The following is a 144,179-nucleotide window of genomic DNA, read 5'->3' as shown; positions in this document are numbered from 1 at the left end:
GTTTGCCTGATAGACGTTGGCTGACAGACATCACAATGTTGAGTCGGCATCGTGATGGTATGAAGACTAAAACATCTAGTGGAAAATGTATGTTTTTAATGATTTAATTGTTTTCAATGTTTTGGCAGATGGACATCTAACATATCGATTGTCTGCAAGCTGTGGCATCGACTTAAATAAAACAGGAACTAAAACATTGTTGACCTAAACTTTATTTAATTTGTTTATAAAACATTCATCACCGAAATGCCGGGAACAAACAGACACACTTGCACAACTGGAGAAACAAACTGCATCCACTGATCCCTTAACGCTGGGCTCTTTGGGAAGCTGAACAAGGTTCACATAATGAAAACATAAAACAAAAACATAATGACAAGTCCTTCTCGAGCAAGTCCTGTGCAGCTCTGTCGACGACGTCCGTAACACGAATGAAGCACGCTGAAGGTGTTCTCTTGCTCTCGCTCGGGTTGGTGTGTACACGTGCTCTTCCTGGAGAAGTCCCATACAAGGAATTCCGCCCTTTATGACATCATACAGGGCCACACTTGAAAAGAAAAATTTTCCGAAGCTTATATTTGGTACAGAAATACCCTCGTATTATATACCCATATCATACACCCTCATGTTTTGTTTATGAAACCAACTCTTTAATAGTGTAAATAAGTCAGAATGCATGAAATGGCATTAGACCCCCTCTTTTTTATTATGTAATGTATACATTTACACTAATACTGTACTTTGGTACTGCTAATATTGTTAGATCCTTTATGAAAAAAATGTTTCTCATCTTTTTCCTCAATCCCTTAATGTAATAAATCTGTACTTTGGGACTGCAAAGACCATGATAAATAAGCAATATGCACAGAAACTAGTGTTTATAATTATGGTTAAGGATCAGCTAAGTGCTTGCTGAAGAGCTATGTTTTTAGCTTGTATGTCAACAGCTGATTCAGTCTTGTGGATGGACCCTGCTGTTGACGACATCAGTCTGAGCTCATTTTGTTTCCCTACGGCCTCCTGCTTCCTGCCGCTGCGTCGCTGTCAGGTCCGCACACAATGAGATCAGCTCTGCAGGAGTGTCCCCTTTCACCCAGCAACTGCTGATGTGCTCACATTTTGGGTAGAGGCACTGATTAGCCGTTGAAGAGAGCAATCTGCCCTTCACATCAACCTCTGCGTCCGGACAGTGCAGTTACTGCAGTGATTCTGCAGTCTGAAGCTAAAGTACACTGTATCTGTCCTCTCTGCTTTCAGAGCTCAGAGCCTTCAGTCAACACTAATGAGTCGCTGAGCTTCTGTCTGCTCTCAGCCCGAGCAAACTGCTAACGCACTACTTCTGCGTTATTTCAGTGTGTGATTTTGTGCTCTGGCCTTTATCTGGCGTACAGTTGTGCTGAAGCATAGTGCATCCTCACAGAAACCAAAATAATTGGTTGTTGTCTAGGCTTGGTTTTATTCAGCAATAAAATTAATTTCTATTTTCCTGTTGTTGTTTTTTTTTCTGCCAACAGTAAATAAGCACAAGCCATGGATTGAGAACACGTATCATGGTATCGTAACGGAAAATGATGACAAAGTTCTCCTGGACCCTCCGCTGATAGCCTTGGATAAAGATGCCCCGCTGCGCTATGCAGGTAAGATCCTCCATCTTCTGGTCTCATATGAGGCTGTCAGCCATTTTGCTTCCTCATGCTTTCCAGACCATGAAGAGATAGGTCACGTAAAAGTGAAAGTTCTGTCATTATTTCGTCCATAAAAGGATTTTCTTTTCTAAGTGTGCTTTTCTGTGAAATTAATGTAAATGGGAACTGGGGCTGTCAAGCTCCCAAATAACAAAAAAGTGTGATAAAAGCAGTTCATATGGTTTGAGCATTATATTCCAAGACTTTTTAAGCCAAACTATTGCTTTGTGGGATAATCAGAAAAATTTCAGCCATTATTTATTGAAAATGTTCCCTTTGCGACAGAGTTATCGTTAACTAAAACTAAAACCATAAAAAAAATCCATTATTTGAAATAAACTTTAACTGAAAAAAAGTTATTTTATTTAGCATGCTGCAAAGGCAACTTTCTTCATTTTAGAAGCCTAATAAAAACAATAAACAAATAAATAAAAAAAATACTGAAATTTACTGAAATAAATTTTGAAAAAAAAAAATACTGATTTTTTTTTTTAATAAATTAATACTGAAAAAAAAAACCACAACATAATTGTTACAATTGAAAGTAGATTTTTTGACATGATTCATTTGAAACTCCATTGGTTCTTGTTTGTTATGTGAGCCGACATTGTTGGCATCAATGTTATTTGATGCTTTTAACTTTTTTTATTTATTTATTAAATTTATTTGTCATAATGGACTCTGACACCCTCAGTTCCCCATTCACTTACAATACACGGAAACGACCGAGCAGGAGAATCTTGCACCATTTACACAGATATCATCATACAACTTTGGAAATGGACTAATGACAGAATTTCCATTTTTATCATAAGAAGTGTGTTGCAGTGAGTATAGACCGTGGACTATATGCACCCAATTTGTCTCCAGTTATTAAAGCTGTCAAATGAGGGTGCGTTGATGTTATTCAATGAAATGATGAAATTATGTTATTCATGTTTTCATAGAAAAGTCAACAGAAGTTTTCAAAAGGTAACTTATCATTTTGAATATGTAACTCCCTAGGAAACATAATTAAAGTACTTTGTGAATTTTGTTTGAATGATTTTTCTCTTGGTCTGGACTGGACTTGATTCTTTAGTGTGATAATGTATTGATGGTATGATTTCCTACTTCCATTTTGTCAATTATCCTTTGTAAAATGCATTACAGCATAACATAGCCCTATAACAAACCATAACTTTGTTTTGAATAAAAGACCTAATATCTTCAGCTTGCTGTTATAATGTACTGATGTGATTGGTGAAGTCAGCTCTTGTTGGTAATTAGGTTTGTAGATATTCTTACAGTTTCTAATGCTCTAGGTTAACGGGGCTGTTTTTTTCTCCATGTACTGCTTTAAGTTTCTTGAGTTTATATCTGTTTGTGTCCCTAGACATTAAGCAGTAAATGTAGCACAAAACTGAATTTCTAAAACGCTGGGTTCCACTGATCCCTACAAAATCCTGGTGCGAGCTATGATGGATGTTGGTGGTGTGCTTTTCTCTTATCTTTTTTCCACATATTAGATATAATACGTTTGAAGATCCAATTGAGGCATTTTTAAGCATATTTCATTAGTACAGATGAAGATGCAGTCTAGAAACTTTTCATTTTATTAATTTGCCCCTTCATTTGCCAGTCAGAGCTCTTCTGATATCAAGATCAGTGAAATTGTTTCTTACTCTGCTTGTTTCCTGTGAGAGGGAATGTGCAGCCCTAGCATTGGCTCTGGCCATTTTTAATCACTTAGAGATTTACTTTGACCTTGTTTTAAATCTCTTTATGCAGTGGTCCATTGTCATCGCACTCCCTCCTTTCTTACGGTTTTAGTTCCAGTCCTTGTTATTCTCCTGGTGCACCCTTTATATGGGACACTGCTATCAAATGAGTGGCAAACATTTGGGGAGGAAGATGGGTCCACAAGCACTAATGTGGTTTACCTTGAGTTATTTGAATAAATATCAAAGCACTTAGGTAATTTTTCACTGATAATCTTCCCCTCAAGCCGCAGTGCCTCATAAATATATAATTCCTCCGATAGTTCATAAGCAATCATTTCAGTAAGCGTTGTTTGTGTGAGCCAGCAGTGAGAGTGCAGACATTTGGTACACTGATTATATTAACAAGCTTTCTTAAATTGACTTTGAGGCATCACATGGCTGTGTGGGTGACTGCCGCATTCTTAGCATCTCCACTGCCACGCTGACTAACTCACTTTACTCTGATCAGAGAACTTATGTGCCATTTACATTCATTTATACCAGACCATGTTGCTAAAGCTAACCTGAGAATTGCTGATGTTTTCATTAATGGCAGAAATTTACTTATTGTATTGTTGTTGCAAAAAAAAAAAATCATTTGAATTATTTAAATACTATAAGTTTTATTAACCATTTTCTTTTTTCTATTTTCTAAGTTTCTATTTTCAAAGGGTACAGCGTCGCATTAGGGGCAGACATGCAGCATCATTATTGATGTTCTGCTGGTCTATTATAAACCAGATCCAAGCATCAATTTCCACTGCAGACATTATGTACTCTATAGAGGGCTCTTACATTCCTATCAGTTCCAGCCTGTGTCAATTTCAATATTTCCTCATTGTGAGCGAGTCCTTTAACTTTTTAGGCCTCTGAAACTTAAATGCTTAGGCAGTAACGAAGCAGCAAATCAAATAAACAATTAAGTCGCTCCGCTAGTCTTTTTTTTTTTCTCTCTCTCTTCACTGCTATTGTTACATCTTCATTGATTCCTCTGTGCAATATGGCAGTCTGAGGGAATGAATCAATATTCATTGTGTTTTGCCTGATGGGAAATGGAGGGTTATTGGAGTTGGCACTCGGCACGCAGGCTGAAGCGCCAGTCTGGGTTTTAGGGGAAGTGTGGGGATATACAGTCATTAAAGCTCCAGAATGCACTGATGAGGCACAAAGCTTCCACCGCATGACTTGCTCTGAACAGCAGATCCTAATGGAAAATCCATCTCTAATTGTGAGGGTAAAAACAGGGTGGACAGGTCCACCAGCAGAGGCCACCGATAGGGTCAAACCGGACCCTTTAGCAATCAGCCGAGCAGAAGTTTTTGTTGTTGTTGTTTTTAAATAATGGCGGCTAATTTTAGTGCCTCAACAGGGACTCTTTGACAATTTCCTCCAGTGGTCAAGGCTGTTTTTGGTGTTTCAGTTACTGTGGACTCATCAAAGTATATTGTTTTATGTTGTATACAGTCATAATAGGGCTCAGAAAACATTCAGAAATAACTTGATGCAGATTGCTACAAATGTTAGGGTCTGTGAGATACAGAGGCTAGTGATGATGCAAATGCACTTTTTTTTTTTTTTTGTGAAGTTTTGAATCAATTTACTGAAACAAACAGGTGGAACCGATCCATAGAAATGAATCCCAACTTTAATGCCATTTTTTTTTTTTTTAGTCAGAGGCACTGTTAAATCATACCTGTCCCTATGCTCTCATAAAGACGTTGTGACACACACTTCAAGAATCCTAATCGCCTCATTAAAAGCTGTTTATATATTCACAGTGTTGTTTAATTTTATATTGCAGCAAAGTGATCATAAATATTCAATATATATTTGCCCAACCCTAGGCTCTACCAATGTGGAGTCAAATGAGGTATTTTGAGTCCTCGGCTGCTTCTGTGACATCTGTCTTCTCTTTCTTGTCTGTGTTTCTGTGCATTTCTTTCTTTCTCTGACTGACCTGTGTTTCTGTGCATTTCATTCTTTCTCTGACTGACCTGGGTTTATCTTTTCTCCCTTCTTGTAGAGAGTTTTGAGGTGACCTTCACCAAAGAAGGTGATGATGGGCTATTTCTACTGCCTTGTAACCGTTTTATTAACCCACTAACGCAAATACAAAAGAATTTGGCACTTCATATGGAGACTTCTGTCATGCACTTTTTAATCTCTTCCCAGTTCTTATTTTTGGTTTTGTTTTCTGTTTTTTTTTTTTCTCTCACCTTTGAATTTGTTGGAAACTAAAATTTTGCAACTGGATGACAAGTGTGATACGGGGATAACAGAATCTAGAAATATCTATGCATGAGACATCCATTGAAGTTTGCAGATCCTAACAGTACTTCAGCTCCAAAACAGAAAAAAATAAAGGGGCGAAAATGCACGTACACCAGATTCTCAGGGGGGGACGCCAGTCTGAACGTCTTCTGAAATTTGTTTCAGAGACTTCGTCTTTGTAAAATGGTTCACTTTTAGCACGACAGATCTTAAATCTGTGAGACTCTGATGCTTCAGAGTTCAGTTCCTGCTCAAAAACGACTTTGCTGAGATTGTTAAATGATGCAAACTCTCTGCTGTCCGGTCTGTGGTGTTGGTTTGAGCTCTACTTCGAGCCTCTTCACCATCTCCTCCACTAATCTGAAATACACGCATGGCAACTACTGCTGGTTGATGTGGATGTCAGGCAAAAGGATATTTCTAACCCCAGCTCTCATCCAGCCTTTAAGTTTACTGCCTCTGCTCCTTTATTTTGTTTTATTGTTTCGTTCTTTCGGTTTTTTAAAGGTTTGAGAGAGACAACATTGCACAGGAAGACTTCCTTCATACCAAAATCTAGTTTTAAGGGGGAATTTAAACTCCAAATGAGGGGGTGTTGCTTGTTTTTTTGTATATTTGCTTTGATTTGTGAACTTCGGATGCTGGGTTTCTGTCATAAATCCTTCTCATCGCCCCATGATTAACTTAACAATTTAACCTTGCTTTCTTCTCTAAATGTGTTATTTTATTTTTTAGCAGAAATCTGCATTAAACAACTTAAGTACTTCTTTAAATATGTTATGCTATTAAGTACAACAGATATCTGTCCATTGGTTCATATCATTTCCTTCCTGTCCTTGTAAGTATTCCTGTGAAATGCCTGTCCACATTCTGGGTTTCTTACTGCATGACTGGATGCAATGTGATCAAATGGCTTGGATCAGGCACTCAGTATCCCTCTTTTAACTCTCCCTTCCACTTCCCAAATACTCACCCCATCCCACAGTGGTTCTGGCTTCCTCCACAGACACCTTCACCTCCCACTTCCCACCTGCCCTCAGTGTTTCAATCCCTTTGGCTGTTTTTATTTGAGTGTGGCGCGTTATGAGTTTCGTTGTGGGTTTCTTTTATCTCATGAACAGCAGCTGGCGCTTTGACTCACGGGTGGGCTTGACTAAACACGTGTGTGCCGTTTTGCAGGGGAGATCTGCGGCTTCAGGATCCACGGGCAGAACGTACCGTTCGAAGCGGTGGTGTTGGATAAGTCTACTGGCGAGGGTGTGATCCGGGCCAAAGATAAACTGGATTGTGAGCTGCAAAAGGAGCATACTTTCACCATCCAGGCCTATGACTGTGGAGAAGGACCTGATGGCGGCAACATGAAGAAATCTCACAAGTGCGTATCTGATTTGGCAGCTTTTATTGATAAAATAGAGAGTACTGGAAATAATGGTGGAAATGGCACTAGAATGGAGGTAAAATCGTTCGCAAAAGTGTCCTAGTTGCTTCACTGTGTCAAAATGTGATTAAAAGTGCAGAGTTGGTAAGATTTTTGCATATACCGTATTTTCTGGACTATAAGTCACACTTTTTGTCATAGTTCATCTGACTTATAGTCAAGTGCGACTTATTTTTCAAAATTAATTTGACATGAACCGAGAGAAAAAATTACTGTCTACAACCGCGAGAGGGCGCTCTATGCTGCTCAGTGCTCGAGTAGCCTCTCCCTGAAGACATAGAGCGCCCTCTCGGTGCTGTAGACGGTAATGTTTTCTCTTGGTTCTGAATAAATGCGACTTATGGTTTTTTCCTCGTCATGACATATTTTTGGACTGACGCGACTTATACTTAGGTGCGACTTATAGTCAGAAAAATACGGTATTTGAACAAAAATGCAGTAAATATTGTGAAATATTAAAATCATTTGAACTGTTTTCTATTTTAATATATTTTGAAATGTCATTTTCAGTATCAAATAGTCCTTCAGAGATAATTATTATAAGTGATTTGGCACTCAATAAAATTTTTCTTTTAATTATTATCAATGTTGAAAACAGTTGTGCTGCTTAATATTTTTCTGGAAACCATGACTTTGTGTCTTTTGTAACATTATAAATGTTTTTACTGTCTTTACTTTGAACACAAAAAAAAGTTACGAACTGCGGTCCGTAACTTTTTTTTGTGTTCAAAGTATACAAAATGTATATAATAAGCGAGTACACCATGAATCCATTTTCCAAACCGTGTTTTTAGCTTGTCCTGAATCACTAGGGTGCAACTATAATACATGTTTATATTCAGACTATTTTAGATTGCTTCAGGGGTACCGTGGCGGAGTAACCCAGTACCTTTGTGATTCTTCATAGACATAAACAGAGAGAAGTAGTTCCGGCTACAATGTCCTTCCGCAACACGCAAGCAGTTCTGTTTATTAACCGCTAGAGCGTCAAAAGTTCCCTACCGCAGCTTTAATAAGTTAATTAATTGTTAGTTCATTAATTAATAATTAAAAAAATAATTCTTATTGACCCCAAACTTTTGAATCTTGTGTATATGATATGATGCATATGCAAATAAAACAAAAATGATTGAAGCATGATTTACAAGAAAATGCTATTCCTGTTTTCCTGCTTCAAAATTTCACACTTAATTCAACATGTTGCTTACAGTTTATTTGTAATTTACTAGCAATTTCTGATTGAAAAGTTTCTACACCATTTTTTTTTGTGTAAAAATAAATAAATAAATTTTCATCAACACTATGGTTAAGTCAGCTGTAAGTTAAGTTTTACATTGGATGCATTGCATACACGATTTGCTGCACACGACAACTTTATATTAATAAAATTCATCATTGAAAATTACATGATTGTGACCCTGGACCACAAAACCAGTCTTAAGTCGCTGGGGTATATTTTTTATCAATATCCCAAAATGCATTGTCAATGGGTCAAAATTATCGATTTTTCTTTTGTCAAAAATCATTAGGATATTAAGTAAAGATCATGTACCATGGAAGATATTTTGTACATTTACAACTGTAAATATATCAAAACTTAATTTTTGATTAGTAATATCTATTGCTGAGAATTAATTTGGACAACTTCAGCAGCCATAGACCCATGATGACACATTTAAAATATATCAACACTAGAGGGTCCTGTGAAACACTGTCCCATCAGATCATGCATAAATTGATCATCCATCTGTTAACAATCAAGAATTGCGTCATTGGCCTGCTTGTTCCCGCTTGTCCAATTCTAGTTTGTTAATCAAGCTTTGATGTCCCCCAGGGCTACCGTCCACATCCAAGTGAATGACATGAATGAGTATTCACCGGTGTTCAAAGACAAGTCCTACAAAGCCACAGTGATCGAGGGCAAAAAGTATGACAGCATCCTGAAGGTGGAGGCTGTGGACGCTGACTGCTCTTTCCAGTTCAGTCAGATCTGCAGCTATGAGATTGTCACCCCGGATGTGCCCTTTACCATTGACAAGGATGGTAAGTGCTGCCAATTCAGATCTCCTGCCAAAACTACAGTGATATTGACTTCTAGCTCATTGTTATTTATGTGCCTATAAAATTGATTTGTGGAAACAAGCATCCATTTTAGTATCAGTAGCATAGCCTTATGTTGATATCAGCAATCTGTCACCTTTAGTTTTGGCCTGAATTTAAGCATGATCATTTCGATTTGGCTTACCTAGCTGGTGAGGTCATTGCTTGTTAATTCTCCTTATGAACAGGCAACATCAAGAACACAGAGAAGCTGAACTACAGCAAGGAACGCATGTACAAACTCACTGTGACCGCATATGACTGCGGTAAAAACCGGGCATCTGAGGACGTTCTTGTGAAAATCAACATCAAGCCGACCTGCAAACCAAGCTGGCAAGGTATCAAAGAACTCTGGATCTTTTGTCCCTCATTGTAAAGCATTACTAAATACTCGTTGTGAGTCTGAGACACATTTTCTCTTTGATGTTGATAGGATTTAATAAAAGGATTGAATATGAGCCTGGTACAGGAAGTCTAGCCCTGTTCCCCAGCATGCACCTGGAGACCTGCGAGGAGCCAATCACCTCCATTCAGGCCAGCATCATGCTGGAGACTAATCACATCGGCAAGGGTTGTGACCGCGACACATACTCCGAAAAATCCCTGCACAAGCTGTGCGGTGAGTCCAGATATCCTTACTGTAATTGAGTGACATTAACATCAAGATCATTAAATGTGCTTATTACATTGAGCAACTCAAGTATAAACTATTTTAGACTAATTTACATAATTGTATTACCTCCATAATCACACAGGCACATGCTGCCCATGATGCAAACAATGTTTTGGGATACTCTGATGAATAACTTTGTGTGCCCATCCAGGTGCCAGCGCTGGCACTGTGGATCTGTTGCCTGCTCCCAGCAACTCTGCCAACTGGACTGTTGGCTTGCCCACTGACAACGGGCATGACAGCGACCAGGTGTTTGAGTTTAATGGCACCCAGGCCATCAAGGTCCCTGAGGGTGTGGTGAGCACCACCCTGAAAGAGCCCTTCACCATCTCCGTGTGGATGAGACACGGACCTGGAGGCAGGGAGAAGGAGACCATCCTCTGCAACTCTGACAAGACCGGTAATGACATTCTCACACTGACAGGACTGAGACGGGGGTGTTATGTGTGTGTCCTCTTCGTCTTTTTACTTCAGAAGGGCTATCAAAATCATCATGTTATTTCATGCGATTAATTGAATGTTTTATTAACACTGATAACACATTTAATTTAACACCATCATGGATAAAGTGATGTATTTGTACTTGCAGATTTTTTTTATCTATTATTTTATTTCTGTTATTGTTGTATCTTAGTTTCATCTCATGATTTCAATCAAAAAATAATCACTTTAATAATTCCTTTTGTTGGTTTTATCTAAGTGTGTATATATACATATATACGTAATATACACAACTGTTCAAAAGTGTGGGGTCAATAATTTCGTAAGAAATTAATAATTTTAAATTGTTTAAATGGGACAGTAAAGACTTTTTTTTTTGTCTGTCAGATGAATGTATGTGATATTACATTCAAACACCCACACATTCTGAAATACATGTCATAACACAAATTGCTGCATTGTTTTGTTTTCGTTCCTTTAAAAGGAACTGAATGCATTAACTACAAAAAGTATATAACAATATATTTAGCGATGCTGTAAAAATGGTTTTGAAGGTTATGCAAGGTTTGCTTATAGTAGTTCTGTGAAATGGAATCTCACTCTGGTCATTGAAGCTAAATTCCCAGTGCTACAAAAAGCCCATCAGCTGGCCCTTATGTAAGGCTGATTACATCACAGTTCTGTCCCCATTTATGGGAAATTGCTCAGTGTTTTCTAGAAGAGTGCGGCTGCAGCAAACCATGCATACTTGGATATGCGTACAGTGCAATGAGTGCATATTAAATCTGTTTATCCGCATTTGAGTGTGACAATGTGTAATATGCAATCTGTCATGTGATAAACAAGTGTATCAACATGAATTATCATTGACAGAAGTGTGATTTTTATTCTTGTATATGTGTCTTCTGCAGAGATGAACAGACACCACTATTCCCTGTACGTACACAACTGTCGTCTTGTGCTGCTGCTGCGTCAGGAACCCACCGAATCAGAGAACTACAAACCTGCTGAATTCCACTGGAAACTCGATCAAGTGAGTCAACTTGAGCCTCTTCACTCAGATTAAAAAAAACACATTTGTGTTACTAAATTCTAGGTTCAGCTACTAGCAGTGAATAGGTACATTAACTGTACATTTAAGAAGGTACAAGTTTTTCTGAATGCTGTATTTGATGCAATCTGTAGTTAAACCGAGGCCCTGATCTAGTATCTCTCCTCCCAGGTGTGTGATAAAGAATGGCATCACTACGTGTTGAACATTGAGTTCCCAGCAGTGACTTTGTTTGTGGATGGTGCCACCTTTGAGCCCTTCCTGGTCACGGAGGATTACCCTCTGCATGCCTCTAAGATCGAAACCCAGCTCACCATCGGCGCCTGCTGGCAAGGTACCCTCGCTAATGATCTATTGATTCTCTTCACACACAATGATGTAACCTCAGGTTTAGACTTGAGAGCTCTTGTCACCAGCTGCAGCTTAAATTTAAGCATGCTCTGTTTTAGTAAGTAGTTCGTCTTCGCAATTTGTAGAGTTGCTTATTTCATAACCCCAGTCGTAGATTTATTATGACATTTTTAACACGTCAGGAATTAGATAAACTTTTAAAGAACTCATTTAATCTATAAATGTTTTGTGGCTTTTATGCCATGGTAATTTTTATACTGGTGCACTTCTAAAATGTTAATAAAAAAATGATAATAAAATTTAGTATTATTTTTATTTAGGGTACAAGCACGAAGAACAGAAACCCTATCGTTTATGTAGGGATTTTTTATCTTATTGTTATTACTATTAAATGGGAGTATAATTATTAATAACCAGTGTTCTTTACAAGAAAATATATTTTTGTATTTTAAATTATTTTATTTTCCCATTTATTTACTAACACCTCTCCTTTCGCCATGTTGAGAGAAATTGGGAGTCGGCCTTAGGCTTAATGATTTCCCTTTACAGTTTCCAAAAATCTCACTTTTTTTTTTTGTTATTATAAATTAATAAGGAAGCCCAGCTCCTGTGACTAAAAGTAAATAACGTAATGCATTACTTTCCATAAGTAATGCAATTAATTACTTTTTTTTATGTAGTAACACAGTATTGTAATGCAATACTTTTAAAAGTAACTTTCCCCAACACTGTTTATAAGAATTGGTAGTTGGTCAATATTTTTAAAAATAAATTACATTTAATCAGTTGAATTAGATGCTTATATAAAATATTTATACAGTGTTTTACATATATCTGTTCAATAAAATGTTTTCTGTATTATTTCTCAGGGTATTTTTTTAATGCATGACACCATGTATCAAGTGACTTTATTTCCCTTGACTATATTGAGCCCTGGTCTTTCCCTGCTCTTCTGTCTTACCTCTACAGACCTCTCAGGACATGACAATGATACTGAGACTCTCTCAGAGCCTTTGACAGGTTGCCCTTGTCTTTCCTTATCACCCCATGTCAAAAGAGCACGTCTATTAACCCTCTGTGTATATGCGCTTCTTCTGCAGCGTGACATTACAGCTGCAGGAGGATCGCTTATGCACAGCTTCAGTCTGCAGTGGCATAATATTTGTAGCATGATGCGACAGAGTTGAGAGACGCCATTTCATATACCCTGCCTGACTTGTTCTTCATTCTGTTTTCTTCATTCATCAGTCTAGCTCCATCTACTTTCAGTTTGCACCCAGAGATATATACAGCACACAGTATATTTAGAAGCAAAACAAGTCCAACTGACCTAAGGGATCTGCATGTTTTTATGATAAATCAGAGGGTTTGGCTGCATTCCTTGCTGCGGTTTGCAGGATTATTTATGCTAGTGGTATCAGTGCAGCAGACAGTGTCTCATTTCTCACTGTGTGACCTTGTTGTCTCTTCGAGAGCCGCTTTACAGCATCACTCAGTGTCACGTTACTGCTGAGGTCATTCTGAATGCTCCTGCATCTCTCGGTGTCCTTCAGACACAGTCATACTCTAGAGAAGACATTACACACAGCTAGAAACACATATGCTTTCATTTTCATCTTAAAGGGACTGTTCACCTAGAAATGAAAATTGTTTCAAATGTATATAAAATTTGTACACAGTGCTTTTTCATAAAACTTGTATATATATATATATATATATATATATATATATATATATATATATATATATATATATATATATATAAATTGTTTAATTTTGAACTTTCTATTCATCAAGGAATCCAAAAAAATGTATCATGTTTCCACAGAAGTGTTAAGCAGCATAATTAGTTGGATTTATGAAGGATCAAGAAAAACAAAAATCAGCTTTGACATCACAGGAATAAATTACGTTTAAAAATATATGGATAATTAACATTTTTGTAATATTTCAGATTACCTTTTTTTTATTTTTGATCAAATAAACTGAGCCTTAATGAGCATAAGATACTTTTTTCAAAAACGTTAAAAAAATCTTACTGACTCAACTTTTGAAAGATTTAAAAAAACAAAAGACTGCATGAATGATGCTTTTCGGTGGGTTTTATGTATTTCTGGAGCTTGACAGATGTGATCAATATTAACAGTCATGTCATAGAAGTAGCAACATAAGATTTTTCCAAAAGATTCTGCTTGTATATTTGATGAAACAATAACCCCATACTGCATTTGTAATGGCTTAAACAATGACCAGTTTTCTTTTTTGAGTCACCTATTCCTTAAATGTTGATAACAAGGCAGTTGAAAAACACACAGCATTACCCCACTAAACCATTTAGAAATATGCAAATATGTGTAGATTTAGTCAGTCATGTTTTATGTGCCACTTTCTGTTCATTCCCATTCATTTGCCTTTTTTTTTTTTTGTCCCACCAAAAAGTTGCATGGGGCCGCAGGCCTGAATCAGGTCATCCATCATCTCGTGTGACGCTCTGGCCGGCACCAGCACTGAACACTTAACATGCATGACATCAGTCACACGGCCTGTGCACACTGAGCATGCTTGAGCTCAGCAGAGTGTACATCTGGTTTCTAACAGGTTCTGTCTCCCCCCGGGTCTGTGTAGGTGGCAGCGCTCTCATGACTCAGTACTTCAGGGGAAACCTGGCTGGACTCATGATCAGATCTGGCAAACTGGAGAACAAGAAAGTTATCGACTGCCTCTACACCTGCAAGGAAGGTCTTGATGTGCAGCTTCCAGAGGAAGTAGCCTCTGCTGTGAAGGTGAGAAATGTGAATTTGTGGTCTATGTAAATGAAGTTTTAAAGAGACTGATGATCATAATGCCTTGCGAAAGCGCCAAAAGCTATGTTCTCTGAGAAATGACTCATTGGTATTCTACAGTGTTATTTTAGTATTAATTATATACCATTAAAGTGTTTATTAATATTTTGAATTAGCTTTTATTTGTATATTTTCAGTTTTCATTTTAGTTTAATTTTAAAGTAATTTTTAGAATGTGCTTTTGTATTTTTTTTGTTTTTATATTAATGTTGCTTAATAGCTTTAATTTTATGTCAGACTTAGTTTTAGTAATTCTTTCATCTAATTTTTTATATTTTAATTTTAACTCCAAAAATATTTTTTATTCCAAATTCTGTCTTGAAACTCTAGATATCGAAGACTGATGGATTGTTAACACAGCGTTAACACATTGATTCACAGCATTAAACCTTTTGGCACAGGCTGATGTTACATACGAAGCTAGTGAGCTTACTGCTTAACATTTAAATGGCTGGTTAGCATTCACTAGGATTTCTAAACGCTCATTCATAGTTTGGGGAAGTCGTGGCCTAGTGGTTAGAGAGTTTGACTCCTAACCCTAGGGTTGTGGGTTCGAATCTCGGGCTGGCAATACCATGATTTAGGTGCCCTTGAGCAAGGCATCGATCCCCCAACTGCCCCCTGGGCACCACAGCAAAAAATGGCTGCTGCATGCGTGTGTGTGTGTTTCATTTAAAGTCCAAAAGTTTAACACTAATATTGGACATAAACGAACACATTCAATATAAAGTATTCAAAACGGGTAAGTTCATATATTTGGAGTAAAGTTCAACTGAACTGTTGCATCAGTCATACAGCACTCTAGACCGTGCGCCCCATGATGAGCCCGACACACTGCCACAGAGACAAGAATGAGAATCATTCTGACATAACTGTGGCATTAAACTCAGTTAGTGAGGGCTCGTTTAAAATATTGCACATATATAGGTCATTCAGATTACTTGTTAAAGTGCAATGTATAACAATAATAACAATGCGGCAGAGTGAACTTATCATCCATAGTGGTTCTCACATAGTCCTTCTACATCACCACATAGTGAGAGTTATAAGTTAAGTGATCAGTCTTTAAGAGAAGGACTCATGAAAACCACTATGGATAAGTTCGCTCTGCCGCCTTGTTATTATTTTATTTGTAAAACAAGAAAGAGCTAATCTCATGTTTGAGATTAGCACGTACCAGCCATTAAATGTGTGGGACACCAACTCCTCGTTTTCTATTCCTTTCATTTCATGGATTTAACGAGTTATTAGAGTCAAAGCATTACAACTTCTTCACAAACTACAGGCTCCTCCTGCGTTCGCTGTGTGTGTGTGTGTGTATGTGTGTGTGTGTGAGTGAAATGCGGTGCTGAAGTGAAATAGCTGGGCAGTTTGATAGCCGAATTATATTAGTCCGCCAAATAAAAATAATAATAGTTATTATTATTATAATCTAATACATTAATAGGTGAATGAGCCTAATATCATCTTGATTATCGACAGAGAAATCTGCTTATGATGATATCTCTGACTATTGTCCATACACGATACTATAGTTTATCGGCACAACCCTACTTCAACATCCCCATTTATTTAGCCTGTTATCACAATTTATTTACTACTTATGTTAATAGCCTGATCAGTTTATATGTTATGTTATAGTAAAGTTTTGAAAAAAATCTGCATTTTCAGAATTTTTTTTTAGTGGGGGTTGGAGGTGGAAATCTAAAATCTTGCCTAGGGCACCAACAGAGCCTGGCCTTACTTCGGGTCGACATATTTACATACAGCAGATTTTAATTTAAAAATGTTCCCAAGGTTAATCAAATGGACATGTTTCCCTGTCTCTCTGTAGGTGGAGTTTAACCCCAACCAGTCCTCGCTGACGCTGGAGGGAGATGACATTGAGAGTTTTGAGAAGGTCATGCAGCACATCTCCTACCTAAATTCCCGGCAGTTCCCCACCCCAGGAATCCGCCATCTGCGTGTCACCACCACTGTCAAGTTAGTTTCCATCATTTCAGTTCATCTGCTTCACTCAAGCAAGTCCCACCCTCCAAAATAACACAGAAAAGCTAATAATGAAACACAAGTAATCTTTTCATACTTTTAGTACACTTGTAATGATGAATGTATTATGCTTTATCTCCTTTGTATTTCTTTAGATGCTTCAATGAGGAGACGTGCATCTCTGTGCCTGACTCTGAAGGCTACGTGATGGTCCTCCAGCCAGAGGAGCCAAAGATCAGCCTCAGTGGAATTGACCATTTTGCCCGTGGAGCGGTTGAATTTGAGAGCACGGAGGGCATTACGCTCTTCCCTGAGCTGCGCATCGTCAGCACCATCACCCGTGAGGTGGAGGTGGAAGCTGAGACCGAGACAGACGGCGAGGATGACCCAACAGGTACGCTGGGAATCTGAGAGTCACGTGTTTTGTTGAGAAAGCTGGAGAAAGGGGAAATTGATAATGAAAGAGAAAGGAAGTTGTAAGCAGATTGACCAGGAGTAGTTTCCACATTGGCCACAAGAGGCATTTTACAGGGAAGTTACCCATGAAATGAAAATTCTGCCATCATTTATTCTAAATCTATTTGACATTCGTGTTGTACATAAGAGAGGATGTTATATTTATTTGGAACAGCATATTAAATGGAAATGCATTCTGTTAAACCGTTTCTTTGAGCAATATTTTGTAATATTTTATAAGTGGTAGAAATACTCATGTTGTCTATATAATGGATTCTGGGATGAAAGCTTTAGGAAAAGAAAGTCTAAGATGTTTTCCCTTTGTTTTATGTTTTAGTGCATTTAGTGATTACTTTGCTCTTTGCAATCGATATTTGCAATAAAATTGCACGGTGGACTGTTTTTGAACACTCAAGTCTTTCCAAGATCAAATGTAATCAGATGTATAGGTTCTGACGGATGTTTTTTTCTTTGGCAGTACAAGAGACGGTGGTATCTGAGGAGATCATGCATAACTTGGACACGTGTGAGGTGACTGTGGTGGGAGATGAACTAAACGGAGATCATGAGAGTTTGGAGGTGGATCTGGCCCAAATCCAGCAGAGAGCTCTGGAGATGAGCTCTTCCAACGTGGGCATGGTCATCACAGGTGCTCATCCATCTACATCAACAATATATTCGCACACAGTTTTTGGATTATATTTGTGAGTTTTGTTCATGGTAGCTTATATCCAGCATCTTGCTGAATGGCTGATCTAATGGTATTAAAAGCTTCAGTAATGTAATCTTGACAAATGGTTAAAGTGTGTCTCTGTCCACAGGGGTTAACAGCATGGCGAACTATGAACAGGTCCTGCATCTGATCCGCTACAGGAACTGGCACACAGAGGCTCTGTTTGACAGGAAGTTTAAACTTGTCTGCTCTGAACTCAATGGCCGCTACATCAGCAATGAATTCAAAGTGGAGGTATAGCTGACACACACTGTCCTCAATGTGAACAATAATTTATTGCTTTCAATATTGCTTTTTTACAATGCTATATCAGAATAAGCCAAATAAGGATCTAAAGAGACTGATACTGCAGCAAACTGTATTGTATTGTACTATGCACATGCCAGTTGTGTGACCGTCTTTATTGTTGATGTAATCAGGTCAACGTGATCCATACGGCCAACCCCATGGATCATGCTAACAATGCTATGGTACAGCCTCAGTTCATCAACCAAGTACAGCATGCTTCAGTGGACCTGTCTGGACACAACCTGGCAAACACCCATCAGGCCTCAGGTATTTCTTCTTTATCCCTCCATTTCCCTCTCCTCCCCCCCTCTGATCCATCTGTTCAGCTTCTCTTGGAGATAATGGCGTTTCATTGGCTGCTTCATCTCTCACAGTATCTCTCCTAGATTATTGCACTAATCTCTCATTAAAGATAATCCAGACTCTGTAATCAAATGAATAAGCTGTTTAATGTCGAGCTCAAAGCGGAATTCAGTTTCTTTCCATGAGTCTTTCCGCAGCTTAGAGTCAATTTAAAAACTAGGGCAGTTATAGAGCGCTGTGTACTTGTTTTTAATGGTGCACTTTTAGGGATTATATACAAGTGCTGTGAACAACATCTGGAAGCCTGTGAGGGGCACCTCAGACAACCTCTTTTAGGTTTTTATCACCCTAAATACAAATGCTAATCTGTGTCCATCCACTCTTCACAGTTGTTCCCAGCGCGGCCACCATCGTTATTGTTGTGTGTGTGAGCTTCCTGGTGTTTATGATCATCCTTGGCGTCTTCCGGATCCGTGCTGCCCACCAGGGCACAATGAGGGACCAGGAACACGGCAAAGAGAACGAAATGGACTGGGATGACTCTGCCCTCACCATCACCGTCAACCCAATGGAGGTGTGTTATAAAAGAAACCGAGCTGGCTCGCTCAGCGCTTTTAAAGTACTATGGCACAGTTAATGCAGCAGAGGACTAAACCCATCAGAAACTCAATGTTCTGTTGTCAGAATGTTTTGTGTTCTGTTTTACTACCATCCCTCCTCCGCCTGTTCATCTGTCCGCTAATATAGATTTTCAGTCTACCAAACAGCTTCTTTTTTGTATTATGGTGTCATTTCAGGGATATTGCCCTTACAGAGAGATCATTGGATGTGATTCATAAAGCATGGACTTCCATTATAGAGGCTTGGAATAAAATTATCGGTTCACTTTTGAAATCATTAGTTTGATTTTTCAATTTTAACTATTTTATATATATATTAAAAATTGAAAAATTAAAAAAGTTCTGATAATCACTATATAATATATTATGATATAATATAATCACTATTATTTAGTGGTTATATTATAATGTAATATAATCACTATCTATTATATATATATATCTTGGTACTGTCAGACGATTAATTGCAATTAATCAAATTTAAAATAAATGTTTTTGTTTACATAATATATATGTGTGTACTTTATAATTATTATGTATATGTAAATACACACACATACACAATATGTTTAGAAAAAAATTACATGTATTTGCATGTATATAGTTGTATTCATAATTTATATTATATATAAATATTTAATTTATAAACAACATTTTTCTTAAATGTATACATCCATGTGTGTGTATTTATATGTACATAATAAATATACCCTGTACACACACACACACACACACACAAACAAAAACGTATTTTGGATGCGATTTAATGACTGCACTAAAATATATATGTGTGTGTGTGATTATATATATAATTATAACTTTTTAACTTACCAGAGATCCAATTGCAATTGCACAAAATTGCAATATATGATGTCAAAATCACAATAGATTTATTTTTTTGCAAAATCTCTATATAAATAACATTTTAAAAAGTTTGGTCCGCTTTTTGCTTTTGTTTGTTTTTATTTATTTTTTTATAAGAAGAATTTGTTTGCTCATTAATCTAATCTTTTGAATAGATCTGCAGACTATTATCTATTATTCAGTTTAAAGAACATCCAGTTTTCTCTTTCTCTTACTAGACTTACGAGGATCAGCACAGCAGCGAAGAGGAAGGAGATGAGGAAGAGGAAGAGAGCGAGGATGGAGAGGAGGAAGATGACATCACTAGCGCGGAGTCAGACAGTAGTGAGGATGAGGGTGGCGAACAGGAAGACCAGCAGGGATCGAGCAGACAGCAGCAGCTGGAGTGGGACGACTCCACCTACTGATCCTCCTGAGCACACAGCACACACACACACACACACAATGACAAATCCACCCATGCACAGTCACATCCCTCTGCCAATAGGGACACCCATGTTCCCCCTACCTAAGGAGCCATGCGGAAAAATGCGGAAAACTAAACTAAACGATTACAATACATGTAAAATATAGATACGATTACGATCCGGTGTCTGTCATGACAGGTGTTGCAGTTCGCTTCATTTCCACCTACCAAGGCTTCCCTACCGACATATTGTGGTGGTACTCAGTGTAGTATAGTTTCACAGCTATCTCAATACAAGTTCCTAATTTATTGAATCTTTTTCTGTCCTATCTGAGGGAATCCTGGCCTTCATTTGCATTTTCTTTAAGCTCTGTACGGACTTTAAGCCCTGCACTTTTACTTTTCTAACTGAGCTTTGAGAATGATTTAATGTATATTCCTCGCACATGACGTTTAAGGTTGATTTGCTACAGGAATTTTGATTTCCGATCACTTTTTCTTCTTCTTTATATTGCATGGCAAGATTTGGAATCATGGGTCTGGAAGAAAACAACAGCTTTTTGATATTTTGTAAATAAGACAAAACCATGTAATTAGTCAAATGTGTTCGTGAAAGCCTAACCAACGGTTGCCGGTGTCTAAAAAGACACAGTACCTGCTGTAGAATATTATTATGTCAGATGCTCTTAGCATGTTTCAGTAAATGTCATGCTCGTACAAAAGACGTCCGCAGAGAGAAACCCATGACAGAGGCTGAGGTTTCTGTGGGAAAGTGTAATTTTGTCTTTTCTCTTGGAGGACGGTGTGCATCTTTTTGTTTGTTGGTTCCGTTTTTTTTTTTTTTTTGCTTTACATATGTTAATTCTAGCTGGGCTTGCAATCGCACAAAAGCAACTCCAAGGCTTTAGTGCTTTTATTTCAGTGACGTTTCGGGAACTAATAATCATATTCAGGTGATGAATATACCGTTGTTGTTTTGTTTTTTTCGCGTGGTACTGTAAGTTGTACAGTTTAGGCACACAGCAGTGATGTAAGCCATTCTTAAGTGATAGTGCTTGTGTTTTCTGTCATAAATAGAGACCAATTGGAATCACAGTATGCACGTTAATAACCCAGTCCGAATAACATTATGACTGAAAAGACGTGATGCGCTGGTGATTTCTCAACAATGTGTGCATTGAAAAGTCTGTTGTGTACTTGTGTACTCTTTCAACAGACCTCTTGCTAAAATACTGGCTTGAGATGGTCAGTTACATGAACTGTACTAAACAAAATTATTGGCGTTGGGGTTGATTTTATTATATATATGTAGTATTTTTAGTAATTTTATTTTCAAATTCAGGGTTAACCCAAGTTATTCTTGTCATTTCAAGGCCCCTAAAAGCATTAAAAGGGCTAATTTGCCTATCAGCGCATTAAAAGAAATGAATTGAAACTCTTAAAGCATAACACATTTTTTGCAGTATGGTCATTGATTTTCATTTCACATGGAACTGTGCTGTAGAGTTGTGTAAAGATATTTGTTTACATTTGGTAAACTTGTATTCCTTTTTGGCGATGCTATCAATCTACTCCAGATTTGCAGGTCATTTCTCCTCGTAGACGTGTTCAGAATCATGCCGTAGTTGAATTTTCTTACCGTGATTGGACATTTTGGGACACGCCCCTTCCAAAATGGTATTTTATTGGAGAAAATTATACTCTGTTCCCTTTGGGCATAAAAAAAAAGAATGTTAATTATTTAGGAGATTGTACATTGATTGATTGTTTAAAGACGGACGTGAAGCTTTAGGGTACAGATTTGTTTTTGTTTACATGCATGAACTTTCTCAGTTTAAGGCCTAGGCTACAAGGCTTTATGATTGGTGGTATGAAATAATTTTATGTCATGTCAGGAAAAGGTACAATGCGGGAAGCTGTAGAGAAGGTCTGTTTTTGTGACCCATGAAAGGGCAACGGTAATATTTTTGTAGGTTTTAGTTTTTATTCTATGTTTTGGTCTTCAGGTCCCCCTTCCAAATTGACAGGAGCTTTAAAAAGAGGTCCAGAATTCAGCCGGTGGAGTTGGGAGTGCCTTTAGCCCGTCGCAGCGCATTAATAACACAACTAACCAAACAATCATCCATGCCATTTTAGTCGTTGCAATTTTCTCTTTTTATAATTATTTCCTGTTCGATTTCTTACATGTATGGGGAAGTGATTTTAATTTAGCTTTATTTAATTTTCTGTCCGGGATCAACAGCTAGTTTTATCAAGAGTGGACGTTTTAGATGTCTTGTGTTCATGTTGATGTGTAGAAAAAAAATAGTCCACACTGTATCATCAATGAATATTGTACTAAATCATGTTTAAAAAAAAAAAAGTACATTATTATATGCAGCATATGTGGGTATGAGTTTAACAATATGTGTATAGTGAAAGAGGGCAGCATGAAATTCACAAGAAGCATACACATAATGATTTCTCACACAAATGTAATAGTCTCTCACAACTTGCAATTCTTTTAAAAACTGTTTGATCGATGTTTGATCCATTCAATGAGACCAAATTGAGTATAATCAATGTTTGTACTGAAAATTGCACAGTTGTTTGTATCTTCCCTCCTTTCCCCTGATGCAAATATTCATCTGCAGGGTCTCGAGGAAAAACTCATGTGAATTGTATTTCGAAACAATGTGATTTTGTCATTTGGTTTTGAAGATTTTAAGGCACCGGCGCAGAAACTTTCCATAATAAATAAGCAGTCTGTGCTGAGTGTGAACGGCTGCAGATGGTGGTTGTCTAACGGGGCATTGTCTTTGCATGTATAACACAAGATAGAAATATTTCCTATAACTGGCACATGGTACTGTGGGTTTGGAGCGGAGTAGATGGGACGGGAGACAGGTGATACTACTGAATCAAAGATTATCTGTCTCCGGTTTGCAGTCTTCAGTGGTCATTGTTCACATTTTGAATCACTTTTATTTTTTTGCTCTAGAAATGAAATCGGGGATGTTGTAGAACTGTTGGATGCTGCCTTCCAGCTCATTCACTTTTCTATTATTCAGAGGAATAATTATAGTGAAGTCAATGCTTGCTCATGAACAAAATAAAGGATGAAATGGGAATAAAGTTGGAGTTCCGATTATTTCTTTTGATAATTATATATGATACACCGTTTCTGTTTATGCCCACCTTAACGTTAGCACAAACAAGTTTTTTTTTTTTGAGCCAAAAAAAGACAAAACCTACAAACCCCATCATGCTCAACAGTGTCAAAAAATATGAACATTTCTTTGGGGACTATGATTAATGTGAATTACAGACCACAGTCATGTTGCCAGGACTAGAGTGCCACCTAGTGCTTGAAAACTGAAAATATGAATTATCTAATTAATAACGTCTCAAGAGAAGCCTGCTAATATCATAATCAAACGATTAGACTGACAGTCTGTTTGGTATTTTTATGTTAACTTGGCAGTGCGGAATTTCTTATAAGGTTTATAATAAACATTTACATATTGATAATGATTTTCCAAATATCACAATGGAATTTGCAGAGATTAAACATGCTTTGAGCTCTTTTTCAACCAAATACAATCTGCAATGCAATAATAATTATAATTATTATTATTATTATTGTAACTAGAGAAAGATGGTTATTGTAAATAGAGAAAAGAGAAAACACTGGCAACGTTTCAGATGTTGATCGCCAAATATTCAAATACAAAATATTTACAAATATCACACTGGTTTTAAAAAAAGTAATGCCAAACAATATTAAACTGCATAGTAATCACAGTCTGTTCTGCTATCAAATACTATACCAAAATGCTTATTGGCGAACAGCTTGATGAAAGAGTTAATAAATAAGATTATAACCAAAGGGTTAAAAAAAGAATCCAGACATTTTGAATAACTATATTCTGAAAAATTGTTAAGAACTATTCTAAAATGATGTGTAAATGTTTTTTTCACTGTACCCGGATCAAACATAAAAAGTATACAATGTACGGTATAAAACACAAACAACTGTCTGATGAAACCCAATGTATATACTTTAGGTTGAGTGACCACATGATGTCATTTGACAATTCTGTTCCTTAGTGTACTAATTGCAACCATTGTTTAAAAAAATGACTGTAAAATGTGTAAATACTGTAAAATGCACAGGCAGCATTTAATCCACACTTACAATAAATGTCAGTCCTAGTAAGCTTTTAACTCAGGGTCTTCCCAACACCCGAACTGGCCAATGCCATTATCTTATCTTCAGATCCTGGAAAGGTAAGATACGTTTGATAATTAAAGAAATATTTAGTAAGCAAGTATGCTTCATTAAGAATTATTAGCTGCTTCTCATCTTACCCAGGCTCGCATTCACCTTCTCAAAGTGGTTCAGAGTGGCACTAGCATTTGCAGCAAGAAACAATTCATCCTCCGTCATCAGCTGTGCATTCAGACAAGGTACATATATCAGAAATAGTTAAACATGTGAGTCTTGAAATAGATGTGAGAGTATTTGCGTCAGGAATATCCTTCTCACTAAGTTTTCTCAGAGTCGTGAGGATCTCCACTTTCTGCTCTCTATATAGGGAGCTTTCCAACCATTACATCAAGCTCCAACTGAATTATAGCAGTATCATATGAATGTATTTAAGTCTTTGCACATTTATTTGAAAATGTTAATATTTAAAAATGTATATTCACCTCAGCCAGTCTTGTCCTCAATTGCCCTGCATTTTTTGTGAACAACTGAATGACTTCAGGTGTCTTGAATGCCTGACTGATGGCAGCTTGGATCACCTGATAAATATGTGCAGTCATAAATGATCTCTCAGTACACATAATTATTTACACTAGTAGATGTCTTTGTACAGTAATAAAAAAAAATAACCTAGAAATATATATATACATCTGATCTTGTATTCATGGTGGGAAGTCATATTTGATGTGCTAGTATGTCAAAATGATCTAAGTTTTTTGCAAAATTGACATTAGTTAGATCATTCTGATTTTAGCCACCATTAAGCAAAACTTATTTCCAGCGAGAACAACAATGATGATGTGGACACAGTGAGGTATGGGAAGAGGAGAAAGCTGGAACAAAATAAAATCAGCTGTCAGAGCTCTTCTTATACTAAAAGAAAAGCAGATATGGTCAAAAAATAAAAAAGGTCAAAAAATCAACAGCAGTCTTTAAAAGGATTAATTAATAGAAACTATTGCTCAGGCAACTTAAAATGGTGTTTACCTTAGAATTCCACTCTTGTCACAATACTTAAAGGGTTATTTCATCGAAAAATCATAATTATGTTATTAATAACTCACCCTCATGTCGTTCCAAACTCGTGAGACCTCCGTTTATCTTTGGAACACAGTTTTAAGATATTTTAGATAGGTAGTGTTTTCATAAAACATTTACATTTTACATTTACGTTTTCATATTACATTTTATGTAATATCTGTATTTAACATTTTATATATTCTTTTTTAAATAATATTTGTAGAACTCTTTTAATAAAAATTATAAAATGTATTACTAATAAATAAAACATAAATTATTGTTTTAATTTCATATAGTGCTGTTAAAATTAGTGCCCACTGCAAAACCAAATTCCAGTAGAAAAACACTGGTCTGTTCTCAAAAAGCATTTCACCTGTTCCTCTTCATAAGTAGTTTCAATTTTCACTTCTTACACCGCGTAAAGCCAGCCAATCAGATTGGAGCTTGCAATTTCGTATTAAAATAATACGCATTTGCTTCAAAGTGTTCTACTAGCAAAGGAATGCTGTCAGACAGTGCTGAGAGATGCAGATTGCGCTGAACTGAACTGTGTAAACACTCATAAATATAACTCACTGTACATTGTTTCTCTACTGTCTGGAGGGCACATCAGCCTTTAATTTTATTGCCTGCTCTTAAAGTGTTAGTTCATCCAAAAATCATAATTATGTTATTAATAACTCACCCTCATGTCGTTCCAAACCCGTGAAACCTCCGTTTATCTTTGGAACACCGTTTAAGATCGCATCGTCTTCTCTTACGTGTCTGTTGTGAGAGAGTTCAAAACAAAGCAGTCTGGATATCCGGTTCGCGAACAAATCATTCGATGTAACCGGATCTTTTTGAACCAATTCACCAAATCGAACTGAATCATTTTAAACTGTTCGTGTCTCCAATACGCATTAATCCACAAATGACTTCAGCTGTTAACTTTTTTAATATGGCTGACACTCCCTCTGAGTTAAAACAAACCAATCTCCGGGAGTAATTCATTTTACTCAAACAGTACACTGACTGAACTGCTGTGAAGAGAGAACTGAAGATGAACGCCGAGCCGAGCCAGATAACGAACCATCAGCAAGAAACCAGCATCATTTAATCACATGTTCTCTTAATGTTTTGGCCATGACAAAAATGGCATCAACAGCTAGAGAAAAACATCAAAACGTCAAGTCAAATTGCCCAACTAAAGCAAACACTTATCACCATAATGGTGACAAAACTATTACTTTAGTTGTTGGTGATACACATCAATGAACTGATTTCATTAATCACCACACTAATAATTATACCTCTCAACCCTTTATAGGAGTTGCACTGTGAAGATCAGACATCAACAACTAAACGACTGTTAATCTCAATAAGACCTTTTGCTTCATCAAACAAAGGTTGGGTTTTTACTTTCGACCATAATTTGACATCTAAGCAACATTTGAGTCCACATCCAATGTCTAATGGAAAGTTTTGAGTTTAAATCTTTATTAATGTTACAGTATAATGTTCTAATAATGTTATTAATAAACAATAAACAGAATGTTTTTAGAGAATGTTATACTACCTTTTAGGAGAATATTCTGGGAACTAAAATACAACTTGCAGCTGAAAACATTACCAGAACATAGATTAATGTTCTCTGAACACTCTTAGAACAATAACAGTCCTAGCTGGGATGCCAAAGCTAATTGTAGAAGTTACTGTATGAAGAACAAGGGTCAGCACTGCAAATATTGACTCATTTTATATACAGTACAGACCACAAGTTTGGACACTCCTTCTCATTCAAAGAGTTTTCTTTATTTTCATGACTATGAAAATTGTAGATTCACACTGAAGGTAACAATACTATGAATGATCACATGTGGAATTATATACATTACAAAAAAGTGTGAAACAACTGAAAATGTCATATTCTAGGTTCTTCAAAGTAGCCACCTTTTGCTTTGATTACTGCTTTGCACACTCTTGGCATTCTCTTGATGAGCTTCAAGAGGTAGTCACCTGAAATGGTCTTCCAACAGTCTTGAAGGAGTTCCCCGAGAGATGCTTAGCACTTGTTGGCCCTTTTGCCTTCTGTCTGCGGTCCAGCTCACCCCTAAACCATCTCGATTGGGTTCAGGTCCGGTGACTGTGGAGGCCAGGTCATCTGGCGCAGCACCCCATCACTCTCCTTCTTGGTTAAATAGCCCTTGATGCCTTCAGTGTGACTCTACAATTTTCATAGTCATGAAAATAAAGAAAACTCTTTGAATGAGAAGGTGTGTCCAAACTTTTGGTCTGTACTGTACTGTACTGTACTATATATATATATATATATATATATATATATATATATTTGCCAATAAACATCTTCAAAACTTATGGTATGCTTATCATTGTTTTTCAGTATACCAATGTGGAAAATAATCTGCAAATACCGAAGCAGCAAACTTTGCGAATCATAAAATTTATCTCACTGCCAAAACTTTTGGCCATGACTGTATACAAAATGTCATTTTAATATTTAGAGCAATAGACACTCTGCCGTTTGAGTGCTAATAAATGGAGACCCTGTTTAGAATTGTAATTTTCTCTTTTTCATTATATAATTCAACTTTTTCATTACATCTCTATAAAACATGTTTGCATAAGTGTTTAGGGTCATTGTGAAGGTTTGCTTTACTCAGTGACATTTATCTGACAAATAAACAAGGGAAAATATTTGCTCTTGAGCATTTAAATGACCTTCATCTGAGTTTTCAGTGCTAACATTTTTGCTGACAGCAAGCTTTTTCGTCATTACAACATGATCATAATCTGAAAACCTGTTAGATCAGTGCTGATTTCTGAAGCCATTTGTTTTTCCACGCCTACATTTAATAAAAGTGGGAATTCCCAGGAGTAGTTTGTTTTCCGCGGAAGTCTTATCCGTCATCATCTTTCTCCCTCAGACACTTGTTCTTGTGACCTGCAAATATTTATAAATAGTAACAAGAAATAGACTTTACGTGAGTTTCCCTGACTCACAAAACTCATGACTGAAAGAGTTTAAATCACCCATTTACTAAATGAATTGGTCTTTCACAGATTGTCTCTCACCATGATTGATTACATTTGCATATAATAAAAATATATTAGCAAGTGTAATATTCACTTCCAAGTCACAATTGACACTTTGTAGTTTTCGTTATTGTGATCAAATTTGTTTAATCAGTCATGTGATTTATAAAAGAGCTCTTAAGCCTAAAGAGACTATTCACTATAATAGGCTTTAAATAGATTTATTTTATCCACAGAGTATCACTTAAAGGGATATGCTACTCCACCCCAAAATGAACATTTTGTCAATCACTTACCCCCATGTCATTTCACACCTGTAAAAACTTTGTTCGTCTTCACAATTTAAGATATTTTGGATGAAAACCGGGAGGCTTGTGTCTGTCCCATTGAGTGCCAAGTAAATGACACTGTCGAGGTCCAGAAAAGTATGAAAGACATCGTCAGAATAGTCCATCTGCCATCAGTGTTTCAACCGTAATGTTATGAAGTGACGAGAATACCTTTTGTACGTGAAGAAAACAAAAATAACGACTTTATTCGCTACGGTAATGCGGAGAGACGCAGAGGAGATTAATTGTTATTATTTTTGTTTTATTCGCCTACAAAAAGTATTCTTGCTGCATTATGACATTACGGTTGAACCACTGATGAACTATTCTGACAATGTCTTTCATACTTTTCTGGACTTTGACAGTGTAATTTACTTGGTAGTCAATAAGACAGTCACAAGCCTCCCGGTTTTCATCCAAAATATCTTATTGTGTTCCGAAGACGAATGAAGCTTTTATGGATTTGAAAAGTTTTCCTTTAATTCCGTTTTAGTTAACACAATTATCCACATGTGCTCAGAAATAGTGAGTTTCGGTCTCTAAATTTATCATCTTTTAAGAAATTCACAGTAACTTCAAGTGCGCAATTGTTTCGTTTTGTGGCACTCATGTGATGATGTTGTCGAATGTGGGATCGATCATAAGATAACAATGGAATTTTTTTTTCTTGCCGCTGCTGCAAAGAAACCTTTGTTCAAATTACAAGGAAGACCAGAAAAATGGAAGGCATGCAAACGAAGTTAATGAGAGAAAAGCTTAGTGTGTGACCATCTTATGGGATGACATTTAAGGACTTCGTAATAGTTATACTGCATATTTGAATCATACATCAAACATTGTATTTTATGACTAACTTATCGTCTGAACAGTTAGTACTATGTTAAATGGTGTGTTTTGGCAAAGTATTTGTACATAAACACCTGCCAGAAATGTTTCACTTTACATAAGGCATGACCTTGAAGTGTTGACAACGTGCAAATTAGAATACGTGGAATTCGAGGAACCGCCCACTCAGCTCTCAACACATATAAGTGCTGGGAATCGTTCTGTCTGTCACACCTTGTACATTGTTTTCTACTGGAATAATTAGGAGACGGTTAACACAATGCCTGTAAGCCTCTGTGGTTCGTGGGACATGGTGAGCAATGTCAACTTAGAGGGATACATGATTGCTTTAGGTAAGAGTCCATTTTTGTTACCTGTTGAAATGGATAATTATTTGTTATTCTGTTGCTATGATTTATATATCTTATAGTTATGTTTTTCTTATTGTATGTATATTATATTATATTATGTGTAAACCATTCCATTTGTTTTTAATGCATGTCAGGAGTAACAGGTCCTAAACTACTTTGTCTTCTCACAGGGATAAGTCTGTACACTCGCAAGATCGCCCTGAAGATAAAACATCGTAAAGTGATCGAGCAGGTGGGGGATCAATATGTCGTCAAGACTCTCAGCACCTTCAGAAACTACACTTTCTCCTTCAGAGTCAATGAGGAGTTTCAAGAGTTCACCAAGGGACTGGATGAGAGACACTGCAAGGTACTTGCAAAGTTTTATCATTATATTGCAACACATAATTAAGAAGTCTACATGTAGCATGTGACAAGGACATGGTAAAATGAAATGTTAGTTTATTTATTCTTTTATATCTATGATGACATTTAATAGAACATTTCATGGAAGAAAACTGACAGTCTTATAGCACAAGAACACTAAAGCCTTTTAGGCTTTTAAGACAATATGGAGGATGCACCTAATGCACTGTTTTAAATTAAACCTTAATCTATTTCTCTAGTCTCTGGTGGCATGGGAGGGGAACAAGTTGGTGTGCGTTCAAAAAGGCGAGAAGAAGAACAGAGGTTGGGCACACTGGATAGAGGACGACAAACTCCATTTGGTAATTGTGAAATTAAGCATCTTACACTATAAATATCGGTGATACACGTCAATGAACTGATTTCATTAATCACCTCACTAATAATCACACCTCTCAACCCTTTATAGGAGTTGCACTGTGAAGATCAAGTCTGCAAACAAGTTTTCAAACGGGTTGTTTGAGGCCCTGCAGTGACGTTTACTGCAAGAAAAGGTGTACTGATGTAAACAAAGCTGTTTACACTTTAAACTCACTTCAGAGTTAGAGGAATATGAGGGAAGGAGAACCATGAGTGTCAACTTGTGCTTCAAAACCTGACTAATCAGCTGCATTCAGTGAGAGGCTTGCACTGCAGAGTGTTGAGCCAGAGTGTTTAGGAGGGTGATTTATAGTGCCGCTAGAGGGCGCCATAAGACCATGAACAAACAGAACTCAGGTCAGCAGCAGTTTATCCACTGGTAACACTGTATGCTGTCCATAGTTGTGCCAATATTGCCCAATCATGTTTACATGTAATACAAGAACCACATTCAAAGACATTTAGCAACGTGTAATGTGCTTCTGTATTTCTGCATGCCAGAATCATTACTTCACCAGAATATGACTAATTAAGGACCATGCCTCTTTTTGAATACAAATATATATATATATATATACTGGTTGATTTAATAATTTTGTTCAGATTTACATTTTTTTGTTGTTTATGTATGTGACATCTAAATATACACACTGAGCTCATTCAGTTACTTGAATTCAACACTCACTGTGTTTAATTACTTGAATGTCCCTTATTGTGCAATACAATTCGAAACAAGATATTATATACTTTGTGTGTTTATTTGCCAATACTGAGATTCAATGTCTTTTTTTATAAGGAATTACAATCAACAAATCATTTATCATCTCTCTTTTTAAATCAACAACAACAAATACAAACAGCTCATTTAGCCAATATACAAAACAAATTATTAATATACTTTGAAAAAAAAAAAGAGTAGTATATAAAGAGTAATGAAAAAGAGCCAGTACTTTGTGTTCTTATTGTCAACCCCTTGGTTTGTAGCGTCTTTTTCCTGGGAATGATCAATCAACAAATTATTCAGAAAGATAACACATTTTATATAAAGAACATTTAACAGATAAAGATATGAAGCAAAAAAGAACTGCTGCATCACTTAAGTCCAAAAGATGCAATATACTATTTATTCAAGCGTGAATAGAATTGCTGCCATTATTAATCATTTTTAAGCTATCTAATAACTATATAGATAATATAGGATATATGCATAGCCATTCATTTCACCTAATAAGACTTGGGAGTGGTTGCATAAGCTGCTAAGACTAGTCTTAAAAAGTTTGTCATCTAATTTATTTTCTTCAAGAGTGGCCAAAACTTTTACAAAAAGGTAGACTGGCCTAATTTGAATCTGAAAAGTAACACTGATTACCCTTTGACTTACTGCTAGTTATTCAAACTAGTTCTTAAGACACAGTCCCTTATCATAGTGACTATGTTTATGCAGCTGGCTCTTGATTCTGAAGAAAACAAGTCTGAGGTCGCCTCAGCAGTGAAATCAGTTTCCTGAACTGCCGCAGCCTGGAATGTGTCGATTTCGCGTCACGTGACTCCAGATCCAAAATGGCCGCGTCGGTGTTTTGACGAATAATACTTTTGTGTTTGTTTCATTCTTAATAGAAACCGAGTATAACCCTTCCATATCGGAAAAATAATCGGCCACGCGCGTTTGATGTTTTAATATAAAGATTTAAATTAGACAATCACAGCACATTGATATTTGTTTTATGGTTCATACTATGCACTTTTGGTGTTTATAAGGAAGCTAGCTGACTGGCTAGCAACATAATTAAGCTGAAAATTAAAAGAAAGGCGATGGAGCAGCTCAGTCCTGAAGAGGTAAGGAGGTTTCCACAGTGTAATTTGTTTCCAGTCGAAACGGCTTCTCTGATAGCATGACTGTTATGTTTTGGGGTTTTATTAAATGCTTATTGGCTTGTCATTGTCACATTTTCAATCGCAGTAATGTGGGATAAGCTAACAGGACACCGGCTAACCAACAGCTCAGTGTATCAAGATTACATTTATTTCGCATTAAAAAAGAGGCTAGGTTCTGAATCTCGTTTTCAGCCACTTAAGTGTCGATATAGAAGCGAAATGAAATGCGAATATGGAGGTTATTTCCAGTCAGCTCGTTAGCAAGTGATACGTTTGACAATCTGCATCTGCTACAAGTCTCTTATCACCTGATTTTTTTATTTTCAAAATTAAAATAACATCCTTTATCGTTTTCATTCGCTGGGGAGCGTGTAACCAGTTGACAAGTTAACATTTCTTTTGTGAAGCTTTTCTTCACTGGGAATCCAAAATGGCTGAAAGACTGTCGTGTGAAGAAATTAAATCATTTTGGACCAAATGTTTGCTCAATTTAACTTACAGTCGTGATAAAATGTGCAATTATCAAGGTTAACTTTGCAATGGCTATGCTTTTGATTAAATGGCATGTGGTTTAGAGACTGAAATCCTGCGCAACAAGCTTTTGTCAGGCGTCAGGTCAGTATATTGATCATGGGTCAGCTGTTGAAGCTTAAAACCTTTGGTCTAACTCGACAAAACGTAGTGTTTTATGGTAATATTTATTGTAAGTGCATTTAATCCCATAAAGCTCTTGGTTTCAGTTTTGGATAGCATTATTTGGCACTGGTTGTTTGTGCTGTATGACACTGGTGGGCATTTACAGACAGGGCTTTGTGTTTAGTTGTTCTGCTGTAAAATAAGACCAAACTCAGCCCAGCTCTGAGGAGACCAGCAATCTTAAAACTGGTTCAAGCCTTTTTTTTCATCAGCTGCCTTCTATTGTTTTAAAATAATTATTTATTTATCAAAAATAGGATATAGATTTATAAAATGGATAAATAAAACCATTTCGAGTTTTAATTCATGCATGTCAGTCATTTATCTTAGATCTTAATGTCAGCCATTAAGATCTAAGACATTTTCAAAATAAGCTGCTATATTGATTAATAATGCATTTATTCTGTTTTGCTACAATTATTCCATGTAAATATGAAATTAATACATGTGAGCTGCAGGAGCATTATGTCTGTGAACTGAGATTAATAATCCTTTGCTGATTCAGAAATTTTTTTGCACCTTTGCTTGAATTCATTCAGTCATGCGCTTTGCCTTTCCTTGCCATTTCACTGACAGTATTTGCTGTGAAAAAACTGAGGCCTTCTCCAGCTTAAATGACTCCATCCACTGTATCGACATTATTTGTCACTGCTGCTGAAAATAAGGATGCCTTTAGGACTTTGAAAACATACTACTGTTTGATTTGCTTTGAAAGCATGTGTGAAATAATATATAGAAATTCCCTTTTTGCTTTTAAGGGTCTTCCCTTGTATTTGCCAAATAAGAGCAGTTGAGGTCATCAGACTGTAAACTGTTGCTCATTATTGATTAGCCATTAGATTAAATTGTAATTAATCTGCCTTGTTTAGATCCGTAGAAGGCGACTGGCCCGGTTAGCTGGAGGGCAGACGTCACAGCCCAGCACCCCTTTGACATCTCCACAGAGAGAGACTCCCCCAGGATTCTTGCCAGGGCCCTCCGGGGCCTCGTCACAGCCTGTCCCACCAGCTCCAGCTCACACTTTGGGCTTAAATGCCCAAAATGTCACCCCTGCCACCTCTCCTATGGGGGCCTCGGGTAAGTGCTGTGCTGTGCTGTTTTTATCATTCAAAAAGATTCAGTAAGGATGCATCTACTTAGAATGTCAACAGCAAATCAGCATATTAGAATGAGTAATGGCTGCTGAAAATTCAGTAATAATGTAGCACAATTTGACCGTTTTAAATGTATTTTTGATAAAAACATTGCATTATCACTGACAAAAAAACCAATAATATTATTAACCCCAAACTTTTGAACGATAATGTATATTTGAGAGAATTAAATGTTATAGACTTGCTTTCATAACAAGTGGATATCCCTAATTTTCATTATTAAAAATGCAAAGCAGATTGTTTGTTTTCAGATAAAGCCTTTCTGTTCAGGGCAATTTGCAAAGCATAAAACATGGTTTTTATATTACACCTGACTGGATCAATATATGCTTTAATTTCAATTTTATTCATTCATTTCAATGTTATTAATTGTAAATGTTGGGTATTTAATGGACACATATTGCATTTGAGCTGACAGATGTGAGCTGTACATGAAGCCCTTTGTAGATTAATTGTAATTACATATAACTATGACTGTAATCTTGTCTTAGTATAAAATGTTGAGGATAAAATGACTAGTCTAATAGTATTGAGGATCTACGTGGTCTATATGTAGTCCTGTGTTGACGAAGCTACAGTTTTAGCTGTTTGTACTACACTAATGATTTAATCAGTGTTGATATCAAGGTAAGTGATTTTAGGCTCGCAGCTTCTTCTTGTGGTGAAAGTGCACAGTCATGGAGGAGGCACAGCCTTGGCCTGGGTTTAAATAAGGCCACATGGGCAGGCAAGGCCGATGACTCGGTTTTGATTTTGTGGTGCCGTAGTCTTTTTTTTTTTTGTTAAATGTCAGTGTGCATCGTGGTAAAGTTCCTCTTTAGTTTTAATTTTTACAGTGTAAGAACCTTTGGTCTTCGTTATTTTATAGATGAGCTGTAAATGTCTGTAATTTCAGGCTGTGTTATTTATTGAGACTTTCAAATGAAGCTGTATTGGTTGATTTTGGATGATGCTAATTTGTTTCTTATTCTCCAGTGCATTCATTTTGGTTTGTATGATCACACATTAGATCAAAACAAGTTTTGCTCGTTTTTGGTTTTTGGCACTATTCTGCGGTTCATTTAAAAAGCATTTCAATTAAAGTCTTTATGACTGCATGCTTAATTACCTTGGAGTCTTGCGAAATCGAATGCTTTGAGCTGGTGTGTGTTGTCTTTGGAAACAACAATGCCCTGTGTCCACTGACACACATTATTCCAGGTCTTTAAACACACAATATCCACAGTTACATAAAAAAAAAGCTGTTCTAGCACAAGTCTGCTCTTTGTTGTAGCTTCTTTCTGGAACATACAGCACTGAGATGTGATCAGTCATAAGACAGAAATCAGGTCCAGTGCATTCACTCCTCTATTAATATCCTTTAAACCTTCTGGTTTGGTTTGTTTTTAACCTCAAACTCAGAGTATTAAATGACTGCAGTTATTTCATTAGGGCATGTTCTTGCATTGTAATGTAATTGAATAGGAGGCACATTTAAGGTGCGGTCAGATAAGCTCAATTTTACGGAAAATCTGTTGACCAAAAAAAGGTCATTGTTAATAGTGTAGCAATATATGAATCACAGCTGAAACAGAAGTCACTTTTAAACCAAGCAGCTTTCTCTTGGTCAGCACAGCAAATTCACATGACCAACCCTGAAGGTGATGCAAAGATATCTGAGGAGATCTTCTGCCCTCATGTCAAATTCATGAAAGTGGGAACTCTAGTTGAAGTGGGTGGATTTTGCCCATGTAATAGGGTTGCATGAGTTGGTGAAAAAAATGTAATTGCATTTGTTGTTTTTCTGATAAAATTTGTGATTGTGACTTAAAATTAGCAAAAATAAATTGTGTTCGGGCTGCACAATTTGGCCAAAATATTGTGATTATATATCAACAAGCCGGTTAACTAGTATTATTATTATTTAAAAATAAAATTCAAAATGTAAACAACAAAAATCCTAACAACACCCCGTTAAAAGTAATTGATGTATTGTTTTTAAATTTACATTGAATCACTGTGCTGCACTGGTGTGTGCTTCAAGAATTTCTGATGCAGATTTAGTTTTTCTCTGACTCTATGCATGTTTTCTGTGTTTGTAAACCTTGGAAGATTTGGTGAAATTTAGAGAGATTTTCATCGAAGGACATAGAATGTTTGATTGTTCAGAATTAATGTTCTTTAGCTGAACTTTAATTATGTGGTTTGTTTTCCAGCCATGACAGTTTTTAGAAAGTTTTTCTTGAGCATTAAGGCTTAGCCAGTTTTTTTCCATGACACAATCCACAGGTTTGTACTTAAACACAGTACTTCCTTTTGTGCTTTCCATTACCGTAGGGGTTGCTTGCCGCAGCCAGAGCAGCGAGGGGGTCAGCTCTCTCTCCAGCTCTCCATCCAACAGTCTGGAGACACAGTCCCAATCCCTGTCCCGCTCCCAGAGCATGGACATTGACACAGCCTCCTGCGAGAAGAGGTGAGAGACAGCTGTGAACCTTTGTCCTCTCTGAACTCCTAATCAAAGATAGGGCATGATGTAAGAGCTCAAACTGAGATTGTGCTGGAGACCAACTATTGTTTCTCACTTGCTGAAGGCCATAGATCTCACTGCAGAATCTCTCTACTGTTGGATTGCAAATGCTTTTGTACTCCAGCCATGTAATTCCAGTGCATATAAAAAGAAATAAATACAGCTGGAAGTTTATATATTAAGATAACCCTCTCTATCATTAGGCACACAGTTTTTGTATCTTCCATTGTACTTTTATAACATGCAGTACTTAAGTTATATTGTTTGACAATTCAAGAGTTGAATCATCTTTGTGGTCTTCAGCATGTCCCAAGTAGATGTGGACTCAGGAATTGAGAATATGGAGGTGGAAGACAGCGATCGCAGAGAGAAAAGGAACCTGGCTGAAAAGGTAACAAGATGCAATTTTCATTTTATGGCCTATAACTGATAAGTGGCATGCTATTGGCATTGGTGTTTTTAATAATGCAATCAAATCTTGAATGATAGCAAAGGTAATCTACTATTTCAACATACATTTACAATATCCAAAATCTGATACCAGTAAACAATGTGTTTGTGCGGGACTCACAATGTTTGAGAGCCACTGATTAAGTATTTATAAGTTAATTTGCTGGATTAATACTTGCAGGATTCTTCATCCAGTTCTGACGTCTCTGAAGAGCAGGCTTTGCACCTTATCTGTAAGATCTTGCGTGTTTCCTGGAAGGAGCAGGACCGTGATGTCATCTTCCTCCCCTCACTTGCTGCTGAATTCCAGAAGAACCCTAGGGATGGTATGGAGAGAAGGCAACAGAGGGTGTAAGAGAGAATACTGATTTCTCTGTAATTGAATTGCATTGTGATTTCTTCTTCTAGTTTACTCTGACTTCAGAGACCTGATTGGACAGATTTTAATGGAGGCTCTCATGATGTCCACCCGTTCGCGTGACTGTAACCCATTCGCCAGCTTGACTGCCACATCTCAGCCAATCACTGCTGCCAGGTCCCCGGACCGTCACCTGACTCTCGTCCCACCCTCCAGCCAGAGCGGCAGTCCCATGATGCCCTGCGCTGGTTCATTCGGTGCCAGCTCTCTTTCCAGGCAAGTGTGATTTGACAACTTCTCCTTTTAAAAGAAATGATGTAGCCTCCTACAATGGTGGCCAAAAGTTTGGAATGATTACGATTTTTAAATGTTTTTGAAAGAAGTTCACCAAGGCTGCATTTATTTGAGTGTATTTTCAAATATGCATTTAAAACTGAAAAAAAAAAATATTACTGTTTAAAATATGTATTTTTTTAAAATAATGTAATTTATTCTAGTGATGGCAAAGCTGAATTTCCAGCAAGCATTACTATTCATATATCATATTAGAAAGATTCTCTAAGGATCATATGACACTGAATACAGGAGTAATAGCTGCTAAAAATGGGGTTTGCCATCACAGAATGCAATTGCATTTTAAGAATATATTAAAACAGGTTATTTTAAATAATTGTAATATTTCACAATATTACTTTTTTTACTGTATGTTTAACAAACCATTCAGCATTGGTGGGCAGAAGAGACTCCTTTCACAGACATAAAAACAATTGTAATAATTCCAAACGTTTGGCCGCCAGTGCACATATCCACCTCCACCCCTTTGTCTCACATTCTTAAATTCTCTTTAAATTTCCTCCTCTTCCTGTGTTTCTGCCTTCATTTTCATCAATGTCTTTGTTGTTTTCAGTCTTTACGGTTGTAGCCCAAACCCACTCGCTCTGAGCTCTGCCAGAATGAGTGCTCCATCTGTCCCGCTGGCTCCTGCGGCCGCCCACCCGGGTCCCCCCAGTCCTCCCGCCTCTCGCCCTCCCGCCAGCCTTCTACTTCCCTCTCCATCCACCCCTCTGCCCATCTCCCAGAGATACAGGCCCTACTCCCTTAGCTCGTCCATCCCCATAAGCCCAAGCCAAAGAGCTTCTCAATCTGGTATGCTTACGCCCCCTACAACTTCAGGTGTACCCTCCAGCCCTTCCCCAAGACACCATAGCACCGACTCCTCCATGCCTTACCCCGGCTCCCCCAGCACTGTGCCCAGAAGGACTAGGCTAGCCACCCGGATGCCGTCTAGGTACCTTTCTCACCCTGTTAGATGTGAAGTTGCTTCTTTGTAGGCTTTAAATTTTCATTCAGTCTATCTGTCTGCTTCCATTCACACACCGCGGCCACACCAGCCCTTTCTCCCTCTTTTTCGGCCTGTCCGACTTGCCTCAGGACAGCAGTGATGAAGAGCCGGAGGAAGAGGAAGATGAGGATTTTTCAGGGGTTCCGTTTGGGTCCAGGTATCAGTGCCAACGCGTGTTGCATGCTTCAGCGTGCTGCCTGGCCACTAACAACAGCCCGCTGTGCCCAATGTCGGCACCTCAGAATGAAACCAAATAGTGGAGTTTGATCATGTGATACTTGATCAGTTGATTCAGTGTTTCTTATGTGGACAAAGCTTTGCTGTCAGCTGGAATCGTGTTCATTGCACAAGGATTTGTTAGACCCGTTAAGCTCGCAGCAGAAATGTGAGCCAGCAGACCTTGAAAACTCCCACACAGGACGTGTGTGCTGGACAGCCGTGATGGTGGGGGACTGATTGTCGGGTGGTGTTCGGATAATGCAATGCAGACTGTGTAACAGCACTAATGAGAGCCAGAAGCCTGCTGTGGAGTGTTTTCTCACCCTAGAGTTCACTAATGCATGCTGTCTCATGACCAAAGACCTGCAGGGGCGAGCGCAAGTATTATAGCCTGCTTTTGTTGTCCTCTTGTCATGCGTTTTGCCGTCATTTACACGTGGTATTACGTCTGACTTAGGAGATCGAGTGACAAATGGCTGGTGCTAAATACAGGTGTAAACTGATTCCAACATGTTAAATTCCATTCAGTCAAATCACACCCGTAGGTAGTTAGAAATGCATGTTACCACATCACAATTGTATGTATCTACATTCATGTGAAAACCTGGAAATATCTTTGTGCTTTTTGCATTGTGGGGCGTAGTTTGTTCTAACCATTGCTTGAAATGGAGATAAACCTTCATTTATGTCTGATGCACTGCTGTTCCCAAGATAATTATTTTGAAAAGAGGAACATTTAATGATGAAAGACATTTCCTGGGTGGCTAAAGCTATGTGGTTTTGGTCATTTATTTGCTCCGTTTAGGTTTTCCCCAGAAAGTTCATCTACACTCTACAACCTCCTTTTATTGAAGGGAGTTTTTATCCCTCATAACTCTCTCTTTCTCTCTCTAGCCTGGGTGCGTCCGGAGGGGGGATGGCTGGTGACTCATGTAGCGACCGCTTTACCATAGAGTCCTGTAAAGAGACGGAGATGCTCAACTACCTCATCGAGCGTTTTGACAGTGTGGGAATGGAAGAGAGGAAGGCCCTGAAGGTAACTGCTGATTAACATTATGGACGCATTTCCTCAGTAATAATTCTGAACTCAGGCAAGATAATTATGTTCAAGTATGACAAGCCATGCAAGAAAATAACTCCTTCATCAGAAGGTGTTTGTCAGTAGGTCAGAACAGAGGTGGAGGTGTTAAGCAGGTGAAAGTGAAAGACAAAACATGTCTTGTCAAGCCAAGGGTAATTCCATCTTTGGCATGAGTTTTTCATGTTGTACTCTCATTTATAATAAAAATAATAATAATACTAATATAATTATAATGACAGAAAAAACAATTCTCATTATTCAGCCATTTTACTTCTAGTTGTTGACCTTGAGCTTCAAGCTCAGGGTATTTGGTCAATGTTCAGAGACTGTTATTCATATACTTGTATTTTTCAGATGTGCAGCCAGCCAGCAGTCAGTCAGCTGCTTAGCAACATTCGTTCCCAGTGCATTTCCCATGCTGCACTAGTGCTTCAAGGTACCCTCACACAGCCCAGGTCAGTTACAGCAACCTTTCTCAATGCATTCTTAAGGCTTTTTTGAAGGGATTTTCACATTAGAGCTATGACCTTTGGAATTCAATTTGTTGTTGTCCAAACTGAAGAGCTCATCTTTTTAAAAAAATGGTGTCATGGGCTTCATTACACTTTGCAATCCTACACAGTTTGTGCAAGTGAACCGTATTAATGTCTCTTAAATGTAAAGCATTACTAATAGCTGTCTGTCTATGCAGAAATTGGCTTCAGGAAGAAGCTTCATTCTGCATGTGTTAAGCTTTCTCCTCCACATTTGGTGCTTGGCTACAGCATCATCAACTGATGCTAGTACTCGTGTTACAGGCAAAAAAGGGAAAAAGTTGCCACACCCTTTCTCTCTCTTTTTGCCCTTAAATAGGGCCCCTCTACAGCCCTCGCTGCTGGTTCCCTACATGCTGTGCCGGAACCTTCCGTACGGCTTCATCCAGGAGTTGGTGCGCATGACTCATCAGGAGGAGGATGTGTTTAAACAGGTGGGAGTTGCAGCAGGTTATGGAGACAGGCTGCGTGCTGTCTCAGTTTACTTTTGAAGCTGAACAGTTCTTTATTATTGATACCAAACTCCTAGTGGTATTAAAGTGGCCAATAAAATGTCTTTGATCTTTTGACAAATAAAAGGTCATTGCACTATAAAAGCATCCTGTAAGATTTAGAACTCAAAACGTTCTCGTTAGTCTAATAGTGTATTTACACCAAACGTGAATTGAATTATTCGCGCGAGTAGATTACATGCAAAGATGCGAATAGGGGCAAATTCGCTCCAGGCGACTCGAATGATGCAAAATGCATGACACTCAATCGCGTCTTTCATGCAAGTTAAAAAACTTCAACTTGAGTGGAAAATTCGCCTGACTCATTCGCGGGAACCCCGAAATCTATGATACAACTTCAAGTTGTGTGCATCTCTTTGCTGTGAACCCAGACACGTCTGTGTTTGGCTTTCCAGAGTTTTTGGGACTTCCACAGCAGGTTCAAAGCCACGATTTGTATTTATCCTCACCATGGCTATACTCATGGATTTTTTTTTTGCCTCACTCACGTGAATAAAAATGACGTGAGTAATGCGAATAACATCCCGCGAGTAAACTAGTTTGAGGGAAGCAATGGGCATATTTGCTTCGCATTTGGTGTGAACACACCATTAAAACAGTTTATTGAAGCCAATCTGCCAAAGCTTATTGAATGTGCTACGTTATGATGTAATAGAGCGGGTAAACCCCGCCTCCATGGAAGATGATCAACACCTGCTTCTACATCACTGCCTGTTTAGCTCCGCCCACTGATTTGCGCATGTAGTGTAAATAATAAGAGAAGGTAAATGCAGGACTACATAAAACTAAACTCTAAAGATATTCCCAAGACAATAAGATGCTGTGGAGTGAACTTTATTTTTATTGAAGATCCAGACAGAATCAGTAAGAACTTGGTTCTTTGTTCACTTTGCAAACAAAGCACATTCATCTGTGAAGGATGTAGCTGTCAAAAATACACAACTTGTTAGCCAGTCATAGCAGTGGGTATTACCTCTGAGTCTACTATCTGGCACACCTATTCAAACAAAGCTTTCTGATGAGTGTTCCGATGGGGGGGGTCAAAAGAGGACAGAAAATAACCTGTTAGTGCCTATTAAAGTTTTTTGATGTAAACATCTTGATAACGTTATAAGTGTACCTCAAAGAAAAAAAAAGTATATTAAACACATTTATTAAACATATTTATGGTTCATTTGCTTGTTTTTGTAAGAATGACTCAGTGTTTAAAAATCATTATTTATTCCAGATCAATTATCCCACATTAGGTTTTATGGTTCCAGTTTGAATACTTTAGACACTGCACATAAGGTATTAAAATATCAGCATTTAATTTTAAAGAAAGATGGCACAAGGACACTTTATAATCAAAAATATGAATATAAAGTTTTATTAAGCAAGATTAAATTGATCAAAAGTGACAATAATTAAATAATTATTTGATGACTTCGATTTCAAATAAATGATGTTCTTTTGAATTTTCTTTTCATCACAGAGTTTTGAGAAGAAAAGAAAAATCACGGTTTCCACAAAATATCAAGTGGTTACAGTTAGTATTAAAAAGAAATGTTGCATGAGCACCATATTATTGGAATGATTTGACACTTAAGACTGGAATAAAAAAAGCGGGAATAAAATCGTTTTAAATAAATTCTAGTTATTTTATTAATATTGTTACTTTGTAATTCTAAAAATAACCTTGGGGTCAGCTGTTTGAAAGTCAGGTTAGTTCATAGAAAAGGTGTCGAACTTTTGTCTTGGCTCGATCAGTATTGTTTTTCTTTCAGATCTTCGTTCCCATTCTTCAAGGGCTCACTTTAGCTGTGAAAGAATGTTCTTTTGACAGTGACAACTTCAAGTTCCCTCTAATGGTAAGCAACTGTTTATTTAAAAGCATAATATAAACTGAATTTGCATGTTAGGACCTAACAAGCTCCCTTGATTTCTATATAAACTCTGTTAGGCTCTTGTTTTGTGTCTGTGACTGACATTTTATTGTTTTACAGGCTTTGGTTGAGCTCTGTGAAATCAAGTTTGGGAAGACTCACCCTGTATGCAATTTGGTAGGTTTTGTAGGAGCTTCCGAATTCAAGTCTTGTCAGGTTATGTGGTTCACTTTTAATACTGTCTGTCCGCATGTACTTTTAGATCACCTCTCTGCCATTGTGGTGTCCTGACCCTCTCAGTCCCGGGACAGGAAGAGAAATTCAAAGACTCTCCTTTCTCGGCGCATTCTTCAGTCTTTCTGTGTTTGCTGAGGATGATGTAAGTCATTTCACAAATGAGGCTGATACAAAGTGAAGCATTGATAAGTGATCACGGGAGAAAATTGGTTTATTTTTATGTCCATTTTTCTATTCTGTAGACTAAAGTGGGAGACAAGTTCTTCTCGGGCCCTGCCATCACTGTGGAGAACACCCGTGTGGTCAGCCAGTCACTGCAGCATTATCTGGAGTCTGCGAGGGTGAGCGGCCATCATATCACATACTCATCGATTTTTAATGAGCTGCTCCAATATTGAGGGAATATTCTTTTTATATAGCAGGGGTGCAAGTGGAGGCATTTTGTCTATTTCAGTTTTTGGTCTTTCTTATATGATTATAAAAGTATAATTTCTTTAGTTTAATATTTTAATCAAAAAATATATATAACGTATTTTCAGGAAAATAAGATGCACCTTGTCAAAATTGCACTGCATAGTGAAAAATGCATATATAAGAATTTATTTAGTGTAATTTTCTAAAATAAAAGTATATGCAGATAAACTTGGGCTTATGTAACTGTCTCATTCAGCTAAATTCCAAATTTTTGAGGACTGTGCATATTCTGTGTGTTTAATGTTAATTGTATTATGTAAAGTGCTTTGGAATATTATTCAGTATTTTTCAGATGATTAATAAAACTTTTTATTATATTACTGCATGTTTATCAATCCTTAAAATATAAAAACTGTGTTTTATATATATATATATATATATATATATATATATATATATATATATATATATATATATATATATATATATATATATATATATAATAAATTGACATAAATGAACATTGAACACATTAACATACAAAATAAATAGAATGCTGAAATGAGATTTAGTGAATTTTGTAATTCTGAGCATGTGCTGATGTGGGTTTTCCAGGGAGATCTGTTTAAAATCCTGCACAATATCTTGTTGAACGGAGAGACAAGGGAAGCAGCTCTGAGCTACATGGCAGCTCTGGTGAATCGTAATGTGAAGAAGGCTCAAATCCAGGTATGTCTGCTCAAGTATGCCATCTTATCGAGGTAGTAATGGTGCCAATTTCTTAGTGAATGAAAACTGGCATAAAGGCACAAAAATACTCTAAAAATACTTATTTATTTTGATTATTTTCTCCTGCATTCCTTCTTTAGACCGATGATAAGCTGGTGTCCACAGACGGCTTCATGATGAACTTCCTGTGGGTGCTGCAGCAGCTCAGTATGAAGATCAAGCTGGACACAGTGGATCCTCTCTACATCTTCCACCCCAAGTGTCGGCTGAATGTCAGCACGGAAGAGACCCGGCTCAAAGCCACGATGGAGGACCTGAAGAGCTGGCTCACTGAGCTGCGTGAGTGTGGGCTCTGCTCTGGGACAGACAAATCGCTTTAGATGCTCAGTTTGACTCAGACAACCCATGTCCCCTTCCTCCCATTTCTCCACAGATGAAGACCCATCCAAGTTCTCCGAGCCCAAGTTCCCTACAGAGTGCTTCTTCTTAACGCTACACGCACATCATCTGTCCATCCTCCCGTGCTGTCGACGCTACATACGGAGGCTGAGGGCCATCAGGGATCTAAACAGGTGCTTTGCTCAGATTCAGTCGTAAAAGCGAGCAGTTTGTTACCAAAACCATGTTGAGTATCGGTCCACTGTAAAGTGTGCACTAGTACAAAGAGCTACATAGTGCCGCAGAAGTAATGAAGTTTAAAGATTTGCTAGTTAAAGTGATTCTCAAAGTGGAACATCTTGGATTCCTCATCGCTTATGTCAGATAGGCTATCATAGATGGCTTCGTAAAAAAGCCCTTAATCTCTTTCTGTTGAGACGGGCTAATCCTGTCCTGTCCCACTGTCTCTGGTGCAAGGTATTTACTTGCAGTGTAAAGCAGCTCTAAAGTCATCTTAGTCCTGATTTACCAGCTCCGGTCTTAGTGCTGCATCAGGTCCTTCACATTCAGACAGAAGGCAGCTCACATTGTTTATTGGCTTGATGCCTGGCCGATCAGAACCACAGTGACTCCTGCTGTCGACAGCAGGGATAACACTTAGAATGGCCAGTAATACTTTTTTATTTTTTTATAGATGTCAGAAGAGGTAATTTGCACAAGGCTGAATGTGTGTGTGTGTTCCAGAACTGTGGAAGAGCTGAAAAACAGCGAGAACCAGTGGAAGGATTCCCCGTTGGCAAGTCGTCATCGGGAGATGCTGAAGAGATGTAAAACACAGCTGAAGGTGAATACTGTTATCCATTAAAGATGTGTTTTTAAAAAAAAATTATGCTGGAAAATGTGTGCCAGCTCTTATTTCTTAAAATAGCAACTATCTATTACTATGCCTGAGAAAGACACTTCTTTAGTTGTTTGATAAGATTAGCTGCACCATCTAATTAATTAAACCGATAATCAATAAAAAAAATTAAATAAATGTATTGTCAGAAACTGGTGCGCTCTAAAGCCTGCGCAGACGCAGGGCTGCTGGACGAGAACCTGCTGCGCAGATGTCTGCAGTTCTTCAGTATGGTCATCCAGCTCATCTTGCGTATGGTGGAACCTGACTACCCAGGGTCAGTTCACTTTACATCTCCTCTTCAGATACCGCTTCCATTCTTTCAGCCAAATTGTAGTCAAGAGGTTGTTTTATTCTGGTTTCCTGTCTTTTATCACCTTACAGCGTAACCCTGCCTCTGAACCCAGAAATCCCTAAAAGCTTTGCAGCACTGCCAGAGTTTTACATTGAAGATGTGGCCGAGTTCTTGCTATTTATTGTGCAGTAAGTGTATGAGATTGCTGAAGTCCGCACATTTATATTGTTAGGATCCAAATTTAGTTACATTTACTTATTTAGGTTTTAGTCAAATTTGACACTTTTCCCCTTTGTCTCTCAGGTACTTTCCACAGGTTCTGTATGAGCCATGCACTGGTGACATTGTGACCTTCCTGGTGGTCTTCATTAGCAGTCAGAATTACATAAAGAACCCATACTTGATCGCCAAGCTGGTGGAGGTGCTGTTTGTCACCAATCCTGCAGTGCAACCGCGCACTCAGCGATTCTTTGAGATGATGGAGAACCACCCACTGTCTATCAATCAGCTTGTGCCGGCTCTCATGAAGTTTTACACCGGTGAAAAGGGTTCTAAAATATATCTTTTAAAGTCTGTTCTATCCATTTTGATTTGTTTATGCTGAATGGGTGTGTTTTCTTAGATGTGGAGCACACTGGAGCCACAAGCGAGTTCTATGACAAGTTCACCATCCGTTACCACATCAGCACCATATTCAAAAGCCTATGGCAAAACATTAACCACCAAGGCACCTTCCTGGAGGAGTTCAAGTGAGTTTTGAGTGATGTTGGAAATAGTCATAGACTGATGATGTGTCACCCAGGTCGATTAAGTGACAGAAATTTGAACTTAAAAACGTTTTTTTGTCTCTCGCATTCATTCTGCAGCTCTGGCAAACAGTTTGTGCGCTACATCAACATGCTAATTAATGATACAACTTTTCTGCTGGACGAGAGTTTGGAGTCTCTGAAACGCATCCATGAGATCCAGGAGGAGATGAAGAATAAAGAGCAATGGGACCAGCTGCCCAGGGTCAGCACATCTCACAACTTCACCAATAATTCAGTTACCTACCCTTTTAACTGCATTGTAATGGATATAATGCACTAATGTGCCAGGGGGAAAAGCATTAGCTTTAAGGCTAAAAGGAAGGGGAGTGACTTTTAAAGTCTGTGTGAAGGTAATTCGGAGAATTGTTTCTAAATCCATTATAAATGTTAGAAACGTATGGCTGAAAACACATTTTAAAGACGTTTGAGAGCAGAGAGTGCTGCTTATTTTTTCAAGAATTTGATAACTTGTTTTATGTACTTTTTTTTTTTTTTTATCACTCAAATTTGGCTGGGTGGATTAATGACACATTTTTCTCTGAACACATATTTAATATTTACACGGACTTTAAAGGTTTAAAGGGAATGGTTGTGCAGCAGTCTTTCTACTTGCATTCAATTTTTGTCTTCCAGTTCCAATCACGTCTGATTTCACGTGAAATGTTTTGATCCTCAGGAGCAGCAGCAGAGCCGCCAGTCCCAGCTGACTCAGGATGAGAGAGTATCACGATCGTACCTGGCTTTGGCCACAGAGACCGTGGATATGTTCCATATCCTCACCAAACAGGTCCAGAAGCCCTTCCTCAGGCCTGTAAGTACAGAAACATGTCACACTTTTGCATGCTGTAAAAACACGCCATGGCATTATGATGACATTCAGAATTTTGGGGACGGTAAGATTTTAAAATAAAAAATAAATTCGGACCCCAAACTTTTGAACAGTAGTGTAGGAACAGCTTTACAGGTTGTTTATGAGTAGAAGCTGTTTAATAAACCTATATAAGCAGACAGTCAGAAATATAACTTAAGGAACATTTCAACCGACAACAAACAGATCCACTTTAGGAAGCCCCTACAAAAGAGGTAGAGCTTAACAAAGTCTAATGAATTCAGGTTTGGTTAAAAGGAAAAAAGCATGAGCACTGTAATCTGCTTCTTGCAGTAAATGGATCTCCTGCGCTCTGCTCTCTGCAGGTATTTATAGTCTTCAGGGAAAACTGAGCTGCTGCCCGGGTTAGAACATTGAGTTTATTCAGAGGAGGTGTGAGAAAGGGCACTTTTAATGACATTAATAGAGCAAATACTATAGTTGTAGGTTCTGTTGAAATTGCACAAAAGTTATAACATTCTTGTTATCATGTATATTCTGTCTTATTGAACAGGAACTGGGTCCTCGTCTGGCTGCCATGTTGAATTATAATCTGCAGCAGCTGTGTGGGCCTAAATGTCGAGACTTGAAGGTGGAAAACCCAGAAAAATATGGTTTTGAGCCAAAGAAGCTCCTGGATCAGCTGACTGACATTTATCTGCAGCTGGACTGTGCTCGGTTCGCTAAAGCCATTGCAGATGACCAGGTCTGTACCTGCTCACCAAGATCTTTGGTGGCTAGACCGCAAATGTTGTTTGGTGCTTAACTGTATTGCAAGACAAATATAGAATATCCTGTTTTTCTCTCTCTCTCTCTCTCTCTCTCTCGCATTAGCGGTCATACAGCAGGGAGCTGTTTGAGGAGGTCATTTCAAAAATGAGAAAAGCGGGCATAAAATCCACCATTGCTATTGAGAAATTCAAGCTTCTGTTGGAAAAGGTGGAGGAGATAGTAGCCCGCAATTCTCAGTCTGAGATGGATTACGGCGATGCCCCGGATGAGTTTAAAGGTGCATGTCGTCAAGTCCTCAGTTTGTTTTACATCATATTTTTAGTCATGCGCTACTGCATTTGGGGTTTGATACTTTTAAAAAAAAAAAAATTTTATGCTCTTAAGCAAGTCTCTTATGCTCACCAAAGCTGCATTTATTTGATTAAAATAATGTAAAAACAGTAATATTATGAAATCAGCCATTTCTAAATGTCACATTCTAATATATATATATTTTTTTGTAAAATTGATCACATGCATCCTTGCAAGTAATAAAAGTGTTAATTTCGTAAAAACAACCCTAACAACAACACAAAAATGGAAGTGTAGCTATAAATGTAATAGTTGATTGGAGCAATAAACATTGACATCCTATCTGAACAGACCCGCTGATGGACACTCTCATGACTGATCCCGTGCAACTCCCGTCTGGCAACATCATGGATCGATCCATCATTCTGCGTCACCTCCTGAACTCTCCCACAGACCCCTTCAACAGACAGCCTCTCACCGAGAGCATGCTGGAACCAGGTACCCACACACACAGCTTTACAAAGACTTTCAGCGCTGCTGCCTAATGCACTCTGTGACTTGTCTTCTTTTTATTTTTTTATAATTGTTACACTGTTTGTTAAATGCTGACTCCATACTTTTCCCCCTCTCCACAGTCCCAGAGCTGAAGGAGCGCATCCAGGCCTGGATGAGAGGGAAGCAGAGTGGCCGTGCTTGAGTTCTCTCAGTGAGCCGAGCTTGCCCTGCAGTTTAAATGTTTCCACCACGCTGGAAGTGAACTGAAGAGAGAGAAAGAGAAATAAAAGATGACAGTACCCAAATTGTTTGCCCTTCCTTTTATCCTCCTTATCGAGCCACTGTCTGGAAAGGCTCATGGTTTTAATTTGAAACAAAATAAAGTTTTGAACCATTTTAATTTTGAATTTGTATGTCTGCACATACATACCAAGCTGAAAGAGCACACAGTTTCACACCCAGAAAAGTTAACACATTTTGATATATTAAAAAAATTGCTTCCCTTTGTGTTTTTGTTGTCCTCATTGCATTTTAGTCAATCGCATGGTAAGGGAAAACATTGAGGAAAGGGATCCATTTCATGTTTGTGAAGAATGTTAAGTAACACCAGTATTTCCTTTTTTTTTTTTTTATTTACTCTAAGTAGAATGACAAAACATTGGCTGTAAACATGCAGTTTTATCGTTCAGTCAAAAACCTGCTTTTTATTTTATACAGATGGAGGAATACAACACATTTTAAGTAATCAAATTAACAAGCTATAGACTGTCTTGTAGAAAATACAATAGATGTTGGTGTAAATTGATGGACACATGCCAGTGGAGCATCAGATGGTTATTGACTCTGTATTAGAATTTTGGTTTGCGTAGAAATCTCATATGTACACGGTGTGACTAAAATTTGACTAAAATCTGAATCGGAGCTCAAACCCAGGATCAAATCAAAGAATGTGAAGCTGTGTTGTAACATGATCGTCATAAAAATGCCAGTACATCATGTTTTTTTTGTTCTGTTATCCCAACATTTTTCATCATCTCTTGTTATTACTATTAACCCCAGTTGTTGGATGTAAGAGTTTTTCCAGTGACTTAAAGGGTTTATCTGTACAGGAATTTGCTTCCTTTGCTACAAACTTCTTTTGGACCCAGCTCTTTGAACTGTAATAAATGGTAATGCACACACAATGATAGCTGTTGCGTTTTTTTTGTTTTTGCTCTTCCTGACTTGTTCATGTTTTGCAAAACATTAGCTGTTAGGTCTAGATTGATTTCAGTTCATTGAATAATATGGTTTTATTCATTTATTGAGTTCAGAGTGTTTTTTGTGTAATTGTACAATATTTTAAAATGTTTTTTTAAGCAAATATTTTCCATTTCAAGTTTTTTTTTATCATTTTTATTTTCTTTTTTAAATGTTTCTAGTTTTATGTTTCAGCTTTATTTAATTTAGTACATCAAATATGTTTTTGTTAATTAAAACAGTGGGTTTTTTAATTTTATTTAATGTTTATTTCAAGTAAAAATATGCTATTAGTGGTAGTTAACTATAAAAGTCCTGGGCAGAATTTAATCTAGCCGCGTTGTAAAATAAAATATAATATATTATTAATATATCATTGATAGTCTAGAAAACATTTTAAATGTGGTATATGTAGCAGCTTCTATTTTAATTCATTGCTCTCAGAAAATTATCTTTTTATATTGTGTTGTATATTTTGAGAGGATTCAAGTTTCGCGACTTGATTTTAGAACTTAAGTTGATTATAATAATAACATTTTGAAAGAACGTTGGCACGATCACCTCTTTGTGTTCATTTTTAAGTTAGCGCTTAAATTACAGGCGGCTAGCCCTGTTTTATCCATATTTCTACTAGGCGGCGCTCTTCACTTTTTTGTTGTCCGATGCCACGCCACAGCGGATCGTATGCGACCTGCAGTATTACGTCACAGCTGCCTTGCCCACCTTAGTTTTTCCAGCGTTCTCATTGGCAACACATCGCATGACTCACAAAATACTTCATTTTTATTGGCCAGAAGGGCCGTCATTCACGATGTTGACAGGGCAGTTGACGTAATCATTTCAGTAAATCAAGGCATTCATCCATATCCTAAGCCTGCGAGGGGAACGGTTCAACGACACCAGCATCAGCCTAACTAAATATATCAGAAACGCAAGCATCTTGCGCGGTGCTGGAGAATGAGACGCAGCTATAATGGGTGTATATAACAAAAAAGGAACTATCAGAAACTTAACCGTTAATCTTTTTTGATTTTTGCTGCTGGTTGTAGACGTCATTGGAGAATTGGCATCGTGCAGGATTTCTATGCGGTTCTAGTCGTCTCTACTTGTGGATATATAGCAGTAAGTGCCGTCTTTTTTAAATTTTGATTGTATTATTTGTACATTTGAGTTTGAGCATACATCGCCCGAGTCGGGTTTGGGAATGCTAATGGATGTTTACCGAAATGTTTTGATTCTTATTGCAGTTGACCTTAAACTTAATTGTGGTATTATACACTTAATTGTATTATCTTTTATTGATAATTGAAAACAAATTATCAAAATGACAAAACCATATGCGAGTTATGCAAAGAAAGTCACCGAGTTCATAGAAAGACGTCCGAGTTAGTGATGGGAAGTTCGGCACATTTCCAAGAATCGGTTCTTTTGAACAGCTCCGGCTCAGGCCGAATCAGTACTTTGTAAACTCGATTGTCGTTCTCGGCTGATTATGGATCAGTGGAAAAAAACAATTCTGGGTTGTTCCAGTCAGTGCGTGATTTCTGACTCCAGCTCCAGACCCGTCCGGACCGATTTTACTCGTGACAGAGTCGTTCATACCGGTTGGAGAACCGGTTCCCAGCAGAGATTCAAAAGAACGATTTGTTCTCAAATCGGACATCGTTACATGAGATCAATAAAGGAGGCGACATCATACGATTATACTGTAACACTTGTTTTTGTTTTAGATTAATTAAACGTTTTGATTAATTTGATCTATGTAGCAGACCATTATGATAGTGCAGCTATGACAACGCCGAATATGTTGTAAATATAATTTACCTTATTATACACTGAAGCAGATAAACGTTTTTTTGTTATGTTGTTTCATTGTTTTAGTGTACTTAGCTTATATAAAAATAGATGGAAGAGTAAGTGTTCTTTACCTCCCTGAAGTAGACATACTTATGTTTTCTCCGGCAGATTGCATTTCATGGGCGTATGCCTTTAATTAAATGAACCACTGACGTTACAAGGGCAAGGATTAAAATATCATCTTTTTTGGTGTCATGTTATTGTATAGCGGACTATTCAATGTTCTGTCATACTCAAGAGACTGGAACTTCAAAAAGAATTGCTGCATTGTCAGATTCGTTATAACCCAGAGCCGGTCGATTAAACCAATGCATAATAACAGATGTCACGCCCATAAGTGATACTTGCATTTCTACATGAACAAACAGGCCTAATGTGTCAAATGCATGCGTTGTGATATGTCATAAGAGTCGGGTGTCATTTAGACAGAACAGATGTGTTTACTAGTGTAGTGAGCGTGTGAATAGGCCCAGCCCTGCTGCTGCAGGCGAACGGCAGCCATGTTTATGAGTCCGTGAAGGAACCATCTAATATTCCTGATCATCTGTAACTGTGTGTTGGATATTTACCTGCATATTATGCTATTGCTCTTGACCACTGGACATTTGATATGGTAAATGGGCTATTGACATATAACAGACAAGGACATTTTCATATTAAATATTAAGATTGGTTAAATATTTACATATAGGGAAAGTGTATATTTTGCTCCCGTCACATTTCTTTCTATCTTTCTTTGAAATTTCAATTGTTTTTTTTGTTTTGTTTTTTTACTAGTTAAACATTCTGTAATACCACTTTAAATGGTCCTTTGTTGGAAATATTTTTTTATAGTATGGATATTCAATATTGTTATTTTGCTAAAAACCATTTTGCTGAATATGCTTGAAATGTCATGTCACCTGCCCAAATATATTAACTCTTCTGATGTGACTGATACATAATTTTGGGTTATACAAACGTTTAGTTTTATGTTATTGTGGGGGACAAACATATAATGCAATGCAATACAATGATAATTGTCAGATGTACACATAAATGTTCTTCAAAAGCCTGTTAATCTTGAAAAATTTATATTTAAAAGTTATCCTTAAGTCTACTTCATAAAAAGATTTTGCAGGAGAAAGACATGCATACCACAACCTAAAGGTGGGCATTTTTGTAGAGTTTTATTATTAGAATTGTACTTGCTAAAAAAAAAAAGAAATTTCAATCAGAGGGCAGAAGGCATGTAGAAAATTGTCAACTGGTTCTCCGCAAGGTATTGACCATTTTGATAATTTAGAGGCCCTAGACATCCATATATTGAATAAGATGTAGTAGCCATGGAATATATGTAGTAGGGGAAGTCGTGGCCTAGTGGTTGATTAGAGAGTTTGACACCTAACCCTAGGGTTGTTGGTTCGAATCCCGGACCAGCAATACCACAAGTTAGGGGCCCTTGAGCAAGGCACTGAACCCCCAACTGCTCCCCGGGTGCTGCAGCATAAATGGCTGCCCACTGCTCTGGGTGTGTGTTCACAGTGTGCTGTAATTCAAGAAAATGCCCAATAACCTCTAGCATCATTGCATAAATGGAACACTTTGTATATATCTGGATAACTTCTGTCAAATGTGTTATTGTACCTTTAGCCTAATAGTTTGGGGCACTGGAAAAGAAAAACATTCTGTTTCTTTTTGCAGGAGAACATTCTGTGGGATTGAATCACAGCAGCTTCAACCATGTCTGGCGCCTCAGTGAAAGTGGCTGTCAGAGTTCGGCCCTTCAACTCAAGAGAGACCAGCAAAGAATCAAAATGCATTATACAGATGCAAGGGAACTCCACCAGTAAGTATATACTTGTCTCTTTGGCTCTCATACTTTGTTTGATTTATAAGCTTTTCATATTTGGTCACTTATCTTCAGACAAGGTTTATTTTATGCTTTTGGCTTTAGCGTATGAGATGTTCAGAGGGAGATGGCATTGATGATTGATAATGCAACAGTAGTGACCAAAAAGAAAGAGTAGAAATGGTATTGATACTCTGTTTGAAACTTTGAGTATAATTTTTTTAACTTGAAGAGTTTTACACACCTTTATCATAAAGGTGTGTTTATTTTTAATGTTTATTTTTCAATTTAAATGAACTGGTTCATAAGAGTCGTTTGGTTGCTGCTGTACAGTAAACACCGGATTTGAGGAATGAATTAAAATCAGAATAAAATGAAGATGATATGCCAAAAAAATCAGTATTTTACCCAGTTGTAACTTTCTGACTCTACAAATCTCGTGAAGGATGATCTATTGCACATTCCTTTCAAATCTTATTTTACCGACAGGTTTAATACTCTGGTATGTTGTTATGTTTTAGTTGGATTCTGGGCAGTCAGAAACCAATTCACAAATGCTGCTAGGTTCCAGAGCATTAACACATTCATCTTTTAAATAGTGGTGTTATCTCATTCTGAATGGTTAGGATTCGAGAGACGCTTTTGTAACACCAAACACATTTTCTTCATTTACATACTCATTATTTACCAATAGCTGGCCTTAACCCCATGGTAAACAAAAGGGGCTGTAGGGCGTACAAGGTCACCTGAGAGAAAGCCTGAGCGTACAGGGAGTTTCACAGGAAGTAGAGCTCAGACTGCAGTCACACAGCTCTCTAGAGCACATGCGCAGACTGCGTACTGAAACCGGAGCGTGAGGTTGGCATATGGCCCTCCCCCTTCATTAGGACACTACTGCAGACAGTATGCTGGGAATGTTGTCTTATTACAGTGCAGGACTGTCAAGGATGCTCGTGACAAATACACACAGCGAGAAGCAGAATGACATTAATGTTTGCTCTCAGAAGGGTTTCGTTTGCTCTGGGACGTGCTAACCAAGGTGATGGCCACCGCTTAGACTGCATGTTTAAAATGAATGTTTGTCTGGCCTGTATGTTTTTCTTGTACCATGATGTGTACCTATTAAAGATGCTCTCTCCATTCAGGCTGAAGCAGATATAAAGTAATTAAAGAGGTCATATGATGCTGCTAAAAAGAACATTATTTGGTGTAATGAAATGTTTATGCGAAGGTTCGCATTATTTTCCACATACTGTACATTATTGTTTCTTCTGTATGCCCGCCTTCTGAAACGCGTCGTTTTTTAATCGATCTGTTTGAAAAGTGCGGTGTGCTCTGATTGGCCAGCTATCCAGCGCGTTGTGATTGGCCGAATACCTCAAGCGTGTGACGGAAATGTTACGCCCCTTAACATATTGTGATGCCCTGTCCAGCCGCAGTGACAAGACATAAACTTAAAACAAATTGCTGAGGTCACTAATGATGTTAGATAATATTAATCACTTTCATCACTAGTTTACGTTTAACAAACCTACGTTTGATTAGTTCCATTTAAATGGTTTTACTTGCCCACTATACCTTGTGAATAAAATCTTTTTTTTTTTTTTTCGTTCTGAATGGAATCAAATAGATTTATAGCCATTTCTCAGCACTTTATGTGATGTATAATGACTGTTTCTAGAAAAGTATCTGGATGTTTACTTGAGTGGAGTGAAGTTGAATCCTGTCAATCATTTCTGTTGTTTTTAAGAGAATAGATATTAAGCATTGGGTCGTATGGAGATTAAACCTGTAAAACCCTTTCTCTCTCAGATCTCTCTTGAGAGATTTTGCAGTGTGAGTCTTTGCCTCTTGCCTCATCCACAATGCACTGAATCTATTGCTATTGTGACCTTTCCTTTTATGAAGGAAAACTGTTGAGGGAATGGAAACTCATCTCTCTTTCCATCTTTAGCAGTGGTGTCTTGAGCAAATATCAGCGAGGATTATTGAGTGGGGAGAATTTGAAACCTCTCTGATGGTAGACAGATTCATTAAAGGGATAAGATACCCCCAATGTTGTTTGGTTCCCAATGTTCCTTAAAATATCCTCTTTTGTGTTCCAAAGAAGAAAGTCATAAAGGTGTGAGCAAATGATGACAGAATTAAAATTTTTAGATGGAGGATGCCATAATTATAACATAAACCGTGTGTCAGTGTACCATGCTTGTCCAGTGTGCATATTGTCTTTTTAAAAGTGCAGTCACATTATCATTGATTAGTGAATTGTTATTGGCCAAATCAACAATATCAAGTAATATCAATAGGAATCCACACAATTGGGAATTTGAGTGTGAAAGATCTCCCCATGCCGAACTTGGAACTGGTTCAAATTGGTTGATTCACCCTGTTGACCAACAGAAAACTCCAAGATTTGAAAGTGAGTTTGTGAGTTGTGCTCCATTTTACTACACCATTTCACATGCAAAATTGCACCGAAATGTGACCGCAGCTTACCAGTGGTTTTAAGTGTGGCTCTTCTAGTCATTTAAAGGCCTATAGTGTGTTACTGTTTTGAGTTAGTAGTCTGTACAGTTTTGAAAATTAGACTTTACAAAATCATGCAATATTAAACATTTTGGGGTTGAATTTGCGCCAAAATGAACTCTATTGTGATATTGTTAATGTGATATAAAACGATTGTATATACGATTAGTTCATACAATCCACCCCTTATCATCAGTATTAGATTTTTACAAGTAAGTAACATCTCACATCATTTGACAGAGCAGCTCATCCATCTTGTTGAAGAGAGGTGTGCTGATGCTTTTTTAAGCTTGGGATTTCCCCGGCTGATGATAAAATTAGCAGATAAATCCTATAGACCAGCACTAAAATGGGGGCTAGGCTAAATCTAGACACTAGAATATCATAGAGGCTGGAGGATGGAATAATTTGACTGATGAGTAACTGATCATAATGCCCTAACAACCACATAGAAGACTTTAGCAACAGCATAGCAACAGTTCTAACAGCATATGGAATTGGAGTTGGTATGTAAAATGGGCTCTCTGTAGCTAATGTTACTCTGACCTCTTATTTTAGACTGTTTCAGCTCTGCTGTGCACGTAGATGGAGTCATCCTGACAACAGACCCTTGGGGACCGCCTGCACAGACACGGAAGGGGAAGAGTTAGAAGAGCTTTGCACACTGAAATCGAGAGACAGAAGAGCTTTTATTGATTGATTGAGAGAGGGAGAGAGGTGATAAGAAATCATAGATTGCTGTGGTTCTTCTGACACTGGGAAGGTCATCTTGCTATTGGGCTTTAAGTGCAGACAGAAACGATTGACCTGAATACAGATGTAATCCTGTGAGCGTGCCTGAGGTCACCACACTCCTCTCTTAATCCCAGTGACCCTTACAGTTGCATGGGCTTCCACTCAAAATGTCACTTTTTCCCATGCAGATTATAGCTACACTGGTCACTTAATTCAGTATCTGTTTTTTCAGTATGTAGAAATTTAGTGATTCTAATCAAATTTTCAATTTACTTGAAAATCTACTTTTATTTTATTTGAAGATGTTCAAATCAAAAATATTCATTGATATTCTTTCCAGACGTTTCAGATTTCTTCTGGCATTTATTTTTTTTACTGTCATCTTTGTATCATAAGAAACCTTGGTTAGTGAACTTGATTTATGTTTGGATTTACTATTTGGATTTATATAATCTAAGTACTGTAAAGTGATGCTAATGATTGTGGAATTATGTAAGGTAGGCCTGTCAGCACTGATATTTCCAGTTTGGTGTAATAGTGTAGTGAACTCTCCAAATGTACTTGGAAATGTGAAGAATGTGCAAAGTGTCATAGTCACATGAACGTATAAAAAGGCTTCAACGTGCATTGTGAATGCATAGCATTTGGGTTTCTATTTTTATTAGAGTCCAGCTGATATATAGTTTTGCCGATATTAATGGCCGATATATCGGTATCGGCGAATATGCAGCTGATATTATTGTTATTTTTTGTACAGAACATATAATGCAGATAAAATGCTTGCAATGGTATAATTACGTAGTTTTTCCAGTATTTGGTCATTGTGTGCTACCAGTGTCTTGGATGAAATGCTTTAAACCTTAGGTTTAAAGCTAAAATGTTTATATTGGAATAATGTAAAATGTTGTTAGCCATTACAATCAGACCTTTTTAAAATGAAAGTGAAAGTAAAAGATGGAACTGTATTTTTGCAGGATATTATAATATTCATACTAATACTGCTTACAACTACTAATAACAATAAATATTATTGTTTGGTCTCTATAATTCTATATTATTATTATTATATAGATTTGCTGGAGTGTAGTTGTAAATATTTTATTCCTGTTAATCCAGCTGTCATTTCATGATCGTGACTGCTCTAATTTAGTTTTTTTTTTTTTGTAATGATTAAGTTGTTTCATCCAGGAATGTGGCTTCAGGTTTCCTTCTCCTTGTAATTTGGTAGTTCTGCTTTTTCCGTACTGTCTCATTTCTGCCCTTCTTGTCAGCTGTTTCCCATTTAGCTTCCGTTTTTGCTACTGCTCAAAGTGTGATGCTTGCAAGAGAGAAAGGGTTAGATGTAGAACAGCTGTTGCGAACCAACAACAGGACACCTCAGTCTTTTACCAGCCGTCAAGTAGCTGGCTGATGTCTTGTTACATTTGTCTCCTTGGTCACTCACCGTCTGTAACTCTTAAACTCTGGCTGTATGTCAAAACATAGTGAGGTGTCTTGCTGTCTGCTTTTTATCAGGGCTTCTCTTTGTATACAAATAATTAAAAATGAACATCTGAAAAAAAAGACAAAGAAGACAGTTAATCTGCATAAATTGATGATAATTCTACTGATGTTCCATGATCTGATAGTAATATATGTCCCACCACATCTTCAGTAGTGGCTCTGAGAAGCAAATGTTTGTGATTTACTGCAGGCCAAAAGTAAAACCTCATTAATAGCATAAGTTGGGTCTCTCTGACCAGCTGTAGATGCTTACAGGCTCATAAACACTTCAAGAAGACCACAGCAGCATGTGGATATATGAAATGTGAGTGACGAGAGTCTGAAGTGGCCTCACATTCGTAACCGTCATCACAGATTTGTTGTTTCTCCTGACTCCTGATACTAGAAATACTCTTGTATTTCCAAAGTACATTGTCTTATAGGGCTGCAACAAACTTTGAGAACAAATAACACATTTTGATAATCGATTAAACCAGCATTTTTTTAAGAATGAGTAATCAATAATTATTTCTAGGGGTGTGCCGGTTTCAGAATTGGTGATGACTGTTATGACGTGAGTCAAATGTGACGGTTCATAACATAACCGTCGGGACGGGGGGGTGTTAGTGGATCTACCGTAGAGTCAATTGGTTGTTCTTGGAGATAGCGGGTTAACTCCGTGTCAGCGGTAAAGGGGCAGAGATTTCAGACCTCAAAGCTGCAAAAAAAAGCCATTGTCTGTTCTAGAAACGATGCAGCAAAGATATGTAATGCTAATGTATGAGGCATAGGCCTACGCTGAGTTTAATTTACGATGAGATGCGCTTTAGTTCACAGTGCAGTGCAAGTGAACTCGTCACGGTTATCATTGTCTGCTATATTTGCTTTTTATTTATTAAAATACATGCAATTGGTTGATGAAACATTTATTAAAATTAAGATAAAATTTGTACAAAATGAAATTCGTTTTTAAGAAAGGTTTTCTACAAAGCAAAATTTAACGAAGTGGTAAATATCATGTCTGACGATTTACAAAACTTCATTAAGTGGTAAAAACCATGTCTCCCGATATATTGCGCATCTTATGATCCTATCTAAAAAATTAAAATAATTTTTGATAAAAAATGTTTGTAAAAATATTTTAATGACACGGTTTTGGCGGTTATAGAGTTCTAATGACGGTGTTCAACTATAACCGCCGGTCTCACGGTTATATACTAACCGTCACACCCCTAATTATATCACAGATTAATCAGTAATCAGTAGATTTTAGCAAAACCTTATTATTAATTGATTTCACAAATCTTATGGATGAATTTCTATGTAAATGCAGTTATCTTGTCATCCAGGGGATAATCTATTTATACTGAGGAGGACATTTTCTTGTACAGGGAAGCCAGCTGTTTTTTTTTGTGCCAGTCTGATCTGTAATTACCCATATAGTAGGTCTGGGCTGATCTCCTGCTGGAGTGGAGCAGGGATGAGATGAGCCGGGGGGTGGGTGAGGGATCCCAGCCTCAGTCACATGCACCAGAGCGTGAGAGAGCATTACAGCCTTCCTTGTGCTCGCAACAGTGGGATTTTTCTCATGCTATAAAGATATGGATGCATAGACAACTGCAAAGAGGAAGAAATTAGGACCCAAAAGCAGTTCTCCATCCACATCACATGGCTGAGAGTTTGCTGCTCAATATTTAATAAAAAAAATGATAAACTATTTTAAAAAACAATTAAAAATAAAATGCTTACCAAAAAAGATAAAAATATTTTATTTGTTTATTTGCATGCCATGTGACCATTTACCATGAACATGCATATGTGTTATAAATGCGCACAAAGTGCTGGTTTCTGTCTTAGAACCACCGTGAACTGGGAACTGAATGTGAGCTTGACAGCACTGACAGAGCTTTGTAGTCCAGGCACGGCTAGTCATGGCCGCTACTTTTATTCATTCTGTATTATTCATGGCAATGAAAAGCAGAATTTAGAAGAAAAAGATTGAGTCTGTCCTGGGCGCCAGTCATTTGGCATGGTGTACCTGTGATCTGGACAGCTAACCTAGAGTATACACAAACACATGAGCATGTAGATAAAGATATGGGCTCAATTAATCACTTCCGCAGTTCATTAGAAGTTGGAATTGTGTTATTAGTCATCTAGCATTAGGAATTCATGTTCTGAAATTCAGCAGTCGAAGAATGTGTATCATGGTCTTACTTGTAGCTTAGTTATTGCATTGATTTTCAATAAATCTTCTCTAAATAATACCGACAATCATTTAAATGAATAAAAAAAGTAATAATATTGTATTTATTTTTTATAGAAATGTATTAATAGGATAATTTTTCCATTATTTCGTATTCTTATATAACTACTGTTGGGCCATTCAAGAATGTGAGGTCATGCCATTTATAATATTAGTCATTTATTTTTGATTCGACTAAGTCTGCAAGGTTTGTGAAATTAAGTGTCCATTAGTCATTCAAAGATTTGTTTAAATTATATGAATGCGTATTTGCTGAATGCCGACGGCAAGCAAGAAAATATTCTTATATTTGACTTTCTATTACTAATAATATCAAAGCAATCGTTATAATACTTTTTGTATACATTTTAATTCCTTTATTTCACAGTTCCATCTGATTATTAGATATATTAATTAATAAGGTACTCTCAAATAGGGCTGGGCGGTAAATCGAGTTTGTACAATACATCGATGTATTTTTCTAGAAATTATACAGTATGAGGCAATACAGTTTATATTGATATACAGTAGTTTGACATGAGCGTATCTAAAAAATATAGTGGAGGACACAGACTGAGCTGCTGCAGAGAAGTGCAACATCCAGTTTGTTCTAAACATGTGACTAGCTTTATATTAAGGGCTTTAAAAACTTGTAAGATATAGTATAGTTTATAGTTTTGTAACGTATAGTTTAAAGTGGCTCGTCCCATCAGATGATGGAGATGCTACTCGTGCTGTTAATGTGATAATGTGATTGATATGTGCTGTTTTCCTTAATGCATTACTTACATTTCACTGGTACACTCTCCATCTGCAAATGTTAGAATGTCATGGAAATATTTTCCATTTTGCTGTATGAAATGTATAAGCCCTCTGCTTTGCAATTCTCTGCTAAGCTTCACAGACTTCATTTAGCACGAGCGCCACTCTTCTAAACTCTCAAAGTCAGCAGTCTTTATTCATTGGCCTATGCTTAACTGGTGATCTGTAAAATTAGTTCAGCTTCCTGGACTTTCCCCTTTCCATTGGCATGAATAGTGATTTATTCTAACAGGTCTGCTGGTCCTGACTGAAACCATAGAGGTGTCATACACTCACTTAGACTCTTACTCACTGACATAATATGCTGCTCTGAACCTGATGCTGTTTTCTCTTGTGTACAGTATGTTTGTGTATGCTTGCAAGCACATATTGTCACACTTTATATACAGTGCTGACATGAACTCGGCTGTGCTTCAAGAATTCAGAATAAGATCAGTTTGAAAATCACATAAATAGTTCACAGTCCACATATGTAAGAGTGTGTGTGCGTGTGTGTGTGTGTACATAGCACTTGTCCCATGCTGTTTTGCAGAGTGTAATGTGATGGTCTAAGGTCTAAGATCAGAAACCTGCCCATTCCTTCCTTTGGTTGAGTAGCTGTCAGTATGTGAGGGAGCACCTGCCATCTGGTGCTACAGAAATAGACCGGGCACTCCGGACATCATCTTTGCTGCTGAAAAGAGCTACACTTTTCTAATGATTTTCTCCAGTGCTGGATGATGATAATCATTCAGTTTTCATCTGTGCACCTTTTTCTTGTCCGCATTGATCACATTTAATATTGTGAAATAATACTACAATTTAAAATAGCTTCCATCGGTTTTAATAAATGTTAATTCTATAGTAGTTTATTTCTGCGAAGACTGCTGTATTTTCAGTCTTCAGTGTCACATGATCCTTTATGACGTGCTGATTTGGTACTCAAGACTCATTTCTTTTGCATTAATCATCAATATGGAAAACAGTTGTGCTGCTTAGTATTTTTGTGGAAACTATTATACTTTTTTTTTTTCAGGACTATTTAATGAACAAAGGTTATCATCTTTAAAAAAATAAAATTGGCTAGCAATTTAAGTCTTTACTGTCACTTTTGATCAAATGAATGGATCATAGCTGAATACAAGTAATCTCATGTATCATGAAATATAATTTTTTAAGTTTTTTTATTATTAGATTGTGTATAACAAATTATTAAATCTGGCATCTTTGCAAAAGCATTGTTATTGTTTTTAATGAAATAGTTAATGTAGTATTTTTTTAATTTTTTAATTTATTTAATATTTATGTTCATTTATAAATGTTCTAATTACAACATTATAAATTATTACTAATTATACTTCTTGTAGCATGGTGTATATACAGTAATCCAGCTCTAAGCATACTTCCTCTTTCTTTCCTCTACCTAAAAAGAAAAGAAAATGTGTATTTTAAGTAGGGATGCATCGATCCGATACTCGGGATCGGTATCGGCTCCGATACTGGCATTTTATGTGGATCGGGTATCGGTCAGATGAGACAGATCCAAATCCGATATTGTGCGTATACTATTGTCATTGTTGAGCCCCACAAAAGGCACAAAAACATTATAAAGCACCAACATGTTTTCGTACACATATTTCAGGTTTTCTGAAGCTGTTCCATAGTTCAGTGTGAGGTACAGATTAAAATTGAAGTCATTAAATTCAGTTCACATAAACTCTTCTTTCCACTGCGCTGTCTGTCATCCTTCATTCAGCAAACTGCATGTCACGTTTGGTTACTACAGTCAAAACGAAGCTCTTTATTGGCGCCTTTAGTATTAGGCCTACAATACTTTTCTGCGCAATCAAAGATTATTAATAGTCTTTCTTGTTCTATCTTATCTGTCACATGTTACTGCCATTATTACTACTATACATTTAAAAGAAACGTCTTTTATATTTCTATATAAATAATTGAACATGAACGTATTTTACAAAAATACAGAGAGCAATGTGTACATTTTACCAGATTTTAGACTTATTCACGTTAATTTGTAAATAAAATTTTACTAGATTTTATCAAATTGTGCACCCGTGATTCTTCTAGAATCTAGAGTATCTTTTGCTGCTGCTAACCTAGTTTATAATAGTATTTTTGTCATAGATTATGATTATATATTTTTTCATTTCATTTTCATTCAAATAAAGTTTTTATATGTAGTAGATTGTGTATAACACACAAAAAAGTTATGATCAGGTCCACACAGAGAAGTATAGAAATTGTACATTGATTAAAAAAAAATAAAAACTGCGCTTGTATCGGATTTGATCAGTATCGGCAGATACTCAAAATCTTCGGTATCGGATCGGTTCTGAAAAAATGGTATCATTGCATCCATTTTCAATGTCATAGGTCTCTGAAGATGGCCATAGGCCTTTATACAGTCATAACATGTGACCTCATGTTTTAATACGGCCTGGCTTTTTCTGGTTGTGGTGCTTGAGCTCAGTATTGTTCATCAGCCTTCCTGTTTTCATTGTTTAACCAAGTGACATGAAAACTGCATGTACAGCATGCTAAGACTTCTCAAATGCAGTAACTGAGCCCAATACTGCTTAGAAATGAGGAGATGAGCTTATTGCACATTACAGGCTCTCTTTGAATCCTCCAGGGCCTTTGCTCAAAACTGTTCTCAGATTGCACCGTCTGATGGTTGACACATATTATTGTTGTGATATCATTCAGTTGGACGCTGTTCATGAGGAACTTGCAGTGCTATGAGGAAGTCCCCCTCTTTTTTTTTTTTTGTTTAACCACAACATCTGTGTCCAAGTTGATTTTTCATTGCTCAGTGAAATATTGCATTGATATGCTAATACTTTGTCCCAAACGTTAAGCCTCAGCCCACAGATCTCTTTGTTGGCATGTAGGTAAATGTATTATTGTGTTCCTCACCTTTGAAATGTCTAAAGAGGAGTATCAGACTGCTCAAGGGTTTTTCTGGGCACAGCCCGTGTGGTTGAATATGCTGTACAGTCTGAGCAGTTGCTGGTTTCAGGATGATGATTGATTGTGGTTGCTTTCGATCTTCAGCACCTGTGAGAAGAATGTGGAGCCTTCCATTTGCTCTCTGCTGCCTCTACAGGCAGATGGGTGTGCAGCTCATAGATCATTCCAGATAGGGAACACTCTGTCCTCTTTAAGCTCTCCTCTTTAGGATACAGCAGTGCAGATGCGTGTCTGCACTCATGCCCATGCAGATGCCTTTCTGGATGTAAATCTTAGCAGGTGGAAATTAATTTAGCTATCTCAGTATTGGTCTTCGTTTATTAGAAATATATAAATTGTACAGAAACTGCTCTATAAACACAGGGAGAAGTGTTTTCTTTTATTTGTAAATGTTTTGTTGTTTTATAAAAAAAAAAAAACAAATATATATATATATATATATATATATATATATATATATATATATATATATAATATATAAATATATATATATATATATATATATATTATTGTTTTTAGTTTTTTTCTTTGTTTTGTTGTAAGTTTTATATTTCACAAATTTATTATAGATTTTTTTTTGTCTTTGTATTTATTAAAATGTTTTACATTTTAGTGTTGTGTTGTGTTTTTTGTTTTTGTTCAACATAAATTGGCTAATTGTAAAAACCTGCATTGCGTTTCAAATGAAACAGTTATTCAATAGTACAGAAACTCTTCTGAAACAGGGCTGAACTGAATATTTTCTGCAGGCTGCTAAAAATGTACTTTCCCTACTGGGATGCATCTTGTTGTCATATGGTACTCCTGAGGATATATTTCAACAGTTGAATGCCTGTTTTTTTCTTGTTTGTAGTATAATTCTGACTTTTTAAAACCACTGCAGGGCTGTTAACTGTGGATATTGATTTGCTTGTGGATTAAAGAGCAAAGTCTCATGGGGTTCGAAGCTAGAGACACATATTCCACCACATTAGGCCAGGCATGCACGCTATTCTCAGGTCATCTCACACTATCTGAAATAAGCCCAGGTTTATCCTCACATCTGAAAGTTGATACACTTTGAGCAGCCAGATGGGGTTTTCATTCTTTCCTCTAAGCTTTTCCTGTGCACACGCAGGTCAGGTGGTGCAGTCTGGGAGCTCATTTAAAATCCCTCCTGCTTGAGTTTCCTACAGTGATGAAAGCCATTAGTCTTTGTGCATCAGTACCCTGGCATTCTAGCGGGAAAACCACCATGTGCGTTTTTGTGTTTTTGCTGTGCCAACTTTATCCACCCTTGAGCTGGTTTGTCAATTGAAAGTAAGAATTAGCATAATTGTTTCTGTCTGGAATATCCTGCCGAACCAGTGTTGTGTTTGTGCGTTCAAGTGAGTTAAACATCCAGTCAGACTTTGTTTTTGGCAGTCACATGGCTTTAAGTTGGCCTCAGCTGGAGGTTCGGGGATTGGGGTCAGGACTTTGTCTGGGAGGAGTGGATAGCATGTTTAGTTTTGCATTTGCCTAATGAGCGGCTCTCCATTGGCTGATGGGTTGTGGTCTGCTCAAGTGTTTTGTCCAAACATAATTGGATGGATTGAGAGGTTGTTTTGAGTTTATTCACTCATTTCAACCACCTCTGTACCAATTCGCCTCATATTAGCTTCAAACTGTCATTCACAGCTTTGAGGATGTTGGCATGACTAGACTATCTTTGGCCAGCTGATGTTGTTTATTTTCAGATATGTACATAAAACGGGTTGTTAAGGCTATTTTTTGAGTGTGTATAGTACTCAGTATTTCCCATGGACTTGAAATTTCTTTTAATCTTACTGAATATATGTCATTTGATATTTATTTCTTTATTTTACACTCCTTTGTGGCACAGCTCCTATAGTATTAGGTTTCGCATGCATAAAGAATACTTGCATACTATGCAGAGAATGTTACAGTGTTTTACTTTCCTTTATGCTTGGTGCACTGTTGATGTATATCGAATCTTCACAGGCCTGACGTCTGGCCTAATGTCTAATTTACAAATCCTAATGCTTCCATTTGGAGTCTCCTCCATGTTCAGCCAGATTTAAGGGATTTGAAACCACGAATATGTGAATTTTTAACAGTCTAATGGTATTAGAATTGTCACATAATATGGTTTTGTATTTCAAGCCTGAAAATGAAAACAAGGCACATGTCTTTGAGGAAGCAGTACGAAATTAAATTAAACAACACTGATGATGGTGCTTATTTCTGTACCCCACTGTTCAGGGTGGCGGTTGTCATGGGAACAGACGTAACTTTTTCTATGGCTTGCGTAAGCAGTGCTGATGTAGGAGACATTAGCTTCTTTCACACATACAGACTTTACTGGTATATTAACGTAAAGAGTTCATTTGTGAACAGGACCTTTTCAAAAATAACGGTAAATTTGTTATAGCAAATTTGTTATATCTGTCTTTGAAGTTGAATATTCACATTCAGTGAATAACATTTTGATGCAGATGACACATTTACTTTCAATTGAAAATAGCAGAATGAAACCTGTCTGCATCAGAAGACATAGTACAAGCTCTAGAATGATACATAAACAGACATGAGTGACCCACACATGTGCCAGGCTTGCCGTTTGTCCACCCGTCTTTTAACCCCCGTGTTGATCTTCCCTTCTCATCAGTGTTCTGATATGAATAGTGAACACCGTGCATGATGGGAGAGGCATTTATAGTCCCTCTATGCCTTTACTGCAGTCATTCTTCCATTCTTTCCTGGAACTAATGTAAATCCCTTTGTGTTTTACTCACTGCTCCAGTTCCCATTTGGCTTTAGCTCAGAGGAATAATCGCTCTTTATTTAGCCTCTGTTTCTCTTGAATGACATTGGCCGGTCCTCCGTCACATTGACCATGTGAGGATGCAGGACTTGAGGAAAGGATCTGCTTGCACCAACCTGGGAACGTATTCGTTGTCTTCCAAACAGACATGCAACTAATAAGCTTTCTGAGAGAGAGGCTTTCTCCATGAAAACACTTAAGATACAATCTGTGGATGGTCCTGCAGATTTGTCCTACCCTTTTAACTAGTAAAGCTAGATTGTATAGCATACAGTAAAATTAAAAGCTTAATAAGATCTTTTTTTGTTAGCCTTTTGATATTAAATATCTCAATATTTGTGTATATCCTTTGAAATGGCTTGTACTAGCTTTGATGTTAAACGCTACAATCCTCAAAAAAAAAAAAAAGAGAAAATTCAAAGTTTAAGGCAAGAAAATTTGGCTGAAGTCAAGTTCAAAATAATCAAGTTCACACAATTGTTCTGTAAAAATTGAACTCCGGGAAGAATGATTTTTAATCAAATGAAACGTTGAATCAGAATTTTGAACCTATTTTTGTAAAAAGTTTAAAGTGATTCACATAAATAATTTAACTCACCAACTCTATTGCAATTTATGCTAGGGATGCACCGAAATTTCGGCCACCGAAAATTTTCGGCCGAAAATGGCCTTTTCGGTTTTCGGCCGATAGACTTTTATCACCGAAACAACACGGCCGAAATGTTGTGATGACGCAAACAGAAACCGCGACCTGCACGTGCACCAGCATAGCGCAGACCACGAGCTCCACGCGACATTCACTTAACACCAGTGAGAACATTCTCTCTCTTCGTATTCCTTTATTCGCAGCACTAAAGCGTCTCCTAACAAAGAGATTGAGACGGACCAAGAAGTAAAAACAAAGAAAAGTACTTATAGAGTCTGTTAGCACACGTCTCACTGAGATCTTTTCGGATCCTCTGCACTTCATCGCGAATGTGCTTGATCCGCGTTATAAAGACCATTACTTGGATGCGGAAATAAGGCAGGGCGCACGAGAAATGATCCAGGCCGCGCTGGATGCGGAGAACCCGCGTGGAGACGGAGAAGCGCCAAGCGCAGGAGACAGATCAGAGCGCAGAAAAGACTGGTCTCTGCACCAGATGAGGGGCATGCACCATCGTTGTCTGATATGTTCAGTGGAATTCTGCAAGAAAGTGCCTCAAATAATAATAATAGGTTGGCTATTTTGTTCTTATACACACACACAAACATATATACATACATAATATCAGATTGTAGCCATATTTATGCTAGATTTTCTGCCAGATTTCTGCTTTAATTTGATAGAAATGTTTATTTATGCCCTGGCCCTATTTAAATACACTCTCTCAAATATTTCTCAAATGTCAGAAAGATGACAAGCTCAACTGCTCAACAGCTAGATGGTTATCAGTCTGAAGTCCCCATCCCCAGAAGTGATAACAGTCTTGGCTACTGGAGAAGTAATACACTTTCTAGTCCTACAGAGAACAATTTCAAATGCACTTCACCTAAATGCACTTTGTTTTTATGAGAGAACTGTTCATTTTAAACCTTTCTGCAGGCCAGTAGGCCTGTACATTATTATTAAATATACACGAGTGGGATAAATTTTTAGTTTGAATTTTATTTTACACTGAGCATTGTTGCAATGTGCTTAAATATTTACATCATTTGTAATTATGTATTTTTATGTTGTTGTTTTTTTAAAATAAGTTATGTAATTGTAATTATCTTTGAAACTTTAATATTAATTTCTGCAATTGCAATGTCTTAATTTTAGTAAAGTTAGTACACGGTCATAGCAATAAATGCAATGGTACTAATAATTGGCATAATTTATTTCGGTGTTTCGGTTTCGGTTTTCGGCCTTGGTTTTCTCTTTTTCGGTTTTCGGTTTCGGCCAAGAATTTTCATTTCGGTGCATCCCTAATTTATGCTATATATGTTTAAATCAGACTCTTATATCTGTTACACTAATGAGACGAGCCCAATGTCCAAATATGTCTGCCAGACTTTTAAAAGACAAAATCTCCATTTGCATTGAACTTTCAGAGCTACAACTATGCAGATATTGTTTATGTTCAAACAGCAACATTACACACTAACATTAAAAAAGTGAAATCACAATTAACCACCTCTTTATGTTATCTCACCAGCATTCAAATAGTCCATTTCGAATATTCCTTATATACTTCCTAGTCTCATATTCGAGTGGTTCAGTACCCAGCCATCCCCTCTCATTTCCACTGAATAATAGATGAATACTGTGAGATTTGCCAGTTTCCCAGAGGTGCTGCTGGGGGATTTAGTCATTGCAGGGGGCTCACACTTCATCGACTGCAGAGAGCCTTATGCTTAATTAGACTGTTGACTTTTTATGTATAATCCACACCTCTTTCCTTTCATTCTTTCATCCACCTATGCTTTGTAGAGGAAAAAACACCACATTTCTCTATTTCTGGGCTGATGGGTCATTTTTGTTCCAGCGGGAACAAGTAAGGTTGTTATGTTGTTGTTTGGATTGTTACTAAGACAGCAACGGGTGCATCCCATTCGTCAGTCTCTTTCTGTTTTTTTCCACCCACCCAGCCAACTGACCTCGCCAACCTGCGCTCTGCCGGTGGAATGCGTTCGTCTGGATCGAATCAAGGCCTAGATGCACTCAGAAGCCCTACCAGTCAACTCCGAGTCATTTGAGGGGACTGCAGCAGCAGCTGGCTTTCTGATACCTATAAATATTCGACAGTAGATTCCTGCGGTCCCAAAGCCTTTTGGGCCGCTCACTTCCAGGCTTATCAATCTGATGGTGTGGTGGTGGTGAGACGAGGGTCGGGCTGAATGTTTGGGACACGCCAAATACCAGACAAGCCTGTAGATTCCTATTTATTAAGACTGCAGGGATATGTAGTGACCTGCCGAGAGTGGGGTGGACAGTATGTGTGAGATATGTAAGTGAGAACAGGAAGGGTTACATTTGGAAAAATGGGAAGAATTATTGTTGGTCACATGCAACAGGTGAACCTGCTGATCCCCACACAAAGACATTTTTGAGTCATCAGTTTTTTGTGTTTTGTTTTTTACACTGGCCCTGCTGAGGTGAATGTGTCCTCTCTCTCAATTGTTGAAATCAAAAGCACCCCCCCCAAACAAGTGCTTTACAGTGATTGTGGAGCAGTTATGCACATTTGACTCTTTCATTTCATTCAGTCAGAGGAATGGAAATGTTGGATCTTTTACATGTTGGTTTAGCTGCAGTGGTGATTTGTGGTGTTTTGAATGCTGACTCAATCCCTGTTGTTTGATTTATACAGTGTGTTGATATCTGGTAATAGTTTAGAGCCATTAATAATGATTTTGTGCAGGTGAGCATTTCACTTTGCATAAAACACTATGAGTGATGGATTCAGTATTAATACTATTATAAAGTGTATTAATATTTTAAATGGGTTTTTATTGTTAGAATTTCAGGTTTCATTTACATTTTATTAATTTTAGTTATTTGTTTTATTCTATTTTGCTTTAACTTAAACTTAATTTTAGCTACATGCCAACATTTCCAATTCAAGTTTTTCATCTTATATTTGCATTTTGTTTTATTTCAGATTTATTTAAACATTTTTTGTAATTAATGGATTTAAGGGTGTTAATGCTCTTATTGTGTAGTCTGTTACAACTGGAATTTTGAGGACACATTATGTTTTAATAATTTATTTGCTGTATTTATTCGGTTTCATTATTTTCAATCATTAAATATTATTTATAATATATATATATATATGTATATATATATAATTTTATTTTATTTTTATTTAAATGAGACATTTATAAGCATAACAGTCTAAATAAATGAGAAGTTTATCAGCCACCTTGCACTTTTATTGGTCGGTTACTAGGGGGAAAAAATACTGATTCTCGCTGTCTCTTACAGCTATTTTGAACCCAAAGAACCCCAAGGAACCACCCAAATCTTTCAGCTTTGACTACTCCTACTGGTCTCACACCTCAGTAAGTCTCATTTTCTCTCTCTTTCTCCTTCTGTCCTTTTCCTGCTCTTTTTACTTTTTCTGCTGAGCTGGCAGAGTGGACAATGAAATATGCATGTGGTCAGAATTACAGCTGTAATTAATCATCCCCCAAAACCCCCCTGAAATCTGTATTAACGTGTTTTGTTCTCTTTTCTTCATTTCTCTGCTAGCCGGACGACCCTTGCTTTGCGTCACAGAGCCTTGTGTTCAATGACATTGGGAAGGAAATGTTGCAGCATGCTTTTGAGGGATATAATGTCTGTATTTTCGCCTACGGCCAGACCGGAGCTGGCAAGTCCTACACCATGATGGGAAAACAAGAGGAAGGACAGGAAGGCATTATTCCTCTGGTATGTATGTAATATCACGTCTTAAGGATCACCTTAATGTATCCAAAGTAATAGACATGCTGAAGAGCTCAGCAGTGGCCGAGATGTTTCTGATCTCTAAACAGACATTGCCAGAAGACATTAGTGCTCCGTCTAGCACATCCGGCAGGGGTAGAGTTATTCGTCCTCTGTATCGATTGCTCTCCTTCTCTCTTACCTAACATGCTCTTTTTGTCCCCTCCCAGCTCTGTGAAGATCTCTTTGAGAAAATCAATGACAATAGCAATGAGGAGATCTCGTACTCCGTGGAGGTGAGCAGCAGACATATCGTGACTCCTCAGTCCATTCCTGTGACTCACTTCACATACTTCCCATCTATTGAAATGCTGTTTTTGTTGTGTTACCTCAAAGCATTAAACTCAGCAGTGGTGGGGGGTGATCCGTTTGTTCAGAATCCACTAAAATGTGTTCAGTAATTGAGAGCGAAACATGTTCAGTTACAAAATGACTGGTATTAAATATGCTGTACATTTTTTGCTAACATGTGGAATAGATTTAATAAAATATATACACTTTAATTTCAGGTTATATGTTCTTAGGTTAAATACATCTCAAGTTCAATTAGATTTTTATATGCTGATTGTAGGTGGCTTATATGGAGATATACTGCGAGCGGGTGAGAGACCTGCTCAACCCTAAAAATAAAGGGAACCTGCGTGTCAGGGAACATCCTCTACTCGGGCCATATGTTGAAGACCTCTCGAAACTGGCCGTCATGTCTTACACAGACATAGCTGACCTCATGGATGCTGGGAACAAAGCCAGGTGAGAGAGAGAAATAATTTTTGTAAGCTGTTATGACGTATTTTCCATTTTTTTGAGGGCAATGTAGGACATTTCAAAACCAAGTATTTAAGTTTCTTTTTCACTTTGAATGTCGGTGCTGAAGGATAGTGGTTTGACTTTTTGTCAAGGGGGAAATGGAAAAGTGCTATTGTGTTTCATCCAGTGATACTCTGATAGTCATGTATGAATGCGACTCTTGGAAGGAGTCGAGCTTCTAATCCTCCTATGCTGATTCCCAGGGTTTATTTGTGGAGAACGTGTCGTGTAAAGCCTGTTTCTCTCGAGAGCATCCCACCCAGGGCCATATCCAGCACATAAGCTGTGTTGATGTCTTAGTACTGCACTTACGAGCGCTTTCCAGCATTATTCTCTCACACTCTGTTGATAAGCATCTTGAACCGTCTATGAACTACCAAAGCAGCCTATCAAACTTTTTCAGGCCAGTAACGAGATTATTGGTGGATAAACGGAAAATGACTGCAGTAAAATAGCATATAATGCCATATTAATGTATTATTATATACATTTTTTGTTATGATTTTTACATTGCTTAAATTTCAACTGTTTGAAGTATTTGTTTAATGCATAATTTCATATTTTTATTGTTTTTCCTAAAATTTACTTTGACATCAGGGTTCCTTCTTCATTGTATTTTTGTTATGCATATTTTTATTTATTTTAATCTTCACAAAATTCTCTGAATTTAGGGTTTTATAGTATTAAATGTAAGATGTTAAATATAAGTTCAAGAAATGTACAGTACTATTGTATGTAAAGACTATTACATTATGTAATATCCATTGATTCACATTATATTTAATTCTAAATTTGCTTTACTCAAATAATCATATGTTTGTGACCCCTCTGACACGCATTTTGCTCTCTGTATCCTCAGAACTGTTGCTGCCACCAACATGAATGAGACAAGCAGCCGCTCTCACGCAGTCTTCACTATTGTTTTCACGCAGAGGAAGTATGACAGCGAGACGGACCTGTCCACAGAGAAGGTTAGAGAGTTTACACCCATGCACAGCCATTGTGACATTTAACAGCGCTTCGATTCGTCCTGCAACCCAAAGTCAGCAAATCCTGTAGCAAGTAGAAAGAAAAACCGAGAGAAAGAGACCCGTCCCACTCATCCTGTGTTTGTGGGGCTCATTGTGTTATTGCTGCGGACACAAAGACCGCTCTATGAGGTCCACGGACACAGTGGGTATTGTACAGAGCTACTACATTAGATTCACTACACAGGTCTCGCCTCAGCCCTCGCTCTAATATTACTCATCCAGTTTGTCAGCGGCCCAAACTCAAGCATGATAAAATTAAAAGATGACCCAAGCATCCGTTCGTTCAATTAGTATTGCATGCATGCACCAGTGATTTTACAAGTGCCCTAAACTGATTGGATGATGAACTATTTAGTTAAATGATTAATGTGACAGGATTTACAAGTGTTTTCTAAATAGTTTGATTGAATCTTTAGAACAATTCATTTAGGTGTCACTATATCAAAAATATGTGTATGATTGTATTCCTAATAGACATGTGAGAAGAAAAACACTCCGACGTACGTAGTATGCCTCACTGAAGAGATTTCTTTTGTGTCTTATTTTAGCACAGTCTGAAAGTGTCTCTGCTGTCTGGTTTCAGGTCAGCAAAATCAGCCTGGTGGATCTGGCAGGAAGTGAGCGTGCTGACTCAACAGGGGCCAAAGGAACCAGACTGAAGGTACAGACTCATTTTACAGCCTCTTTAGAAGTCCAAAACCGCCTGCCGTGTGTAAAAGTGACTGCACTCTCCTGCACATACTGCAAATATTCTGACATGCATTACTGAACATAAAACACTCGAAACGAAAATATGCATCACGGCTATTTTTATTCCTCTAAGGTTCTGTTGTTTTGACTACAAACATATATTAAGTTGAAATGTATTAAATTTGATGTAATCAAAAATCTGATTATTCACCCCCCCCCCCCCCCCCACTTGTTTGTGCTTTTTAGGAGGGAGCAAACATCAATAAATCTCTAACTACACTAGGAAAGGTTATTTCAGCGCTGGCTGAGGTGGTAAGTGTTCTTCATAATACCTGTGTCTCTCTCTGTCTGTTTGCTTGCATGTCTTCAGTACTATAACTCTGTGTGCTGTCTGTCTCTCTCCTGGCAATGCTTCTTTATCCAGGATAACTGTACCAGTAAGGTAATCTTTCCCGGTGTATGGTCATTAACCACTGAACGGTTTCCATCTAAACCTGTCAACCTTTATCCATGTAACCTGTCTTATTCCAGTGTTGATGTCTCATACGTAGTCATTTCCTGAACCCCCTTCATTATTACAGCAGTAGCTGTATTTACATGCTTCATTCCAACATGTTTACCTGCTGTTTTGAAACAGAGCAAGAAGAAAAAGAAGACCGATTTCATTCCTTACCGAGATTCCGTGTTGACATGGCTGCTCAGAGAGAATTTAGGTATGATCCATAATGATTATAAATGATTATATCTGCTTTGTAAGTGGATTTGATCTATTTATCTACTATGGATACTATAAACCAGCATTTAAAAATAGACTGTATTACAAAATAATCCAACAATTTTCTTTGTAATATGTTGGATTCTTTTTATTTCACCCACTTCATTATTTAAAACAAAAATATTTTAAATATGTTTAATGAAAATATTGCTGAGATTTACCATTTAAAATCAATTCGAATAACTGAACAGAACACTTGTGTGTGTGTGTGTGTGTTTTTTTTTTTTTTTTTTTTTTTAATGTGCCTCCTTTAAACTCATTGGCCTTTCTTAGATCAATACTCCATTACTTAGTGTTTCTAATTGTTTGCATAATTGTGCTTGTTCACCAGGAGGGAACTCAAGGACAGCTATGGTGGCTGCCCTGAGTCCTGCTGACATTAACTATGATGAAACTCTCAGCACACTCAGGTAAGAATTCACATCCTACTCGCACTTCCCATTAAGCAGCGTGACTTCAATTCTTAGGCCCCGTCCACACGGAGACTGAGCTTACCCCAATCCAATCTTTTTTTTCCTCATCTCAAGAAATATACGTGTCCACATGAAACCGCAAAATGATGTAGTATATATGCCAGACCAGTATGTGGTGCTGTAATTCTACCACGGAGATACACTAAAAACAGAGAAGAATACTTGGACTATGCTCTGCGCGTGGTACACAAACGAACATGGAACAATACATGGAACAATACATTTATTAATCTGTGTTAATGTTAGTTAATAAAAAGACAATCGTTCAGTGTTTGTTCATGTTTTTGTTAATGTTACGTGACGTAGAGGTGTCTGACTAGGGGGGAGACGTGGGCTGATGACGTCATCGTTTCAGAAAATATACGGATTAGCCGTCCAGACGAAAACGCAAAGATGGCGTTTTCAAATTTATCCACTCTGGGACCCGGTTTAAAAAAAAACGCCTATCCGATAAAAAATTTGTGCGTATTCACAGAAACGCGTCTCCGTGTGGACGGGGCCTTAGATGGTCTTGATTGAGATAAGGGTACTCTTGTGATATCAGTGGCTATTTGGATCATTGTCATTGTTTGCTCATTTACAGATATGCAGACAGAGCCAAGCAAATCAAGTGCAACGCTGTCATCAACGAGGACCCCAACAACAGACTGGTGCGGGAGCTGAAGGACGAGGTGACGCGTCTAAAGGAGCTGCTCCGTGCCCAGGGCCTTGGGGACATTCTGGACAGTAAGTCGAGGCACAGTGCCCCCAATGGCTTCTTCTACACATGCCAATTGCCAGGCATTTAAGAGGTCACTTACTGTGCTCACAAGTGGCAAATTCTTCAGCTCTGATGCTGCAGTCTCGCCCAGGCTACATTGTCGTCATCTTGTTCCTTTTACATCTTCATTGAACTGTTTCATCAACATGCGATGGAGATTAGGGATGTGATGGTTAGAAACTACAATATTGTTTTCCAAAATGCCAATCTGATTACAAAATGTCCAGTTTTACCAGCTGGACATGTTTAAGTGTTTCCATCTCATGTTTGTCCTCAGTGTTTTGTCTAGTCAAATCTAACTGCCTCAGTCCGTCATTCCTCTACTAGTGCTCTCGACTCTGACCTCTCAACCTTCTCCTGTTCTTCCTGCTTCCCTTCAGTCAAGCCAATGGGGGATGATTACCTTGGAAGTGGAATCAAATGTGTGTATACGCTTGACGAGGCCGTATCTTCTCGCTCTCCTCTTTTGTTACCAGTACCCTTCTCATCGCTTCTGGAATACAAACGTGTCAGCTTTGCATGCTTCTTTTTTTACTGCAAGGAATCCCAGGCATACAACAGATAAATATGAGATGGATTGGATGGGTTAGATTGCTACTGGCGGACTCTATGCTTGCTCTTACCCTAATTTGATTGACCGTCTGGCATGGTGCAGTCTTAATGGCAGGCTTTTCTCCAAATAAGCCTAAGCCCAACCCCACCCCACAGCATGACAGATCTGATAGACTGCATCTGGTCGCACTTAAAGGGATAGTTCACTCCGAAACAAGCATTTCTTTATCATGAAATCTTTCACAAGAATTTCCTAATTCAATTCCATACAAGGAATTTATACTTTTATACTTTTAAAATTCCAAAATACAGTATAATATGTATCATAAAAGTTGTCCGTATGACCCATATGACTTATTTTCAGTAAGTAGCTTTGTGTAATGATCAAACCAAATGGACAAACTGTTATTTGCAGTTAAAAGAAGAAAATCAGGTTTGGACTTCAAAAAAATCTGTTGTATGACATTATGCTGAATGTCAATTTGGTTAAGAAGCAGATTTTTCTATAATATACACATGCATACACCGTATACATTGTTAATTGTAAATTATGAAATAATGAAAGATGAATGTTCAGTTTAAATGGATTTTGTCTTGTTCCATTTGGTTTTCCATTTGGTTTGTTTATTACACAAAGCTACTGGCTTAAAATCTAGTCGTATGAGCCATACATGAAAGTTTGGAATGACAACAATATATGATGATCATTTTTAGGTGTACTATTCCTTTAATATCAGTCTTTTTAATCTGATTATATCTTGTCATTTAGCTGTTATTCCTCTCTTTTTTCCTGCCTAGTGAGGTTTTATTGTGTCATTTAACTGTTCATTGCAGGTCACACTATTAACGATGTTAAAACAATGATCTATCGAGCAAAAGGTGCATGTTTTCTTGTTTTCTTACATTTGCAGAATAGCAGTTGGACTGGTAGTGTAGGAATAGGTAGCTGCTTTAGTCCAAGTGCATCTGAATCCTTTTCCTTCCCTGTTCTTCGTATTCTCTTACAAGAGCTGGGTGTACCTTTTTAAAAGCTACAGAACCGAATCAGAGCTCAGGCGGTTATTGGGTTTTCTATCCGTCTGGGAGTTCTTGATATGCGCAGAGAGATGAATGCACACTGTGCTTTCTACCGCTACAGCAATATGGCGCTGGAAAAGCAAACATTTTAAAATCGCCATGGTCTGTGTGCTCAATCGTGTCATCTGAACGCATGAACAGTAATGTAATGCAGTGCTGCTATGCCGCCATGTTGGCCTAGTTGCTTCAGATAAATGAAGTGGGGGAAAAATTCAATAGAGTGAATATGCAGTAGAAAGCTCGACTGAACTGCAATAGAGCCCCCTGGGAGAGGTTTCGTAAGCACAAGCCCCTCCTAGTCACCGTAGCTGTACCAAAAAGATGTTTTGAAGAGATTTGTGGCAGCCAATCATTGACAGCGTCATGATTTAAGAGCGATGTGCCGCGTGGAAAAGACTTCTCATAGCTTGTATCTGCAGCATGTTATTATACTGCTCTTCCAGTCCCCCAAGCCTCTCTCTCCTGGTTTCTGACCTTTATGCAATCCCTCCATCCCACATCTCTTCTTTCACATCTGAGAAGTGATGTCAGTTTTCACCCAGGTCAGAATCAAGTCGAATCGACTTACCACATCGCAAGAAGAAGTAATTTATCGCATTTAAAAGTGCTTGTAAGATCCACTGCATTGTTCGTAGGTCATATGTAGTTGAATATTACATAATTTATCCAATATGATGCATATTTATAAAATGCCATTTATTGGTATAATAATGCTTAAAATAAGTGTCTACTTCAAAAATCCTATTCTTAAGTACTTTTCGAGTAAAAATATTATTCTTAAAAATGATGCAAATATTTCATATTCTTAAAATGTAATATTCTTGTGACAAGTTATATTGACCTAAGAAGATACATTTGTTTAAAACAAGGCAAATTAACCTTAGAAGCACAATTTTACAAAATGTTATCCACTTATTTAAATATTATATATAGTGTTTTAAAAATGACAGAATTTCTAAATACTATATACTGTAGTTAAAATGAATATTCTTAAAACAAGACAAATTGACATAATATACACATTTGTATATATCAAGAATGTATCTTGAATTCAAAATCAACATGAAACTGCATCACAAGACAAAAATGAATGTTGAATTGTGTAATTGTCTTGTTATTTAGTATATTTACTATGTTTAGTAAGATTTACGGTTAAACAATTGCCAATTGAACAAGACAAAATACAGTTCAATTTAAGATTTAAGATTATAATTTAACATTATTTAAAGCATGTTCTTGCTGGACAACAAAGGTGATTATGAATAGGATTTTTAAAGTATAGGGGATAGAAATGTGTTTTATATAGAACGACCCGAGGTGAAAACTGTTTCTGACTGGCTGTTTCTTGTAATCTTTTGATGTGAGTTGTGTGTCTTACATTGGTCTTTCCTCCTCTTTTTGTCCTTTTCTTTTTCTCTGTCTCCTGTACTCTCTCACATTTCTGTCTCCACCACTTTGGCTTCTTCCTCCCTTGCATCACCTGTCTCTTCTCTGTGGCTCAGACCTGAAAGATATACACAACAATAAGCATAGACACTTGCTTGCCTCAGAGAACCAACAGCCTGGCCATTTCTCCACAGCACCCATGGGCTGCCTGACAGCCTCTCCGTCCTCAGGCTCTCTGTGCAGCCAGGTGGGGCTCCAGTCCGTCTCAAGCATCCAGGAGCGCATCATGTCCACGCCGGGCGGAGAAGAGGCCATCGAGAGGCTGAAGGTACACAGACAAGCATTTTCCAAAGTCAAGAGCTTAAATGAAAAACCATTTCCTGCCGTCACAGAGGTTTCCTCTTGAATTAATCCAAACTAATTAGCCAACAATGTGTAAGAAGATAATGGAGGTGCTTCAGGCACCTGCTGACCTTTTACATTCAAAATGTTCTACTCATAATGATTTGCATGTTCTCATACATATGTATACTCTGCTCTGGATCACCATGGCAACTTGAGAATATTTCAAGGACTTTGTCTGTTATGCTCTCAGATTCTGTCTGTGAACCCCTCATGAACATTGTGACACTGCCATCACTAAATTTCATTAGTTGATACCAGTGAAATTTCTGGGTTGTTAATACTAAGTTTTATTCAAAAAGTTAAATATTTATATACATATTACATATTCACATTTTTAAGTTAAGTATATGTATATTATAAAATAATAATGATGCCATTCACTGAGATTCTCCATGTATGTGTGAGATGGTAAAGGAGGAAAAGAGAGAAAAAAAGTATACATGGCTAGAGCTTCCAGGCATTAGTTTCCATGGTTACCGCAAGTGGCTCATCACACCAGTGACGTCAAGCTCTGACGCTGTTCGGCAGAAAATCAGACCGAAATAGACCTGTTCTTTTGTATCAGCCAAAAACATGGATGTATAATAAAATGTGAGAGCATCAACTTCAATCAATAACATAATCAGGTCAATCAGGTTAGTCAGTTAGTCCTGTGTGATTCACATCTGTGCATCTGTGATTGCCCTGCATACAGTCCGTTTCTTACTGGAAAGAAGTAAATACAGTAATATTGTGAAATATTACACTGATTTCTGAAGGATCGTGTGAGACTGAAAACTGAAGTAATGACTGCCGAAAGGTTTGCTTTACCATCACAGGAATGAATTATATATTTAAATTATAGAATAATAAGAATAATACTATTTCCCTGTATTCCCAAAACTAGTAATGTATATGTATATACAGATCTGATGTAATGCTAATTCAGTTTTCCTAGTCCTCTGTAGTTACCTGGATCAGCTCACAGGTTTAAAGAAGCCACAGTGTTACTTTCTGCATTAACAGATGGCAGGGGTGTTAACTCTTTAGGAAGGATCTAGGGGAGCTTCCTGTCCCTTAGGCCAGATGGTTCTGGTCTTCCTCCTGGCCAGGGACAATAAGGGCCAGATACAATAGAGGAAAATGAGTATTGGGCTTCCAGTATTTAACTGTTTACTGCTCTTGACCCTTCGTCAGGCAGTTTTCCCATTGCACACAGACTTGAAACCAAAACAAGTTCTTTAAAATTGTAACAATATTTTAAAAAAATATATATATATATTGTCCCTGTATTTTTGATCAAATAAATTAACCTTGGTGAGCATAAAAGACTTCATTCAAAAACATAAAAAATCTTCTACATTCTAAACTTTTGAAAGCTTGTGTAGATTATCTGTATAGTCTATCTATGTATATTTTATCGTGCCGGCAATATTTAGCCATTTTATGCCTTGTTTTATTCCTCAAAGTATTTATTTCCAAATGATCCTTTGAAATATGCTCTTTGTCTGCCATCCTGCAGGAATCGGAGAAGATCATAGCCGAGCTGAATGAGACCTGGGAGGAGAAGCTGAGGAAGACTGAGGCCATCCGTATGGAGAGGTCAGTCAGGGTTTAGGTGCCATCTGGCTCCCTTCCTATTGTTTCTGTGCCCATACCCATAATGCGGATGAAGAGTGTCTGCTATGTGCCTGCATGCTCAGCTGGTGCCAGTCTGTACCAGACTGAAGCAGCTGTCAAATCACACATAACACACTGACCTCAACACTAACATGCACATTCAGATATCCAAGAAATATTCTCCAGATGTCCTGTTCAGAAAAAGGTGTTGAATGTACTGTCATTCAGCTTGAGCCTGATGATCCCCTTCTCTCCTCTCAGAGAGGCGCTGCTGGCAGAGATGGGAGTGGCCATACGGGAGGACGGGGGGACCCTGGGTGTCTTCTCTCCTAAAAAGGTACAACACATGTAAACTCCTCTTCGTTAATCACCATTACTGTCTGCACCAGTCACCTCCTTCTCATGCCTTCATATTTCATTCATCCATCATTATTCTTCCATTCCTTTTTTTCTTTCATCTTTTGTTTTGCTTGCCTCTTGCAATGGAATCCTATTAGTTTGGTCCTGATAGACCAACGTCACTGTCTATTGAGGACTTTAGTGTTTATTCTTCTAATCAGGTTTGTAGAATTCAAGTTTTTTTTCCCCTCTATTTATCCCATTTAAATGTTTTATATTCGTACCAAAATTCTATTTTAAAAAGAAATAAAAATAGTTAATGTAGCAATAATTTTTTTTTGTAATACTGATTAGATACTATTTTCACACATCACTTTTAGTAAAGTTTTATGTACAGATTAATATACATCACCGTCAGTGTGCTGTAGTGTGTCCTGTATCGAACTGCAACAGATTAAAAAACGAGTGACTGTCAGGAGTCTAATCAATCAGTTCTTTTAATAAATAGGACATTAAGTTTTCGCCTTTTGGAATTATACATATATTCATAATTACAGAGTTGCTGGAAACATCATGGACTGATGTTGTTGTTTGCAAAACACAGTCCATTATGTGCCAGAAAGTACTTTTACTATTATTTAATTATGTCTTTTTAGTGTGCTGCCCTGAAACACATGAACACTGTTAGCCTGCCTCGAAAACAAGGCCTCTCCTTCCTGTCATTTAATAGTTTTTATTTGCCTACTTATTCATGCCTTCATTCAGTTTCTCTCCTGTTTTTCTCTGACATCTCTTATCATTTTGACTATCAATAGCTTTACGTTGAAAGGCCCTGTGAACTCTATACTGATTTTAATGGGGTGTTTTCACCCAAAAAGGTTGGTGGTATAGTAGTAGATTATGACGTGCAGTAGTTTTAGTTATTTAGTTGATAGAGGCTAATGTAGTGCATTATCAGCCATTGAAGAAGCCACATTTAATGGCTTTCTGTGAGTCATTATAAATCATTGGATTGGCATTTAGTCTCATTATTTCACTTTTTAATTGGCTCACGGATTCAACTGTCACTGTAGTGACATTAGTCACTTCTGTCTGACTTGTCTAACATTACCGTTGACCATGTTTCCCTACAGACCCCTCACCTGGTGAACCTGAATGAGGATCCTTTGATGTCAGAATGTCTGCTTTATTATATCAAAGATGGAATAACAAGGTTTGAAATCCCTTCCAGAACTGTCAGAAATCTCTTGTCTGGATGTTGCATTGAGGCATCTTATGATTGCTACATGTCCAACCAGTCAAGGGTCCTACAAAGGACATGATGTTGTTTAGTGCTTTGATGTAGGAATGTTAGGAATGTTTCTGTCCTGAATTTGTCTACTTCTCCAATTAAAATAAACGTATTATTATGGGCAATATTCAACTTGCAGACTAATTTTCATTGTTCCAAAATCCTGCCCCTAATAATGTTCATTAAACATGAAATATGTTTTGATTGGCTGTAATTTTCACATCATGTAGCAGTTTAATGAAAACTTGTTTGCATTATGCTTGGTTATGTTTCTGTAATGTTGATGACAGAATATCTCTGTATTAATTAAAAGAAATGTGTTTGTTCTGACAGGGTGGGTCAGGCAGATGCAGAAAGAAGACAGGATATCGTTCTAAGTGGAGCACACATTAAAGAGGAGCACTGTATCTTCCGCAGTGAGAGGAATGCCAACGGAAATGGTTAGAGCTCGCTTACATCTTTTAGATCCATTTAACTGTGCTCAGTTCACACATCAGCAGTTAAACGCTTATAAATCAGTGCCAATGAATGAACTTTTCCGTCAAAGATTATTTCTTTATTCTTTACGCTTTTACTTTCAGCTGCAGGTAGTAAATTGTCTTTTGTCTCTACAGTGATTGTCATGTTGGAGCCGTGTGAGGGATCTGAAACGTACGTGAATGGAAAACGTGTGAATTCTGCAGTTCAGCTGCGCTCAGGTGACTCACTGACATCTGCCTGCACATTTTACTTCTGCAGGTTTTAAGCTCTGGTTTAATGTCATTGATTTGTTAGGGAAAATAAATAACATTTTAATCTGGGAGCTATTCACTTTAATTTTCAATGGGAAAGTAAGCTATTTCCTGTAAATGTGCCTCATTAGCCCCTGTAGGTAAATAACTATTTGTGCTACAGACCAGTGTGTTTATGATTACGATTATGCATTAATGAGTTAACAAATGGCAGAATCAGGCAGGATATTGGACTGCGTACACCTAAAAGAACTGAAAGAGGCTGACATCACTTTATAAGCCATTATATTGTTCCAGTGTGTACAAACCTGTTGATTCCTCAGGTAACCGCATTATCATGGGAAAGAACCACGTGTTCCGGTTTAACCACCCCGAGCAGGCTCGCGCTGAGCGTGAGAAGACACCAACAGCAGAGACCCCCATAGAACCAGTGGACTGGACCTTCGCCCAAAGAGAACTTCTGGAGAAACAGGGCATCGACATGAAGCAAGAGATGGAGAAGAGGTACGAAAGTCCTAATAATCATCAGATTTTGTTAAACGACAACTCCAGGTTCACTACAAGAATTATATGGTTTTGACTCATCCCTCAGGCAAGTAAGTAATAGTAAATGTTTACACTTGTTTTCGGGTTAACACATGCATTTGAACAGTTCTGGTCTTTTGTAGATGCCTTACTGTATATATAATTTTTTTTTTAATTAAGGATGAGTCAATTCTTTTCTGTAGTAATGGACATGATACTATATATACCGATGATAGAGCTCGCAAAACTCTTTCAAAGAAACTGTGGATTCTGTTTAATACATAGTTTAGGGTTGGATAGCCAACCAAAGCTGGGGCCACCCAGAAAGACAAAATCTACTTTTTGTGACGTTTAAGCTCTTGGTATGGAATGTGAGCACATATGAATTGGATTATTGTAAGAAGGATTTTTAGGATTATGTTGCGGAAAAGAAATGCAGTGAGTTGTACGAAAGAGCAGCTTTTTGATGCAGTGGTCTCGCACTGTATTATATCAGGCTTACAGAAATGGAGATCCTGTACAAAAAAGAGAAGGAAGAAGCGGACCAGCTGCTTGAGCAACAGAGACTGGTAAGACTGAATCTTTTTGATAATTCTTGTTTTTTCTGTTGTTTATCCAGAGGACCTGTACTTTCATTTCAATTAGACCTTAATTGTCCTTCCAAATTTTGTTAGCAACTTTCTTTAGAGTGAGGGGAGAGATGTGCCATTTGATGAACTGAGTCAAACGGGCTCCCAGTTTTCTACTTGCTCTGCTGAAGTCCAACCAGCACTAATTCTGCACTCTTAGCTCTGACAACTTGAGACTTTTGTGTGTGTGTATGTGTGTGAGAGAAACACTTCTCCCAGTGCATGGCTGAACCTCTTTGCATGGTAACTGAATCCACTCTGTCTGGATTGAGATAGCAGATGGCTGATATGGACTGATATACATATTCAGTTTGATACAGCAAGAAAGCGAGAATTTCGTATTCAAAATTTCACTTCTGTCTCATAGATTTGAGATGTAACTGCAAAACAGCATTAGCAGAAAAATACCAATTCGGCTTAAAATTAGTAATCTGTGTTTTTATCAAATCCATTGTTGTGTAAGGCATTGGTTTGCCATGTACCAGTTAAAGACTCCATGAAATCAACATGGGAGCTTTTTTGAGAGAAAATAAATGATTTGACAATTGTATGTTTTAAGGCTGTCCTTTAGCTTAAAACAGTTAAATTAAAATTAAACTCTTCGGGTTTAGATGTTTTTAATTAATATTTTAGGAGTAGACAAAAAAGATCCACCATCAACTTAATTTTATATAATAAAGTAAAAATGTATATCTCATTTTTAATATCATTTATATCATATGCGAGCCACAAACAATATTCTGTCTTCATAATTTGACACTTAATTTTTTATATATTTCCACACAATATAAATGGGTCTTTGCAAATATTTATTTAAATTTACTTACATTTGCAAAAATCATCGTATTTGGAGGTCTTTTACATCGTAGAGTTGACATCAAACTATGCCCGTCACCATATTTCATGGGGTCTTTAATTTAAAATGGAGATCTTTTCTTTGGTTTATTCTGTATGCTGCTTTTGCATGGTTTGTTTTTATGTAGCTTGTTTAACATTAATTTACAGGGTACTTAGTACCTCATTTAGTATTTGTTGCTGAGCAGTGTTGATGAGCTAGTCAAGCTTGAGTCAGCATTTGATTTACCCTAATAGATTTAGTTTCATCTGAGTTTGTTGGTTTTTTCAATGCAATTGCTGATATTTCCAATGCATTGTTGCCATAACCCAAGATTTCTGCTGTAGTTGATGAAGGCTAGTGACAATGTGGTTTCTCATTGACACCTGTAGCCTTGAGTTCTACACATGTGTCTGGCCAGGCACAGTTTGGCATGCTATGACACGGCTATCCATGCTGGGGGTCTTAAATGATGACAAGCTCTCCAATGCTTTGATGGTCTCATTCATATAATCTCATACACAGAACGACACCGATATCGCACACTGCACTGATTACACACCCACGATTACATGGTCACCAGCTGTCTCCTTTGTTTATTGACTGTGATTTTTGCATTGTTCTTGTTTTACTTGACCTGGTAAATGAGAAACTGCATTTTCTCTTAACTAACCTCTTAACTGTAGTGGATGAAATCGATGCTTTTAACCTCCTCCGAGCCTGTCCTGTCTCTTTTTTTCTTATCTTTACTGACCTGTAATAAACACGCAAGAGTCTAACCCACTGCTAGAGCTAGAAAAACTCTAAAAGCAAATCTTTTCTATCAAGGACTTCAATTGGGGGAATGAAGCAAAACTCATCAGGCTTTGTTGCATGCCACTGAAGCATGTTTGGGGTGCAACTTTCAAGAGCTCTAATTGAAGAGGATGTCATGAATTTAAACTTGACAAAAAAGAAACCAGCGCAACAACAAAAACAACAGATCGAGCAACATCTATCCCCTTTTTGTTGACATTTTTCTCATAATCATGAAAGTCATGCCTTGCATTGACTTTTTATAGTGATATGCAACTTGGGAATAACAGTGATTATGAATTTGTATCTACACTGTAAATCTAAAAAATAGCATCACCATGTTTAGAAAGCTTGAGTATTGTCAAATGCATCTGCAAGTAAATAATCCACTCTAAAATGTTAATGATTGTAGTCGACTTGCAGTCAAAAAAAAAAAAAGGCTTTTCTGCAGGTAGTTAGAAATTGTCAAGCAGGTTGAAATTTTTTCTCAACTTAATGGATCGATTTGTACATTTTCCTGCATTTAATGTTGTATCGATTCCCCAAAATTTTAGAAAATCTTTAGAAAGTTTCACATATGTTATAAGGAACTCCTATGTTTCTGATGTTTATAGTCATAATACAAATACTTCAGAAATGTACATGTATAAATTTAAGGTTAACTTTCAGCGTTAAAAAAAAACAGTAGCCAGTGCTTCTACTTTTTTATTCTAATCTCATTTTAGCAAAGCATTATCTCATTTAGCTGTTCCCATTTTGCATATCAAAACACTGTCCATTCTTTACAGAGACATTCCTTTTGATTTTGATATCCCATTTTAATTTTCCCATTTTGTTTTTCGCACTTTGGTTTGTTTCCTGTTTTGTTCTCTCAAGGATGGAGACTCTGATAGTGGTGACGACTCTGATAAAAGGTCATGCGAGGAGAGCTGGAGACTCATCACTTCACTTCGGGAGAAACTTCCTCCCAGCAAGGTCCAAACCATAGTCAAAAAGTGTGGCTTACCCAGCAGCGGTAAAAGACGGGAGCCTGTCAAAATGTACCAGATCCCTCAGCGTCGCCGCCTAACAAAGGACTCCAAATGGGTGACGATCTCTGATCTGAAGATTCAGGCAGTCAAAGAAATTTGCTACGAGGTGGCTCTGAATGATTTCCGTCACACCCGTCAAGAGATTGAAGCTCTGGCCATAGTAAAACTGAAAGAGCTTTGTGCCAGCTACAACAAGAAAGACCCGAATGAACGAGATTCTTGGAGAGCAGTGGCTCGAGACGTCTGGGACACTGTAGGGGTTGGCGATGAACGAATCGAAGATGTTATAACCAACGGGCGAGGTATAACTGACATGGATGACCTAAAAGTGCACATTGACAAACTGGAAGATGTCCTGCAAGAGGTGAAAAAGCAGAACAACATGAAGGACGAAGAGATTAGAGCTCTCCGGAATAAAATGTTGAAGATGGAGCAAGTAATTCCACTAATTTCCAACGAGTCCCAGGAGAAAAACGCTCGCAGTGCACCCATGAGGGCCCGCAGTTCCAGTGAGGGAAAAGCTCCTGAGGAGAAACCCAATGGCCAACAGTCAGATGAGCAGGCATCTAAGATAATGGATGATGATCCATCATTCCGACGTGGACATATGCAGTGGATGCGACAAGAGCAGGTACGCCTCAAGAACCTCCAGCAACAGGAGATTTCCAAGCAGCTCCGGAGACAAAACGGACCTCACCGCTTCATCCCACCTGAAGACCGCAAGCTGCGCTTCCCCTTCAAGAGTAACCCCAAACATCGCAACTCCTGGACCCCTGGCACTCATATCATTATCACAGATGAAAAAGTGATTGAGTTGAAAGTTCCCAAAGAAGCAGTCCAGGAAGAGGAAGATGATAAAGGGGAGTCTGCAGAGCCCAGAGAACAAGTGGTGCCCATCGCCCACACATACCCTACTCTTCCTAATTCCATTGGTCAGCGTAGAAGCAAAGATTTAGAGCAGGGCCACAGACCCAATCAAAGCCACAAACTCCATGAACGAGGCCGTAGTAACTCCTTCAACAGCAGCCAGCGAGCCTCTGACTCTACAGAGTCCCTCAATGCTGGGAACAGGAAGCCCCCTCATCCCCAACAGGCCTTTTACCAGCCACGCTACAACCAAAACCAGCATCATTATCCACAACCACAGCATCCAACTCAGCAGTTCTACCATTACAATACTGGTCTGATCAACAACTACCAGCAGTACCCACCCAATCAGCAGCCGAGCCACCACAACAATTTTTACACGCCACCCCGTATGCGTAGACAATTGTCTGCCCCCAATTTGAAGGGCAGTCGAGAAACCACAGTGTGACTTTGTAAGCAGGGCATAGGTTCATGTACAGAATTAGTTGACGCTACAAATCACACATTACAGACTCATCACAGCATTGGACAGCTTGTCCCTATCAAGTCAAACTGTTATGTGGCACTTTTTTTAAGCAACTGAATGTTCTTGTTGTTATTTTTAGATTCAAATTGCAATGATCTTCCTGAAAAATTACCACATTAGCAACCTTGCATCAGCAATTTGCTGATTCATGTTAGTTTTGCGTATTGGTAAAAAGGCTAGCACTAAGTGTGTTGGCTAAAGGTGTCCAGGCCACAAGAAGAACTAAGAACAGCCTTGATTCATAAAATAAGCATTTTTTTTGCAATAAGGTTCTGGGAATGAGTTTTGAGAAGGATTCCCTTTAGTTCTTTTCTATAGTATTAACTTTTTTAACATGGGATTTGAGAATTAAGAAGTACTTTACGTAAACTGATTTGCCTTAGTTTACCTTTGTTTTGCTGCTGGTCTTGACAGTCTGAATCAATCTAAGAATTGAATACATAACCACTACAATGCAACATTTCATACTGTCCAGTGAGAGAACCTTGAACCATAACTTGAATTTTGAGTTACTGAACTTACAATGGAGTCATGTTTGTGCATTCAAGATGCATGGGTGATATGTTCAGTAAATGCTGGAAGGTTAATAGCCAAACCTTTATCCTCTTGAATGTTTCAAAACCGTCAGAGATGCAAATTAAATTTTTACTTTTACATTTTATGCAAATTGTTTGATTTCATGAAGTTTTGGGTCCTTGGGATGGTATTCCCCATTAAATAGTTTGAATATGAAAGGTGGCAGCAAAGGCCTTTCTCCAGCTGCCTTGTGTAGATGAGTAAAAGATTGTGAAGGAGTGCTTTTAAAGTTTTTAAGTGCCTTATTGACTCACTAATGTGTCATTAACATTGAATTTATGTCCTTGTACTTGGCACCTACAATTAAGTAATAGCAATGTATGAAGAAAACAGAACGATTTTTACAGAATTTGCATGAATCCTTAATGTGAAAGATAAAGACACCACCCCTGAATTATGTAAGAACGTTTATTTTTCATAAAAATAACTGCCTCTTGGTTTTTATTAAGTTTGGTTCTGCCTTATTCTTGAGTACAAACCACTCTGGACTAAACATCCATATTCAAAGAGGCAATGTTTTTTGTGAAGCGCGGTAAAAGAACTGCTTCAGAGCGTGCTTTGCATCTTTTATTCCTCTAATCTGTCTGCTGCACTCTGATCCTCAATAGGGGGGACAGCCTGTTCCCACGGGATGGAGTCAGCGTTCTAGAACACTGTGCTGTTTTCTTAAATCTTAACATGATTAGAATTGCATTTATTTTCGGGTGTCTGCTGTGTGGCAAGCGAACCCACAGAAAACACCAGAGACGTCTCATGGAAAGGACCTCTTATTGGGCTGTTTCCATGGTTTCCGAGACTCGTTTTGAAAGTTGTAGCATGTTTTTAAGGAAGGAAAAACCCTTGAAAGCAAAATCAGATTTGCTGGACAGGTATATGCTGCACTGCATTTTATTTTTTCCTTTAGTCTCAGATGAATTCACAGCCTGTATAAGTGATGCCACTGAGCACTTGATTAACTTTACTTTTACCTACCACAGTCCTTGTGCTTAAGCCACTGTGATTTCCCTGCTTAAGCTTTGATATTTTTATGCACTGGTGTGCCTCAGTGCCCAAGTGTGACCCGTTACCAGCTGCAAATTATCAAAGCATATGTTCTGAAATCCTCTTCATGTCATCTCCACTGGCTAAGTGTTAGCCAAATAGGCAAAAAGTCCATGCTTCAGCATTGCTTCTTATGAATGAAGAACTTGAATGCTTTTGTTGCCAGAAATACTGCCTTATTTCTATTGAAACCCCTGGGGTTTGGTATAGTAATGCATAAGTGCATAAAACACAATTAGTTTCCCTTCAAAAGGTAAAATCAAGAAACTGGATCAATAAAGAAGCAGGACTCAAGTTTAAAGGTGAAATGCATAATTTTAATTTTTATAAGTGTAAACTTTGTGGCAGTCTATTGTTTGAGCATCCAGACACTGCAACATTGGCTCAATCAATGATGTCAGTTGGGGGGCTTTTATCATAATTTTTTTTTTTTTATTATTCATTTCATTAATGCACGGTGCTGCCTGCTACTCTCAACTACCACAGGAGGAGCAATGTATAACGTCATACATACAATGTATTTTTACCCTTTTTAAACGTATGTCTCTTGTCTGTTCAGTGTTTATATATATATGCAATGGTGATATCAAGTGCCCTGTATTATAATGTGTTGTTTAGGGAGATATTTTTGTGCAACATATGATCTTCACTGCTCAAAGATGTGTTGATGGTTTACTAATATTGCTGTTACATTGAGCTGTGCTGAATATATCAAAATTTCAACAATGACTGAAATAAAGTGGACAATATTGAAAGTGGAAAAAATGTGAAGGTGACATGAGGCTTGGTGTCCCATACTCTGAATTTGTGCTCTACGTTTAACCCATCCAAGTGCGCACAAGCAGCAGAGAGTAATGAACACACAAACACACAGCAGTTGGGGGTTTGGCGTCTTGCTCAAGGGTCTCACCTCAGTCGTGGTGTTGAAGGTGTAAGAACCCACTGGTTATTCACTCCCCCACCAACGATCCCTGCTGAGACTGAGACTTGAACCTGCTACCTTTGGGTTACAAGTTCAACACTCTAACCATTAGGCCACGACTGCCCTAAAATGTATTTTATCTATACACACAAATACTTAATTGCAGTCACATTTAAAGAATAAAAAAAATGTGTATAATTAGATTAGTAGCATGATCATTTCATCATATTACAGCTCTTAGGAGGTATGACAGCAGTCAGCCTCTAATCAGCGTTGTTGACTTCAAATCCAGAGCAGTTATATTATCCATCTTGTATAAGTGGACTTGCAGTTGTTTTGACACTGCATTTACAGACAGAACACTTTAATTTGTTATTAACTTACTATGTGGGACAACTGAATTGTTTAAATGTCTGGAAAATATTACATATGACCACATTTGTTTGTGAAACCGCACACAAAACACCTCTCTTTATGTTCTGCCTGAAACTTCATTACTATTTAAATGTATTATAAATGTAATGTAAGGTAGTGAAATGTCTAGATGTCTTGGCGCTTTGAAAATAATTTCAGCAGCTTCAGTAGATGCAGAAGGTGTTTTTTTTTTTTTTGTAATTTTCAAAAAAGCTGGAGTGGAGCAGAAAGCGTTTCATGTCTTGGATGTTATCATAAGCGTGTTCCTCCCAATGTCAGAAGACTGAAATTGAAAGTACTTTCAAGTGTTCACTATTAATCACATAAAAGTTATGGGTTTGCCTAAATATAAAATCTAAACTAGTAATGAAAACTAGTATTTTGTGCTATGCAATCACATAAACTTATATAAGAATGGGTTTAGAACATATATAGGGACAAGAGACTTGGAGGTGAGATTTTTCTGCTTTAGCCACCTCACAATGACCTAGCAACCCTAGAAGCTGCATAGCAACATTATCTTTATTGTCTATTTCTGTGTGCAGAATAAGTGCTGTTTAGTTTAACTTCAGTCCAAGTCATTAAAAAAAGTAATTTAAGTATAATTGTTATTCTGTTGCCTTGAACAAGCCAAATGGCACACCATTGCTAAAGCTACAGTGTGACCATCCTTCTGAAGCTTTATCTCTAAGGCTCAGTGAGTGTTTATCGTGCTGATATGATCGTGTCGTCTCTCTTCATCAAACCTTCTCAAAGGTATATGAGAGTAAACTGCAAGAGCTGCAGAAACAGGTGGAGACTCGCTCGCTGGCGGCGGAGACCCCAGATGAAGAGGAAGAAGAGGAGGAGGAGGATGAAGGTAGTGTATTTTAAAAGCTAAAATCTAAATTGTCAGGATAAGCATTTCATATTTGTGGTTGTTAAGCTACCCTATGGCATGAAATGAACCATATTTCAAAAGATCTTTTACATGCAATGTACTGCGACATGTAGGAAAACATAGTTTGAATCACATTCAGACCTCAACCCACAACACCAAAACTACCCCATACAATCAGAGGAACATTTAGAATAGACCAATAAGCTTCTCCACCTTTCACTATCCCTATAGTCTGATTGATTGAATAATGTTCTAGAAACAATAAGGTCATCCTGCTTGGCAAGATCACAACCATTGACAGTATATCAGTGCCTTGCCATGTTTGACTGTTGTTCCTGGTTGGTTGCAGTGCCCTGGACCCAGCATGAGTATGAGCTGGCCCAGTGGGCTTTCAGGAAGTGGAGATACCACCAGTTTACCTCCCTCAGAGACCAGCTGTGGGGCAATGCTGTATACCTCAAAGAGGCCAATGCCATCAGTGTGGAGCTAAAGAAAAAGGTACAGCAAACATTTGTCAGGCTTCAAAAGATTGAACTGTTTTAACTTGAAAACCCTGAAAAAAGGCCCAAATGGACAGTCTTGTGCATGTTTATATTTGTGTGAATGTCCTCTAAAACAGACAGGTCCGTTTTATTTTTACTGCCACTATGGCACAACATAATGTAAAAGAGCATATGCTGAGGTTTTTATTGTGATGGCAATTTATCAGTAAGTTCTGCTGTATTCATAATATATATTCTCAGACGGATCCCTGTTGCTTTACACATTACCCATCTGTCAGCTTTCAACGGTTGTCTCATTAAAGTAAAAAAAAAGCACACACAAACAGTTTCATCAGTTCTTTTTCTGTCACTTGCTTCTCTAATACTTGTTTATGCCTCTTTTTTTTTTTAGTTCATATGTGTATAACCCTTGCTGTGGTGCCTTGAGATAGAAACATTTCTATTCTTATTTGTCCTGCGCTCTTACTTTGTATTTATAGCTTCAGTGGGGAGACTTGAATTCGTTTTCATTAGCATGTGGACATCTTTTGCTGTATTCAACTTAAATACATTACTTCGGTTTTCCAAAAATGTCTTAACTTTCAATCTTTTAGTCAACGACTCGCATCATTCATCCTGGTTTATGCCCTTATGTCTCGTTTACATGATCTGTTCGTAGGTCCAGTTCCAGTTTGTCTTACTCACGGACACCCTCTACTCTCCGCTGCCCCCGGAGCTGCTGCCTCCAGAACCAGAGAAAGACCATGACACCAGGCCTTTCCCTCGAACGGTGGTGGCTGTGGAGGTTCAGGACCTGAAGAACGGAGCCACTCACTATTGGTCCCTGGAGAAGCTCAAGTAAGCCTCAGCCTGCCAACCAGACTGTGATCTACAGAGTTTTTTATTTTTATTTTTGTGCCGTTTTATTATTCGCAACAATCTATTTAGAGATCCCAAAGCTCTATTTAAAATATTTTACTTGTTTCAGCGTTGATTTTGCGATGTGTTATCAGAAATGTGACTTGATTTGTCATGTTCTTACAGGCAGAGGCTGGACCAGATGCGAGAGATGTATGACCGTGCAGGCGAGATGGCCTCGTCCAATCCTAGTGAGGATGGAGAGGGTGCTTTGACTGGCAGTGACCCCTTCTATGACCGCTTCCATTGGTTCAAGCTGGTTGGGAGGTATGCTAATCCCCTAAACATTGTTCAGGTGACTTGAGAAGCGATTGAGTATGTTAAACAGAAATTATTATGTCCTGTGGTGTTAAATACTGTGAAATTAGGTTTAGTTCTGTGAGAATTTGTTATATTTGTTGTAAAGAGCTGTTCTGAGAGGGAGCCCATAAATTATTTTCTCTTCATATTCAAAATCACCTTTTTTTTTATTCACAATTTTTTTTTCTCCCAAATTTGTATGTGCTTGTGCTTTGCTGTATGTTCATGTAAATGTCTTTTATCCATTTGTCATTATTTTAAACATGCATTTCATGTGTAGATTTTTTTTGTTCCTCTGTTCACATTATACACTCCAGTTTTTTGTGAATTTTTATTTTTTCATGTTTTATTTCCATAAACAAGATGAGAACAGTTTCTATGATGTCTTTTTAAATGCAAAAACTTACTGCCTTAATAGATTGCAATTAATTACTGTCTGTATTATGTACCTGCTATGTTTATTGTTTTCTATTTTATGTCTGAAGTCGTGGCCCTTAAATGCGGCTAATTTAAATAATCCTGTAAACTCTTGCTTGTGCCTGCATCCTACCCACGCACCTTTTTTTAGCTCACCTATTTTTCACGGCTGTGTGAACGAGCGTCTGGCCGATCGCACTCCCTCGCCCACATTCTCCACCAGCGATTCTGAGATCACCGAGCTGGCCGACGAAAGGCAGAGCGAGATGGAGGACTTCATGGATGATGAGGCCTTCGTGGACGACACCAGCTCAGATGCTGGGACCGAGGAAGGCTCTGACATCTTCAGTGATGGGCAGGACCCCTTCTATGACCGTTCCCCATGGTTCATCCTGGTGGGCAGGTTGGTGGCGGCCACTGCTCAGGGGGAAACCTGAAAAATGAGGGCTGGAAAGAGAGCGAATGCATGTCAAAGAGAAATGGAGACAGTTTTGTGACTCAGTGTGCAGCTGTTAATGTCTTAAAGATAGATACATTCAAAACTAAAATGAACTGAACACATTTTCTAGTAATGTGAAATCAGATCTGAACTAAGAAATGGGTCACACGGGTATAACCGATTCCTCCTCCAGTTCTCTACAGCCTACGTTTAACCTCCATCTGTCTGGTTTGGTTTAACATTAGTACTCTAAACATTAGTATGCATTTGTGTTTTGTTTCATTCATTGTATTTATTTTAATCGGGCTGTCAATCGATTAAAATGTGTTATGGTTAGCGTTCAGTTTCTTTTAAGGCAAGAAATCGAATACAAAGAAAGAAATGCAAATGTAATAACAAAATTCAATAATAAAACCATGTTCTCAACACTTAATCTTACATAGGCAGAGTTTTAGCCACTGGCCTGCCACATTTGTTCTCTGCTGGAGTTCACATTAACATGTTTATAAATTACAGTGTTTTAGTTATGGGTGATATTGCACTTCGTCTCAATGGTAATTAAATCTCACCATACAAGAATGCAAATGACTTTTGTTAATTATCCCGTCTGGGTTTAGAAATAAATCTCCCGTACAGAATGAAATCTCCCATACAGAATGAATTCCTCCATTGACTGAGAATTAAATTCCCTGCTAAGGGACTATTGAGAATGAATGGGTCTAAGACACAACGAATGCTCAGATCAGTTTATAGAATTCAAATTTAAACCTTGATCATGATGAAGCTATGTGATTGTTACAATATGTTATATTAATCCCATCTCTTAACACATTAACTTTGATTGACAGCCCCAGTTTTTTTATTTTCATTAACTTATTCATTTATTGTGCTTGTATATTAAAATATTAAATTGTGTTCATTTGTTTAATGTTTTTTATTTAATTTTGTTTGTTCTTTTTTTCCTTTAATATGAATTTTCATTCGGTGTATTTAAGAGCTGTTATTTGTCAGTCAGCTGTAGGAGAGAGAAAGAGAGAGGAAGAGCGAGGAATCATAGTCTGGATGGATGCAGAGGCGTAAATGGACCTGCGTCATTGTGACCTCACTGATGCGCTACAGTTATAGCTCTCCTCCATCTTAGCCTTGAGGCTGCCTACGGGGAGAGGAGGAGCTCTGACTGCAAACAGCTCTTGAAATTCAGACTATGTGTGCCCCCTAGCCTCTGAAAATATCAAATATTCTTATACAATCTCTCTCGCAACAAACCATATTTCTATGGTCTGCAACATAATGTATGAGTTATTCAGTTGCCCTTCTTTTTTGCCATTCAGTTTCAAGGTTGACAAATTTGTTTGCTGTCTTTTGTTATTTAGTGCCATGTTTTGTTTGCGTCAGCTCAGTGAAAGTGTCTGACACATCATATCCATTATTCTCTGATGGTGTTGATCAGGGTTATGGAGATGAACTCGTGGCCCTGCAGTGAAAGGCTGTTTTTAAACATCTCTCCATACTATTACATATGATACATTTTGTGACCGTGTGTGCATGAGACTGTCAGGCGGCGATGGCTCTCAGGGCAGTACTATAATTGCCGTTCTTTTTCCTCCAGAGCCTTCGTGTATCTGAGTAACCTTCTGTATCCTGTGCCTCTGGTGCACCGTGTCGCTATAGTAACAGAGAAGGGAGATGTGCGAGGATTCCTGCGCGTGGGGGTCCAAGCCATCGCTGGTGAGCGCTGCTCTATATTAATGAATTAATTAAGGCTTGGCTCAGATTTAATTAAGCACAGTGTCCTTATTCTTTGGTATTTGTGTTTTTGTAGCCGATGAAGAGGCTCCTGATTATGGATCTGGTGTGCGTCAGTCGGGCACCGCTAAAATTTCTTTTGACAATGAGTATTTTAAAAAGGTATGAGCCCCTCTATATCTATCTATCTGTCTATCCATCCATCTATCAATCACAAAATCAATTTGTACTAGTTTCTACAAGGTTTGAGTTGTTGTGATGCATTTTTGTGATTGCTGCCTTTATTTCCTTCTTTTATTTCCTCCTCTCTCGTACACCATCCAGAGTGATTTCTCCTCCGTGGTCATGACCCGCTCTGGCCTCTCTTTGGAAGAGCTGCGTATTGTGGAAGGTCAAGGTCAGAGTTCGGAGGTCTTCACCCCTTCAGAGGAGATGAACCGAATAAATGACATGGGTGAGTGTAGATGCACAGGCCGGCTGGCAGCCCCTGAGCTCTGAACAAAACCGCTCCGTCCGAGTGAAAAGAAATGCTTACACGTCCAGACCATGCTGTTGTGTTTTGCTATGCAGCAATTGATTTGCACCACCTCAGTAACCCGAAAGCTTTGGGACCAAACTGATCCTTCTAGCAGGTTCATAAAAGAAGACCATGGAAACAATATCATCAAATAATATAAAAACAACTATCAGCCTGTTCTAGTTTGCCTGCATTTTTTTCAAGAAACCCCCTCTAATATTGTTGATAAATAGCGTAATATAAAAATAAATGTAACGGCACTAGGTTCTATATAAAATTGTCATATAAAATAAAATGCTTGATTTAGATGATTTATATAGGTTTTTTTTTAAATAGAATTAGATGATGTCACACGGTAGAAAAAAAATAGACAGACCAAGAAAAACAAGATTAACATTTCTGCATTTAGCAGAGCTCTATGATTTCATATAGATTGAGTGCATTTTTTGTATAATAAAGAATTTTTATAGCATTAGATGGTTCTACACACGCTGAGAATCCATTTAATATCAATGAATGTGTTTTGTGTCTGAAAGACTTGAAGCTTGGAAACGTGGACACAAAACTGGGTGAGGGATTGGCAGAGCATCTGGAAGTGGGCAGTATCTTCACTTTCCGCGTCACCGTTCTGCAGGCGAGCAGCATCCCGCCCGAGTACGCAGACATCTTCTGCCAATTCAAGTGAGTCAGTCTGTTTCTATGGCAGCCCTTCTTTCCTGTCTCATTGGTCTTTATTCAGACAGAGCACACGCACACACCTCCTCATAAATCACGCAATCGCACAGTCACGCTCCTCTCAGTAATCCCGTCTCATGCTGCCAACAGTTTCCTCCATCGTCACGATGAGGCGTTCAGCACAGAGCCCCTGAAGAACACAGGCAAAGGTGCCCCGCTGGGCTTTTACCACGTACAGAATGTAAGTGTTGAAAGCAGTGAGAGAAACAAGCTTTTAATTTAACATTATGGTACATAGCCGATCCAGAGTCACTCTCGTTTAAGTGTTTGATCAGGCTAGCTGCGGTTGCAAAATTATGCCTCATTATTACATATTGTTAGGCAAATAGGCATTGACGTGTTGTCAATTTATTTATCTGGTTTTCACATTCAGATCTCAGTGGAGGTGACCGAGTCCTTTATTGAGTACATAAAGACAAAGCCAGTTGTGTTCGAAGTGTTTGGCCATTACCAACAGCACCCACTGCACATCCATGGACAGGAAGTGGTCAGGTAACAACCCGCTGTCCACTATCACACATTTGATAAACATAATCATATGTTTAGCTTGAAATCAGTCAATATTTTGAGGGCCATTTACATTTCAGGGCCATAACCACATTAAAGGTGACTTTTCTCCAGTATTCAAATCTGGTATTTGTCAGTGACCGATGTTATACAATTTTACACTTGACAAAAATGAAGATGAAACATTTGATCTTTTATAGTTTGATAATGTTGATGGACATGTTGATGGAGCTTGATTTGTGTTTAAATAAGTAACTGAAACTGATATATTGTATAGTTGTTCTACAGTGTATCTTAATTGTTGAAATAAAACATAGTATGAATATAGCATTGAAATAAATGTTCTCATAATCCTGGCTATGTGGCTAAGCCCTTGGTGGATTGATTAAATCATCATATTAGAGATTGATTAATATTAGTATAGATTTTTTACACGTCTGATTAATTTTCTGCTTCTCTTGTAGCCCTTCTCAGCCTTCCAGAAAGTACTGCCCCCCACCTATGCCTTTGTCTAAACCAGGTATGATGGCAACTACTATAGAACTCAAAAATGACATCTCCATTAGTCTTCGTAAAGACATCACATGTTCATTAAGTCAGCTTGAAGGGTCTTAAATTTGCACAAGTAATAATAAAGCAGATTCCTTGCATAATCCTCGCCTGGAGCTTATATGCTCCTCTATCTCCTTTCTAATTATTCTTGTAATTCATCACATTATTCATTAAATAAGGAACCACCTCGCAGTTCACAATGCTGTGATCTGTAACGCTTTCGTTCGATACGGTTATCTCCTCCTAAAAAGGCTCCGAATCTCATTTATGCTACAAGTCAGTCTGAGAGACGCAGCTATCAGCCGTTCCTGTCCAGACTGTTGTTGTTTTTTTTTTAACAAAACCGAGGCTGTAGCCTTGAAGTGTCATCAATCCTGACGGTATATTGATCTTCACCCCGAGCTGTCAGTCTTTTATATCGCAATATGAATCTAGAGGTGCTACAGCTCAGTTGGAGATAATTGGAAAAGCTGTAGAGCTCTTTGTGATTTCTAGATTGTAGATGCGGAGTGTAAAACTAAAAACTCTTCACACCTGTCGAATAAAATCTTATCCAGAGAGCAGTGTTAAAAGAGGTTTGAGTCTTCAAGTGCCACTCTGGAATTTAAATGATAATAATAATATTCTCATACAGTGGCCCAAAAAATACTTGGACAGTTTTGGCCGCTTAAATCACCTAAAAAGATATGAATTATATAGTTAAAGATTACAAAATATCAGTCCAATTGGCATTTGACATCGAGAAAGTTTCAAATTTTACTAGCATTTTGAACATTATATTTACAATTTCTTTCTATATTTATGTAAATATAATAATATATAATATGATTTATTTGCTTTAATAGTACATATGTACTTGTTATGTTTTATTATGTATAGAGCATTAATGTTTAAAATTTTGGGGTTGGTACAGTATATGTATATATGTGTATATGTGTGTGTATATATATATATATATATGTGTATATATATATATATATATATGTATATGTATATATATATATATATATATATATATATATATATATATATATATATATATATATATATATATATATATATATATATATATATATTAGTGCTGTCAAAATTAGCGCGTTAACGCATTCGATTAATTTGAAATATTTAACGCGTTAAAAAAAAATAACGCAATTAACGCAGTTGCAGTTTTTTTTATTTCCAGTTGTGGCCTATGTGTGTTCAACGTGCAAAGAAATATGGATAAGACCAAGGAAGGACTTTTAGACGGAAAGTTTCAGTATAAAACTCTGCCGGATTACTCTTCAGTCTGCCACAAGAAACATTACTCTTCATTTAGTCTGTCACAAGAAACATTAAAATCATGAACTCAAATGTCATTGTTTAAAAAAAAAAAAAAAAAAAAACAATGACTGTAACAGTGCGTAAATCAGACCTTTCTGTAACGCTAACGTTAATAAGCTTAAATGAAAATAACGAAATAATTGTGTAGCGTAGTATTTTTTGTACACAGTGCCGCGAACTGTCAATCACTCCTGTGCGCGTGCATCACTGTCCTCCTCAGCTGCAGCAACTTGCGCTCTCTCTCTTCATCAAGCTTTAAAACAAAAAGGGGACAAAAAGATCGAATTGTCTTTGTGCATAGGCTATAGATTAATTAGATGAATATCTAAATTTGTGCCTTGCCGTCTACGGTATTTTTTTAGAACTTAGAAAAAAGATGCTGCAGCCAATGAACAGCCAGCGGGGGATCGACTCAACCTCCGCAGACAGTTTTTAATGTTTATCAGACAATAAATACTCAAGATTTTGCTTTAGTATAACTCACAACGAGTTTCACACACCTTCTCCGGCCACGTTGAGTTGTTGACACTTAACAGTGGGAAAAGCGACACATGCGCTATTCACTTGTATAACTTAAGGGTGAATGGGTAATGTAGTTTCTGCTCTGGGTGGGATGAATTAGGAAGCTTGCATTGTGAAGGGCGCTCTGAAAATCGGCAGTGCAGGTAAAAGATTAAAACCTCTATTAAAACAGATGTCCAAATGAGCGTACCGGTACGCTACAAGCACGTTCTGGGCGCATGGAGAGGTGGCGGTATGCTCAAGAGCTATATTTGGAAGTGGCGGTACTGAGTACCTGTGTGTACTGGCCCACTTAAAGCACTGGCAATGACTATACTTTGGAATTTTTTTTCAGTCCACTTAGAATTCAACATGGAAATCATTTTTGTTTTTTATTGGCATTGATTGTTTTGAAATTCACATGGTACTTACATGCCTGTGTTTTTATTTCTGTAATAAATATGGCTTTCAAGCCAACAGTTAATTTGGAGGATATTGATGGTTTATTGCAGGTATGTTGTTTACATGAGAAAATCTGTGTTACAAGTTCCAATAAACAATCATATTTTGAATTTAAATAGTTTCTTTGTCTTGAGTTTACATTAATTATTTACATTTTACATTTACATATCCAAAAAGTTTCAGTCTTTTAATTGCGATTAATCGCGATTAATTTTAAAAAATTGTGCGATTAATTAGTTAATTTTTTTTAATCGATTGACAGCACTAATATATATATAAAATTAACTGTCTCTTTTAATCATATTAATATTAAATTAAAAATAATAATTTCTTTCATATAGAAAAAAAATCATACTAACCCGAAGTCGTTAAACGGTAGTTCATATTTTATATTTTATCTTCAAAATAAATGGCACTTTGATATATATAACATTGTTATAATGCAGAGACATTCATACATTTTTTAAGCGCACAAATAGTTTTGGGGGCAACTGCATACTTCATCTTTCCATTTACCTCCATCTTTCTCTTTTTCATTTCAATCCTCGTCCTCACACGCAACCTGGTGTGACCCACCCAGACCACACACGTAAGATCGAGCTGATCCGGTACCTGATGACCGGGTACATGCACGGCCAGGTGTTGGACACGCTCTCAGAGCACGCCAACGCACTGGCCTCCACGGCCGTGGCCAGCTTGGAGGAAGGGGCAGATGAGCTGTCCCACTTCCCCTTTCTCCCTGTACCCAACAGCCCCGTTCTCAGAGTGCCCAAACATGACGGTTGGTGCAGAGCCTCTAATGCGCCGAGTAGTTAAGCTGGATAGTGATTGGCTCTGTGCTGTGCTGTTCTTTAATGTACTGTGACTAGTGTGACAGAATCCCAGTGGACGTTCTTTGAAATTTAGATATTCCTGATCCTGAAGATCTAGAAGCTATAAAGGCTTTTCCTTGAGTTGCTGTGTTTTGAAGTGTCACTCTCCCTTATTTTCCCTCCCTGGTTGATCTAGAACGCTACGACAGCTGCTTGGTGTTTCCTTTTGTGATACTTTGAAAGTGCACTGCTAATTAAATCACGTTAGGTGTTTTCCATATGTTCTTTCTAGCTTCCTTCATGAAGCTTATTTTTTTTGACACAAGTTCCACGAGTGTTTTCTTCCGTCTCTGAGCGAAAGGTTTCTTGCAGCGTTCCCCCAGCTTCACTGTCTCCCACCTCATCGTACTGTAGAAATACAGCAGACGGCTGCAGGAAATGGAGGGCCGCCCTTCAGCTGCAGTTTTAGGAGAAAATCAGGCTGTATTGATTTTCCCCATGTAGGGTAGAATTCCTTGTGGCTGATTTTCCAGAGCCTACATAATGACCGTCCTTAAACCTGATGCTTTGTGTTTCCTCACATTACCTGACTCGAGCTCATATTGCTTATCTGTCATGTTTTTATGGATTAATAGAACCAAGCCTTTTTAGTAAGGAAATTAGGCTTATTTTAAATTAAGCGGTCATACTGTGCATCATATTCCCGCCCTGTTAACATTCTGTTTTCCTTGCAGTGCCAGCCACCAAACTGAACACCATCACCAAGTCTAACCTGGGTCAGTGTGTGAGCAAGTATGACCTGCTGGCCTGGTTCGAGATCAGTGAACTGGAGCCCACTGGAGAGTAAGTCAACCATATTTCTATCTACATGCAGGCCCAGTATTTTTATATATATAAATATGTTGCTATAGAATGTGTTTGTGATTTATATTAATTGTGTGTTGTCTATCGTAGTTATATTCCAGCTGTAGTAGATCACTCAGGAGGTCTTCCCTGTCATGGCACATACCTTTTGCACCAGGTATTTAATCTTAATAAGAGTATAAATATTGATATGGCTACAATTATTTTACTAACATTATCTTATTATAATTGTAAAAATATGCTGAGTATAGAAATGCGATGTACTGGAAACATCAAAAAACTGTAAAAACAGTTGACCAGGAAATTTTAGGCATTTGTAAAAAGTGAATGCATGATATGTTGAATAGCATTATAGTGGTTATATCTGAATATTAAATTCTGTTATCATTGCATTAAAGTTTCATAGATCTGTGCATTGCAATGCACTTTGGTCTCATACATCATGTTGTTCTGTCTCCGTTCTATTAATATGGAGTTCTCTCTGCAGTTGCAGTCTGTTAAGCTGTAGTTTAGCTTAAAGATCATGTTCGCTGTCCTAAGTCAAGGACGTATAAATGATTCAAATTGAGATTGCTTTTAGTAACCTGTGCTGATGTGTGTTTTCAGGGCATTCAGCGTAGAATAACAGTCACTCTGATCCACGAGAAGGGCAGTGAGCTGCATTGGAAAGATGTCCGAGAGCTGGTGGTTGGTCAGTACAGATTTTGTCCTAAAATCCTAAATGGAAGCTGGATTGCTATATTGACCAATCTGAAGCTAGGACCTTAAATATCCATTTTATAAAGTGTATTACAAAGGCTACAGCCATCTAACTAACATCGATTGTTGTCTGTTGTAGGTCGAATCCGGAATAAGCCGGAAGTGGATGATTCGGCTGCAGACGCAGTCCTGTCTCTCAACATCATCTCAGCTAAAAACTTGAAATCTTCTCACAACTCCAGCAGGTATGCTGTGTTCGCTCGCCACATTGGTTGGATTGATCCGTGCAGTCATTGGAAGGTTGTCTGTTTCTAAACGGCATGAAAGGTCTGCAAATGCTCTACTCACCTAATGCAAATCCATATACCCAACTGCTTCGAATTCAGGAGAGGATGTTGAATATGAGTCACTGTTGCCTTCAGTGAGAGGGAAAATCCTGCAGGGAGCATCTAGAGCGCCATCTAGTGGAACAAACGAGAAACAACGATTTAATCAACGTGCATAGTGCCCCATACAGCTCTACTAAATATGAAAATTAGCTTGTTGTGTTTTTTTAATGATGCCAGTTAGCTTTTTTTCATTTATTTCCTTTGCTTATTTAATCCCAATGCTGCTTTTTGTCTTTTGATTTGTAAATATTTCTGTTGCCTGACTGTTTCTGCTTGTTTTGTCTCCCCTTTTGTTCTCGTCCTTTTTCCTGCTGCGGTTGGACTCTTGGTTTTGCTCAGCCTTTGTATTGATAGCGATATTGCTAGGTATTTAAACCACCTCATAAAGCATTTTTTACCATTAAAGTGCTTTATGAGACATTTGTGATCTGTAGGTAGCCGTAGCAAAATGATGTATCCGTGTCATTGTTTTTCTGCTTCTCTCTGAACTCATTCAACACGATAGTAAGAGTTAAGGTGAAGTATTACAGGTGGATTTGGAAAATATAATTCCCCCCCCCCAATGATCAAAATTGCATTCACTGTATTACTAAATTTGGCTTATTAGCAGCTGACATCTGAATTGATGAGTCTAGATACAGATGCAGGAAAGCCTTTGTGCATCTATGTGCCATTTAAACAGTGAAATGAGAACAAGAGAGGGAGGTGAGTGAGTGGAGAAAGAGATGCAAGGATATTTGAGGATGAGTCACCTGCACCAGTCTCTCTCGGTGTCTCTGTCTCGGTGTCTGTTCATGTAAACCGTGTGCCTTTTGCTTATAGTCATCACTGTGCTGTAGTCCTGAGTCACACACACACACACACGCTCACAGCAGATCACTAATAATGTAGCACCTGACAACACTCTTGTGTTGTGTTCATTGCTATGTGACTCGAGCACATCAACAAACTATTTAGGCACAGAGATGTCTGAACCGCGCGTGATGCAGCTGGCATTACACCTCATGTGTTTCAGTGTTCGAGGAGATTGCCTTTCCATTAGCACCATCTGTTAGCTGAAAGTTGAACTAACGTGGTAGCCTGATGCTTCTAGATATTCACTGCCATCTGCAGTTTAAAGTCAGCATGAAATCCAAATTAAACCTATTTACTTAATTAATATTTTTGGTTTTGCTGTGAAAGCTTAATTGGTGAATGATAAATACGGGATGTTAAATAAATGCTAAATAACCCTATATTTCTTATCGTTATATATTCGGTTTCTCTCAGAAATGCCTTGTTACAGAAGTAAAATGGGTTGTGAATGTCATTTCATGTTGTCTTTATGCACGTCCACACTCAAACAATAGTATACGGCACAATTTAACACTAGAGCACCAGTAAATATATAAAACATGATTCATATGGTTTCTAAAGTATTTCTTCCTGTTCAGGACGTTCTACCGGTTCGAGGCTGTGTGGGACAGCTCCCTGCACAACTCTCTCTTACTGAACCGTGTCACTCCCTACGGAGAGAAGATTTACATGACCCTGTCAGCCTATCTGGAGGTCAGCCTCAACTCTTTTAGTTTTCGACTAGTTCTTTAGAAAGCGGTTCTAGAGTATTAACATACGTGTCAACCACTCCCCTGCAGCTTGATCACTGCATCCAGCCTGCCATCATTACCAAGGACATCTGCATGGTCTTCTACTCCAGAGATGCTAAGATCTCTCCTCCTCGCTCGCTGAGGAACCTGTTCGGCAGTGGCTACTCCAAAACCCCTGACTGGTAAAACAATCAAACTATAAAAAGGCATATTTTATCTCTTTTACAACCAGAAAGGTCAAATGTTTCTGAAGGTTAAAATACTTTAAGGACATATCCTGTGTTATACTTCATTGAAAACTATTTTAAATAGCATTTTAGGAAGTCTTGTCAAATTTGGCCTCATATTAGGCCAAAGACTAAATGGAATATTTATGCTGTTAAATTAATTTCTTATATTGTAGGACTATTTAAAATGAATTGGTGAAGGCAACATATTAAAAATGGTGAAACGAAATGGCGACTAGTCGCAGGACATACTCTATTACAGATTCATATACATTTTAAGATGAAATTTATATTTATCAAAGAAAATGTAATGGATATCTTATGCATCAACTGTCACTACAAACTGTGTCTTCAGATTTTTATTTTATTTTACTTTATAGAGCCTTTGCTAACACTGTTTTCTGATGTTTCTGTTACAGTAATAAAGTGACTGGAATCTATGAGCTTAGCTTGTGCAAAATAGCTGACACAGGAAGCCCAGGTAAGATTTTCCTATAAATACTAATGGTTTGTTCAATTTGAGTTGTTTTTTTAATGTGTTTTTATTTTTATTTAGCAAGGATGCATTAAATTGATCAAAAGTGACAGGAAAGATTTTTATAATGTTACAAAAGTTGTCAGTTTTAAATAAATGCTGTTCTTTTAAACTTTATATTCACCAAAGGCTTGGTTAAAAATGTATCAATGTACACACAAAAATATTAAGCAGCTGTTTTCAACATTGATGATTTATAATAAGAATTTTTTTTTTTAGTAGCAAATTAGCATATTATTGATTTCTGAAGGATCATATGACACTAAAGACTATTATGAATTATATTTTAAAATGTGAATAGAAAACAGTGATTTAAAAATGGTAATATTAGTTTTACTTTATTTGGATAAAATAAATTCCTTTAGAAGATTACCAACCACAATTTTTTAAATAATTGTGTAAATTATTTAAAAATAATATATATATATATATATATATATATATATATATATATATATATATATATATATATATATATATATATATATATATATATATATATATAGTTGGAAATAAAACTAAATATAAACAAGTTTCGAAGGTTATGATTTCTATTCCTAACCCCTAGAACCCTAACTTTCAAAGAATTATGATTTTTTTTTCCACTTTAGCCTGTGTCATGTTAGTGATTTTGCATATTGATATATTGGGCCTGCTATATTGAATCAGTGTCATTGTTCATTTTCAGGTATGCAGCGACGGAGACGGAAGGTTCTGGATACATCTGTGGCGTATGTGCGTGGAGAGGAGAACCTGGCCGGCTGGAGACCCAGAGGAGACAGTCTGATCCTGGAGCACCAGTGGGAGCTGGAGAAACTCGAGCAGTTGCATGAGGTGAGGACAACAGACAAAAGATCATGACTGAGCAGTGCCACACTCTTTGTGTAACAATATCTGACAGGCAGTGGTGATCTCCAGACCTGATGTCCTTCTCTATCCTTGTCAGGTGGAGAAGACGCGTCACCTGCTGCTGCTCCGTGAGAAACTGGGAGAGACGTCTCCTCCTAAATGCCTGAGTGACTTTCTGTCTCCCAGTCTGAGCAGCGGCACCCTCAGCACCTCCACCAGCATCTCCTCCCAGATCTCCTCCACCACCTTTGAGAGCGCCATCACACCCAGTGAGAGCAGCGGATACGACTCCACAGACATCGAGAGCTTGGTGGACCGCGAGAAGGAGCTGGCCACTAAGGTAAGAGACTGTACAAGTACTTGAAATTGTACTGCATTCCATTTATAGGCAGATGAGAAATTTATGATTTGTCTTGTTTAAAAGCTTATAGTGTATAAGCATTTGAATTTAAATCCATGCCATTAAGGTGCATTTTATCTGCTTACATGCTCCCTTGGAATCCATCAATGCATTTTATCTCCTTACAAATAAATCTTTCTCATTACCTGTGTACATCTGCCTGGGTGCCGCCATGTTTGTGACATAATTTAACTGCATTTCTTGAAAGTCACATTTCTAAGTTGAAAGTCTGACTCAGTTGTCTTTCTGTTGCACTTTTCAAAGTAAAAAGTTGGAAATTCTGACTTTCTAAATTGAAGTGAGCATAGCTTAAGGCTGGAATACACCACACAACTTTTAAAATATGAACAGATTTTAAAACACTGGGCATCATACACTTACAGACATTGTAATAGTCACAGAACAAAAACTGGCTATCATACCCTATAAACGACTGAGGATCACACACAACCAGACTTTAAAGTTGTTCCAATCGCAACAAACTCACACGGAAATGCGAGAGGGAGACACGTGACGAATGAAAACAGGATGTGTTTTAAAATATAAAACATGTTTGATCTCCTCCGACTGGATGGAATCAAAGTCTGTAGAGTCTGTAATACACTAGACGATTGTCTGTATAGTCTGTCAGATCGCGCACTCCTAGTTGTGGTTCTTTTAGGGATTGGCGATATATCGCATGCGATTGTCACGCGCATTTCGTCAGTAAAGCCGGTTCACTGACAAGCTACGCAATGTCGCGTTCATTATCACAGATGAATCGCCTTCGATAATGAATGCGATATTGCGTAGCTTGTCAGTGATCTACGGATCTGTCTATTAAATGCCGCTCTATTTGAAAGTAGGTGATGGCGAATTACCACTAATAAGAGAGCTGGCTTTACTGACGAAATGCGCGTGACAATCGCATGCGATATATCGCCCTTCCCTAGGTTCTTTATATTTTTGTAACTGTGATTACAATTTTATTCATTTTTTATTTATTCAGTTCAAAAGAACAGCTTTTTTTGACAAACATTTTGTAACAATATGACACTTTTGATCAATTTAATGCTAAATAAAAGCTGTAATTTCTTTAAAACAGAAATAATATTTGAACCCATACTTTTTGGTGGACTCGTATAATGGATGTCTATTAGAAGGGATGTATGTTTATGTCAATGTTAATTCTTTGCAGTGCCTCCAGCTCCTGACACACACTTTTAACAGTGAATACAACCAGATGTGCAACAGCATCAGCGACTGCAAGGTAACCTGGACCTGAACAATGAAAAACAACCCGTTTTGTATGAATTGGAACATAGCCGCTTTAATGAAATCAAATAAAACCTGTTTTTTTTTGTTTTTTTTGTCTCTTTCAGTTATCGGATATCTCTCCTATGGGCCGTGACCCATCCGTGACCAGTTTCAGCAGTGCTACACTCACACCCTCCTCCACCTGTCCCTCTTTGTCAGACTCTCGGTACGGTTCTGATGTAAAAGCACACATGATAAGCTCAAAATACAGTATTCTAAAAGTGAAGTATCCTGTAAACATCTGTCTTCTCCAGGACCCCTGAAGCTAACTCTCGTGCCACCAGCCCCTCATCCTCAGACTATGAGAACTTCCCCATGGTGCCCATTCTGGAAACGTCCTACCTGGCCCGCGCCGGCAAACACGAGTTCCTCAACCTTGTGCCTGATATTGAGGAAATGAGACCTGGGTGAGAGTTTTGATACAGCTGACAAAATCTAGTTTAGTTTATTCAATTCTCACAAAAATCGAGATGAATTTGAACACTGAAATCGTTCAGTTTAGCTTTCTCGTGTTGCAGTTTCCTCAAAATGGCTAGCAGAGATGTTGGTATTGTACAGTAACATGCTGGTCTGAGATCTCCTCTTGTGTTCACTCAGGTCTGTGGTATCAAAGAAGGGATTCCTCAGTTTCATGGAGCCCCGTTCCAACTCCTGGGTGAAGCACTTTGTGGTGGTTCGAAGGCCATACGTGTTCATCTACAACAATGACAAGGACCCAGTAGAGAGGGGAGTGCTGAATTTATCCACTGCCCAGGTGGAATACAGTGAGGACCAGCAGGCCATGCTCAAGGTAAAGCCTCGCCAGCTATGTGGAAATCAACTATTTTCCCTGTAAATTGTCACCCAAATGCCTGATTTTTGCTGTTTGATGGCTTGCAGACACCTAATACATTCGCTGTGTGCACCAAGCACAGAGGGATCCTCCTCCAGGCCAACAATGACAAAGACATGAACGACTGGCTGTACGCCTTCAACCCACTGCTAGCAGGAACAATAAGGTACACAGCCCGACATTTTGGCTGATAACCGTATATTTTTGACTATAAGTCGCACCTAAGTATAAGTCGCATCAGTCCAAAAATACTTCAAGACGAGGAAAAAAACATATATAAGTCGCGCTGGACTATAAGTCGCATTTATTTAGAACCAAGAACCAAGAGAAAACATTACCGTCTACAGCCGCCAGAGGGTGCTCTATGTTTTCAGTGTAGACTACAGGAGCAGTGAGCAGCATAGAGCGCCCTCTGGCGGCTGGAGACGGTAATGTTTTCTCTTGGTTCATTTCAAATTAATTTTTATAAATAAGTCGCACCTGACTTTAAGTCGCAGGACCAGCCAAACTATGAAAAAAAGTGCGACTTATGGTCTGGAAAATACGGTACCTAGAATTAACCTAGTCTAGACCAAACTGACCACCTCTCTGAAGTAGTTTTTCTTTCTGGCAAACATTCAATGTCCCTAAAAGAAATGGCATTGCATTGTGTAATAAAATATCAAACTAAGTGGGATTTATTTTAAAGGAATTTGGCACAAACAAATGCTGAACCTTATAATTTATAAGCACACTAGAGTTATTACAAGTAAAACTAAAACCATAAAAATGTTTCTTGAAATAAAACAAACTGAAAATATAAAAACAGCTTATATTATTTTAGCTAGTTGCCAAAGCAACAGTTCTCATTTCCATTTATTTTAACTTGGTGCACTTCAAAATAAAGAAATAATATAAATATAAAAACTATAAAATGGCTAATAAAAATGATTAAAAAAACTAAATGAAATAAATCAAAATATGAATTAAAATTCTTGTGCATCTCATTGATACTGAAATTACACAAATACACACATAAATTATGTTATTACTTAATTTATATAAATATTTTTATAGGGATTTATTTTAAAGAAATGTCACAAACAAATAGTTAGCTATATAAAATAATCAAATAATCATTACATTTTTTTTTTAAGTTTGTATTACTGTAATAATAACCACAATTGAAAAAAATTATTACATATAAATATATATATTAAGAAAAATTCTATTGTTGTTAACAGATGCCATGTTTTGTTTCTAACAGTCATAGTCAGACTTTGTTTCTCAAGTATCCAAATACATTTTAGGGTGTGTGTGTGTGTGTGTGTGTCTGTCTGTCTGTCTTTCTTTTCCCCTCCAAATTTTCTCTGCTCACCTCTTTCTGTGTTTTCTTCAGGTCAAAGCTGGCGAGGAGACGGTCCAGTCTGATGAAGAACTGAACGAGTGTACACACGCACGGAGATAGTGCTCATTTCTCTTCGTCTACCTTTACAACGTACCAAATGTGTTAACACTTCTAAATCTTTGTGGTTCTTGACGGTTTCTCTTGTATGTAGACCTGTGGCTCTCTTCTCCTCTCCAGCAATTGAACTTTCAGTTCCCAAACACCGCTCTCCCTCCCTCCCTCCCTCCCTCCCCTCTCTATTGTGTTATTGATTGGATTTATTCTGTCTTCAGTTTTGTTCATTGTCATAACTGAACCTCCTTCAAGTAGCATGTTGTAATAGTCTGTTTGTGTGTGCACGAATCTTCAGAGCGGGTTCTGCTTTCTCTCGACGTACTCTCGTCTGGAAACGTCATCAATCTTACGGTGTTGTCTGCCAGGAACATCTTACCCTCAGGAGAAAGTTGGTTTGCTATAAAACCCCTAATGCATTGAGTAAATGAATAAATATATTAATAAAAATATATATATATAATATTATAATATATTCCACAAAATCAACTTTCTCTAAAAGAAGATATACAGAAAAAAAATAGCTTTGCTCTAGATATTGCTAAAAAGAAGATTTTTAAATGGACCAAAGCACTGAATATGCTTCATTTTCTAAACAAGACAGAAATTGACCTTTGAACCGAATGTTATCGCAGTATTGGCTTAGTGGATTTGCTGAATCAAACCAAGCCTTGATAGTTGGGCGTTGATCATGTACATACAGCCGTTTACTCGCACAGCCTGTCGCAATTAATTCCACATATCAAGGTCATAAACACACCATTAGCAAAGTACAGTATGTAATCATAAGACATATAATAATACCAAGGAAAGAAAATGATGGTGATGATCCCTCACATATCGATCTTTCGGTAGCCTACAGGAGTATTCGGCTCGATTTAAATGATTTCCTCCGTAGATTAGATTAAAAAAAAAATGGTGCAAAAGAATTACCTTGACACAGAACAACTGACCGAATGAATCCATTTGTACATAACGTTCAGGATTACTGTGCTTAACGCTACTCATGACGAGACATGATGCATTATGGGTTTCTGTCCTTGTTACTGTATTCCTGAAACACCATTTTCGGGGTTTTTTTTGGCGAGAAAGATCTGATGCTGTGGCCTCTTCTGAAGACCAGACGGTTGAGGGGGAGATACTGATTGCGATTAGTTACAGTTACGAAGTGAAGGATTGAATTATTGGTGTGGTTTATTTCTGCTGTTCGGGAAAAAATCTAAAGTCGGCAGGATCATTTAAACCAGCCTTTGTTCCCCTTTAGAATGGGCAGGATCACTTTTTAATATTATTGAACATTTATCATGTATCTCTAGCGATTATCTTAACTTATTTTTTATTAACATTGATCAGTGTTTTACATTAGACAACGGAAGGCAAGAAGGGCACTTTTCTCCTTTTTATTCAGCTGTTCCTCACTTATTTAAACGACCAGGTTTGGCCACTAAAACAGTTTGATCACCGTCAGTAGAAATCGGGCCATTTATGCAGTTCACTGCAGTTGCAGTGAGGAAAAAGGGATGGTAATGTTCTGCTTTTTTATGGTTTTGTTTTGAAAATCTTTGCTCTGTGCATTTGAAGACATGCAGTCTAGACACGCGTGCTGAAGTTAGCAGTGATTCGGTGTGATGGTGATGTTTCGGCCATTTGGTTGAGCATTTAACAGTCCTCTGGCCAGACAACCAGCAGGAATTATCACACTGTCAGACTGAGCACTGTCAATCCTAATGAAGTCAATATTCTTGCTGCTCATCATAGAATGCATCTTCTCTTATCAAAGAACTTTAGTGCACTTTCACAACAAACACATGAAAATGGCTCGGAAAGTCAAGTCCTTTGGTCAGCCAGCCTTTAGGCTTCATCTGAGCCGTTTGATTGTTATGGCATCTGTGAAAATGTTCACATTGAATATTCAGATCCGGCACATAGAGTGCGTAATGAGCACTGAAGGTTTAAGTGTAAGTTAATGTTAGAATTTTTTGCCAGAGCAAAGGTTTTTGGCATCTTTTTTTTTTTTTTTACCATCTTTGTTGAGTGGCTTGGTTGACTGTGTGTGACTATTCATAATGAATTTCATTAACTGTATTTATTGTTTTGCAATGTATATATTAGTTTGCAGCTCTTTGCACATGTGTTTATACAACTAACAACAGAACAAATAAAGCTTGAACAATGTTTTTGTTGTTTCCTCAAAAAGGTTTTAGGTTGTGGTGTTTTTCTCATTGAAGTGGACTTTGAATGTACCTTGCGTTTCACTAAAAATGCAGGAATTATCTGATGAAAGAAGAAAAAGAATATCTTAATAACAATGGGCACTTTTCACATTTAGTCTATGGAGGGCAGAGTTATGATGAGGCGTGTTCATTTTTATTTCTAACATCAGGGAATATATTTTCTAGAATATAACTTTTTGCTTTTCCTGACACAGTAACCTCTTTGTTTTTTGTGCTCACTCATGCATTTTTTTCCCCCACGCTGCCTTTGAAGCAACCCTGGCATCGCTGTATCACCCCATCATTCCCTCTCATTGTGATGAAACAACAGAAAGCAGATCAGCCATGGCTTTAACATTGTACATTTTTTTTGTCAGATTGGCTTCATTTTCATACTTTTGTAAATATTTCATGTTGTATGGAACTTGGATTAAAATGTAAATATGTCTTCTGTATTTGTAATAATTATAATCCATTCGCTGTATAGCCTAGATGTGTAATGCATATATCTTAATTCTGTGTATGGTAATCTTGCACCATTGACCTGTTTAGTGAATGAGGTAAAAAATAAAATTACAGCCAGTGCATTAGATGAAGAATGGATCTCATTTTGTCTCTTTCTTTCATTTTACACAACACTTTGCATTATACATTTAAGTTGCACCTATATCTGCATTACAGCTGGTTATTTTCTTTCAAAGGCTGTTTAGTTCAAGTAACATTGTGCCAGTTATATCTCATATGATAATGCATTATTTGACTTCCTGAATTGATATGGTTGGTAATTGTGAAAAATGTAATTATTATTATTATTATTTGTTATATTTTTTCATGGTATTTGGCTACTTTGTCTTAAAGCACAGCAAAGCTATCTTGTTTATTTTGTATTTATTTGTTTTTTAAATAAATATATAAAAAGATAACTGTTGATTTTATTAAATGTTTTAACCTCTTGACCAAAGCATCTAACAAATACTATCCACTGAATTGATTACATAAAATACCACATTTGTTATAAAAATAGTATGCTATAAAATAATTTGCAAAAATTTGTACAATATTATGTTGTTACATTTTATTTTAAGAAGTCCTTGTTACAGTGTAATTATATGGTTAGGGTTTGATTTTAGGGTTACTTGTAATTATACATAATTAATTGTTATAATAGTAAGTACATGTACCATGTGTAACAAGGACACCTTAAAATAAAATTTGACAGATTATGCCTTTATATTTTATTTATTTGAACTGATAAGTAACATATAATCATCATCATTATTATTATAAAAAGAAAAAAAAATGTTATACTCACCTGTATATCTCTTAATAACCAGAACATTTACTAAATGAAATAAAGTATTGAGCTAACGTATATGAAGAAAGAGTATCTTGGAATTAATTACGTTATTATTATAATTAATCATAATTAATAATTAATATAAATAATCTTTGAAATAATTACATGTCAAATACTTATAACTATTTGTATTTTATTATGTACTATTACAAAAGCTGTATTAAAAAAAAGAAAGAAAGTCGTTTATGAAGGTAGGCTAGCGTTAAATTTCGGAGGATAGTCGTTTTGAGTAAATGAAGTAATCTATTTAATTAATCAATGTGATGAAATATCATACGTTACACACATCACTACAGATTGCTCTACAAAATCAATGGGCAAGTCTCAGAGTTCACGTTGGCAAATCTACTTTTTACTCCAATTTACTTCCATACTCCTAATCTTTTTCTGAGACCGTGGGCGGACAAACCCAGTCAGCCAATGAACAGCCTCCAATCTCAGCTCAGAATGTCTCCGCCAATCACAGACGGCTAAAGAATGACGCCACGAGCGCTGTAATCCGTCGGGCGTGTTCATTGGGAGCTGCTGCAGCGCTGTGCTCAGGCCGTGAATGAGGAAGTTCAGTAGAGACTGCTGTAGTGAGAAGAACCCTGATCCAAAGAGTCATTTAAGCACGGAACCAGCCTTCAACCATGGCTCAGTAAGTACACATTTCACGTTTAAAATGCTTGGTTTAAATTCCTAAAACGGCTTTGTCTGTTTTTATTCAAATTAAATCTAATGTAGTGTGAGTTCTTGCTCATTATCAGCATTAATTGAATCTATACTGATCTATCTACTTACTATCCCAGTACTTTTTCTGTTCAAACACAGCTTGTTAACAATGTCGAAGTCCCTTTTATGTCATCCAATCAGATTGACACTTGTCACAGTCACTGATTTCAATAAATGTGCACTCTATAATCAAATACCATGAATGTTGTTTCTCCTAATCTCCATATTCTTGTTTTCACAGGGCAGATATCGCTCTCATTGGTCTGGCTGTGATGGGTCAGAATCTGATCCTTAACATGAATGACCATGGATTTGTGGCAAGTCACTCGTGCAGTTGTGTTTCTACATTTTGTTGCACAACCTGTTCTGTTGGCTCACATCAGGTGTAAGATGTTCCAACTGTTGTCATTCCTCAGGTGTGTGCGTTCAACAGGACGGTGTCCAAGGTCCATGACTTTTTAAACAATGAAGCCAAAGGCACTAAGGTGATCGGGGCCGAGTCCCTTGAAGACATGGTGTCTAAACTCAAAAAACCCCGTCGCATCATTCTCCTCGTCAAAGCAGGACAAGCTGTCGATGACTTCATTGATAAACTGGTAAAAATCACCATGGATCAATGGTCCTAGTTTGCTTTGTCACCAAGCCAAAGTGATCAAGTAACCCACTTTTACCCTGTATTGTAGGTTCCTCTTCTTGAACCTGGTGACATTATCATTGATGGTGGAAATTCAGAGTACAGAGATACAACAGTGAGTTTGACCATCCAAACTTTTGGTCATATGAGGTGTTAACAGTATTTGATCTAAATGTTCACGCTCCTCACAAACAGAGACGTTGTAAGAGTCTGAAGGAGAAGGACCTTCTGTTTGTGGGTAGTGGAGTGAGCGGAGGAGAAGAAGGGGCTCGTTATGGACCCTCACTGATGCCTGGAGGACATAAGGATGCCTGGTAAGGACTTAAAGAAGTCCACCTAAAAATCTACGCATACATCTGTATATGCATGTGCATTGGTTGACATTTCTGGAATCTTTTTTTATTTGATTCCTTCAGGCCACACATAAAAGATATCTTTCAGAGCATTGCTGCTAAGGTGGGCACAGGAGAGCCGTGCTGCGACTGGGTGAGTATTAGTTATCAACAGATGTATATGTATTTATACAGCCTGTGAATGCACGTCTCCAAATTCTTTGTATATTTGTGTAGGTTGGAGATGAAGGAGCAGGACACTTTGTTAAGATGGTCCATAACGGTATTGAATACGGTGACATGCAGCTGATCTGTGAGGCCTATCATCTGATGAAGGATGTGCTGTGTATGGACCATGCAGAAATGGCTCAGGTTAGACATCAGCCCACTTCTTTAAATACTGTTGTTTGGTTATGTAGATGAACGGTCCATGCTGTTGTACTTCTTCAAATCCCGTCTGTATTGTCCCTTTTCTGTTTCCTCCTTCCTTGTTTCTTTTGTATTCTGAAATCCACCTCACCCTGTTCCTTCTGAAGGACTGTTTGGGTCTGCTTCCTCTTAAGACTCAATTTCTTTGTCTGGTTTTCCTGTCAGGCCTTCGATCAGTGGAATAAGACGGAGCTCGACTCTTTCCTCATTGAGATCACTGCCAATATCCTGAAATTCAAGGACGCGGACGGCACTCACCTGCTGCCCAAAATCAGAGACAGCGCCGGGCAGAAAGGCACAGGGAAATGGACGGCCATCTCCGCTTTGGAGTACGGTACACCTGTAACGTTGATAGGTAAGATACAATCTTGTGTAATTTCCCAGATACGGGTGTTTCTCTGTTATTGTTGATATAGAGGAGAAAAGTCACTTGACCTTAGAAGAACATGTTGAATGAAGTGTCTCCATAAGCAGCTTTGCTGTTCACCTCTTCAGCTGATTTGACATAAGTGGGATCTTCTGTTCTGGCTTTTGGTGTATGCCTCAACAATAAGGATGGCCCGCTGTCCCGGGCCTATTGTGAATGTTTTGGGCCAGTGATTGATTGCTATTTATTAATGTACCATTACTTAATCTTGCACATAAATTTTATACATTTCAAACTTAAATAATTGGTTTTATGCAATGGATTCTACATTTGTTTTTGCAAATTCTCATCAGAATAATGTTATCTAGCAGGCTCATATGTATTTGAGGCGTTGTTGAATAAGCAAGCACAATTTTTGATCATCAAATCAGATTTAGTTATTATGTATTTGCAGTTTCACGGTGCATTGTTTCAAAACAGCTTTATATAAAGGTGAGCAAGTTAAGATCACAATTAATGTGTTGAAAACGACAAATAAGCAACGTTTCGTATTTAAATGTTTTGTATTGTGTAGTGTATTTCTAAATTTGGAAACAAATAAATTATTTTAAGAAATATTGGCCTGGTCCAGCAGGAAAAAAAAAATCTTATTGAGATCTGAAGTTTTGAACTTGTAATTGTGACTTCAGATGTTAGTTTAGGATCACTCAAATCACAAAAATCAGTTACACAATAATTACACAGATTGATGCATATCTTTTTATACAGCTGTTATTTTTGATTACGAAAAATGTTGTGTAAATAAATTTGACCTAACTTAATGTGCTGTTGTTAGAAAGTTGTTGTTAAAAGGGCAGCACTGAAGCGTGGGATAGCAGCTATGATTTGCATGGCTGTAGAGGAGGGTTTTCTTCCCTCAGAAGGTTGAATCAGTGCTGAGTTCACCGTGTCGGCTGTTTTCCACTTGATTCTTTTTGCCCTTCCTCCACTCGACTCTTTCCACAGTTGTAGGTCTTGGGTTGGGTTAAAATATAATACAAAGTCATGCTGAGTTCAGGGTTTTGCTTCCAGCCGCTCATGTTTGTAAATGTAGTAAGATCTGCTCTCACAATACTCTAGCTGATTACTCTGTACACTGAAGAGAGCTACGTCACCAGTGTCATCAGAGCCAGGGTCTGGCACCAGATATGAAGTCAATTATACATTGAAGACACGGTGAATAGAGGCCTATAATATTACAACTGCTCTATAGAAAAGAAGAAATTTCATATTTCACCTCAAAATCTAAAAGTAAAAATAAAAAGAGTTTGCACAATAAAAATGTATACATTTTAAGGACCAATAAAAATGTTAACATTCACATTACTGTGAAACATATATCAAAAAATATTTGCACTACAGTATTGGGAATTTGGAGGGAAATGTGCTTAATTTCATGAAAATAATGTCATAGTGCACAATAATTTCTAAAAAATTTGAGTAAAAACTAAATATATATATTATTTTATAAAAAAACTGCAATTTGGTAACTTAGACATGCAATTTTAAATTTGAGCTGTAACTCATCTCAAATATTTTTTTTATTATTATTTTAATAATAATAGTACTAATAAAAAAAGAAAACATCTAAGTCACCAGATTGCAATAATAATAATAATAATAATAATAATAATAATAATAATAATGATAATAATAATAATAATAATGTATTTATTTTTACATTTACATTTATTCATTTAGCAGACGCTTTTATCCAAAGCGACTAACAAATGAGGACAGTGGAAGCAATCAAAAACCACCAAAAATGCAATGATATATAAGTGCTATAACAAGTCTCAGTTAGGTTAACACGGTACACGTAGCAAGGGCTTTTAAATAATATAATAAATAAAAACAAAACAGAATAAAAAAAAGAATAGAGCAAGCTAGTGTTAGAGGTCTTTATAAACACACACACACACTCGGATTGAGTTGGGGAGGTCATTCCACCAGGAGGGAACATTTAATTTAATAGTCCGTAAAAGTGACTTTGTGCTTCTTTGGGATGGCACAATCAAATGACGTACACTTGCAGAACACAAGCTTCTAGAGGGCACATAAGTCTGAAGTAACAAATTTAGGTAAATGGGTGCAGAGCCAGTGGTAGTTTTGTAGGCAAACATCAATGCCTTGAATTTGATGCTAGCTTTTGTGTGATGCATGGTTTACGAGTGGTAGTGATAGTAGGGATCTGGAAACACATAGTAAGAATTGGTTATAAACAAAAAACAACTGAAACAGAAATGAAACAAGAAGAAAGAAAAACAAGAATGTATTTCATTTTTTAAATGCATATTTAAAAATGTTTATTTTAAATATGAGAATGTATTTAATTTTTATTTCTAGACATATTAATGACAGACACAGTAATAGATATTCATTTAGCAGAAATCCAAAGTTATTTTGTACAATCACTTCCTGTACAATCTTTCTAGTTAGTTAATATGATCAGGTTGTTGTTGTGTGTGTGTGTGTGTGTGTGCTTCGACTATCTAATGTATTAATGTTTCCTCATGTGGTCTCTCTGACGTGGTCTAACTGATTATAATCTTATTATGCGAGCAGAGATGCAGACTGTAACTGGAGATGACTGTTTGTGTTGTGTGTGTGTGTGTGTGTGTGTGTGTGTGGGGTCGTACACTCACAGGGGAAGCTGTCTTCGCCAGATGTCTCTCCTCTCTGAAGGATGAGAGGGTTCAGGCCAGTAAGAGCCTCAGCGGCCCCCAGGGTGTCAAGTTCACCGGAAACAAGGCACAGTTTCTTGAAGATATCAGAAAGGTGGGATGGACTTTAAAATATGGATCAATTATATCCATGCATAAATTTTCTGCATTCATTTTCAGGTTAATCAGTTAATGTTAAGAATTAAATGGAGTTTATTAATAATGGGATGTTTTTAACAGGATGAATATTTACTGTTGTTTCTTTTTCAGGCTTTGTACGCCTCAAAGATCATTTCATATGCTCAAGGCTTCATGCTGCTCCGACAGGCTGCACTAGAGTTCGGCTGGTCTCTTAACTATGGTGCTATTGCTCTGATGTGGAGAGGAGGCTGCATTATCCGCAGGTAAGCAGGATTTGTCACAGATATTTAAAAAATATTACATACAATTATATGCGATTATTTAGATTGCCTGTCGGTTAAGGCAGTGTCTGATGAAATATTCCCACATGCACAGAACTGTTTCATTTTACTATATCATGACTGTAGATACGTTCTGAATAAAGGTCACAAATCTTTCACTCTCAGTGTCTTCTTGGGAGAGATCAAGGAAGCGTTTGACCGGAACTCTGAGCTGCAGAGTCTGCTGCTGGATAACTTCTTCAGCAAAGCTGTACAGGATTGTCAGGTACAGGAAGTGAGCCAAGAGTGGCCACAAATTGCTCTGTTTCCTGTAATAGTGCCACTAAATATGCCAGAGAGAAATCAGCAGCACTAATAGCCCCCTGTATATATGCATTTATATAAATGTATATGTAAGGTACCTCTAAAAAGTAATGTTTACTTAGTGCCTTCCAAATATATACTCCATGAACACAGTCCAAACTGATATGACACCTGCTCCACTTTGATTAATTATTTATAGAATCTTACATAGTATAGCCATACAATTATATTTATTTCAATACTGCATGCAGCTACTATTGCGAAACCATATACGGTACAGACTAGTGTGTGTGTGTGTGTTTCTCCAGGATTACGAACAAGTTTGAAATTCATCAGTACATTTTTACTGTTACAAGTAGCATTTATGGATGGCATATGCTGTATTTAATGACAATTTCATATTATTTTATGAAATTAATTTAAATGATTTAAGATCAATGCAGTCGAGTCAAGCGTAATCATGATGTTTGTGCATTGGTAGTAATTGATTTGTATGAGCTACAATATTTCAGCAATTATTTGGCAACATGCATGTCAGAATGTAACATTAATGTTAACAGTTGGATTTTAAAGTCATTTTTCAGATGTTAAATATGGTCTTGTTTGGAAATACATGTCATTTTGAAATGGAAATTATGTATGAACAGCGGTTTACTTTTAAAAACTGATCTAAAGGTTTGTTGGGAATAATCTATGTAGAATGAGTTTTATTTAGCAGTACGTTGGTTGTGTTTTGCAGGACTCGTGGCGTCGGGTAGTGAGTACAGGTGTGCAGCAGGGGATCCCCATGCCGTGCTTCACCACCGCCCTGTCTTTCTATGACGGTTACAGGCACGAGATGCTCCCAGCAAACCTGCTGCAGGTAAAACTCTCTTCAACACATAAACCCTCTCTCTAACTAACCATATGGGATAACACAGGGATTACTTCTGGGCACTTATGGTTCTAGGCATTTGAAGCCCTTAGTATGCATATGGTAGAGGTTTTATTTTATTATTTATTTTAAATAAATTAGAATAAATAAATATTTTTAGGCTTTTCGGTTAGAATAAGAGTACTCTTGCTTCAGTCTCTCCTATTTATTTTAATACTCAAGCAGTTGTTCTCTCTTTGTATTTCTCATTGGCTGAGCTAATATGACCTCATCACTGTGTCACTCTTCAGGCACAGAGGGACTACTTTGGTGCCCACACATATGAGCTGCTATCAAACCCTGGAAAGTTCATCCACACTAACTGGACGGGCCATGGCGGAAAAGTGTCGTCGTCATCTTATAATGCCTAAAATCAAGAGTGTTATTAGGTTTAACTTTGAAGAACATCATCTCCTCTTAATGAAGGACCAGAGCAGCTGAGCACATTCCTCCCGAAGAGCTGAACTTCAGCCCAAAGTAGAGCTCTTATTGAAGAGTGTTCAAATTCATATTTCTATTTGTACTAGATCATAGTGTGTACACTATTTGTAAGCTCTGTTCTTGTAGTTTTAAGGTCCACTGTTGCAAACACCTCATCTCTGAGTAAGAGTGTTGTTTCTGAGATTCTTCTTGGTGTAGACCTGTCATGCTTCACCCCCAGAGTTCAAAGAGTTAACCCTGGATTATGGGTAACTATTGCACTGCATTAGGCTAAATAAAGATTTCAATCCCTTTTTAATTAGCTTTTGTCTTCTTCACTCACATGCAAATAGGATTTACTCCTGCTTCTTTTTAGCAGTAATGCTAGATATTTAACTTGTTTATTTGTATGTACTTCCAATTTGTCACCAGGAGAGGGCAGAAATGACTTTTTGGAGCAATGAGCTTGTTTCTCTAGTAATGGGTTCAGTGTTTATTATTTCAGGATGAAATGATAACACATGTAATATAAAAGATAGGATTTCCTCTTGGTTAAGACACACTGACTGCACCAATACACCTAATTCACATCCAACCTGTTTAACCCTTGTTCACTCCTCAAATGAGAGTCTCACTCATGGTCTTCACGGTTAAGTGACCGGACACTTGAAATTTATTGAAATATTTTTGTAAAAAAAAAAAATATATATATATATATATATATATATATATATATATATATATATATAAAACTTTGTATTTCATGGTACTAATTTATATTTATGTAATTATTACAATAATTGTTTTCCCATTGAAAATAGTACTTTTTTTTTCTAATAAAAAAAAAGGAAAAGTAAATGAATTCAGTATTTCAGATTAAAATAGAGACTAGGCCTTTAAAAAAGCTGGTGAGAGCAAAAAAGAAAAATCTGTAATTTCATGGTGTAACCACTAGATCAGGGCTGTTCAAATCTTGCCCTGGAGGACCAATGCGGTGCAGAGTTTGGCTCCAGCCCTACTCAAACACACCTGAGCATGCTAATCAATGTTTTTGGGATCATTAGAAAATCACAGGCAGTTGACTTTGATCGGAGTTGGAGCCAAGCTCTGCACCGCATTGGTCCTCCAGGGTAAGATTTGAATAACCCTGCACTAGATTCCTGTATAGGACTCTATAGAGAGGCTTGTGAATTTCCTAGTTATTTTTATACATAATTGTTTACTTCTATTAGGTTGTGGATTTAACTGTATATTAAGGCATTCTCAAAGACTACTTTTTGTCAAGGTTTATATTTATGTTGTTTTAAATGTTGATTTGAAGTGTAGGTTTTTTCATTATTACTACATTCAAACCTGAACAAAGAAAGCACTTTGTTACACAAAACATAACAATTCTAAAGAAATGTAACAAAAATGAACAGGAATGCTTTATCAGAGCTTAATCCTTCTGGATCTGATCTGATTTTAACCTCTTATTTCATCTGACTCATTTTGGCTATATGGTTAGAGCTATACCAATTCATTTGAGTAGTATAATTCTGTACAAGTGTGTCTGTGAGTGTAAGTGAGTGAGTGTTGGTGGATGTATCCGTTTTACACATTTGATGCTTTAGAGTGTAACCCCTTCCTTGCTGTCCACTTTTTTCTGCATTGTAGTCGAATTATTGATTTTATTTGACATATTGCAGTTTTACAGTCACACCAGTTTATAGGTGTGTGTGTGAGTTGGTGTGTTAATTTTGCACTCTAGATGTTTTAGAGTTTCACCCCTTCATTGCTGTGCAATTTTTTTTTTCTGCATTGTAGGGGACTTGTAGATTGTATAGATAAAAATATTCTGTATTTTGACTTTTTTTTTTCCCATTTCCCATTCATTTTCTATTGTCGTCATTTTTGACCATGAGTGTGTTTTTTAACGACCACTTAGCTTTTTCGAATCATGCCCGAAATATTTTTTCAATAACCTATAATAGATATCACTATCTAAGGTCATTTACTAATGGCTTTCTTCCCCTGTATTGCGTCAGTATCTTTTGTGAAGATACCTCTCTAAACATGATGATGGGAGTTAGATGTAGAGAAGCATGTTCATTATGCGGGTGATGCGGAGCCTGTTTCCTCTGGTTCTTGTGGTCTGGAATGGTGAGGAGTCACTTGTACAAGACAAACAATCACACACCAATGAGGTGCATCTCTTATTTAAAGGGTTTTAGGATGGAAAAAAGTGCATGGGCCCATATTTGTTAGTATTTCCTTATATCTTTGTCAGTGGCTAAGAATAACTGGACTGCAGTGTTGCAATACTGTTAATGCTGTAAAGATCTAGGCTGTAGCAGTGATCTAATACTCAAGACCACATGTCTCCTCATCTACTAGATAAAAGACCAGAAGGACTTGAAGAAGGTGATGACAGATAAGGCTGAGCTGAACCTCACTAGTAAAGAACTAGCTGACCCTGATATTCTGGAAGAAGTCTGTTTTTGTCCAACCCCTCGAGATAAATCTCCTTGCTATAGCTCTTCTTCTGGAAGACCTTCTCCTGGTGTTAGAACTGGAAAACAGAACAGACACAAATGAGTCTGGTGAAATCTACAGTCCTGCTTTTGCAGTTTAATACACTGTATTAAAATCACTGTGTATGCATTGGCTTCTGCTGTTCCAGTATTGTATTTTATGTCTAAGGACTTTGAAACTGCTTAGTGTAGTCACTGTTAATTAAAGGTTTGGCACCACCTAACGGAAAGACAAAGACATTTCTTCTTGCAGGTATAGGATGCAAAAGTCATCTGGCAGGTATGTAATATTTTGATACATATAACGTTATATCGAAAGCAATTGTTAACTTGAGACCGGAGATATGGTTTTAAAGGAATTTTCTGGGTTAAATCATAGACGATAGCGTTACCTTATACCAAATTTATACACAAATTATTCAAATACGTTTTTAAAGTAGGTCACTTACAGTAGAAGTAAACAGGACCCAATAGAAAGTTTCATTTTGCTGACAAATATTATGTTGACATTAAACTAGAGAAAAAGAATCGCTTTCAAGCTGTGGGTAAGCGGTAAGCACTTAATGCAAGTAGTCCAGGTAATTCAAGCACTCCGCACAGGTGATCTGACCTTGACATACGTAGTACTTACCTGTGACAAAATCTTCATCCGCTCAGGACAGTAGTCCCACCGAAAACGGCTTTCATTCAATTAAACTTTTTAACTCAAATACATGTTAACAGGGGCGATTCTAGGATTTTTTCAACTGGGGGGCACAAGAGGGGCCACGATTAATACAGAGGGGCCAATCTTGTGTTGTTTGAACTGTATATCCAAATCATTTCAAGAGTTCAGTAACCTTTAAAATCAGTAATAAACAGTGATACCCTATTAAGTTTTAATTGCAGTTATTCACTGCTCTAAATCAAAACAATCAAATACAATTTGTATCAACTTTTCACTTTACAAAAGTGAAAGAAAAACTGTAATAAATAAAAGAATCCAATGTATGAATAGTGTACAACTCACAAATAATAATAATAATAGAATTTATTTATAATAGCCTAATATAATATATATATATATATATATATATATATATATATATATATATATATATATATATATATAATAGCCTTATTTATATAAATGCAGAATAATATTAATAATTCATAGAACTAAATACACAAATAATGAATTAATATAACTAATATAAATTTAATATAATAAATTGTTTTTGTTTATTATCCACATCCCATTCAATTTGCATAGCAGCAGTTGTAGTAAATTTGCATTGAATTATAAACAAAATCTACTTATGTAAAGGCTAATTAATCTTGAGCATATTGATTTAAAATATCATATATCCATACTTTGTTAGATAGCTACTTGTTCAAAAAGGTAGCTTTAGTTTAACATGTAAAATATGTGGATCCTATAGAAACAGTTTAGAATAGCTTAATTAGTCCAGTGTTATTTTAGTATTAGTTATTTATTTTGCTATTTAATCATGCATTAAATATTTATGCATGATTATTTTATTTTTTTGAGAATGTTTCTGGATGTCATCAAATGACGTTTTGTCAATAACTTCTGTGAAAACACAGTACACGCCGAATTTGAGACTCATTTTATTTACTTTGATCGACACAAAATTCAATAAAACTACAATATATTGTATAGCAAGTAAACATCAAGTTATAGAAATTACATACAATTCATTTTAGAGAGAGAGAGCTTTCCAGGGTGCAGACAGCAATCGCGGAGCACCATGGTGATTTAGAACACCAACTGAATTTATGAGAAATCTACAGACGCATATAGACTAAAGGTGTAGTAAAATAAAGAGCTATGTGTATTTTGGACTTTTTTTTCACCACGAGTCTGAAAGAAGACATGTTATTGAAGACAAACAGCCCCAAATCTAAAAAATGACCAGTGAAAAAATGATGTTTTTGCATGTGTCTCACCCATAGACTGTAAAAAAAAGTCTCAAGTGTGGAGCGTTAAACATCATACGAGTTGTTTCGCCACCTCACTTAAGTGAAAAAAAGTCGACAATCGACTGCATGATTCAATAATGACTTTATTAGAACTGCAATTATATTTTTTTAAACTATTGCTTTAAATTGCGTTGTTGCCTATATCGGTGCGTTCAGCCAAGAGGCATAGTAAATATAATGATTAGCATCTTGGTCTGCTCTAGGAGATAACATCGTCAACGAACCTGGTCTAACAACGAAAGACGTTAACGTTAGTACCAAACACTTCTTGCACTGCAACAACTCGCTAATCCAAAAACATAAGCTATATAAAATAGATAAACTTATCGTGTGCTTTATTTCGTTGGAAAACAGCAGCTCGTTATTCTTGGTCCTCGTTGAGAAGCATCGCGACGCAATCAGGAGTTATTTACTAAACTGAAAGATGATTTGAATTTGTGAGTGACAGACAAGTAGAAGGGTGGGGGCACACTGGGGGGCCAATCAGTTTTCAGGAGGGGCCAGTGCCCCCATGGCCCCTCCCCTGGCTACGCCACTGCATGTTAACGTAAAGATTTAAGATCTTAAAAAAAAGATGTCAACAGTGCAGGTTAAGTCCAATAAACATTGACTTTACAGTTTATTATTAAATCGTTAAAGTTTAGTAAGAAAAGTAATTGTTTATTATCATATTTCAGCAGTTATTTTCTCCAAGGTAAAACTATCTACAGTTCTGCGTGTTAAACTGATATTCCACAAACAAGAAAAACAGCAAAACTGCTAAATAGTATGTTTGCGATATACTAAAAACTAGTAGGCTACTTTGCAATGTACTAAATCAGTAGGTTATATCCAATGCATGTTTTATACACTTAAAATCACTAAAATGAAATGTTTACAACTACACAGCATTTCAGGTAAAAAATAAAAAGAGATACATTTCCTCTGTGTATGTTTATTAAGTTTGATTTAAAAAAAAAAAAAATCCTGCAAGTGATTCAAGTCATTGATAACACAAACCCCTTTCACAAAATCCTATCGGCTCACCCACAGCAGAACACTGTATGAAAAATAGGCCTTTTCAACTTCAACTACACTATATTTACAGTGTGACAGATCATGTAAAAGCAATCAAACAAAAGAAGGGCTTTAAAAAGCAAGATCAACAACTGCATTGACTTCCTGGGTAAAAACAGCCGGAAATACACAAGCATGAACATGAAGTCATTTGCAATGGGACTGATCCATAAACACACTGGTTTAACTTGGCTTTTAGATTGCACACGGACTGTCTTTACTCATGCACTCCGGCAAACTGGGAATTGTCCATTGAAATTTCAATAAAAGGAGATCCAGGGAAATCTGGTTACAGTGAAGTGATACAGTCCCTTTTCATGTTAAAGGCATACAGCAGCGGTCTCCACAGATGAACTGTGAACTTCAGTCTTCAGCTCTCCCGTTAGTGACTTCACTCATGGTTCTGAGGTAAACCTGGGCCAGCCGAGTCCAACGTCCCTATACATGTGAATTAAATAAGTGTTTGCAATTCAATTAATGTCTTGAAGCAAATAAGCCACTATCAAAATAACTAGTCAAATTATTTTTTTTATTTGAGTTCCCTTAGAGTCACAAAACATATAAAAAGCATTCAAAACACAACAAAAGCAACCTCTTCTTAAAGCATTCTTCACTTTCATCAATACATCACCCCTATTAAGCCACTCAGAGCTCACGCTCGCCCTCATTCACCGCCCACAGCATCACATCACGTTCACACATGAGTTCAGTAACAGTGAGATAGAGCGCACACCATACAGAGCATTCACATCAAACTATTAAGCAAGAACACAAATACTCAGTAGGTCACAAACATTTCACTACATCATTTTTTTTGGGGGGGGGGGGGGTTATTTTTTTAAAATGCAGCTTTTTAGATATGATTGCAATATAAGAAAGAGAGGAAGGTAGACAGAACAAGAGGGACAGAAGAATGTAAATGAATGTCCTTCTGATGGTCTTACAGAAAAGACACTCGCTGCCTTCGTTCACACTCGTTCACACAGTTTCTTCTCACAGTCATCAAGTCGCTTTTCGGCATCGCACACTTGCGTTCAAGTTCTCTCTCTCTCTCAGCGCGTTCGCTCATTCAGTCTCTCACTTGTGACGCACCAACAATCCATCACCATATCACTCTCAGCTCTCAAAAAAAAGATTTCATCCATGAAAAGGGGGGAAAAAAAGACAACACCCACCGTCTAACACAGTATATGCAGAGTGAAGCTGTGCTCTTTGATGGCAAAGCATTTACACATGGGAAGAAGGGAACGGATACTGAGATCGCTCGAGCATTGCGGCCAACGAGGGGCTTCTTCCCGGGAAATTGGAAAAGAGGTGATGAACTGTAGAAGAGATTTATCAAGGCTTGACCATAAAAAACGTTGAGGGAAAAAAAACTGCAGAGAACACAACTCAAATGGCTTTCCACATGAAGGACATTTAAATGTACAGTACGCTGAGAGGGCACTGAAATGGTAAGAGATGCTCAGATATGTGGGCATACTGAATGCCTGACACAAAATAAATTATATCTATAAGGAAAAAAAAACTTATAGTGTTCATTTCATTTCTAACAAATTCAACCACTCTAAGTTAATCTTAAAGAGCAATCATTATATGTATTCAAAGAACATTCAGTTTTACAAAATCAAAAGGCAAACATTTAAGGGACACAATATCTGACTAAACTTTCTTCTCTCAAAATACTTACCATATAATCTAGATATAAGGATACTTCGAGACCCAATTGAAATCTCTCTACATTCCCCAGCTGGACTTTGTCTCCATGCTAGAACCAAAACCGGAGTTGAACCCACCGCTCGAGCCTGAATTGGTTCCCGCCCCCCACCCAAGACTAGCTGAGCTGCCGGTGTTGTAGCTATTGCTGCCTGCGTTGTAACTCGGGTTCTGATCTCTACTAGCGCTGTTCTGTCCGCTAGGGGTGGCGCCAGAAGCGGCTGTGTGACTCTGCTGATTGGCCAGCATTCCCATCATGCCCCAGCTACTCTGAAGTGCTGCTTGAGCAGCTGCCATCATGGCTGGATTCATGCCAAGGGCCCCAAAATTCACATTGCTGTTGGGACTGCGACTACTGCCAAAGCCCTGTCCCCCAAACCCCCCAAACCGCCCACGATCCATCATTTGCCTACTATTATTGTGCTTAGGCTCAGCGTTGGATATGTGCACACTGGTTCCTTTAATGATCAGGTCCTCACCACACAGAGACTGGGCAACCTGGAGGAAGACAACCATGTGTTGAATTGAGAAGAGAATAACGGCAAGTCAAGTAAAGAGAACGAAAAAGACCAGAAGACCAACCTGATCATCAGCAAAGGTGACAAAGGCAAAGGCTCGGAAAGGTTTGGGAATGAACACATCCGTGACTTCGCCGTACTGCATAAAAAACTGTCTAAGCTCATCAGCTGACATGTCCTCGGTGCAGCGGCCCACAAATACTTTCCTGCTTCTCATAGGCTCATCCGGGCCAGCCTGTTCCAGGAAATACTAGATCATTTAAAAGAAAACAGGGTCTACTCATGCAAGGTTCACAACAGCAAGGGCATAACAAAACATTTGAAACATGAAATGTGTATATGTTCCAATTTAAACCCTTTGCAACTTATATACCAAAATGTGAACTATGTGTAGTATTACATGACATTAGTGTTGCTGACATACCCTTGAGTTTGGAAGTTTGCAGTCGCACCATCTTCCATCAATCATATGCCGCTGGGAAATGGCTTTCATTTGTGTTTCGTAGTCTGTAAATCTTACAAAGCCAAATCCTTTGGAATTTCCCGTTTTTGCATCTCTTTTCACCTGAGAGAGCAGGTCATGCATGATATTTAAGTGATGGTTCACCCAAAAATGACAATTCTGTCATTATTTATGCATACTTTTCAAAACCTGTATAACTTTCATATCTTTCTAACCCCAAAGTAAGCAGAATACTGAGCTTCTAATTCCATACATGAAAGTGAATTACCCCACCATTCTCTAAACATGTTCACATTTTTCTGTGTATAAGGGTCATTATATTAGAGGGTGAGTATTTGTTAGGGGTAAACTATTTAGTATTCATACTAACCTGCACCATGATCACTTCTCCAAAAGTGCTGAAGTAATCTTTAAGGTCTTGCTCTGTTGTTTTCCACGGCAACCCAAGCACAATCAAATCTGATGTCTTCTGCACACCTCTCTTGATCTTCACAGCTGATGCAGCATCCATTTCATCCATTTTCCTCTTATTATCTGTATGACATTTTTTTAATTATAGTTATTTGATTTATTTTAAGACAAATCAATTAGATTTAAATCGCAAAGGCAGTATGCATTATTAGTGGGAAAACTTGGGTGAATTATATAAGACCATATTTTCTATGCATCAACAAGCCCCATATTATTTAGTCACTACAATCAAATAAACCCAATACATCTGAATTTACCTTTTGGATAGTTGACCACGTACACCAGATTGCCCCAGTCTGATTCGGGTGCATGAAGAACCCCCTCCACCAGTCGGACCCCTCTCATGCACTGAGACACGGGGCTACGGTATCGAAGGCCGCAGGCTCCGGGAAACTGCGCGGCGACGGAGGAGAGTAGCACGGTGCCGTCCTCCTCGGACGGGATCTCCATCGGCTCCTCGTTCTCATCCTCCGCGACGCGAATATAACACTCAGTCATGTTTATACCAATAGCGCGAGCTGTGCTAACAGCTTCAAGATCAATAATTCAGCTATAAGACCACAAATGGTGCCGAAACAGAAACTAAGACAGCGGAAAGACCTCAGAAGTAAACACAACCACAAACTGGCTGGCAACAAGTCTGATGTCTCTTGTTTACGTGCGACTGTTGTCAAATAAAGCGGGGCGCAATTAGTTAAGCTAGCACGTTAGAAATGAATGACGCGTCGCGTCGCACCCTGTTCCCGCCAATTTTCACGGTGTACAAACACCTAGTCATCGACTGTACTTGATTATCTACCGATTGTGATTCAAACAAGCAACGTTAAGTAATAAAATAACGAAAACGCGTGGACTAATGCATCCAGTTGCCGTTTCGACCCCTTAAACTGATAAAATGGCTACCAGATGCGTCACTGGAGGAATGACATCATCAGTTTGGAGCGTCGCATCCCAGCACATGGAGGGGTTTGTACACGTAATATTCTTACTTTTTAAACGCCCAACGTAGTTTGTGGTATACTCTATAAGATGGTGTAATGTTGTCGTGTCTGTTCATGTTCTTGGTGGACTGGTGGCGTTGTTATTTATATTTCAGGAGGTTGAAATGATGTCAAATATACAAGAATCCACTGTAGTGTTAAAAGCTTCTGCTCATATCGCATCTTACAGGTTTGTTACATCAGATTTAAGAACAGACAAAAGCACTGGAACACAAAACAAAGGCCTGTAATATTACCAGTATGCACCTTAGTTGATTGAGTGAAATAATCTATTTATGACAAAACAATGTTTAATAAATAATAATAATAATGTTGGATACTTTAATAGCTTAAAATTAAAAAATGGAGTTGAAAGGCTTTATCATACAATGTCTGATTTCACTTTTGGAACCCGGGATGGTTTGATAGGCCATCTCATGGGTGTTGTTAGGACCTACAGTTGTTGTTGTTGTTTTTTTTTTAATCATTTTGTAATGGCCAAGAAGGACACAACAAGGTTTACATCATGCTGCCAAACATAATGTAGGCTAATCAATATTAATTATACTTCTAAACATGCAGTCTTATAGCACAATCACAACTGAATGAAGATTTACTGTGCTGTAATCTTGCATAGGTCTTGATAACAACTGTAAACTCATGAAGTGGCCATGGCATTTTTATTGGAAAAGGTAAGACCTTGTGAGTTAAAACAAGTGAATGAAAGGAAGAGATTTTTATTGCCGTGCAGGTTTCCCTCCATCCATTGCTTTTTCACACTTACAGTGCATGTGTTTTATAATTATTATGATGATGAAGTGGGTCAGCCTTGCTCTAACACTCACTTGTAACCTAAAAGGCCAAACACAACTGACTTGATAGCATTATAAAAGCAGTTGTATCTCCTCTCTGTCCTCAAGAACCAAATGAGCCATGGCGCTGATGCTCACAAGGGTTTTACTTATTTCAGTGTAAGTAACTAGATGCTGATGATGTATGTATTTTCTCCTGTAATATTGCTAATTATTGTTGCCCTTTGCTTCACATAGGCACTTCATTTTGCCCATATGGGGAAATGTTTTGGGACTTCAGAAGAGAGAATGGGTGGGCAGTCCATCTGCAAGCATGATAGGTAATAATTACTTTGCAGTTTGTTACTCTATACTGCAGTTAAAGAATGAAAACTGACTTCGATTTATTTTCCTAGAGGGTGATGTGGAATGTTTCTCTGAGTACATGGAACTTTGGATTCATAGAATGAGAATTGAGGGACTAAGGCTTTGGCTGTCTGGAATATTACGGATTCAAGGTGAGATATATGGGCACTGAATATCTGACCTTAACGCAAGAGAAGAAAGAAACAGATCTGTGGGCCACCATTAACAGATTTTTTTTTTGTTGGAAAAAACTAATTGTTATAGTATCCACATTACATATTTTACACTTTTAGGTAATTGATATGTCATTTATACTAATTGTAAGATAAGACTGACAGATTATTCTTTATTATTTGGTTAAGATCCCCTTTTTGAACTTTATGACAGAGTTTTCGGTCTGTAAAACATCTTACTGGAATGTAGTGATATTATTCCTTTCAGGAAATACTGTTATTGTGCTGGTATTCTAGAAGTAGTTTTTAATAACGACAGTTTCAATTTTGATTAAGATTGCATATTAAGCATCTTAAATAATGAATTTGATGTTGATAAATGAACAAAATAATTTTTATAACAGAAGTGATAGCATGTTCTCTCAAGCATGTTGCACAAAATGATAACTTGAAACATTCTAAAATATTTGAATAGTATATAAAAATACGAATATAATGATAATATTATATTTAATCAAATTACTTTAAGAAGCCCATATGTCACACAGTAAGACAGAAAAAAAAAAAAAAACATTTAAATAATATGTAACAAAGATATTGCAAAATATGTTCTGTGTACTAGTTTTATAAGTCTCTTGCTCATTTCAGTGGGTTTGGTCCTTGTTCATCACTGAAACATATTTGCTTCTGCAATGAGTTGCTAATATAAACATCTTACCCTTTTTTTCACTGTATCTCAGAACTACATTAACATTTTGTAGGGATTTTTCAGTTTTTTTTTTTTTTTGGTGTTGGTTACCAGAGAGATCCCTGTGGATAACTGGAATAATGAGGTAATTTTGAATAAATGTGTAGATATGTGAGGTTATGAACAGTTGAATGAACTGTTTATGATGTGGAATGTTCCTCAAATGATTTGTCCAATCAGTTCGACTGGTCTCTGGCCTTGAGAGGGAGTCTGGTGGTGGCTTTGGAGGAGTCCAGTTTTATTCGAGTAAATGTTGAAATGCATAAACCAAACATAACAGTTCAGGGGAGAAGACACCATCTTAAGTGCAGGTAATACTGTGCTGTCAGTTTGTGGCTGTGAAAATGTGAAATCATTTAGCAACAGAACACACATGCATCTTTTATATACCAAAAGGAAAAGGAGGTATTCATTATTTTCAATTTGAGGAGTATTTTGTCATTTTCTTTTGCATGTTTGCAACTGAAAGCCCTTGTTAAATTTTCTGATCCTGCTTGAACTAGAATTATTTACTAAACTGTGCCACCTAATGGTATGTAATTGAATAGTGTATTTTTGGCTTTGTGCTTGAGTTAAAAAATATCCAAACTGGCTAAAGAATTGTCCGTAAACCTCTCATTTAATCCATTGTGTGCTATAAATATTATAGCAGGAGATTTATTTTTATTAAAAGTCAATTTTTTTTTTTTTTAGGTTTTCAAATCTGAAGGACATTTCTTTTCCTGTCAAACTGGTCAGTGGCCATTATGCTTACAGCATGGAAGTGGCCTGTCCAAACAGTTTGTTATTATGGATATATCTAGAGCTGAAACAACGAATCGATTTAATCGATTAAAATCGATTATTAAAATAGTTGTCAACTAATTTAGTAATCGATTCGTCGCTAAATAATTTTTATTTGCCATAAGCGGCTCATTTCGTGCATATTTCAAATCTGCGGTGACCAAAGTGTGGCAGTAATGAGCCACCGGAGGTTTTACTCAGCCAGTACAGCAGGTGAAGTAGCGAATAGCCAATAGCTGGCCTCGTTTTATGTCACGTGCTTCCCGAACAGCGTCTCTGCAGCATTCAGCGGGAAGTGGGAGTACTTTACTTTGAGCCTTTAAAATGAAGAGTAACCTGTAAACTCTGCACTACTGAACTGTTTAAGGGGCCGTTCACATATCGTGTCTTTTGCGTGCTCAAGTTCGTTATTTCCTATGTAGGCGCGCAGTATGCACGCTCATTATGGAAGCGACGCGGTCGCCACACGCACGCGGTGCGATGCGCCCGTTTTTCCAGGCGCGTCCACACCGCATCCATTTATCCTTTGCTGAAATTTCCGGGTCTTCATGGAGAGGGCACGTCATGGTTGCTTAGCAAAGGCAGACGCCTCAGGGGCGCTTCTGCCCGAGCGCTTTGGAAAGAAGGAGAAAGCGGCGCGACTAGCGTTTTCCACGCGTTTTTAGGTGCGATATGTGAACGGCCCCTAAGAATTTTATTTGTGCAGATTCTCCAGTACAAGGTTGTTTGCAAATGTTTAGTCGTAAAAGCTGATAACATTGCTTTTTAACAGTTAACATTTAAAGCTTTACAAACATGTTATGTGATCAGTTTGTCGTTTACCAGTTCATAATTCATACTTGCAGCCTAATTATGACTGAATGAGAGAGGTAAATGTTTGAGTAGATTTAAAATGCACTTCTTTTCTAAGTATTCACTGCTCTTTTTCACACAGCAGGTTTTTTGTGTGTGTCCCAATTTTTTTTTCTGGACAACCTTCTGATGGATTTTACTTTTAAATTGTGAGTTCCATTCAGGTTTCATACCATTGGCACTTTTTTTCGAAGGATTGTTTACAATTTCACAGCATAAGCTATAAAGCTTTTTCCCAGTAAATAATAAAATACAATGCACTGCAATTTTATTCTGTTTTATCCTTATACTTCGTGAAAATATGTTCTCAAAGATTCCTTAAGCTTTGTTTGGGATGTTAAACTACTTTAGGAGCTCTAAGGACTGCCATGGTGAAAACAATATTTGAAATCTCCTTGTGAATTTTGCTAGAGTATGGATCAGTGTTTTGATTGCAGAAGAGTTCGACAAAGGATTACTAACATAATAAAACAACTCCAGGTATATTTTTGATGAGGATATGACAATGCAAAATGGTTAAAATCTCTTAAAAATCTATGCTGAATGATAAAGACCCTTTATTAATAATTTACTTGGGGAAAAAATGGAAAAAACTAAAATATAAGTACATAAACCGATTAATCGATTAATCGTAAAAATAATCGTTAGTTGCAGCCCTAGATATATCTAAGCACATCTTTATTTTTTCATATCTTACATATTTGAATTGGCTAGCCATTCTGCGCGTTTCTTTCAGTGAACAATTCGTCATCTAAAAAGACACAGTGTTGCATGTCTATGAATAGCGTGTAAGCTCTGTTATTGTGGAACAGACTGACAAATTCTAGTGGTCAGAGACAAATGACTTTGTGCAGCTCATCATTCCCACATCCCATATTCAACAGAAAAAGGTTAGACGTGTATAGTTTAAATATATACACATTACTGGACCTCAAAGGACCTTTTGAAAGAAATCAATACTTTTATTCAGCAATGATGGCTTAATTGATCAAATATGACAGTAAAGGTATTTCAAATGATTTTTTGTTTATTTCAAATGTGCAGTCTTTTTAATCTTTATATTCATCAAAGAAAATTTCAAAATTGCTAAGAAGTTTCTTAAGTACCAAATCAGCTAATTCAAAGTATTTCTGAAGGATCATGACATTGGAGACTGGAGTAATGGCTGCTGAAAATTAATTACATAAATTACAAATATTGAAATAGAAAAACTGTGAATTTTTATTTTATTTAATTAAAAAAACATTTTTTTTTAAGTGTCTGCAATACAAATAGTATATTATTTTATACATACTGTATGTGTTTGTGTGTGTGTGTGTGTATGTGTGTATATGTTTGTATATATATATATATATATATATATATATATATATATATATATATATATATATATATAATTTGTTTCCTAATATAAAGCAATTTCATATGTAAATAGTTTTGCCTTTTAGAGCTTTCAAATAATGACTTTTGAATTTTGATTATAATTTGGTATTTTTTAGGAGTGCATCGATCAGTCAGGTGAAAAACTTCAGCAAAATTTCAACAAGATAGATGCTATTCTCACCTTTAAAGAGACAAATCAGAAAATGCACTGGACCATGGAAAAATCCCTTTGTTCAGGTTAGTGTCTGTCAAAATATTCCTGAATCACTTCAAGGTGTTAAAAAAAACAAAACAGCTTGCCATGTTTAGGTCATTTACTTTTCGACTGTCTGAGTCCTCAATCAGGTATTTAAAACTACAAATTGCTACAATTGTTTTTCAGATATGTTAAAATCACACCTCGATTTTAACACATGATGACGCACAAGAAGCTAATGTGACAACACTTTCACCCGAGGGGATAACAGACAAGCTAGAAGTTCCTGATTATTACAACAAAGAGTTTACCCCTCCTGTGCAACCAGAGATGTCTACAGCATCACAGACAGCAGAAGAAGAATCCAGTATAACCTCAGTACAAATCCAACAACTCCAAACATCTGATGCACTTAGTACATCATCAACGGAGATAGTAGCCACCTATTTACAGCTACACTTTACGGTCTAAAGCACAACAAAGATCTCTGGAGAAGTTGATCTGTGCATCATTGACTGTGAGGGGCTGCAGTGCAGAACGGATGGATATGCAGGTACCAACCGCACAGTCAGTCAAATCAGTCAGTGATTTTCCAAACAACACTATTACTGATGGTTGTCCATTAATCACAACGGTTGTAATCACAGTTTGAAATACAGCTACACATTTAAGCACCATTTTCACTCAGACTGGGATTTACAACACAACAGTCAAGTGGACCCATGCATCTTCTCCGCTGACAAGCCATCACATGTGAGGAATGATTACATCTAAAACTGTGTTTGTCGTGCCATTTAAATACAAGCTACTGTCTCAGAGCTCCCTCAGCTGTGTGTGTCACGTCACAGGAATAAATGTGGTGTCTAGAATAAAAAAAAATTGGTGCTAATTCTCAGGTTGTGCAGTAACTATCCCTGTCGCTTCACTGAAAGACAGAAAGTGCCTGGCCGTTGAGCAGATGAAGCAAAATTCTTGGCTCTCTACTTTATTTCCTTCAGCATAATGCAATACTATAGTGCCTTTAGTACAATTTCTTTCATCTTTTGCAGTGTATGATTGTTTATATTTTTTTTCAGAGTTGTAAAGATGGTTTATTTACTAAGCAACTCTCTCCTAACAGAGATACTCTATTCTAATTGGTCAGTCAAAACATTCATATCGCTTTATATCAGATAGGTCGGTTAATAATTATTCTACATACACAAAAATTACATTATTTTAAAAAAAACATACAGTACTGATTACTGTAAGCTGCTCTACACAATGAAACAAAAAAGTAAACCTATTGTAATTTGTTAGCTTGATATACTTTTAATAAATCGTAATAATAATAATACAAAATAAAAGACTGAACACAATTAAATCACTCTTTTAATTAGTTAAATATTTAGATATTTAACAGGTACATCTTGTGTCTAAATTATTCATACTAGTAAAAATTGCCTCAGTAATATTTCTGTAATATTGTTGCAGTGTTCAATTTGCTGCTAATCTGATTGTTTTGTACATATTAATGGAATATTTTCTGTGCATTATAGCTTACATAGATTAGGTGTATATATAGATATATAGGTATGTTAAATAGTGCAGGTTTCTTTGTGGGAAAATAAAACAAAAGACAGATAATCTTATGATTGATATTTTTAACTAGAACCCATGCTTAGTTTGTGTTCTGAATGATCATGATGTGAACCAGAGATGCTTTCTTGCTAATTCCTTTCATGTTTTTTTTTTTGCTGTAATTTTTAAGTGTACATTTTGGTCTCTTGAGTTCTAGCTATACAGTAGATGTGGACTAGCTCTCAGTGGCAGTATGAGGAATAGCCAGAAGAGGTCAGTGTTGTTTAATGTTTGGCTTTTGCGAAAGATCCCAGGTCACTCCAAGGCAGTGAGCAACTTGTCTAAAACTTAGCATTTTGAGGTCCGTGTCAGTTGTTCAAAACGCATATATATACGTTTTATGCATATACATGACTTACATTTTGTGCTTAATTTTTTTTTTTGATAAGACATAAATACTATGCGTTGATGAACACTCTTAGATTTAGTGGGAAAACAACCTCAGATGTGAGGTTAGTTAATTTGCCTTTACTACGCAATTTCCCAGGGCAGGTCATTTTAATGTAACCCAGGCAAGATATTCTTCTCAAATGATACTCATAAAATGTATTGTGATTACAGTCTCGATATTTGAGCAATCCAAAGAACACCCTTTCTCATCCTCATCTTGTTAGTGTCTAACCGTATGTGTTCTGTATTAAATGACAAAACAAGAGCACATTTGTATGCGTTGGATATTGTGTCCTCTAGTGCTTTGCACGCTGTCACAGTGTAATTCTCACCCAGGGGGTCAGAGGGGGGCCACGCTGCCAGAATTTTCTTTGGCATCTGTTGCATGCAGTTGTGAACAGGAAACACAATAACAGCACAAAGTACACCAGCATCTTAAGTCTTTCATGTGGCTGTTCTGAGGCATTTTATTGTTTGTGTAGGCTTAAAAATTCTTTTCATGCCCCCCTCCTTGAGTTGCACATCTGTGAGATGTTTGAAACCACACACTGGTTAAATTTTGCATTGCTTTCAGAGATGTTTTTAATTGTCACAATTGATAACGATAATGAGCTAAACACATTAACAAAACTTTGTTCTTGTAGTGTTTATATATATATATATATATATATATATATATATATATATATATATATATATATATATATATATATATATATATATTTGAGATTTATTATAGTCCTCCTTTGTACTACTACTACTAATAATAACCAAATTCACAAAGAAAAATCAGTTAGTGTTAGTTTTTTATTTCTATATACATTTAAATTGTATATATTTGTACATTTCGAAATATATTCTAATTTAATTTGATTACAGTTGAAACAATAACAATTTTCATAAATATTTACAGTAACAAACATTTATAATGTTCTCCTTTGACTTCAGAGAAATAAAGGGAATCTTTGAAAAAAATAGAAAAAAAGCATTTTGCTTTAAATGTGTTTTAAATTACTTTTGGTCTGTGTTACGCACACACACACACACACACACACACACACACACACACTTATATATATATATATATATATATATATATATATATATATATATATATATATATATATATATATATATATATATAAAAATCATGAGTACATTGTAAAAAAATAAGATTAGTAAATCATGGCAACCTGTTTTTTTTTTTTTTTTTTTTTTTTTTACATTTACTCATCAAAATGAGTTGAGCAATTTTAAGTTATATGAAATTTAACTTGATTTAAACTTTAATTTAAATTGACTTCTACAACCAATTTGATTATAAATTTAAGGTAGTAACTGAGCTATTTAAGTTGAAATGGGTGGATTTTTTTTTTTCTTTTACGGTGTATTTCTTGCTCTGGTTTGTAAAAGCAGTGTTACTATTGCAGCTCAATTTGTTGAACCAGTTCAGCAATGAGCTTTCCACAAGAGGACAAGAGCTGGCAGAGGAAAGAGGCTCTGGAAGGGAAGGCTTTGGTGGTTACGCTCTGACTCTTTATCTTACTTGCTGGGCAATTACAGAATCATGGGTCAACCATGCATGTAACCACAGCTTCGTTGCACAGTAGCAGATGTACTCATGGCATTAGCTGGTAGGAGCGTGAAGGTAAACATAAACAGATGTAGCTGGTTTCTAGGGACACTCGCCAACTTATACGCCCTAATGATTCCCATGTGTGTGAATGCAGATCTGCAGCAGTGGGCAGAATGCAGGCATACGCTGTGTTTCTGCAGTGCCAGAGTTTCTTAATGGGATATTTGTGAATGAGTTTAGATCCAGTGGTTTTTGGGAGGGTCTTCTCTATTGCCATTGTTGCCTCTACCAGTAAGTTAACACTGATGAAGCAGTTTTCTTCATCCTCAATTTGCTGTTGATTACAATGTTTATATAATATCATTTCATTTAATATGAAATTATTGAAAAAGTCTTTTTTTATTAGTGTATGAAGAGAGGCCCATTTGCTCTCGCAAAATGTCCTGCATATACCATTTTATAATGAAGATTAACGTAACATCTATTTATGCTTGTGCATTAAGCCTAATTTGCAACTTCCCATTTGAGTATCATACATAGCAGTTCCAAAAATAGCCCAAGACATATAATGGACTTCATTTTATTTTATAAGATAACTGCAGGCTTTAAGTTTGAGACCACAAAGAAAATTTGATATTACAAATATAATTTAAACTTGGTTATACAATTTTTTTTTTTTAATTAAAAACAAAGAAAAATGTTGATGCCAAATAAATAAGAAACATTTAAGAATTATATTTATTTTTCCCAGTTAGATTGTTAATAGTTGCTAATAAAGTAATTTCTAATAGAAAAATACAAAAATCTAAACTTTTTCACTAGTTACATTTTCACTGCTCAACACCACTAACACTACCTTTCAAAGTTTTGGCGTTGGTAAGATTTTTTTGTTTTGTTTATGTTTTTATGGTAAAAATAAATCACACACAATCAGCTGGGCTTTAAAAGTCCTGTTTAGCGTATCTATCCTTCATCTATTTACAGTTTTCCATCATCTTTGCTGACTGTGACAGGTATGCTACAGTTAGCAAGATAGACAGACTTCCGCAGCTGACAGGTTTAGTTTGGAAGTTTAGATTTAGTTGACAAATATTGCATTTGTTTTTTCCTGGTCTTGTCAGTTAAAGTCCATTAAGCAGTCTATGTTTGCAGTATGTGAAGCATTATAGCTCACCAAGGCCTTGTTCTTGTCAGTTTGAACCTGTTATGCACGTGACGTGTGTGAAGTCGCAGTGTCTGGGAGGTCCCATTTTTGAACTGTGTCCAGGCCTGTAGCCCAGATGAGATCTTTAGGAAGGGGTTCAGTTTTCTGATATCCTGTATGTGTTAGCCATCTGATTAGTGTAGGCCCGATTCCTCTTTGTGATTGTGTGTTAATGACATCCAGGTTAATCAGACTTCCAAAGAAATCAGCTGAACTAAAGCCAAGGCTTTTTCTGACTAATATTTTGATTAGAAAATGATTTTGCTTATATCCACTGCTTCTGTTCGACTGGAACGAGTTGCTCCAGATCTCGGTGTCAAACTCCCCCACTCTCCCTCCTCTTCTCCCAGCATCCTCTTTGTCATGAACCCCTCTGCCAACAGCCTGCGCCTCTCCTCTCTCTCTCATTAACCACAACTGTCAGATCCTCCAGATGATGAGCAATTAAACCAGATAATAAACGCTTGCCATGAATTCTTGTTTGTTGTTGCTGTTGTTGTTGTCGTTGGCGGCAGGGGCTCCTCTCATGCCACCTTAGTGCTAACTAGTACTTCTGTAATGCACCACCGGTAGCAGAATCGCTCTCTCAGAGCCTTCTGCCAACACTAACAAAGCTCTAACTGCTCATCGTAAGGCACCAGATTGATAATAAGGCACACTGAATGTTAACAATTAGATCATAATCAGAGCCAGCATGCCAAGGCTGCTCTTTTATCACCTGCTTGAAAGAATGGCAAACAAAGCTCTGTAAACTGCTAAGATAAAATATTACCTCTGAATAATCATGACTCTGAGATACCAAAAGCCACGTAAGCTGTACAGCGCCTCACATACGACACACGGTAAAGACTCTTCTGTTTGCTCATGTATTAGCGTGATAAAAAATCTGCCTACTTTTTACTGGCCATATCTTCTTGGAAAAGAGGTTGAAGGTGGAGTGTGTGATTTCTGAGTCATTAGCATCACCAAACAGAATTTTATACACCACCATTCAAAAGTATGGGGACAGTGAGATTTATTTTTGTAAAGAAACGAATACTTCATTGAGCATGGACACATTTAAATTGATGAAAAGTAACAGTAACAGCAAAAAAAAAAAAAAAGTTCTGTTTTGAATAAATGCTGTTCTTTTGGACCTGACAAAATGTGTCACAGTTTCCACTAAACTATTTAGCAACACATCAGTTCTCCTTCATAGGGTTCACTCAAGCTGTGACGCAATGGGAACACCCCTTAGGTGGACCGATTGACAGAAA

At 37.3% G+C, this 144,179-nt stretch overlaps 6 protein-coding genes, 1 long non-coding RNA gene and 1 pseudogene across 27 annotated transcripts in view; 6 read left to right on the top strand and 2 right to left on the bottom strand.

Annotated features, from left to right (window-relative positions):
• Positions 1–23,368, top strand: part of LOC113065539 (calsyntenin-1-like) — a 35,341-nt gene extending 11,973 nt beyond the window's left edge. Inside the window, exons 2-19 of one of the 4 annotated variants that reach the window (XM_026236864.1) lie at positions 1,515–1,637; positions 5,451–5,480; positions 6,878–7,073; positions 8,971–9,179; positions 9,425–9,574; positions 9,670–9,855; positions 10,061–10,309; positions 11,262–11,383; positions 11,573–11,735; positions 12,722–12,772; positions 14,378–14,535; positions 16,430–16,578; positions 16,740–16,978; positions 17,519–17,689; positions 17,862–18,007; positions 18,193–18,328; positions 18,754–18,938; positions 20,067–23,368. In XM_026236864.1, coding sequence (XP_026092649.1) covers positions 1,515–1,637; positions 5,451–5,480; positions 6,878–7,073; positions 8,971–9,179; positions 9,425–9,574; positions 9,670–9,855; positions 10,061–10,309; positions 11,262–11,383; positions 11,573–11,735; positions 12,722–12,772; positions 14,378–14,535; positions 16,430–16,578; positions 16,740–16,978; positions 17,519–17,689; positions 17,862–18,007; positions 18,193–18,328; positions 18,754–18,938; positions 20,067–20,255 — 2,852 coding nt within the window. In that variant the 3' untranslated portion in view covers positions 20,256–23,368. The remainder of the gene's footprint in view (positions 1–1,514; positions 1,638–5,450; positions 5,481–6,877; positions 7,074–8,970; positions 9,180–9,424; positions 9,575–9,669; positions 9,856–10,060; positions 10,310–11,261; positions 11,384–11,572; positions 11,736–12,721; positions 12,773–14,377; positions 14,536–16,429; positions 16,579–16,739; positions 16,979–17,518; positions 17,690–17,861; positions 18,008–18,192; positions 18,329–18,753; positions 18,939–20,066) is intronic. The other 3 variants (XM_026236865.1, XM_026236866.1, XM_026236867.1) reach the window with 3 other exon arrangements.
• A 1,059-nt stretch (positions 23,369–24,427) lies between these two features.
• LOC113065286 (protein LZIC-like) lies at positions 24,428–25,063 on the bottom strand (annotated as a pseudogene).
• A 4,897-nt stretch (positions 25,064–29,960) lies between these two features.
• On the top strand, positions 29,961–31,392 carry LOC113065343 (retinoid-binding protein 7-like). The gene is made up of 4 exons (XM_026236567.1): positions 29,961–30,066; positions 30,255–30,433; positions 30,690–30,791; positions 30,899–31,392. Exons 1-4 carry the CDS (start codon positions 29,994–29,996, stop codon positions 30,950–30,952), a joined length of 408 nt encoding a protein of 135 aa, XP_026092352.1. The 5' UTR covers positions 29,961–29,993; the 3' UTR covers positions 30,953–31,392.
• A 957-nt stretch (positions 31,393–32,349) lies between these two features.
• Positions 32,350–50,770, top strand: LOC113065538 (ubiquitin conjugation factor E4 B-like). 3 transcript variants are annotated; one of them, XM_026236861.1, is made up of 29 exons: positions 32,350–32,685; positions 34,290–34,497; positions 36,891–37,026; positions 37,384–37,471; positions 37,712–37,856; positions 37,939–38,164; positions 38,796–39,176; positions 39,280–39,387; positions 40,344–40,485; positions 40,885–40,985; positions 41,383–41,497; positions 43,342–43,425; positions 43,561–43,617; positions 43,703–43,819; positions 43,920–44,018; positions 44,707–44,820; positions 44,961–45,159; positions 45,254–45,392; positions 45,943–46,042; positions 46,246–46,373; positions 46,481–46,579; positions 46,695–46,930; positions 47,014–47,140; positions 47,258–47,402; positions 47,877–48,011; positions 48,583–48,774; positions 48,903–49,077; positions 49,443–49,589; positions 49,727–50,770. In XM_026236861.1, the coding sequence occupies exons 1-29, from the start codon at positions 32,662–32,664 to the stop codon at positions 49,786–49,788; spliced, it is 4,029 nt and encodes a 1,342-aa protein (XP_026092646.1). In that variant the 5' UTR covers positions 32,350–32,661; the 3' UTR covers positions 49,789–50,770. The 3 variants fall into 3 exon arrangements, with proteins under 3 accessions (XP_026092646.1, XP_026092647.1, XP_026092648.1); XM_026236862.1 differs by lacking the exon at positions 39,280–39,387; XM_026236863.1 differs by lacking the exons at positions 38,796–39,176; positions 39,280–39,387 and having other exon boundaries at positions 32,354–32,685.
• An 888-nt stretch (positions 50,771–51,658) lies between these two features.
• On the top strand, positions 51,659–115,151 carry LOC113065537 (kinesin-like protein KIF1B). 11 transcript variants are annotated; one of them, XM_026236852.1, is made up of 49 exons: positions 51,662–51,947; positions 54,366–54,510; positions 72,052–72,128; positions 72,319–72,498; positions 72,723–72,788; positions 73,124–73,302; positions 74,219–74,330; positions 74,974–75,051; positions 75,327–75,392; positions 75,505–75,522; positions 75,718–75,793; positions 76,187–76,265; positions 76,912–77,054; positions 77,469–77,510; positions 80,298–80,431; positions 82,010–82,089; positions 82,369–82,444; positions 83,580–83,659; positions 84,071–84,177; positions 84,352–84,435; positions 84,792–84,972; positions 85,490–85,562; positions 93,386–93,488; positions 93,859–94,007; positions 94,671–94,849; positions 95,036–95,176; positions 95,778–96,029; positions 97,675–97,793; positions 97,888–97,973; positions 98,136–98,265; positions 98,865–99,009; positions 99,154–99,244; positions 99,437–99,555; positions 100,035–100,090; positions 103,955–104,063; positions 104,175–104,241; positions 104,691–104,775; positions 104,923–105,028; positions 106,606–106,720; positions 106,807–106,940; positions 107,405–107,466; positions 108,209–108,354; positions 108,467–108,709; positions 109,947–110,018; positions 110,131–110,231; positions 110,320–110,472; positions 110,663–110,855; positions 110,945–111,063; positions 112,276–115,151. In XM_026236852.1, the coding sequence occupies exons 2-49, from the start codon at positions 54,405–54,407 to the stop codon at positions 112,316–112,318; spliced, it is 5,355 nt and encodes a 1,784-aa protein (XP_026092637.1). In that variant the 5' UTR covers positions 51,662–51,947; positions 54,366–54,404; the 3' UTR covers positions 112,319–115,151. The 11 variants fall into 11 exon arrangements, with proteins under 11 accessions (XP_026092642.1, XP_026092644.1, XP_026092645.1 ...); XM_026236849.1 differs by having other exon boundaries at positions 80,220–80,431; XM_026236853.1 differs by lacking the exon at positions 77,469–77,510.
• Positions 115,152–116,398: 1,247 nt separating this feature from the next.
• Positions 116,399–123,463, top strand: LOC113065536 (6-phosphogluconate dehydrogenase, decarboxylating). The gene is made up of 13 exons (XM_026236848.1): positions 116,399–116,545; positions 116,861–116,936; positions 117,036–117,215; positions 117,303–117,368; positions 117,449–117,567; positions 117,670–117,739; positions 117,823–117,957; positions 118,180–118,369; positions 121,068–121,198; positions 121,354–121,487; positions 121,671–121,770; positions 122,548–122,670; positions 122,973–123,463. Exons 1-13 carry the CDS (start codon positions 116,538–116,540, stop codon positions 123,090–123,092), a joined length of 1,452 nt encoding a protein of 483 aa, XP_026092633.1. The 5' UTR covers positions 116,399–116,537; the 3' UTR covers positions 123,093–123,463.
• A 5,090-nt stretch (positions 123,464–128,553) lies between these two features.
• Positions 128,554–132,764, bottom strand: LOC113065533 (TAR DNA-binding protein 43-like). 6 transcript variants are annotated; one of them, XR_003279054.1, is made up of 7 exons: positions 132,119–132,762; positions 131,761–131,924; positions 131,352–131,492; positions 130,992–131,177; positions 130,823–130,907; positions 129,869–130,015; positions 128,554–129,131 (listed from the first exon to the last, which is right to left on the bottom strand). XR_003279054.1 is itself a non-coding variant. In XM_026236846.1 (6 exons), exons 1-6 carry the CDS (start codon positions 132,357–132,359, stop codon positions 129,921–129,923), a joined length of 897 nt encoding a protein of 298 aa, XP_026092631.1. In that variant the 5' UTR covers positions 132,360–132,763; the 3' UTR covers positions 129,202–129,920. The 6 variants fall into 6 exon arrangements, 5 of the variants coding, with proteins under 5 accessions (XP_026092631.1, XP_026092630.1, XP_026092629.1 ...); XM_026236846.1 differs by lacking the exon at positions 128,554–129,131 and having other exon boundaries at positions 129,202–130,015; positions 130,992–131,162; positions 132,119–132,763; XM_026236845.1 differs by lacking the exon at positions 128,554–129,131 and having other exon boundaries at positions 129,202–130,015.
• A 2,165-nt stretch (positions 132,765–134,929) lies between these two features.
• LOC113065532 (uncharacterized) lies at positions 134,930–139,003 on the top strand. Its single transcript, XR_003279052.1, has 4 exons — positions 134,930–135,004; positions 135,100–135,230; positions 138,054–138,174; positions 138,320–139,003. It is a non-coding gene; the product is annotated as an uncharacterized LOC113065532 (long non-coding RNA).
• Positions 139,004–144,179: the final 5,176 nt, after the last annotated feature.

Source organism: Carassius auratus, chromosome 48, assembly GCF_003368295.1.
Source record: "Carassius auratus strain Wakin chromosome 48, ASM336829v1, whole genome shotgun sequence".
Lineage (NCBI taxonomy): Eukaryota > Metazoa > Chordata > Actinopteri > Cypriniformes > Cyprinidae > Carassius > Carassius auratus.
This window is presented reverse-complemented; position numbering and strand designations above follow the sequence as displayed.

Excerpts from the sequence above, each read along its gene's own strand:
- LOC113065343 (XM_026236567.1), top strand. The coding sequence starts at position 29,994 with ATGCCTGTAAGCCTCTGTGGTTCGTGGGACATGGTGAGCAATGTCAAC. Across the intron at positions 30,067-30,254 it reads GGGATACATGATTGCTTTAG|GGATAAGTCTGTACACTCGC; the intron begins GTAAGAGTCCAT and ends GTCTTCTCACAG. Across the intron at positions 30,792-30,898 it reads AGGACGACAAACTCCATTTG|GAGTTGCACTGTGAAGATCA; the intron begins GTAATTGTGAAA and ends AACCCTTTATAG.
- LOC113065538 (XM_026236861.1), top strand. The coding sequence starts at position 32,662 with ATGGAGCAGCTCAGTCCTGAAGAG. Across the intron at positions 39,177-39,279 it reads GCCACCCGGATGCCGTCTAG|CCCTTTCTCCCTCTTTTTCG; the intron begins GTACCTTTCTCA and ends CGGCCACACCAG. Across the intron at positions 49,590-49,726 it reads CGAGAGCATGCTGGAACCAG|TCCCAGAGCTGAAGGAGCGC; the intron begins GTACCCACACAC and ends CCCTCTCCACAG.
- LOC113065537 (XM_026236849.1), top strand. The coding sequence starts at position 54,405 with ATGTCTGGCGCCTCAGTGAAAGTGGCTGTCAGAGTTCGGCCCTTCAAC. Across the intron at positions 72,789-73,123 it reads AGATCTCGTACTCCGTGGAG|GTGGCTTATATGGAGATATA; the intron begins GTGAGCAGCAGA and ends TGCTGATTGTAG. Across the intron at positions 99,245-99,436 it reads GCTTTTACCACGTACAGAAT|ATCTCAGTGGAGGTGACCGA; the intron begins GTAAGTGTTGAA and ends TTTCACATTCAG.
- LOC113065536 (XM_026236848.1), top strand. Across the intron at positions 117,369-117,448 it reads CAGAGTACAGAGATACAACA|AGACGTTGTAAGAGTCTGAA; the intron begins GTGAGTTTGACC and ends CCTCACAAACAG. Across the intron at positions 121,771-122,547 it reads AAGCTGTACAGGATTGTCAG|GACTCGTGGCGTCGGGTAGT; the intron begins GTACAGGAAGTG and ends TGTGTTTTGCAG.
- LOC113065533 (XM_026236842.1), bottom strand. The coding sequence starts at position 132,359 with ATGACTGAGTGTTATATTCGCGTCGCGGAGGATGAGAACGAGGAGCCG. Across the intron at positions 131,925-132,118 it reads CGTGGTCAACTATCCAAAAG|ATAATAAGAGGAAAATGGAT; the intron begins GTAAATTCAGAT and ends AATGTCATACAG. Across the intron at positions 130,908-130,991 it reads TCACCTTTGCTGATGATCAG|GTTGCCCAGTCTCTGTGTGG; the intron begins GTTGGTCTTCTG and ends GTCTTCCTCCAG.